Source organism: Equus caballus, chromosome 29, assembly GCF_041296265.1.
Source record: "Equus caballus isolate H_3958 breed thoroughbred chromosome 29, TB-T2T, whole genome shotgun sequence".
Taxonomy (NCBI): Eukaryota; Metazoa; Chordata; class Mammalia; order Perissodactyla; family Equidae; genus Equus; species Equus caballus.
This window is the reverse complement of record NC_091712.1, coordinates 40,286,558-40,402,561: the sequence shown is the minus strand read 5'-3', so window position 1 is coordinate 40,402,561 and position 116,004 is coordinate 40,286,558. Positions and strand designations below refer to the sequence as shown.

The 116,004-nt window shown below is 38.1% G+C and overlaps 2 protein-coding genes across 8 annotated transcripts; both read right to left on the bottom strand.

Annotated features, from left to right (window-relative positions):
• Positions 1-19,058: 19,058 nt before the first annotated feature.
• Positions 19,059-34,609, bottom strand: PGFS (prostaglandin F synthase). 3 transcript variants are annotated; one of them, NM_001081895.2, is given in 10 exon segments: positions 19,059-19,319; positions 21,018-21,100; positions 23,866-24,031; positions 24,943-25,052; positions 27,809-27,931; positions 28,381-28,458; positions 29,736-29,852; positions 30,995-31,162; positions 32,945-33,074; positions 34,172-34,309. In NM_001081895.2, coding segments are annotated over 9 exon segments (972 nt in total). In that variant the 5' UTR covers positions 33,029-33,074; positions 34,172-34,309; the 3' UTR covers positions 19,059-19,276.
• A 1,777-nt stretch (positions 34,610-36,386) lies between these two features.
• On the bottom strand, positions 36,387-89,796 carry LOC100070591 (aldo-keto reductase family 1 member C23). Of its 5 annotated transcripts, XR_011433940.1 has the most exons (12): positions 89,602-89,772; positions 88,087-88,266; positions 85,935-86,102; positions 84,709-84,825; positions 83,344-83,421; positions 82,771-82,893; positions 67,496-67,605; positions 66,439-66,604; positions 64,682-64,764; positions 61,654-61,749; positions 56,753-56,929; positions 39,514-40,332 (listed from the first exon to the last, which is right to left on the bottom strand). XR_011433940.1 is itself a non-coding variant. In XM_001501018.5 (10 exons), exons 1-10 carry the CDS (start codon positions 89,651-89,653, stop codon positions 61,707-61,709), a joined length of 1,038 nt encoding a protein of 345 aa, XP_001501068.2. In that variant the 5' UTR covers positions 89,654-89,796; the 3' UTR covers positions 61,481-61,706. The 5 variants fall into 5 exon arrangements, 3 of the variants coding, with proteins under 3 accessions (XP_001501068.2, XP_070111161.1, XP_014592596.1); XR_011433941.1 differs by lacking the exon at positions 56,753-56,929 and having other exon boundaries at positions 36,387-39,629; positions 89,602-89,744; XM_001501018.5 differs by lacking the exons at positions 39,514-40,332; positions 56,753-56,929 and having other exon boundaries at positions 61,481-61,749; positions 88,087-88,184; positions 89,602-89,796.
• Between the last annotated feature and the right edge of the window lie 26,208 nt (positions 89,797-116,004).

Sequence of the window (116,004 nt, the reverse complement as noted above, 5' to 3'; positions counted from 1 at the left end):
TATTGAGGTTCCCACAGGAGGTTGTGAGAATGTAATTGAGTACCTTCAGACATGAGGGCAAACCAGATGAAGGTATTGAGTAAAACATGGTAGCCAAATTTATAACAACAATGTAGTCACCTGGAGTCCTTTGTGTGTCCTTTTGACTTCAATAATATTTGGCAGGACACCCACATTTAATTTACAATAGTCAGCTGGGAGTCACCACTCAATCTTGTCTGTCTATAAAACTGGCTGTAGGGGGCTATTAAATGGAGAATTATTGTTCAAATTTTAACATTTTCAGCAAAGCAGTCTTTAATAATAGAACATTGTTCCTCCATAACTTGTCTCAGATTGCATTGCAGTATATTAACAATTTTTCTGGTGGATGCATTTCCACATATTGTTGTGTATCCCAGCAACAATGACAAAGGTTTGATTTTATTCCAGTTAAGAACGTGACAAGAGAAAGTTTCCATGGATTCTGAAAAACTGCAAAAGTGACCAGTGAGGGAAAAACAGAGGCTGTGGATTGCCATTATCTTCTGGTCAGAACAAGAGATCCAGCAAAGGAAGATTGAGGGGGCATGTAGTTGCCCTCAAATATATTTATTAATGGGAAAGTTCCTGAAAAAGACAAATTTCAAAGCTGAAGTGACTGAATCACTGAGTTTTCTGGTTAAATCTGAGTTGACCTGATTTAGCTTTCCAGTATGGAGCGAAACTAGAGGTTCACAAAGGAGGGTCAGGAAGAAGGAGCCAAAAGTGTTAGCCATGGGCAAAAGGCATGGAATTGAAGCTTGAGAACAATTATGTAAAGAGTGAGGGCTAAATATTTGTAAATATAGTTTAGCCATTAAACTCAAACACCAAAAAGCTTTAAAGGCAAAATAAGTTTTACTGGGAAACAAACATTGACTGATCTCTTCTACATGGAAGCCATCAGAATATACTCTTGTCATCATTGGCTTTGGCAGATCAAGAGAAATCAAGTAGATTATAAAAGCAATCACGAATTTAAATAAAAATTCATAGCTTTTGTGTCGTCTCCTGTTTTTTGCATCTATTGAGGTTTTCCTCTTTCTATTCAAATAATTTATTTTTCATAAACTAATGGTTTCCAGTTAGTTCTTTCTCCCATCTGTTTTTTTTTTTTTTTGGTTACTTACTCAGTTTCCTTCTCCTTTCATAGATGTTTGTTCCTTGTCAATTCCTTTGAGAGTGGTAAATCAAATTATTTTCATGGCATGCTGAAATGACTCCATTATTTTTATTTTCTCTTGTGTGAGTTTTTTCCTATTTGTTGTGTCTATTGGTTCTTTTTCATGGTGGTAGATTTCCTTGTTTTCCTCATTATGTTTGATGTGAGAAACATTCTTGTTGATGCCTGTTATGGGGTTGTGTGGTAACTCTCATGGTTCTAGGTCTTAGGTTAGGATAGAGGATGATTACACTCTTATTTCTGAATATCGAGCTTCCTGACATTGATTCAAAGTATTCCCATATGGTATTTGCTCTTTGGTCTTTTAGTTGGAGCATCTTAGTTGAATCTCTGTAGGGGATTCCATGATTTCTCAACCACTTTGTGGTTGGGACAGCAATTTCCATGGGCTTTTACCAGCAAGGACTATTTTTCACAGCTTCATTTGCACAGAGTTACATGCAGGTCTTAGTGATGAGCTGGGGATTTTGCCCAGTTGGCTCAGGTCTACAATTACAAGGATGTTTTTGCAGACTACCCTGGGCAGAGGTGCCGTTCACAGACCATGCCATCCTAGGGTTCACCTTTGAACCTTCCTATAGCCCCAGGGAATCTCTGCTCTTTACCTTTGTGCTACTGCAAACCAGTAAGGAATGAAATCATTACTATGCTGGGCAGGTTATGAGAGACATTGGTATCTCTAAATGCTGTGCAGGCAGAAAATATCTAGCCTAGCAGAGCTGCCACGAACCTGCAGACATAAGCAGGTCAATTCACAGATGTGGATGGTCTCTTGAGGTCTGCTTCCAGTTTCATAGTGAAGGAAATATCCCCTTGGAAACCAGTTTCCCCAAAACGACTCCACATGATCTCATGTGATTAAGCCTTGCAACATGATAAACTAGTTCACTAATCACTAGCAGGTGATGACCAGAAAATGACATCATATCCTGCTCCAGTTCACCTTCACAGACCTCAGAATTATCAGAAATACGAACATCTTGACTACATGATTGTCAGATCCTTTAACAGTGTGTCATGAGACAGTCACTAAAACTGACTCTTAGTAGGTGCTCACAAACTATTTTTAATTAGTGAGAATAAACTTCTAGAAGTGATAAAAAGTGGACCATACATTTTTAATTTTTATTAGTGACTACTTTTTGGAGTAGTTTTGGATTTACAGAAGAATTTCTCATAAAGTACAGAGCGTTCCCATACAGTTTCTCCCTGGCACTTGTCTCTTTGTTTCCCTACTACTAGCAACTTGCGTTACTGTGGACGTTTGCGATAACTGATGAGCCAATATAGACACACTGTAATTAACTAAGGTCTGTTGTTTACATTAGGGTTCCTCTATGTTGTACAGCCCTATGAATATTGAAAAATATGTAAGATGTGTATCTAAGATTACTCTCTATGTCCAGAAGGGTTTCATCACCCTAAAACTCCACTGTGCTCCTCTTATCTATCCTTCCCTTTCTCTCTTCCTACAAATTCCTGGCTAACTTGATCTTTTTACTGTCGTTATAGTTTTGCTTTTTTCAGAATGTCATAAAGTTGAAATCATACAGTATGTAGCCTTTTAAGACTGGCTTTCTTCACTCAGTAACATGCACTGAAAGTTCCTCCGTGTTGTTTCATTGCTTGATAGTTCATTTCTTCCTATCAGTGAATAAGATTCTACTCTATGGATACAATTATGTTCCTATATCTAAGGAATCTCTATCCATAATTTTACAATTATTAAAAGCTGTTATGAACATCTGTGTAAAGGTTTTTATGTGAACAGAAGTTTTTAAATCCTTTGGGTAAGTACAAAGGAGTGCAATTTCAGGTCCACATAGTAAAAATATGTTTCATTTTGTAAAACTGACAAACTGTCTTCCAAATTGGCTGTACCATCTTGCGCTCCCACCATCAATGAGAGTTCCTATTGCTCCACATGCTAGCCAACATTTGGTGTTGTCACTGTTTTTTATTTTGGCAATTCTAGTACATGAGTAGTGGTGACTCATTTTTTTTAAAATTTGCCATTCCACATGATATTGAGCAGCTTTTCATATGCTTGTTTGTCATCTATATATCTTCCTTGGTGACATTTTTCTTTAGATTGTTTGCTCATTTTTAAATTGGGCTGTTTGTTTTTCTTACTATGGAGTTTTAAGAGTTCTTTTATATTTTGGATAATGATCCTTTATTAGATAGAGTTTTGCAACAATTTTCTCATGGTCTGTGGCTTGTCTCTTTATTCTCTTTACAGTGTCTTTCACAGAGCAGAATTGTCTTTATTTTGAAAGTCTAACAATTTTTTTCTTACATGGATTGTGCATTTGGTGTTGTGTCTAAAAATGTCATCACCATGCCCATGGTCATGTAAATTTTCACCTATATTATCCTTTAGATTTATAGTTTTGAATTTTACATTTAAGTTTATGATTCATCTTGAGGTAACTTTTGTGAAAGGTGTAAACTCTGAGTTTAAATTCATTTTTGGCATTTGGATGTCTACTTGTTCCAGCTCCACTTGTTGAAGTGACTTTTGTTTCTCCATTGGATTGCCTTTGCTCTTCTGTCAAAGATCAGTTAACTTTATGTTTTTGGGTCTATTTCTGGGCTTCTTATTTTGTTTCCTTGATTGATTTGTCTGTATTTTTACCAATACCACACTGTCTTGATTGCTGTGGCTCTCTAGTAAGCCTTGGAATTGAATGTGATCAGTTTACTCACTTTGCTACTTTCCTGCTCCCAGTAAGTCATAATTCTCTGCATCCACCTGTCTCTCCAACTTTGGGGTATGCATTTTTCCCTGTGACATCAATTGTCTGATGGATCTAAGGAGAGTTGTTGATTTTTAGTTTGTTTATCTATTTTCTTGTTATAAGGATAGAAGTGTTGACTTCCAAGTTCTTTACCTGCAACAACAAATTCAAAAGAGAAAGAATCTTCCTCAACATATGGAAGCCCATATGTGAAAAACCCACAAGTAACATCATACTTGATGGTGAAAGACTGAAAGCATTTCCCCTTAAGACCAATAATATGAAAAACTTGCCTGCTTTTGTCACTCATAGTCAGCATTGTATTGGAGTTCCGGTTATAGTAATAAGACAAGAAAAAGAAACAATACACATTCAAGACGGTAAGGCAGAAGTAAACTTATCTCTGTTCCAAGATAACAGGATCTGCTATGTAGAAACCCCTAAAGATCCAACAACAAACGGCTGGAACTAATAAAAAATTTCAGCAATGCTGCAGGATTCAAATCAACACAGAAAAATCAATTACATTTCTATACACTATCCACGAATAATCTGAGGAGGAAATTTTTTTTAAAAATTCCATTCATAATAGCATGAAAAAGAATAAAATACTTAGGAATAACTTATCTAAAGAGGCAACAGGTTTGTACAGTTAAATTACAAAAAGTTGCTTAAGAAATTAAAGAAGACACATATACGGAAACACAGTCACATTCATAAAATAAAGACAATGTTAGCATGGCAATACGAACTAAAGTGATTTACACATTCAGTTGATTCCTTATATATCCCAGCATCCAGGTATGGCTCCTCTCTACACACAGTGGATCTCTTTCTGACCCTACTGAGAGACACCAGTTTAGAAATTCCAAGTATCGTTCACCATCATGGAGGAGGTTGTCCAGAATCGGGTGGCCCCAGTGACTACCTCAAATTGGGGATGGTCAGGATTTGCCCATGATCTCAATTATAGAGATCACAAATTGATGACACTGAGATCAAGAATCTACTAGTTGGTATTCCACAGCCTGATCTTCCCTTGTGCCACTTTGATTGTGGATGTTATTGAATTCCACCTGATGAATTTTCTTCCCTAGTCAGCCTTCTGATTATGCAACTTCCCTGACTTCTCTCCCACTGAATTCACTCATTCAAATGGCAGGTATCCTGTTAGAATGTTGTTCAACTTTAATATCCAGACGCACTCAGTGGAATTACAGTATAGCTTGTAGCAGTTTGGGGTTAGATGTTTTTCCTTTTTAAGGAATTCAACACCCCCTGGTGTGAAGGCTATTGTCTGAACAGAACCCTGTTCTACGTTTTTCTCAGGTCACACTGCATTGTGAGTAAGCACTTCTGAATAGATATAGGAAGGAAGCAATGGTTGGGATGAAGTCTTAATGTGACAAAAACTATACTGATTACGTGCTGAAATACATATATTGAATGTATCTGGATTAATATTAAAATTACTTCTTTTTTTTTCTACTGCTTCACAGACCTAAGTAAAGGTCAATTTCCCATGCTTTCAAAGGGGTGATTGTTGTTCTTTTAATTAATTTATGAAAAGAAAGAAAGATCAAAGTTTTTATTCTCTTTATCTTCTGTGGAAATATAGTGTGCCTAGAGTTGATTTGCTCCTACTTAGAAATATTAATAAATGGGTTTCCAACATTAAATATAGACAGGATATTTGAGGACTGCCTTATAAATAACAGATATCAGTTAACTATGTGCAAGAGTTAGTTTTTTACTAACTCTTACTATTTGTTACTATTTTTATAATTTATTATAACTATTTTTTATTACTATTTGTTGTAATTTATAATGGGATAGAATAGTTATAATTTATGATTACAGCTTTAATGAAGATGAAAGAATAAGTTCATTTTCCTGAACTACAACCTCTTAAAGAGAACAGATGTGGCTTTGGGGGTCTAGTTGGATGATACTGCACCCTTTTCATTGTCAGTGCTGAGATTATAGATACACAGGGTACAGTAACTAAGCAAGGCACTAGCATTCATGCCCTGCACCTTGGTGCCCTGTTCTTAATTGGTAAGATTAGGACCTCATCCCAACCAGTGCTTCCTTCCTATGTTTATTCAGAACCTAATACTCGGAATGCAATGTGACTGGAGTAAAGGTTAGAACAGGAGATGGTCAAACAGTAGCCCATTGCATCTGTTAAATTCTTTAGAAAGAGAGAAGCACTTACTGTTCTTTTAAGGCTGACATCTTGACCTTACTCCTTTACACACTTAGTACATCACCTCATGGTACTCATAGTGTTTATAAAGTTTATAATTGTTTCCCAATATATAGACATCACCCTTGTTCATGCAGACAACTCCAGCTTCTCCATGTTTTGATGTCCTCAACTCTTGAGTGTTTCTACTTACTCCTACACTATGTGAGGTAAGTACTCTCGTGTTTACTACTTAGAATTACTTTATCTCCGAAATCTCAACCTTAACACATTCTACTCTCTTGATCAATTCTCTTACTCTGTGGTTTCTACCACAGCTCAATCCATCAAATTATTGATTCATCAAGAATTGTAATCACTGAGGTTTTTTTTATCCTATCAGTTCCCACAGAAATTTACATATTCAAATCAGGTTAAGTAAAAAATTAAGTTGAAGTTAAATCAGACTCCACTCATTCTCTCTACATTTCTTCTTTAAACAGATAGGCTGTTGGATGAGGCCTCCTGGCTCTTTTTGAACTTAGCCTGTCCTTGTACCCATCCTACAGGGTTGGAGCCAAGACAGAGTTAACACAAATGGAGGAGAAAATGGACCAATGCCTGTCCAGTGTGGACTGCTCAAAGTGGTTTTCCTTGTAATAAAAAGTTATGCTTTTTGTATTCCAGGCCATATTGAAAGACTATTATCAGTCACCGAAGAATAAGTAAAACCACAGACCTCAGGTAGGTCTCTCTTCAGGGCATCTTGGAAGGGCCCAATGGACAGCATTCAACCCTACCATCTGAGCAGAACTTTCTGTCCCATCCTGATCAGGGATGTGCTAGAGGCAGGTGGAATGCTGCCACTAGCCTGTGAGCTCCATTCTGTACGGTGTTGTCACCACCATCATCTCAAGTGGCTCTCAGTTTGCCAAGGGGGCAGTTAGACAGGGCACTTCGACCTCCCCCATGGTGGCAGGTGAGAGGATGAGCAGACAGGAAGTCATCCTCCTTGAGTTTGGCCCTGTCTTTAAGAAGCCGTTGCTATTTAACCAAGTTCCATGGACTAATTTCTCCCAGCAACTCAAAGGTGTCTGAAGATGTGCTTCTTCAGTTATGTTAAGAGATGCAATCACAGCTGCTCTGAAGCAATGCAAACCCCACAAGAGTGACACCTGTGCAAATGGGCCAAGAAGTACCCAAGGTTTACCTTTGTTTCACGTTAGTGTTGTGATCTCTGCCCCAGGGGGAGCTTAGGCCTTATTACCACAGCATATGTAGATGTGGAAGCAGGTTTTCAAACTGCACCCGTGAGAGTGAATGCCCACCTCTACACATGATGATGAAACTTCCCTTTAATATTCATTCCCCTTCTGAAATAAAGGCACGTGTTTTCCCTTGCTCTGGAGCTATGACTTTGGAAGTGATTTGTTATTTTATTGTGATTTTGTTCTTTTATCTATAGTAGCCAATTTTTCAGATTTCTAAATGAAAATGTATTATTTTTGAAGAAACAGATTAAAATTTATTTTTAAATTCCATGGATTTGCTGATTTTATTGCACAATTGGCCACTATATGGGTGGATAACTTTTCCCTTCTTTGCTTCTAGGTTCTTTGGCTGGTCTAATAAGTAATTTGACATAAGATACATTAACAACCAAAAAACAAATTTAATTTCATACATACGGGAGCCTATAACGATGTGAGACTCAAAGAAGTAACCGAAGGAGGCAGCTTTTATACTTTTTGGACTGGAAACAATGAAATTGTGAAAAATTGACAAGACAAGGGGATTTGGACTTGGGTTAGCAAATTAGTGAGGAAGTAACAAGGCTTGCTCACTCAGCCTTCTTAGCTCTGAATTCCTTATCTCTGAAGATAAGCATGCCTTCTCCTTCCTCCTATAGGGGGGGTAATTTCACATGGGAGATTTATTTCCTGCTGTCAGAGGGTCAAATGAGGGTCTGAGTGTCCTTCTTGCCCTTGCTATTTCTTACGTAACTTTAATTCCTAATAATCAATATGCCAAAACAGCATATTTTGAGATGGCATATTCTGTTCCCTTCATCGTAATGAACTTCCCAGCATGCACCTCAGCTTATTCAGGGTCCTGGAATGCGTCCTTCTCAACCTGCTTGACCTCTGTTCAGACCTTTCCCTGTTCCTATACTTTAATTTCCGATGTTGGCCCTACTGCCTAGACTTGCTTCTATCTTTGTCTTGCTGAGTTTAGAAATTCTTCTGAGACCTTTGAGCTTGCAAACCCAGCTCAGCTACTGGCAAATCCCTTTGTTCCCCAGGCCACACCACGGATTATGATTACGAAATACATGTTAGTATCTTGTGGTCTTTGATGCAGACCACCTCCTTGGCTCAGCCAGCTTCTCTGCAGTTCCCTCTCAGTATTTATTGTCACATTCTTCAAACCTGAGTTTCTAGTTGCCTATTGATTCCTCAATGCTATTTTAGTTTCCTTTAAACAACTTCTTTAATAAAGTAACTGTCAACACAGTAGAAAATATTATGGTTGATGATACCCCACACTGTGAGAAATATTAATATATTAAATTGGGAAAATTATGTGGATGCATATCTTTAAAGTATTGTTTCCAGCTCTGTTTCTCCTAAAGGAGGCAAAGAGTATGCAGTAGCACATTTGCTCAGCACCATTTCATGTGCAACGCTAATGATCACAGTTTGGTCCCAAACTCTATTTACCTCTAAAAGAAAGCTGACTTCTTGGCGAGTAGCTATTTTTATCTTACACCAGGAAAAATCAGGACATAGCTGAACATTGTGTTGTTGTAAGAATTCCAGGTTGGTTACAACGGCTGCCACAACAACTCTGAAAAAGATGAAGGTGTCGAATGAGGGGATCCTACTGGACCAGTTGTGACAATTCGAAAATGAAAATAATGGTAGCATAGTTATTTGAAAAATTTGAGTCTATAAAAAGCCATGAGTTTCTAAACATACTGAAAAACAGAAAACTAAGATGAAGTTTAGGAAAAGGCAGTTGAAATGTAAAAGAAGGATGAACAAAATTAAAATATGATTAATTTCTCACTAATTTTAATAAGTTAGGGGAGGTAAATGTATATGAGGGATTTTTCTCCTATATTAATGTCAGGTTCTAAAATAGAGCCATGCACTTCTCTGGTTTTGTAAGCAGGAAATTAAGAGCAAGCCAAGCAGTTCTGAAAGTGTGCCAAGTACAAGAGCGACTATTGATCCCATCTGCAGCCACAGCAAAGGAACATTAACCACCCGTTGGTCAATCACATTCCCCAAGTTCAAGCAGAGTTCAACAGTGTGGAAGAAAGCTAATTAAATATGATGGGTTATGTAACACTGATAAATGGAAACTCTCAAAGTTGTGTCAACTCAGGGGATAGCAGGTTGTGAAAATACTAAAACCTAAGAGAAAGGCAAAAGGCATGGGCATTTTAAAAAGTGTGTAGAAAGCAAAGTTTTACTATAAAAACAGAAGTCAGTTTGCTAATCAGTTGGGTAGATTGGAATGATTCTCAGACAGTCAACCATCCTGGGGTCCTACCAAAAATAAATCATTCATCCAAACTCTGCAATTTGGGCTAACATTTTTCTTCCAAAAATTTTTCTTTATGAATACTGAAAGTTGAAATTCACGTAATTTCCATATGTCATGAAATATTATTCATCTTTCAAATTTTCCCACCGCAAAAAAAAAAAATGGGTAGGTCCAGTCCTAGTGGCGTAGTGGTTAAGCTCAGCATGCTTCACTTTGTCTACTTGGGGTTTGGCTCCCAGTCGCAGACCTACACCACTCTGTTAGTGGCCATACAGGGCTGCTATCCAACATACTAAAAAATAGAGGAAGATTGGCATGGATGTTAGCTCAGGCCGAGTCTTCCTCAGCGAAAAAAGAAAAGGAAAAAGTATAAATCAGTTTTAGCTCACAAGCTATACAAAAACAGGCAGTGAGCTGTGCCTGCAGGCCGCTGTTTGTGGAAGTCTGCTCTCTATTATTCGTAGTTGTTACTATAATACCTATGATTATCTTCAAAATGTTATTACATTTTAAATTGTGGTAAAATATACATAACATAATATTTATCATTTTGACCATCCATAAGTGTACAATCCAGTGGCATTAAATATATTCACAATGTTGCAGAACCATCACCACTATCCATACCCAAAACATTTTTTGTCATCACTAACAAAAGCTCTGTTAAAAAATTTCCTTTTGGATTGTTCAGTGTTGGTGCACAGAGACACAACTGATCTGTGTGTGTTCATCTTGCACCCTGCGACTCTGCTGAATGGTCTATTCGCCCTAGTATTGTGGATTCTTTGGGATTTGTTACATATAGGGTCATCATCACCTGGGATGAGAGACAGTTTTAACTCTTCCTTTCCAATTTGGATGCCTTTTATTTCTTTTTCTTGTCTAACGGCTATGGCTAGAATGTCTAGTACAGTTTGAATAGCAGTGGTGAAAAAAGAGCACTCTGTCTTGTGTTTTTAGGGGGAATGCTTTCAGTCTTTTAACATTGAGTATGATATTGTATCTGGGTTTTTGATATATGACTTTGTTGAGAGTTTAGCTAAATTACCCCACAATATTGCTGCCTCATCATCCATTTTGTGTGGCTAAGTGGGCTTCAAGGGCCCTAAACTGACACGAGCCCTTACTGCAAGTTCATGTCCCCGATAACAGTGTGTTTGAATACGCCCAAAAGCAAGGATGGCTCCTTTAAACCGTTGAAAGCCACTTTAGCCAGTGGGGTATGAGCCAATGGCAGTAGCCTCTGCTTGACCCAGCAATCAGAAGAAACAACCCATAATCAAAACACGGAACACTGATATGTGGAAGAGAAGTTCTTTATTGCCCACCCTGGCTCCAGCAAGCCGCACCAAAATCTCTGATTTCCATACTCATAATAACTGTGCTTTACCAGACAAGCTTTTCCCTGGATGTGGCAAGCTTTCAGAGACTCCACAGTTCAAAAATCATTACTTCAGACAGATTCTACCCACACACTTGTATCTAGGAGGAGAGATGGATTCCTGGCACTTCCTAGTCTGCTATTTCCCTGAGATCACACTGTACAATATTTGGGCTTATCTTTGAAAGTATAATTTTACTTTCAGATCTGATAAGAGTATTGAAATCCCAGGAAAACATTAAAATAGGTAGCCATATACCTATATAGTTAAAACTGAACTAGAAATATTGAAGAAATAATGTCTTTGGAAACAAGTTTAAGTGTCGGTATAGTAATATACTTTACAATCATTGCTTTCTCATGTTTCCTTACAGTTTGTTTCATTGGTGATGTTAAATTTGTAATTTCAGCACAAACTTTTTCAGAGACATGAATTATTAAAAAATTAGCCAATTTTTAGCTATTCAACAAAAATTAATTTCCATGTTTTGATTGGTGGAGTAAGATTAATCTGATAGATATGAAACTTAGGATAACCAATTGCAAATACCATTCCTTTCCAGACATAACAATGCATTAGACACACTAAAACCACTGTCAAAGCCTTTATTAAGTGATTCTTTCACAAGATAGGACCTAGTGCTCTGTATCTTGTGACTTTGTCAAAACTTCCTTGAATGTCACCCCACCTTCCCTTTCAGCATTTTGGTTCCCTATCTTTCAGCTACTCCTTCTCCCATCCTTCCTGTTTTCCTATTGTGAAGGAATGTGTTCAGGGGCCAGCGCTGTGGCCAAGTGGTTAAGTTCGTGTGCTCCACTTTTGTGGCCTGGGGTTTGCTGGTTCCAATCCTGAGTGTGGACATACACATCGCTCATCCAGCCATACTCTGGTGACATTCCACATAGAAGAACTAGAAGGACCTACAACTAGGATATACAGCTATGTAGTGGGGCTTTGGGGAGAAAAGTAAAATGAAATGTGTTCACAGAACAAGATAATTCCTATATGTACAGGTTCTGAGAGAGAAGTTACCTGATTTAAGAGGCCGAGGTCTTGTGGTGTCTGTGTCATTTGAGAGATTAAACCCTGAGACATTGCCATTTGGCCTCTATAAGTTTGCCTGCTCTGTCAGTCCTCTTGGGAATGGGCAATGCTTCCACACCAAGGAGTATACCTGGGATAGAAAGGGCTCACAAGTGATATTAACAGCAGGATGCAGGCAGAGTAGAAGTGTCCTTAATGAGAACAGGACATCCCACAGTGATAGGGAAGCAAGTGATTGATAGCTGATCTATGGGGAAGGAGATCACAAAATAGATGTGCTATGAAGCGGGAGAAGCAGAGGTATCAGTTCCACTGCATACTCGATAGACCTATCACTGGAATGATCTGTAAGAGAGGGTGACATAAAGTGAAGTAGGTAATATGTTAGTCAAGAGTTGAGGGGGAGAACAGTAGATGGGGTAGCACAGACACAGACTGTGCATAATTGGTCTTGTCCTCTGGAGGAACCTTGCACTTCACCCCTAGGGAGGATTGCTGTAAGCAATTAGTGGAAGCCTGCATGGGGTGAGAGGAATGCATGGTGGAGGGCAGATGGGCATTGACTGTGGTGTTGATATTCACATATGTAATCGCTGATCTAGACATCAGCTGGGTAGGTGAATGTGTGGTGGTTTGGTAAAGACAGTGATCAGGGCAAGTCCAACAGATGAATTTGTTTAAAGGCCTAGTTGTGATCTGAGCAAGATGGACATGTATGTTGGTAGCGTTGATGTGACTTTAGGGAAGAACACATTGGTAAGGATAAGGTAGGAGCTCGAGCAGTACAATGTGGCATGGAAGATTAGGGATGCGTAGGAGAGAGACAGGGTGTCACTGGTGTCCATGTGATGACATAGGCATTCTCTGGTAATAGAGTGGTTATTAGTGGGGCCTACATCTGGCGTGGGTATCCTCTAGTGTAATTGAGAGGGTGGATGTCAGTGGAAGCCTCGTGTTGTGATAGATACTATCTTCTGTACTAGAGAGAGTGCGTATTATTGGAGGTCTCATGTCTGGACAATGAATCTCTAGTGTAAGTGACATAGTGGGTGTTAGACAAGGCCTGGTTCTTGGATGGGTATTCTAGAGTGTAAAAGGGAGTGTGGGTTATGGGGAAGGCCTCGTGTAGGGATAATTATTCTCTAGTATAAAAGAGAGGGTATTGGTGGAGGCTGCATGCGACAATGGATAATTTATCATCTAAGACATGATTTGGGTGTTAGTAGAGGACACATGAAAGGAAAGATATTCTCTGATGTAAGAGACACAAAAAGTGCCTGCGGAGGCCTTGTGTTTGGACTGCTATTCTCTAGTGCTAGAGAGAAAGGGGGTATTTGTGGAAGCCTCCTGGTGGTATGGTTTGTCGCCAAAGAAAGTCTCCCATAATTCTTGGGAGTATAAAGAGGGAGAGTACTTCTGTAGGGAGCCGTGGAGGCTAGAAAGAGTGGTAATGTTGGTGGGCAACTTTGTTTTAAGAGTACTATGTAATCACTGCACTTTAACCCAAAGAAGGTAGGCATGAGTTTTGTCAGAGTCCCAGTCACGAGGGGCAGGACTCACAGTGGTGCAGGTGTCCTTGAGCAAGCATTGTCCCAGGGCCAACAAGCAGCGATGTCGGAAAGTCAGTCATGTCAGCAGAGTCCAGGGTTTAAAGTAGCACTCTGTGTAAAGTTGGTCACTCAGAGGTGTTTGGTTGTAGTCTCACGGAGACCCTGTGTGGGTTCCCCAGGGAATGGAAGGGTCTGAGAGGCCATCAGATCCAGTGTCAAGTCCTTTGGCTGGGGCGACATTGTGTGTTTGGGCCTGGGATAGCCTTCCCAAGTGGCTATCTTCTCAGGTGGTGTGGGGTTCCTAAGTTTAGGCTCTCTAAGATTAAAATTGGCCTCGACAATCTGGGGGACCTGCTGGCATTGTTGGGCTCAGGAACTGGACTTGCAAATATCAGTGAGATATCAAAGGTTGGCAAAGGCCTGACCTTCTTGTGCAATGTTTTCTGAGCCTGACCACACAGCTCATTTACTGGAAGCACATTGGAAAGCCAGTGTAACTGGGACAGCAGAACGGTTGGCAAATAACCCAGCTTTCCCCAGGTAAGTTACGACAGGTGCCTTGGGCAATCTGGGTATGGGTCAATAAGAGTGCAGGTGGACTCACCTCAGGTAAAATGTGGTCTGCTCTAATAACAGCCTTGTGAATCATTCTACCTGAGGGGTCTCCAGGTTGTTCATCTGGCGTGTGAACTTTGTGCTCACTTGGGCCTTGGACAAACCATACGCAGTGGCAAGCAAGTCTGAGAAGTTTAGGAGAGACTCAATATATTTCCAATTTGAAAATGTCCAATTGTTCTAGGGGCATGTTTGATTGTCCGGCAGCTTGTAACAATTGACTGGCCGAAGTATTTGGGCCTGTGTCATGAACTAGCCAAGTATCTAGACAGACACAACCAGCCAGCATGAGGGCTCAAGTTGCCTTTGATAGATTTGTTTCTTGTTCATTTTGTCACTGTTCTCTCAGAGAGCTGTACCCTTACCAGGGGAGAGTGGTATGGTTGTGGATGTATGGGTCTTTTCTCTCTGTGCTTATAGAAGTGTGGCCCCCTGACTATCTGTGTGTGGTTCTGGGCCTCCACCAAAATCACAGGAATTTCTTCCCTCGTCATTTTCAAGTATGGCTGGTGTTCACTAAGTGGAGTTTGTCATCTTCTCTTTTAGTGGTCCTCAGTGGTCCTGAAGTCAGCCCTGGGGCAATTATTTCTATTTCCTGCAAGGGAGCAGAGAGGACATTAGCATTTGTTAACTAGCCTTTACATCCTGCAAACTCTGGCAAAACTTTTGGAGCATGGAGAAGAGATAGGCTTTTCTTGAGGGCTTTTTCATAGCAGGGCCATCAGGGCTCCCTCAGCGCATTCTATTGTCACTGTGTCATAAGATGTGCCCTGCCCTCAGCACTCATGGGAGGACAGGTGGTTAGGAAATCAAACAAGAAGGGGGAAGTGGCTGAGGAAGTAAATATAAAAGTAGACTCTTAGTGCACACTGAATCCTTTTACCTCCTCTTGAAAATTCATAAGAGGAGATGTGACAGCTTATGAAAGTTGTTATGGGGTTTTTTAAGGCCCACCAATCTCGAACGTAATAGGATCAAATCCGAAGGTAGGGCAGAGACCCATTTAAGGGGACCATTGCCAGATTGTAACTTACATAGCAATTCATTAAAGAGGCCATTATGTCTTTTAGTTAAATGGGCTGCTGAGGGCAATAGGAGAGTGAAAATTCCATTGTATGCTTTGTTCAAATACCCATGGTTGCACAGGCTGGGAAGTCAGGTGGGAGCCTTGACCAGAGTCTGTGATTAAATGTACCAACTTAGACTAATGCCTGTATTGCGGAGTCCACACTGGCCCTGTTCATTAGTTGAGCATTACCCTTCTGTGTGTCTACTATGTAAGGGCATATCTACCATGTAAGAGCATATCGCCACGTGATATGCTCACGTGGCACCAGAGAAGGGTGGTGGAGCAATATGATAGATTTGCCATCTGGAGGGAAGTAATTGGCCACAGGGAAGATCTCCCTACTGAGCAAGTTTCCAGGGCTTACTTTGGTTACAAGGGACACAGTTATGGATGGCTGTTTTGTCCAGAGACACTCCCAAGGCAGAGCCTGGATACCAGTATGGCCGTGAGTCGTATTCTTACTGAACAAAAGTGGGTTCACCTCCTTGTGAGTTAAAATCAGACTCTCCAGCAGAAGTAGTTGTCACACATAGTAAGGTATATTTGCAACACATAGGTAGCCATGCAGAATCATTTTCAAAGTCATGGAAATCCTAGAACACCAGAACGTAGGGCCCTTTTATTTCAATTGAGGCATTAATAGTCAAGAGGGAGAGGTGTATATTCCCTTGCCCAGACTCAATTGGAAAACATGCTTCCATGTACAAAGTAGTTTATGGAAATAAGGCCTAGGGTCCTTCTAGAGAGGCAATCTTAGCATTAATAATGAGGCAAAGGTCACAGGCATCACTCTTGTAGTGAGGCTTGGTCTGGTTGAGGGTGGGTGGTGATTGCATTTCTTAAACAGTTAAATGCTTCCCAATCCACCCTTGAGTTCCTGGGGCAATTAGTCAGTGACACTATGAGCCCAGATGGCCAGAATTGATGTACTGAGGTGGTGCATTTTTGACTCTGAGACTTGAGGCTAGCCAGTGCAGCTGCTTGAGATTTTTATAGGTTGTCTCCTGTGGCATCAATGGAGCCTCTGTTGTGCAGGCCTAGGTGACAGCTGAGACCTGGGTCACTCAAAAGAGCAGAGAAAACCTAGCAATGCCTGCCAAATGTGTGCTGTTCAAAACAGTTTCCTTTGTAATAAAAAATTAAACCTTTTCTATATTTCAGGCCATGTTGCAAGACCATTAGCAGCTGCCTATAAATAAGTGAAAACACAGGTAGGGGCATCTCTTCAGGGGCATCTTGGGAGGGCGAAATGGACAGCTGTTGATTCAACTCCATTCTGGTCACGGATGAGCTAGACAGGGGTAGGACGGCATTGCTCACCTGTGAGCTCCATTCTGTGTGGTAGCATCACTGCTAGCTTTTCAATATTATTAAAATTTGGCCCTCATTTGTGAACAGTTCTGAATTAGACAATATAGATTCTTCAGCATTTGCATCTTCTCCTTATCATTTTCCTGCCTGAAGCATGTCAAGGGTGTTTACTTGGCTACCTTTGTCATATACACTAATCTTTCCAGAGGAGTGAGTCTCTACGAAGAATTTGAATATGTTGACTAAAAAAAAGTCCAAGGAGAAATTATGAAGAATAAAAGAGGTATAATTGCAGCCTATCGAAAGGATTCACTCCCAATAATTATAGATTCGTTCTTTAACAACAGAACGAACAACAGAAAGTTATACTACAGTCATTCAAATGTGAACTAAAATCTGAGAACATAGATGGTCTTCTCTAATTAGAAGGAAGAATCATTTTAGGAAAGACTGTGGGTTGCACAGCTTGTTGGTTAGGTCCCAGCTGAAGAACATGGCTGTAGAAGGTGCGTTGGTTATGACAGATGGATGTGGTCATGAGAGCAAGCAATATTTGCAGCTATAGGTGTTAGAAAGTGTACCAGGTTCTGAACAACTCTTACTCTCAAGGTTCTTTGATTGTCCCTGTTTGGTCCATGATTGTCCCATATTTTAACAAAGTGATCTGATAAAAATTTAGTTCTCTATGATTACATGACCAAGTTTGTACCATTAAAAAATATAGAAAATAGAGGCTGGCCCTGTGGAGCAAGGGTTAAGTTCTCACATTCTGCTTTGGCAGCCAGGGGTTCACCAGCCTGGATCCCAGGTGCAGACCTCCATACCACTTGGCAAGCCAGGCTGTGGCAGGCATCCCACACAAAATAGAGAAAGACGGACATAGATGTTTCTCAGGACCAGTCTTCCTCAGTAAAAAGAGAAGGATTGACCGCAGATGTTAGCTCAAGGATAACCTTCCTTAAAAAAAAAATATAGAAAATAAAGGTATATATTTTTATAAAAGATGTTCCTAAAAGTTAATAAATGTTGTAAGCATTGTGCTATTTTGCATCCATACATTTTCAAATGGCATTGGAAAACTTCAAGGAATTGGAATTACTAAATGTATTTGCTTCTTTATATAGGCTTTACAGAAAATATGTAATGCTTAGGAGTATTTTGTGTTGTGTGCCTTACTTTGTGTATGACTCATTTACAAGGATCAAATATTGATACCAACCCTGATATCAGTTTCCCTACATTAAACCCAGCATATATGGGGTTAAAACCCAAATACTTATTCCCTGCTTACTCCCTGGCTTCCTGGCTCCAGAATCCACTATCCTCCATGGAGACAAACACTGCCAAGGACAAGCGCCTGGATTCTTTATCTCCTCCCTGCCAAGGAGATACACGCTGGTGGGAAAGCTGCTGACCAGCAAGGTCACTGGCTTCCTCCTCTCTGCAAGTGGTCTCAAGGCCAAAGATAGGCTGGTGGGAAAGCTCTGACCAGCAAGGTCATATGCTCCCCCTCCCCAACCTAAAACCCCAAATAAAAACCCTCCCTTTTAGCTTTTCAGGGAGTTTGGGATTTCAGGGTTAGCTGCCCTTTCTCCTTGCTCAGTGCTGTGAAATAATAAAATTCCTATTTTCTTCCATTGCACCCGGTGTCAGAGATTGGCTTGCTGCACAACAGGTGAGCAAATTTGCTTCAGGTTCACTATCAATATATCAAATTAATATTTTTTGGAACCTGATAAAATTTGATAAACATGGAGTTTATGTTCAGGGTAATTTGATCTGTCAGTTATGTCTTTGAATTCCTGTCTAACTACACCTCAGCAAGCTCATCACTGTTCCTTAGGCACATGTGGCAGTCTAGTCCTGACTCTCAGCTCTGGCCCTTTGGTAAAATACTGTGGAAAGTTTCTTTTTATCTTCAGGAGAGAAGTAGCAAAGATGCATTTTCCAAAGTTTTCCAAATAGTTATGTGTTAAACTTTCTCCTCCCAAATCTTCTGTATATCTGAGTCCTAACCATCCTTCCAGGCTGGTTCCCCTCCCACCTCCTGGACAACCCTGCCGCAGGGAAACCTCATTCTTGGATTTCCTGGAGTTCTGATGCCCTGTGATGCTGGAAGAGAGCCTATGCATTGTTGGTCATCCTTTTATATGTGCCTCATCTTCCAGACCACATGCAGTGTGTCCTCTTGTTCCCCAAAGGACTAAAGGAACACTGATTGACAAATACCTGCCAATTATTACTTCTCTAGAGGCTAAAAACTCTACCCACCTCACTCCACAAATGTCTATAAAATTTCTGCTATTGTATTTCATCTCCCTCCTACCCCATATCTAGGCAAATCGGTTTTTGGTTCTAATGAGTCAGAAAATATAAAAAACAGAGACTGGAGTGCGTAAGAGTCTTTAGGTAAAAAAAGTCTTTAATTTTTTGCAGAAGATGACAAAAATGCAGTACCTTTCCTTCCTAACCTATAGACTTAAGTCTAGCTGAGTATGAGTTGCTAAGCAGCATGGATGGAACCCATGCAGATGTGTCTGATCACCAACATCTGAGACCTTTCTTGTGTCATTATCTGCAATCAGGGTTTTTGGTAGAATTCAGGACAAAGGCTTCCATGTTAATATTCATCAGCAAATGGATACTCCGGGTGGTCAACAGCACTAAAATGAGAAAGAACAATGCATACATGGGGTCAATGACTCTGTTTATAGGGTGGTAGAGAAGTGATTTCTACGGAACTGTCATTAGGGTTAAGTCAAACATTTTATTTCCTGACTGGTTGTGAAGCTTGCCTTTCTTTCTTTCACAAACATAACTTGATAACAATAAAAAAATAGTGAGAAAAATTAAATCATTGAAATCATATTCTCTTCCCAGAACTGAATATACAGAACACAAAGTCAAATATTCACATATATTTCTCTCCCTACCTACATCTGTCAAAAAAGCAATGAGATAGACCACCCTTTCTCATCTCGAATCCTCAGGGGAAGAAGAGACTGATTCTGCCTTGTTTTGAACAGGAGATGTTCAGCTACATGCTCAGCACAAATCAATACTTTGGGTGATACAGGTTACTGAATGAAATTTCACCTATATTTTTAAAATTTATTAATTATTTATGAACTGTCCACCCCATACAGCATATCTAGTTAGATTTAGAAATGGAAAGAATGTCATGTAAAAATTGGGTCCCATCCCCAAGGATCTTATTGTACAATAAGGAGATCTCGTTTCAGTAAATACTCAAAGTAGAAAGTGATAGAGAAATGATTGCTTATTAATAAAATATATAATTACCTGTAAAAATTACGGAATGATTATCCGTCTCTTTCTCTCTGCATTATTTCCCTACCTTATTCTTCACTTGTCTCTATATTAGCAAGGAGAATACTATATCTATAAACATTTGAGTATTCACAACTTGCTATCATGCTATCTTGTTCCACACTTTATCACATTTGTCACTATTATGAATTAAAATTCTCCCATGCAGCAGGAATGTGTATCCCTCCTTTTCCCTCAATTACAAAGAAGCTTTATTCTCAAAATTCCAGAACCTTAAAGCATGAAGGAATAGTAAAGATCTTTTAGAGGCTATAATCTCTCCAACAATGGTGCTTTTGACTCCACATTCTTCTTTTGGTTTATATTTCTCTTCTTGAAAACTTTGTCCTCTGTCTTAACATCACCATATTTCAGAAAATCTAAACCAAGAACTCCTATGGACCCAAGAATGACAGCCTTTTTGGAAGGAAATGCAGTACTTGGGTCCTGGACAAACATGCAATGCAAAGGAAGAGAGAGATTTGGAAACTTATGAAGGCCATACACTTGGCAGGATCTCATGAAGATTCCATGGTGGGCGGGGGGGGGGGGGGGGGGGGGGAGGGCACGGGCATTTCTGCTGTTGATCACAAGTTTGATGGAGAAGACTTTAATCTGATAAAGAACTGAGAAGCTGGGAGAAGAAGATGATAAACACTCTTTGGAAACATTGAATTAAGCTGCACTAGTGATATCTACAGTGTATGCCCATCGGATTCTTGTAGAAATGGGTGGCCTATGTGGAAGATGTGGATTCAGCAATGATATTAAGATTCTTGGAAAGTTCCATGGAGTGATGAGAGCAGGACGTATGTGTGTAAGTCCAAGCTGGCCCTGGCCCACTCACCCTGTGGTTGTGTCAGTAAACAAAGCTCTGGAGTGAGTCTGGGATGAGATTCTAGAAAACTCCTGTCTCATCCTTGACTTAAACTGGTCTCTTTCTTCCTGGTATGGAGGTAACTTTTAACCATCATTGTACACTCATTATCAGAAAATAAATTGAGGCAAGCACATTTACCAAAGTCACTTACATTTGTAAAGGAAGAAATCGATGATTTCGGTTTAAGCCATCTAGGTCTTTCATGTCCTCTGAAGTCAACTGGAATTCAAAAACCTATCACAAAAGTAGAAGAATTTTTAAAACTTTTAGATTGCATAGTTGCCAATCTGGAAAACCCAAGCAAATAAGACTGAATGGTGCAGAGGCAATTATCAAAATGTCTTAGAAGTTTCCAAAAGTTTTTAAAGACATCAAGCAAAATACTCAAGTGGTAAAAAATATCAGGAAAATTAAATATAAGTTCTTCGCTAGATATAATATATTGAACCTGCACAAAGCTACAGACAAAAAGGAGATCTTTAAAGGACCTGAGGGAACAAAGCTGACATTACCCAAAGATATAAGGTCATGTACTTGGAAGATCCAAAAGAATTCAGAGGTAAACTGTAAAAATACACAACATAATATAGTAATTTGGGAATACAGGTGGAGTTCTATATCTAATCAATGAACAGTTAGAATGTGGAAAAAATTTTTCAGGATAATTTAAACCAATAATTGTCCAAATATTAATGATGTCATGTTCAAAAGACAGTAACTGGCTTGAAGAGGATGTTACTGTCTAAATGTGGACACTTTAAGCATCATAAAGTATGTCAGTAATGGCTAAAATGTTGAACCAAATAAATCCATAAACCCAAAGTAACATTCCAAGATAGAGATAGATAAAGAAGATATATAAATAGATATAGATAGATAGCTGGCACAATGTCAACAATTTCACAAGTGATGAATCTAAGTTACACATTAATTGCATTATTCTTTCAACTTTTCTTCTCATTTGAAAATCCTCAAAATAAAAAGTTAATAAAAGGTTATCAAAAGGATATTAAAATTACTAGTAATCTATGAAAATATCTAATAGAAGGATTATGTAAATGCCTTTGTGGATAAAGGCACAAAAATTTATTAAAAATGTATAAAGAATACCGAAATGATTAAAAATTCATATCGTAATCATAGATGGGAAATCTCAATATTATAAAGAAGTCTGTTTTCTCTGAATTCTTCTACAGTTTCAATGCAATATGAACCCAAGATTTACACTTTTACTTTTTGTGGAAGTTGATAAGTAATAGCACATTTTAATTTTACATAAAAGAACAACTAGTCAAGAATAGCCAGGACATGATTACAAAAGAAAAAGGAATGAAAAAAAAATTTACCATTCTGGAAAGCAAGAATTATTTTCCACTATAATTAGTACCAAAAAGTAAGTAGTTTAATAGAAGAGAGAGTCCAGAAATGGACTGAGGGACATTTGATATATGACAGATAGGATAGTGAAAATCTGTGGGAGAATATGGCCATTTGGATTTCCATTTAATCATATACATAATTGGGTCTATTTTCACATCATATTAAAAATCAATTCAGGTGTTTTAGAGACCCAAATTTGAATGGAAAGACAAAAACACTTTTGCAAGATTCTCTACCCCTTGAGTCCTGCCTAGCTTGTAACTTGCACTGGTAAGAAAATTTGCTAGAAGCAGCAGTGAGCTCATTCTGAGCCTAGACATGAAAAGGCTTTGCAAGTATCAACCCACTGCCTTGGGATCATGCCACTGTGATGAGATTAAGAACAGGCTAGTTGGCTATGGTCTAGTCAACTATTTGAAAAATTATATGGAACAGGGTTTATGCACCTCTGACAACAGTCAAATCAACCACCTAAAGCAGAGCTGCTTGTTTCTTCTGCATTTAACCGAAGATACATGAGACAGCACAGCCAAGAATAGCACTGCTTAGCTGATCCCAGATTAAATGTCAAACCACGGAATCATGAGCTAAATAAATGGCTTCTGTAGTAAACCTCTACACTGGAGATAGCTTGTTATACAGCTACAGCTAATGGTTTACTAATGGTCTCTCTAAAGTAAATAAAAAAACAGATAACTTAATAAAAATGTACAAAGAATTCAACACTTCATAAAATTGGAAACAAGGGTATTAAATACATGAAAAGGAAACTACGTTAGTATTCAAGGAAGTGCAAACTAAAACCACAGTAATTTGGAGACAGATCGTTGCTAAACTTTGGATGTTTGCATGCCCCCCCAAATTCATATATTGGAAACATTACCTTCACTGTGATGGTATTAGACAGTGGGGCCCTTGAGTGGTGATCAGGTCATTATAGTAGAACCCTGAGATTCATGCCCTCATAAAAGAGACTTGAGAGAGCTCCCTTGCCTCTCCTATCATGCTAGGATACAATGTGAATTCTGCAACCCAGAAAAGAGGCCTCATATGACCATGTTGGCACCTAGATCTCAGACTTCCAGCCTCTAGAACTGTGAGAAATAAATTTCTGCTGTTCATCAGCCACCTAGACTGATATTTCTCTATAGCAACCCAAATGGACTAAGAAAACCATGTAATACAATCTCTTCATTTTATTTTATTTTATTTATTTACTTTTTGAGGAAGATTAGCCCTGAGCTAACATCTGCTGCCAATCCTCCTCTTTTGTGCTGAGGAAGACTGGTCCTGAGTTAACATCTGTGCCCATCTTTCTCTCAATTCCCTAATTTTAAAATGAAGGAAATGAAATTTACTTGCACAGGGCTACAGAGCACATTTCAGAATTCATACTGGAACTAAAATCTGTTTTCTGTCCAATCTGGATTCCATCCAGCCATGCTGCCTCTCATGTTGCCACAGCAGGAGAAAACTGGTCGGAATACACATAAGGCACACATGAGTGGGAAATAACAGGTAACTCAACTGGGATCGAATATGTCTTGAGAGCCTTACAAAGAAGAACACATATGAAGGATATAATTTAGGAGGCCTATGCCCACAGCATCACTCATCACCTGCATGTTCTCTTTGATCCGCTTCTCATTGTAACTCTTGGCCAGGACCACCACCCCACGCTGTAGCAGGTAGCGAAGGGCAATCAGTGCTGGAGTTCGCTTGTACTTTTTTGCCATGGCACAAAGGACTGGATCCTCCAAGAGGACTGGGGAGTTTGGGGCAAGCCTGGAAGAAAATGCAGAGATGCTGAAGACCTGAGGCTGAGTATTCAGTTTGTTAGGAGGCTTCCCACGCAGACGAAGTAGGCCCTCTCTAGACCAGTGCTTCTCAAAAGGTGGTCCCTAGACCAGTAGTATCAGTATCATCTGGGATCCTGTTAGGAAGGCAAATTCCATGGCTTCACCAAAGACCACCTGGTTCAGAAACTCAGGTGTGGCACCTAGCAATCTGTGTTTACAAAGCCCTCCAGGACTTTCTGATCCATGCTTGAGTTGAGACTAATACTTCCAAACTCATGGGTCTTTTTCTCTTCTCCTTCTCAGTGACTGTTTTTCTTCTCTGAGTATAGCCCCAAAGAAAGGAAAAGAGTACGAAAGGAAAAAAAGAAGGAAAATACTGGGATATTTTTTAACTTTCTAAGATGTTGATAAAAATTGAGTAGACCCAAAATGAGAACTACTGATTTTATCATTACTTATAGTGTGCAATATTTCTATAGAAGTTTACAAAAATGTTTCAGATTGTAATTTTTGTTGTTATGATAAACCTGGGAATTAAGACATTTTATCCTGATTTCAGACATAAGGTAAGTGAGGCTTAGAGAGTATATTACTAGAAAGGTGTTAATTAGTTAAAACATATCTAAATCATGACTTAAGCTTATGTCTTTTGTCTCAATTTTTGGATTATTATACATTGTAATGCAGACATTTATTATTGATTAATCTACAATAAGACACATATACTGTAAAACCATTGGTTGGGTGATGGGATGATAAAGGAGAAGCATTTCTTTTGTTCCTCCCCTCTCTCCCACAAACTTGTTGAGAGTTAATTCCAGAAAACTGAGTATGGTATGATCAAAAATATTGCATCAAAAATGTCATTTTAGGTAAACTCCTCATTGCCTTCTTTACCATCTTTTTAGACGTTGAGTCCCCAAAGCACCGTAGGCAACTAGGACAATATCTTTTGACTTGCAGAAATCCAGCAGTTTGCTCTGGTTGAGATAAGGATGACATTCCACCTGTAGAATGCCAAGAGAGAAAAGTGTCAGATTATATGAAATGGTAGTATTACTATGAAAGAGAAAGCTTCAAAAGAAAAAAAGAGCTGAATAAACAGCTGTGTAATATTCAATTTAAACTGGAAATATGAACATCAAGTAATGATTTATTTAAAAAATTATACCTCTGTTCTATAAAAGGGTGGAAAAAAAAGAAAATTAAGTTTTTGAGGACAGGGTACTGAATGGAGCATATCTTGGTTATTCAATACCATCATACTCTGTAAGGAGACATGGTCAATTTCAGATCTGGGACAAAAAAAGTACTATTTGAGCCTTGGACACCAAATTGTGCCAGAAAAGAAGAAACTACTCAGAGATTCATGATGGGATGTCTAATGGACAAAGGAACCAGTTTGCTGGGGATCCCACTGGCGACAGTTGTATAGATTTGAGAATCAAAGAGATTAAGGAGTAAAAGAAATTATAACTCATGGAGTAAATAAAACTCCACGAGTCATAGTGATGAGAGTGAGAACAAAAATCTTTGTTCTCACTGTAGGTGATTGTTACATAACTGCTTTTTGGGAACATTGATAATTAAAAGGAAGAAATTAAGCTTTTACCCTGCCTTATAGGAATAATTGTATTTTATCCTGACGTGAGGAGGGAAGTTTCTTTTTACAATAAATTGCCAGGTGGGAAAATTAAGTAGAATGTTTAAAATTGGAAATAATTATTTGCAAATGCCAATTAAATAACTAAATCAGGGTAAAATCATTGATGGATACTCAACCTTTATGTGAAAATTTGGGGGCCATGTGACTTCCTGACTAAAATCATCACCCAACAGACTGCTGGGTAATTTCAAAGGGGAAAATATACATCTACCAAGAAAAGACCTGGCTACCACTAGTTTAACCAAGAGAACAAAACTAACACCTCTCTCAGTGGTGAGATAACAACTTGTCATGATGGGCTTCTCCTAGAGTGCGATTTGAGGGACACAGCATGCAGATGACATTTTCTTGCCAAAAAAAATTTAATCTTAATGTAATAAGGCATTCACATCTAACTTCTAATTTACAGAAACTGGGAAGAGAGAAACAAGTTATGCAATATCACAAGATAACAATGAGTTAAATACAGAATATTTGATGAAAAGCTATCTAGACATCAATGTAAATAAAAAGGATTGAGTGACCATTTGAAGGTAAGAGAGCTTAGGAAACATGGGTCAAAGTAATACGTGGCCCACAGTTGGCTCCTGATTAAAAAGAAGATCTATAAAAGACATTGGGAAAACCAGAGGGACGCTTGAATATAGATTGGATATTAGATCATATGCTTTCCGAGGTCTCTAGGGGTGAACTGTCATGTCTACAGCTTACTTTGAAGGTCTCAAAAATATTGCACATACTTAGGCAGATATATCCACATATATATATATATATATTTGGTAAAGTGGCAAAACGTGAAAAATTGCTGATATAGAAAGGAAAACATGGATATCCTCTACCATACTCTTAACTTTTCTGAATATCTGAAAATTTTCATAATAAAAATTGAGAGTAAAACTAATGCTAGAATCACACGAAAATTTTTGACATTTGTAAATCAAAATCATGGGGCTGTATCACTATATAAGTGATCACTTACAACTTTTTAAACTACAATTTCTAGTCGAAGACTTTTCCTCCTTAACTCCAAGTTGCACGTTGAGTACTTAATGGTAAATAAGACACTCATAGATGTAAAAGTACTACATGATACCAGTTACATGAGGAATCTAAAATAGTCAAACTTTTAGAGTCAGGATCAGAATGGTGGTTGCCATGACCTGGGAGGAGGGAGAAATCGGGAGTTGCTAACTGTGGGCATGAAGTCTCTATGCAAGACGACTAAGTTCTCGAGATCTGCTGTACAACATTGTCCCAACAGTTAACTAACTTTTATTGCATTGTATACATAAAGATTTGTTAAGTAGGTGGATCTCATGTTAAGAGTTCTTTCCACAATAAAATAGGAACAGATTTAAACAAGTAAGAGCACAGAGTCAGACACAGAACACTGTGTCTAAACAGTTAATTTGAGGGTAGAAATTGTTGAGGAGAACCAAACTAAGAATGAGTAAATCAATGAGTTGGCTCTATGTTCCTTCTAAATGTTCCTGAGTGTTGATTTTGTCCACCATTAGCATCCAGTAAACCAGTAACTTCATCCCTCTAGCCTGGATGACTTTCATACTCTCCAGTTAATTTTTTTTGTATCCATGCTTCCTATTAAAAGACTCCAAGAGGACGCATTCAGGCCTTGAAATCCCACAAAAACCCCTAACACCTACCTCATCTTATTTTCACTCTTTCCTTACTTACTGTCCATTCCATGTTTGCATGGCCTTCCTTCCTGTAAACAGTTCTCTCCAAATCACTTTCACCAATCCCATCTCTGGACATCCCTTACAGCCCAGGGAAATGTCACCTTCCATGTGAGGTCTGGTAGATATTCCAGCCATCTGTCACCTCCTTTACCTTCTGTAAATTTGTATGCGCAATTTATCATTAAGGTCTGGTCACTTTTTTCACTAAGACTTTAGAAAACAGAGATACAGTTATGGGTTCTATTCACACCCTAGTAGATAGAAACTCTACTACTCTCTAGAATCTTCTGTTCAGTAGGGATAAGATGAATAATAGCAGGGGAAGCCAAATAGACATCTGGCAATAGTGCAAGAAGGAGATGAAGAACAGAAAGGTGAGGAGGCCAAGTGTACTCACCTGGTTGCAGACAGGCTTGTACTTGAGCCCTGGCTTGTTCAGGATCATCTCCAGCTGCCTACGGTTAAAGTTGGACACCCCAATGGACTTGGCCAATCCTGCATCCTTACACTTCTCCATGGCCTGGGGAAGAAGAGATGGTGACGGGTCATTTGTTCAAAGAGCTATAGATCAAGAATAAATGCAAGGAGAATTTGTTAAAAGGAACAACTGTCAAGAAATGACAATGAAGCAAATAGGCATGATTACCAAGAAAAGGCAAGATAGTAAACTAAATAAGGAGGAAGGTAGTGACAGCAAGAATAAGAATTATTGTCTTCTTGGAAAAATGTGAGAGACTATTACATGTTGAAGAGATGCTTATCCTCATTGACCCAAATTATTCTGCCCTACTCCTCACTATAATCATTTCAGTAATGATTTCCCGCACACTACCACAGCATACCAGCTCTTTTAAAGTTTATGAATGGCTGAATGTGAAGACGCAGAGCCAATTCTCATAAGTGGAAGAAATGAACCAGATTCCCCCTCTCCTGGCCTCCTCCTCCGTTTTCCCTCCTCCAAGCACTCACCTCCCATGTGGCACAGAGATCCACTGTGTCAAATATTAATTTTCCATGTTCATCTTCTGGAAAAAGTTCTTCCCCTGGCTGAATAGAAGCAGTCATTTTAGTGATATCACACAATAATTTTTTCACATTTAGCACACGGCCAGGTACATCTAGGGCCAGGACACTAAACCTCCTTCAGTTAGGTGGTGCAACATTCTAGATACTAATATTTGCAAAATGACTTGCATATGGAGTTGTAAGGAATGTCTTTAGGAGACAGGCTTCCTCTATTCTCTTACACTGTCACGTGTTTGAACAAATACTATGTTCATAGGCCCTAATGAGAACTCACAAGGACTTATGTTACCTTTGTCAGTCCCCTATATTTTAATCTTGCAAAAGGCCTCCCTTGCACTTGGATAACAGTAAGTTACACACGACATTTCCGGAATAACTCCCACTCTTCATCCAGGCTATAATGAGTTTTCCTTATCCTTCTGAACATCTGATAGTCTAAGGGAAGACACATGAACCAAATAGAGTCATTCAAGTTTCTCTTCAGGAATAATATGGATGCCAGAGGATCCACAGATGCTCTCAAGTGTTAATGACCATCATGCTTGAATTGCCCCAAGTCTATATTTGTCACCAGTGGAAAATGTTGAGATAAATAAAGCTAACCAATAGTAAGGCAAAGTTACGAGATAGAGAAGAGGAGATATTTCTGAAGGCTATTCCAAGTCCTTAAATTTATCCATGGCTTTGACATCCAATTTACATAGTCTAATAAATTCTTTTGCATAGGATAGCTTGAGTATCTTTCTATAATTTAACATCAAGAATTCTACATAATGTAGTCCTTGATGGCTAAGTGAAGTCTATTTACCAAAATTCCACTGGGGAAATAGCCAATGGTGTAGGTAAGGTATTGCAAGTCCCTATGAAGGCTGCTAGTTTTAGACTCACCCAGAGGGAGTACCATCAAATTTGCTTTCAACTTTAAATGGTGAGAGAGGAGATCAACTCATTATGCCCAAGTGTAACATAGTTTCATCGCTCATCACAGCTGCATGAAACTGTGTTTGTGACATCGCCACTCTAATCAGGACTGCATTTGAACATGCCTATTTTTATTTCCTCAAGTTTTTGAGACAAACAATTTGAGATTATTGAACTGTTTTCTCTTTGAGGCATGGAAAAGAATTTAGGGATTCAAAAAAGGTCAGTAAAATGCTAACCAGGAATTATTATTTTGAGGATTCTTCTCTAGTGTAATAATTCCTGCATTCTTCCAAGAGATATCTTAACCATCCATGCAAACTGATCAACATTCTGACAGAAGAAGTGGAATAGGTGTCACTGCACGAATTGCCCACCTTCAGCGCTATTGGAAAATGAATGATATAGAGGTCAACATAGTCCAGTTGAAGATTTGTCAGAGATTTTTCCAATGCTGGCCGGACCAACTCGGGTCGAAGGAAAGTCAGCCAAAGCTGCAGAGGTTAAAGAATGGAAGTTGTGTTGGGTTAATATTTTAGTCAGTTTTGTTTTTATTGTTTCACCTAAAAGTTAGACATTTTTCTACTTTGGAAACTGATGATAACAGAGGACAAATACTTTTTTCTTTCTTGGTTCCCTTTCATTTTTTTTTTAATTAATGCATGCTGTTTTATTTTTTTAACTTTTTTTTTTAAAGATTGCCACCTGAGCTAACAACTGTTGCCAATCTTCTTTTCTTTTTCTTTCCCAAAGCCCCCCCGCTACATAGTTGTGTGTTCTTGTTGTGAGTGCCTCTGATTGTGCTATCTAGGACGCTGACTCAGCATGGCCATTCCATGTCTGCTCCCAAGATCCAAACCGGTGAAACCCTGGGCCGCCGAAGTGGAGCACACAAACTTAACCACTTGACCCCGGGGCCAGCCCCCTTGGGTTCACTTTTGACCTTACTTACCCATAGAAACTCTATTATTTGTTTGCATTTATCATCAGCACACCCACTGACAACAAAATGAAATGACTCAGATAAGAAGTGTTATCAAATAATAACCGTGCCCATTTTCTGAATTCTGTTTGATGGAGTTTACAAAGCCATTGACAAACACTGCCTCATTCTATCAAACATTCAATCCAATGGGAAATTCTTAGTATCCATTTTGTTTAGATAACTGTAGGGGAAAAGGGCTATGAACATATTAATAGGGGCTGGATACAGTTCAAATTACTTTAGCTATATCTTGTTTAATACAGTGAGCTCCTCTTATAATGCTTTCTCTTACAGATGAAGGTGAGAACTGATAATACGGAATGTTAAGAAATTTTATTAAGTCATCAGATGATGAGGAAAGCCATAGGCTGATCACTGTTCTGTCTCATTCAGTAGTCCATGTTAAATCACAATGATATGATCTAGGGCTCTGAAAAGTACAGTGACTTTAAAATCATAAAATTTGAACAGAACAATCATGAGAAAGCCATCATCTTTTTTCGACATTAGAGCTAACACATGAATATATGCGAAAAAAGTTGTATGAATAGGCACAATTCGCCAAACAACTACTGGTCCAGTAACATATTTGTCACCTCAACACAATCACCTTCACACATGAGCATTCAACAAAAACCACAAACACAGCACCTTTGAAGTGTAGAATATGTCTTCTCTCTTCACAGTGCCATCTTCAATTTTGCTTCGGATGGCCTGTCCAACCTCCTTTTCATTATTGTATGAATAAGCAGAATCAATATGGCGGAACCCAGCATCTATAGCTAGTTTGGTGACCTCCACAGTTCTGCTCTTAGGAACCTAGAGGAACAACCAAAGGTAGTAGTTGTATATCCACATGATTGAGAGAAAGCTAAGGCATAAAGTTTGGACTTCCTAAGAGTAAACATTTCCTAGTGTCTTAGGTTACTTCTGCACGTGTGGTGATGAACACATTGCAGTTTGCCTTGGTCTTTCCCGGTAAGTAATAAAAGTTGGGCATCTTAGGAACTTCTAAAATCCAAGGTAATCACTGGTTGGTCACTAGCCCGATGGTTTCCATGAACTCCCACAGTTTCAGTGATTTATGGAAAGGACTCACAGGACTCAGCACAGAGTTGCAGTCATGGATATGATTTAAATTATGCTTGGTTGTTAAGCTCAGTCAACAAAAGGAAAAGGCATATGAAACAAAGTCTCAAGAAACAATGTGATAGATTCGAAGAGTCCTCTATCAGTATAGTCAGACAGAACATGGTAAATAAAAATTGTATGAAAATAAAAAGGTATACATCGTGATGTTCTCATACGCATACACATTGTGAAATGATTACCACAATTAAGCTAATTAACATATCCATCACACCTCCTAGTTAACTTTTTTGTGTCTGGTGAGAACACTTAAGATCTCATCTCTTAGAAAATCTCAAGAATATAGTATATTATTATTAACTATAGTCACCATGCTGTATATTAGTTCCCCAGAATTTATTCGTCTTATAACTGAAAGTTTGTACCCTTTGACCAACATATCCCCATTTTTAGGCTGAAAAATATTCCATTTCTCTTTAAGTATTTCAGAAGCTTTCTTTTTTCAATGACATTGCAAGAAACTAGATAGTTGGTCTAACTGTCCTCTGCGTGTCATGCTCCTTCCTTAGGTGCACAGGCATTCAGAAGTTTACTGAAGCTGGAGCTTCTGGGATAGCCTTGACCCTTCTCTCCCCTTCATTCCACTTTGTACTACAAAGTAAAGAAGTCCTGCAATCTGTCTCCAAAATGTTCCTTTGAATATTATCTTCCATTTTATAGATGAGAAACTGAGACTTAAAGTTTAAGATCTAGTCGCTTGTCATACAACTAAATAGTCTAAAGACAAAATTGGAAGGTAAGCTTCTGGCTTTCAGTCTCGAGTTTTGTCTACTTTGTGCCCCTTATGTACAAGGCCCAACTCTAACTATTGCTTCAATCAAAATTACGTTAACTAGAACAAAGAATTGAAACCTTGCCTTGGAAGACTGTAGCATATTCCCTCAAATGATATTATATTTTCCATTTGTGATAAATTCCCAAAAGTAGCAGAAGTGTGAGGGAAACTCTAGGTGGATTATTTGTTGCTCAGCACTTGGCAGGCTACCCCACAGCAGAACAGCAACTCTGCCACATAATTTGTCATTCACCTCTTCTTCAGGAATTTTTATCACAATATGTCTCTGGATAATGTATTCCTGGTGGGAGGGAAGATTTCTTGAGTTGCAGAAATACACAGAGAAACCACTCACTTGCAATCACCTTCAAAGCAAAGCAGCCAACAGTCAGTGTTCTTGACTGCTGAGTTTCACCTCTTTTGACAATCTGGGAGATAGATAGAAACTGGAGGAAAACCCAGAATAATCTGTAGGTGACCACACGTTCAGGCCCTGATGCAGAGCGAACACTGACTATGTTATCTCTTTTCATAAGGAATGGTTCTAGCCTGGTTACAAAACCAAGTGAGCCTCCAGGAGTCACACAAGAACTCAATGACTTGACAACCAAGGTTGGCTTCCACTTATGCCAAGTCTATTTTGTTTGGAACCCTCAACCCCAAACAACTATTTTTACCTCTTCTGGTGCATAGGTGCCAAATCCCAGTACGGGAATCACGTGGCCATCATTTAGTTTCTCACACCAACCCTTGGGATCCATTGCCTGTTGCTCCTCTGTCTAAGCAGACTCTCTTCTATTCTTCTGCCTTCGCAGATCATATGTATAACAGGAAGGTAACACGCAAGTCCACAGTCCAATTGTTAGTCAATGTATGGTAGGAGGAGCAAGGTTAAAGCAGTTGTCCATGGAGTGAAATAGAAGTGAAAACAGTTAACTTGTTTCTCTGGTTTTTATTAAAGTGTAAACTTAATGAATTATTATATAGTGATAAAGAAATCATTAATTTTTTACTCAGTACAAGTATATATTTTTATCAAGATCCATATACATTAGTAAATTATTACAAGTGATTTGCTGAACAATTATTGACCATGTGTTAGACTAGAAATCCCCAGATACCACTCCGTTTTTTGTTTTGGCCATGATGAAGCCACTTGTTGATCATACATCATTTGAAACAATTAAGTATTTTACACCATACACACACACAAACACACGTACACACACACACAATTTAGAGGAATGATTAATGAGCATTTTTCAAAAAGATGACCTTCGAGAAAGGATCAAAAATTTAAATTGAAAGAAACTGCCTTTTTGTTTTCTCATCAAAATATTTCTTTCTTTTATTTGCTTTATAAGAAGAATATCCAGTCCTAAGAAGGATGCAATCCTGAAAAGTGTGCCAAAAACATTATGGAATTATGATTACCAGAGTTTTTGGATACGATTTGCAGCAAGAAAACAGAATCTTAGGGTGTTTATTACGTCGTTTATCCTGTTACATAACACTTAGGAAACTATCATGATTCACTGCCAAAAAAAACCTGATGAATATTTTATAAAATTTATTATCTAATCACATTCACGAAAGAAAAAAATTTAAACAACTTAAATTACAATAAACTTTGGAAGAGTTAGGGAAATTATGATGCATTGGTACAATGGAACTTTATGAAGCCATTGAAAATTGAACAAATAGAGTGATTTCAGCCAAATGATGGACTAGGAAGCTCTGAGTTCTCCCGTGGAAACAGAAGGAAACAACCATAAACCGGCCAAAATAACCTTATAAGAGCTCATGAAAACAGTCAAACAAAGGTCTACAGCAACAAACTGAACACTCAGTTAGGAGAAAGACAGATTCAAAGTGGTAGAAAATTTCATCATATTTTTACTCACCTTTGCCCTCCTCTTGCCTGGCACACTGTAGGTTTGATCTGTAAGAGGGACCTGCCTTTCCCAGTTACCTCTCTCAAATTGGGTGATCATAAAAGATCTTACTTGCAATGTTCTAAGCTATGTGGAGGCTGTCTGAAAGACTGCTGTATGTATTGCCTAGCTCTAAGCTTGAACTGAAAAGCAGCTGGATGGGCTCATTACAACTGCAGGGAGACTATAAGAACATAGGTGCCACGGGCAAGAGATTAAGATTGAAGATGCAGAATAGACCATATAAAGCTCTGAGGAGAAGCTTGGGATATTAGTACGTTCAAAAACCAGCCATGTATTCAGAGGAATTAAAAAATCCACATACCGGCCAGGCACGATGCATGCTCATGAAAGTGGTGAATACACCTTCAGCTTTCATGTTTGGTTTATCCCAAGTCTAGAAGCATGCCAAGCTAATAAGTGAAAGATTGTCAGGACAGAGAAAAAATCTGAGAGGAGTAGGAGTAGTGGCAGTTTTTTCAAATGCACAATTAAACACACACAAAAAACAAAACCATTATCAACCACAAAGGAAAATAAATTTGCTGAAACTGTTCCTGAAAAAACATAGGCCTTGGGCTTTAATAGACAAAAGTGTTTGAAGACAACTGTCTTATACATGCCAAAATTGCTAAAGCAAACATTTGAAAATAAACCAACGGAAATCAGGTAAAGCATATATTAATAAAATGATAATATCAAAAAATATATGGAAATTATGGAGCCTAAGGAACAGAAAGAAAAAAATAGGGAAATGTGAACAGACCCTAAAGGAGTTGTAGGACACCATCTAGAGGACTAATATATGCATTATCAGAGCCCCAAAAGAAGAGAGAGAGAATGGCACGGAGATTATTTGAAGAAATAATGAACAAACACTCCCTAAACTGGATGTAAGACATGAGTAATCAACAAATCCAAGAAATTCAAAGAATTATCAGTAGAATAAACTCAAAGATATCCACCCCCACAAATGTTATATTCAAACCATTGAAAAACAAAGACAAGAGACTATCTTGAAGCAGCAAAGGAAGTAGGACTCAGTAAGTACAAGGGATCCTGGATAACATTATCAACAGATTTCTCATCAGAAACCATAAGGACATAAGTTAGTGAGATGATGTATTAAAAGTGCTATAACAGAAATAACCTACCTGTCAACCAACAATTCTATATCAGGTATAAACGTCTTTAAAAAATGAGAGGTTAATGAAGACGATCTCAGATAAACAAAAGCTGATAGAATTTATTACCCTTGGAACTGACAAGAAATGTAAAGGGAGTCATTCATGTTCAAATGAAAGGAAACTACACAATATCTCAAAGCTGTATGGAGATATAAATACCTCAGTCAAAGGTAAACATGTGGGCAAACATAAAACCATCTACTTTCGGACTTTTGGTTTGTACCTCTACTTTTTCATTTCCACAAGATTTAGAAGACGAATGCATAAAACTAATTATGCATCTATGTTAAAATGTACACAATGTATGAAGATGAAATTAGAGACATCAATAACATAAATTGAGAGAGGTAAATGGAGCTTTAGGAGTAGAGATTTTGTATGGCATTGCAGTTAATTTGGCCTCAATTCAAAATAGATTGGTATAGCTTTACAAAGTTATCTGTAATCCCCATGGTAACAACAAAGGAAATACCAATAAAATATACACAACTGAAAATAAGAAGGACATCAAAACATGTCATCCAAACAAAAATGCTCTAAATGCCAAGGAAGGTAGTAATGGAGGAAATAAGAGACTTAAGTCATATATAAAAAAATAAAAATCTAAGTCTTCCCTATCAATAATCCTTTAATGTAATAAACTCCCCCAATCAAAAGGAAGAGATGGCAGAATGGATTTCAAAAAACAGAATCAAGTATATGGTTTCTATAATTGACTCACTTTGGATCTACGGACACAACTAGTTTTAAAGGGAAAGATGGTGAAACATAGTCTACATTTATGGTAACCAAAGAGAGCTGGCATGGCTATACCAGTAACAGATAAAAAAAAAAATTAAGACAAATGGTGACAAGAAACAAAAAGGATATTATGTATGGATAAAAGGGCCTGTCCACCAAGAATATAGAACAATTATAAATGTAAATGTACCAAACATCTAACCTCCAAAATACATGAAACCCACATTGACCGAATTGAAGGGAGAAACAGATGCCAACACAAAACTAGTTGGAACCTTTATTATCACACTTTCAATAATGGATAAAACATCTAGACAGAAAATCAATAAGGAAATGAAAAGTAAAGTACTAAGAATAATTGTGAACCAGAAAAAAGGAGGAATCCTAGTGAAATGGAAAATTCCTAGACACACGTAACCTACAAAGACTGAATCATGAAGGAATATTAAACATGAGTAGACTATAACTTTTAAGGAGGTTGAATCAGTAACCAAAATGTCTCAACAAATAAATGCCCAGGACCAGATTGCTTCAGTAGTGAATTCCACCAAGCATTTAGGGAAGAATGAACAACCGTTCTTAACTTCTGCAGAAAACTGAAGAGCAAAGACTACTTCCTAATTCATTCTATGAGGCCAGCATGACCTTGATACAAAGACAGACAAAGACACTATAAGAAACCAACTAAAGACAAATATTCCATATTGTTTGAGAATTAAAAATTCACAAATATATGAAAATAAAATCATGTTCATAAATGAAAGACAATATTAGGATGGGAACACAAATCAAAGTGATGTATACATTCAAAAGATTCTTTATATGTATCCAAACAGCGAGGTATAGCTCCTTTCTTCTCACAGATGATCTTCTGCACTACATGTAATGACCCTATAAAGAGCCATGAGGTTAGAAGTCCCAAGGATCTTCCACAATCAGTTAGGAGGTGTCCAGAATAGGGTGGCCCCAGTGACTACCTCAAATTTGGGATCATGAGAATGATCGCAACTATATAGACCACCAATTGAGGACATGGAGATCAAGAATATACTGGTGGATATTCCACAGCCTGACCTCCCTGTACCCTCTCGTTGTGGATGTTATTTGAATTTCACCTGCGGAATTTTCTCCATCATTCACCCCTCATTATTCACATCCCCTGCCATCGGTCCCATTTAAGCCATTCATTCAAGTGGCAGGTTTCCTATAGAATGCTGTTAAATTTGAATCTCCAGACAAACTCAAGGGTAATTATAGTGTTGCTAGTAGCAATTTTAGGTTTCCTGTTTCTCCGTTTTAAATAACTCAACATCCCCCTATGCAATGGCGTTTTTTCTAACAATTCCCTTTTCAAAACTTTGCTCCAGTCACACTGCATTCTGAGCATTAGCTTCTGAATACACGTAGGAAGGAAGCACTGGTTGGGATGAGGAACACTATACTTATTATCATTTTGATAAACATATTAAATATGTCTGGATTAATATTAAAATTGTTGCTATCATTCTCTATGCTTTCACAGACATAAATCTTGGTGCATTTTCCATGTGTTTGGAAGAGTTGGTGGCTGTTCTTTTAATTTCTGAAAAGAAGGAAAGATCAAAGTTTCTGTTCTCTTTATTTTTTGAGAAATTATAGTGTGGGTAGAACAGATTTGTTCCTCCTTAGCAATATTGATAAGTGTTTCCAATATTAAATATAGACAAGAGCATATTTTAGGACTGCCTTAAAAATAATGAATATTAGTTGACTGTATGCAAGAATTAGAGTAGAATAGTATTAGATATAATTTCTAATTGAATAGAAGAGGTGGAATTTCTGATTAGAGCTTTGTTGAAGATGACGAAATAAGGTCAGTTCCTTGAACTACAACCTGTGAAAGAGAAAAGATATGGCTTTGCAGGGACTAGTGGGAAGCTGGTTTGCCATTCTTGCCAGTTCCAAGGTCGGAGACACACAACTTCAACCAATTAAGCAAAGCCCCCCTACCCAACCCCTAAACACCAGAGATAAGGTGCTTTGTTGTGTTCTGAATTGGTAAGACTTGGACCTCATCCCAACAAGTGCCTCCTTCCTATGGTTATTCAGAATGTAATACTCAGAATGTAATATATCTGGGGCAAAGCTTAGAACAGGAAATCTTCATACAAGAGCCCATTGCATTGGGCATATTAAATTACCTGTAAAGAGAGAAGCATGTGACTGTTCTTCTATGGCTGACATCAATGTGACTCTACTAACCCACTTCTCCATACACTCCCTTCATTATCTGTATAATGTTTATAAATTTATAAAGTTTATAATTCCTTCCAGGCTACGTTGACATCATCCCTGTTCATGTACGCAACTCAAACTTCTCAGTGTTTTGGTGTCCTCAGCCTGAGAGTTTCTACTTGTACCTACACTGCACAAGGTAACTACTACCACATTTACTTCTTAGAACTGCTTCATCTCTGAAATCTTAATTTTAACACATTCCACTCTGATCACTTCTCTTACTCTGCAGCTTCTACTACACCTCAATCCAACAAGTCATTGATTCATGGACAGTCTTAATCACTAAGTCTTTTTTTTCTCCTTTTCATCCTTTCAGTTCCCATAGAAGTTTACGTATCAGATTAGGTTAAGTAAGAAACTGAACTGAAGTCAAATCAGACTCCACTCATTCTTCCTACATTTCTCCTTTAAACAGATTTACTTCTGCATGAGGCCTCCTTTTTCTTTCTCATCTTGGTCTATCCTTGTAGCAGTCATACAGGGTGACAATCAAGACACGGGTAATCCAAATGAGAGGAGAAAATCCACCATAGCCTGCCAAATGTGGACTGCTCAAAGAGGTTTCCCTTGTGTTAAAAAATTATCCTTTTTACATTTCCCAGGCCATGTTGCAAGAGCATTAGCAGTTGCCCATGAATAACTAAAAACATGAACTTCAAGTATGTCTGTCTTCAGGGCATTTTAGGAGGCCCAAGTGGAGAGGTTTCAACCCTGCCAACTGAGCAGCGCCCTCTGTCCAATCCTGGTCAGGGATGTGCTTGAGGCCAGTGGAATGCCACCAGTAGCCTGTAAGCTCCATTCCATGTAATGTTTCACTGAACATAGAGTTTCCTTTACCTGATTCACAGGAGGTCCAATTACTGGAATGCCAGGATTGTGGTATTGAAACAGGTGTACTATTGAAAGGACACCCGATGAGGTCATGGAAGTTAAAACTCAAAACCACTTCCTTGAAGGGAAAAAAGCAGGGGTTTTATCTGGGGTTTGAGTTTTGAGAGGGGGAGTGTGTGCTGAAGTTTTGAGAAGGGGTGGAGGAGCATATGTCCTTGCTGGTCGATGCCTTCTCACCAGCCTGTATTTGACCTTGAAAATGGAATTACTCTTCTCTTGACTATCTGGAACTTTCCTGGTTTGTTTTCATCTTCAGTGTGTGTTTTGCCTTGTGAGGCTGAATCTTGATGTCTGCAGCTTGAATTCATGAGAAAAAACAGCTGGATCGTATACTAAGGAGAGACAGAAATACCTGGTTAGTTCTAAACAACAGTTGATTATACTGAGTATTCTCAGCCGCTGTTAACAAAGCTCATCTCAAAGGTTTCACTCTAGGGAAGATTTTAGTTCCTTCCTTCTCAGTTTAAATCCCCACTGTCTTATACTCATTCGTCAATTTCAGGGAATCTGGATGAAGACCATGCTAACTACTTCCTGCTCTAAAAGGGTGAAGATCAGGGTAAGAGTAATGAAATTCTTTCACATTTATTTTTAAATACTTTTGGGTTCCGTTTGGGAGAGTGAGATATGCTTTGCATGACTAAAATTTTACTCCTCTGATGATGGCTTTGGAACAACACTTATGCCCACATATTATGATTATACAGGTGACAACAAAGATTAACAAAATGCACAGCCAAAATTTGAGTATCTTCTCCATAATAGACCTTAATCTTTGGGGAATCGAGGACAAGAGGCCTGTGAACCAATCAAGGTTATTACCTAGAACCTCAGCTGAAATAGGACGTAGCCAAGTAGCCTGCTGTCTAATAGTCCAACAAGTAAGGTAAGAACCAAGGAGCCACTTGTTACTTATCTTTAGGAGACTTATGAACAGCAACTTGTGGTCTAATAGAGGTTCATTTGTCCATTCAGAATTCCCTCCAGGTCTTTTGGACATCTTTAGAATGTAGGAAGTGTCTACCAAAATTAGGCCTATAGTGTGTAAGCAAGAAACCAGGTATTTAATAAGCAGCATTTACAGAAACAGGCATGAAGAGTGTCCAAACATGGGCTGTCAAGATGTTCTGTCTTCAGTTTACAGCAAGCTGTCCAGCTTCACTTTGCAAGCCTTCAGGGAAAAAGGTGGTCCCAGTTCTCAATGATTCCAAATGAAAAGGATGGAACAAATTGAAAACATTAAGTTGGAGCAGGTATTTGAGGATGCCTGAAGAAGTCAGTGTCCAGTCCAGTTTACATATAGAAAACAAAAAACTCAGACACAATTAACAGAACCTGCATCCAACATCCACAACTGTGTAGTATACTTTCTAATGAAACATATTTTTTCTCTCTAAAATCACCCTCATTTTTTCCAGAAATAGCAAAATTAAGAGGAATGGGTTTGCAAAATGTCTAATTTCAATAAACTTGGGCCAATTATTTACATAAGCACAACAAGAATAAGAATTGATCATATAGGCTCTTTTAAATTTGCTTTGATGGAACTTTTTATAAGGAATCTCAGACTGAACTTTAAAGGCCTCTCATGGTCAGGAAAGCCAAGCCAAGGACTTGTCATCAGACTCTGCTGGAAACTACTATCAATTTGGGTCAATTCTTCTCTTTTCAAGGTCCCCAAAATACTCTGAGGTTTTTGAATCTGCCCTGAAAGTGACCTTCTTTATTCACCTGGTAAGGCTTCTGGGAATCCTATAAGCAAGGCACCAGACCACTATTTCCAAGTGCCTTTACTTGTTCCATAACATAAATTGTTGTACCACAAAGCTGTATGGTAATATCTGAGTCTATGCATGTTTCTCTCACATGACATTCAAATCAAGGCCTTGGTAATATAAGCAGAGTTTTTAATTGCATCCAGAATGTGTGTATACAAGATAGCAAAATACATGTTTTAAATAAAGAAGGTATAAAAAATAGAGTTAATTTTGTTTGTTTTGTTAAGAAATATAAATTTGTCCTAAAGCACTAGGAAATAAAAAAGGAAAGAAAGCATGAGACAAATTCTTAATGTAAAAATTAAATGACAAAAGTTTTGTAGAAGTAAAACCCTGAGGAGTTTTATGCATGATCTAGTTGGATAATATTGAAGCGAATTTAGCTAAATAAATGTTTCAATATCAAATGTTATCTGATGTAAAATTAGAATTTGCCTTTCTCTCAATTAAATAGATTATTTTCTTGAACCTTTGGTCTGCTCTTGATAAAGATGTTATAAAAGTTTTTTTCCCCTCTTTTTGAGAAAGTCTATCTAAAAGACAGAAAATCTGTGTTTAGTAAAATAGTTTCCTGTGTTCAAAAAGACTGAGGTCTCTCCAGTAAGATTTTTATTTGGCTGTTTCTGTTCCTACTTTGATTCAATGGATAATTAAGCCTTGTTTCCTATTTGACCAAGTGTTTTAAAAGCGTTTGATATTTTTGACACACTTACCCCCAAATTAAAGTATTTCTTTTGACTTAAAAAGGAACTTTGAGAATTTCCAGTCTGCACTAGAACTTGTAAGAAATTTGTTCTTTCATTCTATAAAGAGAAAATATGAAATTAATTAGGGTTATTGGTGTGGAGTGGGGACTTGAGGGACTGTATAAGCCAAATCCAGAAAAGGCAGGAGATGGGAGGAGGGATGGAAGGAGGGAGGGTGGAGATAGGATAAGATGTTCTGTTGATATGGAGGAATTTGGGGAAAAACAGAGATGTCTAAGGAGATATTTATGAAGTTTGAAGCATGGTGTTTGTTGAAATTCATAACTCATGGAATTTGAAATAAAATCCACCTCAATCAGTATGTTGTCAGGAGGGCTCTGTCTGAAGAACAAAATGTGTCCTCAATGTGCCTTAAAGACAATTGAAGGAAAAACTGAGGCTCTTTTAGAAATCACTCCTTCCACTGCATCATTTTTTAATTTTAAAATCAACCAGTACTATTGTGAAACCCTTAGAAAACTGTGGGGATCCTGCTCTCAGAGGATGAATCAGCAATTTCCACAGATTGTGAAACTCCTGGCTAGAAACTCCTGGCCTAGTCCACAGAGTTATAAAGAGAAAATTATTAACTTATTTGGCTGATATGGTTAATATATAACCAAGTTAAAAACCTGTATCTAAAATTGCTTTAAGCTCCCCCACGAATGTGTTACACCCATAACAAGAAGTCAAGAAGAAGGGCCAGGTCTGGGTCAGTGGGGGAGGTAGATATCTTCTCTGATATTGTCTTGGTTCTTCCTTATTCTGTGCGTTGGCATCATCCTTGGGTTGAGTGAAGACGGTGTAGCAATTTCAGTCATCACATCTCAACAGGACATATCCATTCAAAGGAGAGGGGCCACTTGTTTTAAGAAGTGAGGTAAGCTCTCTTACAACCCCACCCCAGCACAGTTCGTGTCATTTGCTATTGGTCAGGATTGGGTCACAGTCCTCTTCCCAAGGTGACTACATGTGCACATGTCAAGGGCAATGGATTTAACATGAGTTACCTAAACAAACCATTTTGAGTACAGTGGGTGTTGGGAAGGCAAAAACATTGACTACTGCAATAACAGGCAGATCCTGATGTTCTTTAGATTAGACATTTCAGACCTTGACCAGACTTAGAACTGCTTGGTTAGCCATTAAAACATAAAGATACTTCTGATTTGCTACAGTCAAACACATAAGAATCTCCAGTGGGTGTGGGGACTTAGCTTCAGATAAAAGGGTCCATATTAATAAAAGCAGAGTCATTGTCTTTCTTGTAGAAACATTTATTCTGTATGACTGGTACAAGGACACACTAAGAGGTAGAAAAGCCGAGGCCTCACCTAGCAGCAAATCTGTTTAAAGCAGAGATGTGGAAAGAATGAGTGGAGTCTGATTTAATTTCAGTTTAATTTATTATTTAAACTAGTTTGAATGTGTAAACTTCTATGGGAGCTGAAAGGATGAAAATGGAGAAAAGCAGACTCCATAACTACAATTCATGATGGATCAAGAACCTGATGGATTGCGGTGTATTAGAACCTGCAGAGTAAGAGAATTGACTGGAGTGGGATGTGTTAAAGTTAAGGTTTCAGACATGAAGCAATTCTAAGAAGTAAACATGGGAGTAGTTACCTCATGTAACACAAACATGCACTATATTCAAACTGTTGAAAAACAAAGACAGCAGACTATCTTGAAGCAGCAAAGGAAACATGAGCCATCAGGTACAAGTGATCCTGGATAAAACTATCAACACCTTTCTCATCAGAAACCACGGAGGACATAAGCCAGTGGGATGATATGTCTAAAGTGCTGAAAGAAAAAATAACTGTATATTAAGAAATCTATATCCGGTAAAAATGTCCTTCAAAAATGAGGGAGTAATTAGATAGTCTTAGACAAACAAAGGCTGAAAGAATTGATTACCATTAGAACTGCCATACAGGAAATGTAAAAGGAGTCTTTCAGATTCAAATGAAAGGACACTAGACAGTTCAAAGCCATCTGAAGACATAGAAAGACCTCCAGTAAAGGTAAATATATGGGCAGATATAAAATCATGTACTTTTGTAATTTTGGTTTATAATTCTATTTCTTCATTTGTATAATATTTAAAAGATGAATACATGAAAATAATTTCTCTATATTAATATGTACACAATGTATAAAGATGAAATTGGTGACATCAGTAACATTAACAGGGAGAAGGGAACAGAGCTTTATAGGAATAAAGTTTTTTTATGGCACTGCAGTTAAATTGATATCAATTCAAAATAGATTATTAGGGACCAGCCCTGTGGCTGAGTGATTAAGTTCACATGCTCTGCTTTAGTGGCCCAGGGTTTCACCAGTTTGTATCCTGGGCCCGGACATGGCACTGCTAATTAGGCCATTCTGAGGTGTTGTCCCACATGCCACATCTAGAAAGACCCATAACTAAAATATACAACTATGCACTGGGGGGAATTGGGGAGAAAAAGCAGAAAAAAGCGAAGTAGATTGGCAACAGTTGGTAGCTCAGGTGCCAATCTTTAAAAAAAATAGATTATTATAACTTTACAATATTATCTGTAATCCCCATCTTCACCATAAAAAATTACAATAACATATGCACAATTGAGAATGTAAAGGACATCAATATATGTGTCTACCAAAAAATATCTAAACACAAATGAAGGAAGTATAGAGTAAATAAAGGTGCTAAGTTGTATACAAAAATACATATATATTTCCTGATTACTAATTCCTTTAAATGTGAATAAACTCCACCAAACAAAAGATACAGATTGGTAGAACGGATTAAAAAAACAGGATCAAGTCTATGCTGTCTATGAGAGTCTTGCTGTGCATCTAAGGATACAAATAGTTTGAAAGCATAAGATGCTAAAAGATATTCTATATATATAGTAACCAAAAGAGAGCTTGTGTGCTGACCCAGTAACAGATAAGAAAAATGAAGACAAAAACTGTGACAAGCAATAAAAAAGGGTATTATATTTAGATAAAAGAGTCAATCCACCAAGAATATAGAATAACTGTAAACATGTAAGTACCAAACATCAGAATTCCACAATATTGAAATTCACCTTGACAGAATTAAATGGGAGAAATAGACAACACCACAAAACTAGTTTGGAACTTGAATACCCTGCTTTCAATCATGGATTAGAAAAAGACAGAAGATCAATAAGGAAATAGAAAGGAGACTACTGGGACAATTGTATGCCAACAAATTGAGAAATTCTGAAGAAATTCTAAATTCCAAGAAACACATAAATAAAAGAATGAATCCTGAAGGAATATGAAAACTGAGTAGACCTATAACTATTAAGGACGTTGAATCAGTAATTAAAAAATAAAATAAAGACAATCCCAGGATCAGATTACTTCACTAGCGAATTCTACTAAGACTTTAAGGCAGAATTAACAACAATCATCCTTGACTCTTGCAAAAAACTGAAGAGGAGAGAACACTTCCTAACTCATTCCATGAGTTTCACATTACCTTGGTACTAAGCCAGACAAAGATGCTATGAGAAATCAACTGAAGACAGGTCTTCCATATAGTTTGAGAACAGAAATTCTCAAAAAAAAAGAAAACTAGAAAACTGAATTCAAGAGCATGCTAAGATTTTACACCATGACCCAGTAGGATTCACTCCTGAAATGCAAGGATTGTTCAACATGAAAAAATTAGTATATGTAATACACCATCTTAACAGGATGAAGGAAAAACCACATGATTATCTCAGTTTATGCGGAAACAGCAGTTGACAAAACTCAACACCCTTTTGTGATCAAAAACACAAAAACATCTAGACAGAGAAAATTCTTCCTCAACATAACAATGCCCATATATATAAAACCTACAACTAACAGTAAGTTGAAGTTGAAAGACTGAAAACATTTCCCCTTAATATTAATAATGGGAAACACTTGCCTGCTTTTGACACTCAAAATCAACATTGTATTAGAAGTTGTAGTTATAGAAATAAGACAACAACAAGAAATAATGTCACCTAAAATGGGAAGGAAGAAATAAAATTATCTCTGTTCTAAAATGATATCATCTTATATATAGAAAACCCTAAAGATCAAACAACAAAATTTGGAACTAACAAAGAATTTCAACAAAGGTGCAAATTACAAAATCAACACAATCAATGACATTTCTTTTATTTATTTATTTATTTATTTATTTAGGATATTCATGGGTGGGGAAAGAGCCAGGACTTTTTTTTTTAAAGATTGGCACCTGAGCTAACAACTGTTGCCAATCCTTTTTTTTTATTGCTTTTTCTTCCCAAATTCCTCCAGTATATAGTTGTATATTTCAGTTGTGGGTCTTTCTAGTTGTGGCATTTCAGATGCCACCTCAACATGGCCTGACGAGCGGTGCAATGTTCACTCCCAGGATATGAACCAGCGAAACCCCAGGACACCAAAGAGGAGCATATGAACTTAACGACTTGGCCACTGGACCAGCCCTTCAATGACATTTCTATACACTAACAATGAACAATATTAGAGGGAAATTAAAAAAGAAAATTCCATTTACTACAGCATGAAAAGGAATAAGATACTTAGGGATAACTCAACCAAGGAGGCAAAAGGCTCGTGTAATCAAAATTTCAAACTTAAATTATGGATGAAAATTTATGAAAATACAATCACGTGCATAAATGAAAGATTTAATATCAGGCTGACAATACTAAACAAAGAGATTTACACATGCAGTGGATTCGTTATATATATATCCCAACATCCAGGTGTAGCCCCTCTCTTCTCACGGTGGATCTCCTGCACCCACATGTAGTGACCCTACTGAGAGCCACAAGGATAGAAGTTCCAAGGATCATTCACAATCCCTGAGGAGGTTGTCCAGAATGGGGTGACCCCAGTGACTACCTCAAATTGGGATTTGCCTAATGATCTGAATTTTAGCGACCACAAATTGATGACACTGAGATCAAGGATATACTGGTTGGTATTCCACAGCCTGGCCTTCCCTGCTCCCTATCTGATTTGACATGTTATTTGAATTTCACCTGTTGAATTTTCTTCTGAAGTCAGCCCTCTAATTATTCAGCTCCCCTGCCATCCGTGAACCTCAAGTGAAATAAGATGGAGCCAAGTAGCTTGCTAATAGTCCAACAACTAAGGTAAGAACCTGGGAGTGATTCATTCTTTATCTTTAGGAGACCATCTTCTGAATGTAACTTCCAATCTATCAGGGTTTTATTTGTCCATTCAGAATTTACTCCAGGTCTTCTGTTGATCACCTTTAAAACGTAAGAAGGGTCTCCCAAAGTTAGGCCTACTTTGAGTAAGCATGAAACTATGAATTTAAACAGGAGAATTTACAGCAACAGGCATGAAGCTTGTCCAAATGTGGGCTATCATGGTGCTGTCTATTCAGTTTACACCTAGCTGTCCAGCTTCAGTTTGTAGGGCTTCAGTGAAAAGAATTGTCCCAGTTCTCAAGGATTCCAAGTGCAAAGAATGGAAAAAATTGAAAACATACATTTGGACCGGTTATTTGAGGAAACTATAGGAATTCAGAATTTGTTCTAGTTTAGATAGAAAACATAACCTGACAGACAATTAACGCAATCAGAATCCAACATTAACAAATGTGAATTGTACTTTCTATTGAGACAAAATTTTTCTCTCTAAAATTACTCTCATTTTTGCCAAAAATAGCCAAATTAAGACTCATTGGTTTATCAAATAAGTCTAGTTTCAATAAAGTTGTCTCAATTATTTACATATTTATTTATTTTTTTTTTTAAAGATTTTATTTTTTCCTTTTTCTCCCCAAAGCCCCCCGGTACATAGTTGTGTATTCTTCGTTGTGGGTTCTTCTAGTTGTGGCATGCGGGACTCTGCCTCAGCGTGGTTTGATGAGCAGTGCCATGTCCGCGCCCAGGATTCGAACCAACGAAACACTGGGCCGCCTGCAGCAGAGTGCGCAAACTTAACCACTCGGCCACGGGGCCAGCCCCTATTATTTACATATTTATAGCAAGATTAGCAATTGATCCTACATGTTCTTTTAAATCTGCATTGCTAGAACTTTTTAAAGGAATCTCGGATTCAACTTTAAAGGCTTCTGGAGGCCAGGGAAGACAAGCCAAGGACTTGTCATCAGACTCTGTCTGCAATACCTACAGATTTGGGAGAATTCCTCTCTTTTCGAGGTCTTCACCTTATCCTGAGGCTCTTGCTCCTGCCAGTGAAATGATCTTCTTTATTCACCCGATTTGGTTGCTGTGAACTCTGTAAGCAAGGTATGAGGCCAATATTTTCAGGTGGTTTCATTTGTTCCATAAAGTCAATCCTTGTTCCTTAAAGCCGTATGGTCATATCCTAACCTAAGTATGGTTCTCTCATATGACATCCCAGTCAAAGCCTTGGCAATACAAGTAGTGTTTCCAATGGTGTCCTGCTATAAGTTGAAAAGTTTATTATTGAACTCACACAAATAACTATATTGCCATGGTAATAAGAACACTCATCTAGAATTTCCAAATTATAGAGGGATGCAGTAGGGAGAAGAACAAAAATGCTTCAATTCTGCTTACAAATTGCCATAAGTTGTAGTAGCTTAAGATAAAACAGAAAAAGTTTCCTTAAACCTGGAAAAACACAATATTAAAAATTCAGAAATATTTTAAATGAAATGTAATAAAAATTAAAATCAACCTCATCGATTTAATTAATCCTATGTAATCAATGTGTCATATTTTGTTAGTAGTTTTATAAAGCCATCAGTTTCTCCATTACAGTTCTATAATTTCTTACCTTACTCAGTTTTGTAATCTGAAAGTTTATCAGAAACCTGTATTTTAAAGACAAGTATTACAGTGATTTCCACGAGTCTCTCTGAAGATGAAATGTGTTTGCAAAACCACCAAGTGAATAACTGTTTGTAAATAACAAACACTTAAAAATGGCAATTGGCAAAGATACATGCCTATTTCTGTGATATGCAGCACAATGAGAAAATAATTAGAATTGTGAGTAAAAACTTGGACTGATTAGAAATTTTGGGATGTTATAGAATTTAAAAAACATTTATTAGGGGCTGTCTGGGTGGCAAAGTGATTAAGTTACGTTCCTCTTTGGTGGCCCAGTGTTCGCCAGTTTGGATCCTGGGTGCAGACATGGCAGCACTTGTCAAGCCATGCTGTGGCAGGCGTCCCACATATAAAGGAGAGGAAGATGGGCACAGATGTTAGCTCAGGGCCAGTCTTCTTCAGAAAAAAGAGGAGGATTGGCAGCAGATGTTAGCTCAGTGCTAATCTTCCTAAAAAAAATTACTAATAACATTTACTCACACAATATAACATAAGGTTTATCATCATCTGTTGGACAATGCTTCCCATGTAATTTAATATACCAAATAAACCTAATTAATTTAATATTTTTCTCTTCATAGAATGACAGAACAAATTATTTGAGAAGTCCCAGGGCCAATTCATAATTCTCAAAGTTCCTTTTAAGTCAAAAGAAAGACTAATTCTGCGGGAAGTTTGTCAAAAATATCAAAAAGTTTCAAAACACTTGATCAAATAGGAGACAATCCTTAGTTATCCATTCAATCAAAGTGACAATGAAAATAGTAAAAAAAAACTTAGTAGAGTGACCTCAGTCTTTTTGACCATAGGAAGTTATTTTAACTAAAGATAGATTTCTGTCTTTTCCATAGACTTACTCAAAAATAAAAACGTTTTATAACCTCCTTATCAAGAGCACACCAATAATTAAAGAAAATGAATCTTTCAAGACAGAGAAAGACAAATTCTAATTTTACACCAGCTTACTTTTGAAATTGAAACTTACTTAATTAAATTCATTTAAATCTTAGCTAACTTGATCATGCTTATAACTCCTCAGGGTTTTACTTCCACAAGCCTTCTGTCAATTTTTATATTCAGAATTTATCACATGCTTTCTTTCCTAGAAATTTAGGAAAAATTTATGTTTCTTAACAAAACAATGAAAGTATCTCTTTGTTTTATATCTACTTTACTGAAAATATACATTTTCCTTTCCATGTATACCGACTTTCTTGAAATACATGCTTTCTCAAAGAAAATTTCTCAGCATATACAAAACCTTTATCAAGAAACCCAAGCATTTTTCAGTTACTCTGAAAAAAGAAGCCAAAATAGAGAAATCTATTCTCAGTAATCAATATTTAATATCTTATTTGGAGAATGATCCAGATATTCAATGAAATGTCATCATTTAATTTAGCTTAGCAAAACTCTAAAGTTTTAATTTACCAAAAGAATTTTGGAAGCTATTTTTAAGCAAATATACCATAAAACATAAATGTTATACTTAAAAAAATTAGCCCATTTTTATCTATCTAAATTATTTGTTTCCAACAATTACATTTTGATTACTGACAAAAACTTCATGTGACATTGAAGCAATTAGCCATCATCTTAAGTTGTTTTAAGTACGCAGCCAGTAACACACAATTATTTCTAAAAAGTTCTCCCAGAAGCTTTTATCATTTCCCCATCTATTTAGTTTAACTGTTCCCAACCATTATATTTAGATTTACTACAAAAATTTCATAAGACATCAAAGAAAATCAGCTATTATTCAAAAGCATTATTATTATTTCTATTATTAGTATTATTTTTGCTGTGGGAGATTTTCCCTGAGCTAACATCTGTGTCAATCTTCCAGTTTTTGGTATTTGGGTTGCCACCCCATCATGGCCACTGACAAGGGGTGTAGGTCCACACCTGGGAACCAAACCTGGGCCATTGAAATGGAGGGCACTGAACTTAGCCACTAGGCGATTGGGCTGACCCCTGCTATGTTATTCTTTTTACTGACAAGTTTTGTAAAAGAGATAACATGTCTGCATCATATCCAAAGTTTCTAACTATGAAAACATATTATTATAACCAAACCAAAAATCTTAAACAAGCTTCCATTTACCAAAGATCATTTTATATCATGTCAACTTGAAAAACATTTGGGTTGGGTTTTATTACATCTAAAATTAATTTATATAAGCACTTGCTTTGAGCCAATTAAGTAGAGTTCCTTTATAAATTATACCACCTGAGGCAGGCAAATACATGTAGAGACAGATGGACACAAATAGAGATCTTTGAAATTTTAACCAGATCTCAGACACAAAACTCAAGAATAGTTGGCTCCAAACTGTTTTTCTAGGAGATAGACTTATTCAGACGGCCAAAGATTTTTATTCAAGATTCTGTTGTTTTTGCTATAAGGATCCCTTTAAGAGCTGTTTTTGAAATAATTTTGCCTTTTAAAAGCTTTTGCATATTAATCAAATACTGCAATCCATTGTGTCTGAGAGGTTTCGAATCCTCTCTTTTGAGGGTGATCCATAAGGTGGACTCATCTGAAACAAAGCTTCCCCAGAATGGACGTTATTATTGCAAATTATTTCCAAAGTTTACTTATTTTCAGTTGCTTACATTTAGGTCACGAATTTTGGGAGTGTTAACGTAGGGGAGCTCAGGGAGAGAGGACAGAGGAGCAGCAGATTTGGCTGTGTTTTGTTAGCTTTAAGGCAGCTGGTGCAGCTGACATCCTCCAATCTGGAGTGTTTTCTATTTAAGTATTTTCTTTTAAAGAGGTTGTAAGGTATTCCTGATTTCATTTGGAAGCCTCAAGAGAATAAAATAGGCTTCCCATTGGTTGTTTAATTTCTAGCCTGCTTATTCCAATTGCATATACAAACACACTGAAATTGCCCCATTTTGGTCATTTTAATGTGAGATCTCCTTTAGCATGTTTAACTAACATTGTCTGAAGAGTGGATTTATATGCTGTTACAGTATCAGACAAAGGAAATGTTCTACAGTGAGAAAAAATGTTTATCCCTACAACATAATCTATAACACAATCAGGCAAAGGCATGGCCATCATTTCACACAAAGTTCATTTAAATATACTAAATTTTTCTTCCAAAATTTTATCTTGATTTTATCAACTCTTATCCCTCTAATCATAGTTTCCATTATGGTTCCATTAACGAGTCTTAGTTTCACAATACTGTCTGGGGGAACATTCTCAGCCAGACATAACATGCATTCACCAAAAGTGTTCAGGCAAAGTTGACATGACCCCTTCATATAATATTAGGTCAAATACGTTGATCTTTATAATCTTAGCAAGCTGAGGAACCTAGCTGTTGCCCCAAGAAACTGATGGTCATCTTTCTTATTGTGATTTCTGCTTTCTGGTATTTTAAAAATAGTTTTTTCAAAGTGGGGTGAATAGAATAGACTTCTTTGAGGTCCTTTATCTTTGGGAGACCAGTGAGGTTTCTGATGAGTCTTCCCAACCTTGGGCAGTCATTTATTAAAACCTTTGTTTTACCTCATTAATACCTGTTTTATGTATCGCAGTTTTCTTTTTAACAACAAGCTAAAGATTTCTTTCCTAGTGGGATGTGTCCTGTGACTCTTCCCTTTCTGATTCCTCTTTGCTTTTCCTCCTTTCAGTGTTTATTATATTCATGCCACTGTCTTATTTCTTAAAAACCCCTTTAAAATTTTTCACATTGTTTAGAAGAGTCCCTTTTTTTTTTTCTCAGCTTCTTTTTATTTTTTGGTAACTTAATATTTTCATTAGGATCTGTAAGAGCACGAGAGTAAACTGGGACCCTAAAATTGATCATATGGTCTTTTCCTTTTTCACAAGTTTTTAACTGAAAACCTTCCAATTTTGTAATAGGATAACCCAGAAAGCTACCACTGGGAATGGCATCTGAGTTTCCTATCATGTCATCACCCCACACATATTATACATGTTCACATTTCCACACAAGTATCAGGACAAATGGAGCTACAAATTAGTACTTTCAAGAAATCAGGTCCCCCCAACAAACTCCAGTAACCTGGGACAAAACCCCTGAAACAGAGGCAAACAAATGAAAAGAAAAGGAAGACTCAGTCATTCTTAAGGACGTGACTCAATCAAAACAAATGGGGCACAGAGTTTTCTCTCTGAGCAAGGTACCTAGTCCTTTCAACAAAATTGGAGCCCCCCTCTGACAAAACTCCAACAACTTGGAACAAAACTCCTGAAGCAGAGGGAAACAAATGAAAGGAAAAATAACACCCAGTCAGTTTTAACAAAGACACTCAACAACAGGATGCCCATTCCAGATCACAAGCAAAAACAAAGAAACAAATAAAGAAAATCTAATGCTTGTTTCCTTGCCAGAAGAAAATTAGTCTTAGATCCCGTGATGTCAGGACAGATGGAAAGTATCCAGCATAATCTGGAAGGTGAATCCCCTAGGCAGCTGTGAGACTTCTTCCCAGGAAATCAGAGTTAACCAGGGCCAGGGAGCCACAGGCAAACAGCCTCCAGACTGGATCACCAAATTGTTACTGAAGAAAAACACAGGTCTGTGTAACCATCACACAGGAGGGACAATACCTGCAATGCTAGGCTTATGGTAAGGAAAGAGGTTTATTATCAAAAGGTAGGCAAATGAGAAGGGAGTTAAAACTCAAAACTGCCTCTTTGAAGGGAAAAAAGGTAAAGGTGTTTATTTGGGGCTTTACATAGAGGTGGGGGAGCAGGACGCCTTGCTGGTTAACGCCTTCCCTCCAGCTTACATTTGGCCTTGAAGACTGAATTTCTTTTCCTGTGACTTTCTGCACTTTTCTGGTTAATTTTCATTTTCAGCCTGCATTTACTCTTGTGAGACTGAATCTTGTCATCTGGACAGTGATTTCCTAAGAAAGACAGCTCACTCATATGCTAAGGAGGAACAGAAAGACCTGGTTATTTCTAAACAATTTATTATACTGGGCATGCACAGCTGCAGTTAGTAAAGCTAATCTAAAATTTTTGACTCTGGGGGAGATTTTAACTTCTATGTTCTTCGTTTCAGTGGTGTCTGCGCCATTGTCCCAAGGAGCTCCTTATTTTGCCAAGGTGGGAGGCAGAGGATCCATCTCCCTCTCCTTTACGGTCTCAGATGAAGGATGAGCATGGGGGAAGTCATCTTCCTGGAGTTTGGCCCTGTTCTGAAGGAGTTGTTGCTATGTAACCATGGAGACTCTGTGTCTGGGCACAGCTGCCCACATGAAAGGTCTGTTATGCATAGCAAAGAGGAATCTGAATCTTGAGGTGACTAGCTGGGGCCCAGGACTTCAGTCTTCAAGACAGCCCAGGAGGCTCAAGTATTTATTTTTCTAAGCTGTCTCCTGCAAAGTGCAAGGTGACTGCCGTTTGATTCCAAAACCCATGGGTGGCCCTAGGGCCATGCCTGGTCTCTATAATCCCACAGGCATAGTGTGTGGCAGCCAGGGCCTCAGTGGAAATTTGGAACCTGGGACCAGCGACCAGGCTTACCAGACAGCTTGTGTGTTAATCCTAAGGCCCTCTATTGCTGTTTGCCCACTGGAAGAAAGCCGGCTCTCTAGTACTTTAAGAAATTGACGTGGTAGAGATCTCAAGATGGCAGCATAGGCACTCTGAACTCATCTCCTCCCATGAACACAACCAGGTTATGACTATTTTTGGAAAAATTACCCTGGATAGAAAACTGAAAACTGAATGAAGAGAACGCCCACAACAAGGGATATTCCTGACTAGGGTGGAAGAGGCATAAATTCCTTCTGCAAAGAAAAAAAGCCATCTTCAGGAGCAGCAGAGTTTCTCAGCCAGTCAGGTGGGAGCCACCCTGAGGTAGGCAGCCCCCCCCCCCGGAGGAGTGAGGTCTGGAGTGGGGGCCAATACTGCTATAAGCATCCTTCAGACTCACCACAACTGAGACGAATGTCTTACTAGCTGGCTTCAATAGCTAATAACTGCTGCAGGCTTACCCCCTTAAAAGCTATCGGAGGAAAGCTATAAAGACCTTGGTCTTAAAGGGGTCATGCATAAAGTCATCTTTCTCAGCAAACTAAAATCACCAGAGAGAAGGCTGACAGTCCTTTGGTGAAAAGATACTCACCTGGTGGGCTCTGGGTGCACCTCGGTGAGAGGAGAGACCTCTTTGGAGACTGAGACATTGGTGTTGACCCTTGTTGTGACCTAGTCCAGGTAGGCTGATACAGGCCCTGGTAGACACCATTGAAATTCTTCCCCTGGTCTGTTAGCCCAGGGTTCTGCCATACCCACTAGAGCACAGACTTAATCCAGTTCAGCCAGGGCAGGCAGCCTGCTCTAGGGACTAGCCTCGGCCAACAGCAACCCCTCAGGCTACTTGTTGGCCTGTTATGAACCCAGATGACCAGCTTTAGGGCAGAGTAGATGTGTTGGGGTGGCCTATTTGTGACCCTAAGACTCGGGGCTACCCAGTGCAGCTCTTTGAGTTTTTGATAGGTTGTGTGCTATGACAGTAAATGAAGCCTCTTGTGTACAGGCATGGGAGAGAGCCAAGACATGGGTAACCCTAATGGGAGGAGAAAATACACAAATGCCTGCCAAATGTGGGCTGCTGAAAGTGATTGTCCTTGTAATAAAAAATCAAATTATGCTTTTTCCATTCCAGGCCATGTCACAAGACCATTAGCAGCTTCCCATGAATAAATGAAAACAGGAAACTCAGGCTTCTCTTTGAGGTATCTTAGGAGGGCCAAATGGAGACCTTTCAATCCTGCAGAGCCCTCTGTCCCATGCTGGTCAGCAATGTGCTAGAGGCAGGTGGAATGATGCCACTTGCCTGTGAGCTCCATTCTATGTTATGGTGTCACTGCCACTGTCCAAAAGGGCTCCTCATTTTGACAAGGGGGCTAGCAGACGGGGTGCCTCCATGTTCCCCATGGTCACAGGTGAGCAGCTGAGCGTGAGTGTAGGCATCCTCCATGAGATTGGGACTGTCCTGAAAGAGCTGTTGTCATTTAAACAAGGAGGCTCCTAGTCTGGATGCAGTGGCCTATGTGAAGTGTCTCTTACTAATGGACGAGAGGAATCTGAGTCCTCAGACCATTGAATGGGGCTCAGGACCTCAGTCTTCAGGAGCCCAGTAGGCTCAAGTATCTGTTTTTCTAAGCTGTCTCCTACAAGGCACCTTGTGGCAGCTCTTTAGTCACAAAACCCATGGGCGCCCCTTAAGGTCCAGCTTGGTCTATACACTCCAGGTAATACATGGCAACCAGGGCATCACTGGAAAGTCACAACCTGGGACCAGAGCCAGGCCTGCATACAGCTCATATGTTATTACAAAGGCGTCCTCTTATTGTCCCAGGAACGATGCAGTCTCCCCAGTAATTTGAGAAATAAGTGTGGTAAAATCGACAAGAAGGATGTGTGTTGTCTCTGAAGGGAAACAAGCCAAGGAAGTGTCATCTGAACAAAACAGGTGACTGTTTTCATGTTCAAGGTGGCCTAAGCAACAAAATTTGCTTGGTGGTCTCAGGAATTGTTCACCCTTCAGAGGACCACATTACATTAACCAAGACCCTTGAATCTTGTGAGCGGCAATGGCACAGCCTCTGTTTTGCAAATGACTTGTGAGAGATTTAAGATCTTGGGTCACCTGTTCTAAAGCAGGGCCCATAAAAATGACCAAATGTGGTCACATAATGTGACCAGATAATGTGGATCACATAATGACCAAATGTGGTGATTTAACTGTTTCAGCCCTAGGGCCAGAGGTTGTGTGACATGACAGGCTACTGAAGTACCCACAGCAGGATGTGAAAATGTCCATTGAATGCCTTCATAAATGAGGGCAAACTAGATACAGATATGGAGAAAACATGGTAGTCAAATCGATGCCAGCAAGGTGGTCACCTGGAGTCCTTTGGATGTCTTGATGACTTCAACAGTAATTGGCAAGACAGCCACATTTAAGTTACAAAGTCAGCTGTGAGTCACCAAACCATTGTATCTGCCTTTAAAAATGGCCACAGGAGGTTATTAAATGGAGAATTAATGTTTGAATTATAAGATTTCCAGCAAAGTCACCTTTAATAAAGGAGTATTTTTCCTCTTCACCTTCTCTCAGATGTCACTGGAGAATATTAATGAATTTTCCTTGTGGACATAATTCCAAAGTCCCCCATTTTGTGTGTTCCAGTGGCAATGCCAGAGATTCGATCTTATTACAGGTGAGTACACAACATCTGAAAGTGTCCATGAGTTCTGAGGGGAACACAAAAGTGACCCATGAGAGGAAAACAAAGCTTGTGGACTGCCATTATCTTCTGGTTAGAACAAGACAGCCAGCAAAGGAAGGAGTGAGGGAGCATGCAGTTGCCTTCCCACGTATTTTTATTGATTTGAAAGTTCTCGAAAGAAGACAAATTCTAAGCCTGAAGTGACTGAATCACTGAATTTCCTCGTTAAATCTGAATTGGCCTGATTCAGCTTCCCACTATGGAGCAGAAGTGGAGGCTCATGAAAGAAAGCCAAGAAGAAGGAGTCAAAAGTGGTAGCCATGAGTAAAAGGCATGGAATTAAAGTTTGTAAGCAGTTATATGAAGAGTGCAGCCTAAATACTTGTAAATGTGGCTTAACAACTGAATGCAAATATCAAAAATGTTTATAGTCAAAATAATTTTAACTGGGTAAAAAACACTGAGCAATCTGTTGTACGTGGAAGTCATCAAAAGATAACATTGTCAATGGCTTTGCTAGATAAAGAGAAATCAAGTAGGTTCTAAAAACAATGACTAACTTAAATAAAAATTCATAGCTGCTGTGTGTAGTCTCCTGTCTGTTGTGTCTATTGAGGCTTTCCTCTTTTTATTCAAATAATTCATTTTTTATAACTAATATTTTAATTACTTATTTCTCCCATCTGCCTTTTCTTATTTACTTAGTTTCCTTGGCTTTTCATAAATACTTGTCCCTGCTTAATTCCTTTGAGAGTGCTAAGCAAATTATTTTATGGTCATGCTTAAATTACTCATTTGTTTTTTCTTCTTGTGTGATTTTTTTCCTATTTTTTGGTTCTCTTGGTTCTTTTTCATGGTTGTAGATTTCCTTCTCTGATTCATTACACTTGATTTGAGAAGCAGTCTTGTTCCTGCTTGTCCTGGAGTTGTGTGGTAACTCTCGTGGTCCCAGGTCTTGGGTTAGGATTCAGGGTGATTGCACTCTTCCTTCTGAAAATCAAGTTTCCTGACATTGATTTGAAACCGACCAATATTTGTATAACTCTTTGGCCTTTTACTTGGAGCATCTTGGCTGAATCTCTGTAAGAGATTCCATGATTTCTCAATTCCTTTGTGTTTGGGCCTGCAATTGCCATGACTTCTTCTGGCAAGGACTATTTTTGACAGCTTCAATTCCACAGAATGCAGTGCAGAAATTAATGACCAGCTGGGGATTTTTCCTAGGTGGCTCAGTTCTACAACTGCAAGGCTGTTCTTGAAGTCTACCCTGGACATAGGGGCCATTCACAGACCATGCCATCTCAGGCTTCATCTCTGAACCTTCCCATAGGACGAGGGAATAGCTGCTCTTTACCTTGGTGCCACTGCACCTTATTATTCTGGGCAGGCTATGAAAGAATTTTGGCATCTATAAATGCTGTGCAGGCAGAAAATGTCTAGCCTAGGAGAGCTTCCACAAGTCTGCAGAGATAACCAGGTCAACTCACAGAGGTGGATGGTTCCTTGAGGTCTGATTCCACTTTCCTTATGAAGAAAGTGCTCCTTTGGAAACAAGTTTCTACGAAATGACTCCATACGATCTCATGTGATTAAGGCTGCTAACCTAGTTCACTAAGACGTCGCTGATTACCAGAGAATGACCTCACCTCCTGTTCCAGTTCATCTTCACAGACCTCAGAATTATCAGAAACACCATCATCTTGACTACGTGAATATCAGATCCTTTCACAGTTGTGTCTTAAGACAGTCTCAAAATCTGACTCTTAGCAGGTGCTCAAAAACTTTTTCGATTAACAGGAATACACTGTTACAATAAAAATTGGACTACACATTTTTTATTTTTATTAATAGACTTTACTTTTTAGAATACACTTGTATTTACAGAAAAAATGTTTTTAAAGTCCAGAGAGCTGCCGTTCAGTCTCTGTTCTCCTCCCCACTCATGCCCCCATTTCCCCTATTATTAGTATCTTGTGTTACTGTGGGACATTTATGATAACTAATGAGATAAGACTTACACAGTATTATTAGCTAAGGTCTATGGTTTACATTAGGGTTTCTCTGTTTTGTACAGCTCTGTGAATACTGAAAAATGCAAACTGACATGTATCTACCCTTAGTGTCTACATACTGAATGGGTTTATCATCTTAAAAACCTCTATGCTCCTCTTAACTATCCTTTCCTTTCCCTCTTCCTCTAAACTCTTGGCAACCTTGATCATTGTATTGTCTTTATAGTTTTGCTAGTTGCAAAATGGCATACAGTTGAAATCTTATGGTATGTAACCTTTTAAGATTTGCTTATTTCTCTTAGTAATACACATTTAAGTTTCCTCCATGTCTTTTCATGTCTTGTTAGTTCCTTTATGCTTATCACTGAATAAAATTCTACTGTATTGATACAATTATGTGTCTATATCCAATGAACTGCTATACAAAATTTGACAATTATTAAAAATTGCTATGAACATCTGTGTAAAATTTTTTGTGTGGACACAAGATTGTAAGTCTTTTGGTTAAATGTCAAGGAGCACAGTTGCTGGAGTATATGGTAGAAGTATGTTTGACATTGAAAGAAACTGCCAAACTATCTTCCAAAATGGCTGTCCCATTTTGCTTTCCCACCAGCAAGGAAAGACTGGTGCTGTAGATTCACATCCTTTCCGGTATTTGGTGTTGTCACTGTTTTGGATTTTGGCAATTCTCACAGATGTGTAGCAGTATCTCATTTTTAAAAATTTTCAATTCACTAACGACATATGATGTTGAGAAATTTTTCATATGTTTACTTGTCATCTATGTATTGTCTTTGGTGAACTGTCAGTTCAGATCTTTTGCTCGTTGATAAATTGAGTTTTTGTTTTATTACTACAGAATTTTAAGTGTTCTTTGTATATTTTGGGTACTGATACTTTATCAGTTAGAGTTTTGGAAGTATTTTCTCATAGACAGTGTATGGTCTTTTAATTCTCTTTATGGTGTCTTTCACAGAGCAGAATTGTTAAGTTATTTTAATGAAGTCTGGCAATTTATTTCCCACATGGATTGGACTTTTCGTGTTGTATCTAAAAAGTCAAGACCATTCCCAAGGTACTCTAGATTACCCCCTACATTATCTTGTAGAGTGTTATAGTTTTGTGTTCTACATTTAGATCTATCATTCATTTTGACTTAAGTTTTGTGAAAGGTGTAAGGTCTGAGTCTCGATTCAGTTTTTGTATGTGGATGTCTAGTTGTTCCAACACCATTTGTTGAAAAGACTAATCTTTCTCCTTTGAGTTGTCATTCTTTTCTATCAAAGATCAGTTAACTATATTTTAGTGGGTCTATATGTGGGCTCCCTATTCAGTCCATTGATCAATGTGTCTGTACTTTCACCTATACAACACTGTCTTGATTGCTGTACGTTTCCAGTAAGCCTTGAAGTTGAGTAATGTCAGTCCACTAACTTTCTTGTTCTCCAGCTTCCATTAAGCCACGATTCTCTGTATCCAACTGTCTGTATAATTTTGGGGTCTGCAATTTTCTTTGTGACTTCGATTTTCTGGTAGATCTAAGGAGAGTTGTTGATTCTTAGTTTGTCGTTTTTTGCCTTATGAGGAAGGAAGTGTTGATTTCCAAGGTCTTTATCTATGTGACTAAAACCCAGAAGTCTAGCTTTTTCAATATTATTAAAGTTTGGCCCTATTTTTTGAACAGTTCTGAATTAGTTAGGCAATATATTTTCTTTGGCCTTAGCATCTTCTCCTTACATTTTTCCTGCCTGAATCAGGCCTAGGGAGTTTACTTGGCTACCTTTGCCATCTACATTGATCCTCCCAGGGGAGCAACTCTTTAAGACGCATTTTAATAAATTAACTGAAAAAAATGTCAAGGATCCCTTATAAAAAATTTAAATCTTAGAAGATTCAATCCTGATAATTATGCACTATGTCTTAATAATATAAGGGTATGCTGTAGTCATACAAATGTGAACTACAATCTGAGAACACCCCAGCAAGCTCATTACTGTTTCCTGGGCACACATGGCAGCCTAGTCCTGACTTTCAGGTCTGGCCATTCCACAGAATACTGTGGAAAATTCCTTTTCATGTACAGGAGAAAAGTAGCAGAGAGGCATTTTCCAAATTTTCCCAAAAAGGTATGTGCTCGAATCTCTTCTCCTAAAAATTATGTACGTCTGAGTCCTAATGACCTTCCAGGCTGGTTCCCCTCCAACATCCTGGGCCAACTCTGCCCCAGGAATACTTAATTCTGGGATTTTCTGGAGCATTTATCCCCCGCGCTGCTGAAAGACAGCCTGCGTATTGCTGATCATCCTTGCAACATATGCCTAACCATACAGACCACATGGAATACGTCCTCTCATTCCTCAAAGGCTAGAGGAACACTGACTGATAAATACCTGCTAACTACTACTTCCCTAGAGACTGAAAACTCATCCCTCTTGTTCCAGAAATATCTATAAAATTGTCTTTATTGTATCCCCTCCCACTTCTTACACCAGAAGATCCAGGCAAACCAGTTTTTGGCTCTAAGAGTCAGAAGGAAATAAAATATTCAACAGAGACAGGAGTAGGTAAAACAATTTAGGGGTAAAAATCTTTAATTTTTACAGAAAGTGACAAAAATGGAGTGCCTTTCCTTACTGACCTAAGCACTTAAGTCTAGCTGAGTATGAGCTGCTAAGCAGCATGGATGGAACCCATGCAGATGTGTGTGATCACCAACATCCGAGACAGTTCCCACCTCAATATCCACATGCAGAGCTTCTGGTAGAAGTCAGGACAAAGGCCTCCATATTAATATTCATCAGAAAATGGATACTCAGGGTGGTCAGCAAAACTAAAATGAGAAAAACAAGGCATATATGGGGTCAATGACTCTGTTCCAATGGTGGTAGAGAAGTGATTTCTATGAAGCTGTCATTGAGGTAAAGTCAAACATTTTATTTCCTGACCAGGTGTAGAGTCTGCCTTTCTTTCTTTCACAAACATGACTTTATAATAATATTTAAATAATAATAATTAAATGTTTCAAATAATATTCCTTGCCCTGTACTTAGTACACAGAATACGCAAAGTCAAATAATCAAATATTTTCCTCTCCTTAGCTACATATGTCAATAAAGCAACAAGATAGTCTCTCCTTTCTCATTTCAAATCTTCAGTGGAAGAAAAAGACATGTCCAGCCACTTGCTCAGCACTAATACTTTATGGTGATACAGTTTACTGAATGCAATTTCACTTCGATTTTTTTTTCAGAGATTTTTTTTTATTAAGATTATGATAGTTAACAACCTTGTGAAATTACAGTTGTACATTATTATTAGTCATGTTGTAGGTACACCACTTCACCCTTAGTGCCCTCCCCCAACCCTCCCTTTCCCCTGGTAAGCACCGATCAGGTCTCTTTGTCTATACGTTAACTACCACCTATGAGTGGAGTCATACAGAGTTCGTCTTTCTCTGTCTGGCTTATTTCACTCAACATAATACCCTCAAGGTCTATCCATGTTGTTGTGAATGGGACGACTTTGTCCTTTTTTATGGCTGAGTAGTATTCCATTGTATATATATACCATATCTTCTTTATCCAATCATCAGTTGCTGGGCACTTAGGTTGGTTCCATGTCTTGGCTATTGTGAATAATGCTGCAATGAACATAGGGGTGCATGGGACTTTTGGAATTACTGATTTCAGGTTCTTAGGATATATATCCAGTAGTGGGATGGCTGGGTCATAAGGTATTTCTATTTTTAACTTTTTTAGAAATCTCCATACTGTTTTCCATAGTGGCTGCACCAGTTTGCATTCCCACCAATAGTGTATGAGGGTTCCTTTTTCTCCACAGCCTCTCCAACATTTGTCACTCTTGGTTTTGGATATTTTTGCCATTCTAAAAGGTGTAAAGTGATATCTTAGTGTAGTTTTGATTTGCATTTCCCTGATGATTAGTGATGATGAGCATCTTTTCATGTGTCTATTGGCCATCTGTATATCTTCTTTGGAGAAATGTCCATGTCCCCTGCCCATTTTTTGATTGAGTTGTTTGATTTTTTTGTTGTTGAGCTGTGTGAGTTCTTTATATATTATGGAGATTAACCCTTTGTTGGATAAATAACTTCTAAATATTTTTTTCCCAATTAGTGGGCTCTTTTTGGTTTCAATCCTGTTTTCCCTTGCCTTGAAGAAGCTCTTTAGTCTGATGAAGTCCCATTTGTTTATTCTTTCTATTGTTTCCCTCATCTGAGGGGTTATGGTGTCCAAAAAGATTCTTTTGAAACTGATGTCAAAGAGTGTACTGCCTATATTCTCTTCTAGAAGACTCATTGTTTCAGGCCTAATCTTTAGGTCTTTGATCCATTTTGAGTTTATTTTTGTGAATGGTGAAAAAGAATGGTCAATTTTCATTCTTTTACATGTGGCTGTCCAGTTTTCCCAGCACCATTTGTTGAAGAGACTTTCTTTTCTCCATTGTAGGCCCTCAGCTCCTTTGTCGAAGATTAACTGTCCATTCACTTCTATTTTTTAAATTTATTAATTATTTACTAATTTCCCACCACATACAACACATCCACTTAGATCCAGAAATGGAAAGAATGTCATGTAAACATTGGGTTCCATCTCCAAGGAGCTTACTGTGAGGTAGGATGATCTCTATTCAGTAATAACACAAAATGTAAATTGATAGAAAATAATGGCTTCTTATTAAAACATCTAATTTATTTGAAGAATGGCTGATTCATTACTACTCTCTTTTTCTCTCATCATTACTTACATACCTTGTTCGTCGTTTGTCTCTATATTAATAAGTATATTGGTAAGGACAAAAATTATCTACCAGCTTTTGAGTATTCACAATTTTCCACTATGCTAATTGCTTTCCATACATTATCACATTTATTGCTATTACGAGTTAAAATTCTCACAGGGAGAGGGAATGTGCATTCCTCCCTTTCCCTCATTTATAATGAAAATTTTTTTCTTAAAATTACAAAACAGTAGGCCATGAAGGAATATTAAAGATTTTTTGTTGGCTATAAATTATCTCCACAAATTGTGATTTGCCTCCACATTCTTCCTTTGGTTTATATTTCTCTTCTTGAAAACTTTGTCCTCTGTGTCGAGATCTCCATATTTCAGAAAATCTTAACCAAGAATTCCTGTGGACTCCACAATGACAGCCTTTGTGGAGGGAAATGCAGTATTTGGGTCCTGAACAAACATACAATGAAAAGGAAGGGAGAGATATGGAGACTTATGAGGGACATAAACTTGGCAGAATCTCATGAAGATTCTTATGGGAGCAATGAGCATTTCTGCTATGAACACAAGCTTGATGGAGAATCCTTTAATCTGATAAAGAATTGAGAAGTTGGAGGAAAAAGAAGATAAATATAGTTTTGGAAACATTCAATTAGGCTACACTGGTGATATTCACAGTTTATGTCCACTGGATTGTTGTGGAAATGAGAATCCTATGTGGAATATACAGATTCAGCAATGACATCAAGCGTCTTGGAAAGTTACATGGAGTGATGAGGGCAGGACACATGTGTATAATTCCAAGCCGACCCTGCTCCACTCATCCTGCCATTGTGTCAGTGAACAAAGCTCTGGAGTGAGCCTGGCATGAGATTCCAGGAAGTTCCTGTCTCGTCCCTGACTCAAATTAGCCTCTGAATCCCTAGTATTGACATCAATTTTAACAATGATCATACTCTCATTATCAAAATATAAACTGAAGCAAACGTATTTACCAAAGTTACTTACATTTTAATAGAAGCATATCGAAGATTTTGGTTTAGGCCATCTAGGACTTTCATGTCCTCTGAAGTCAACTGGAATTCAAAAACCTACCACAGAAGTAGAAAGATTTTTTTTGATTTCCAGATTGCATATTGCCAATTTGGAAAATCCAGGCACATCAGACTGAATCATGCAGAGGCAATATTCAAAATATCTTAGGAATTTCCAAGAGTTTTCAAAGACATCAAGAAAAATCTCAAGTATTAATAAGTATCAAGAAAAATTAAATAAAAATCCATAAGTAGATATGGTAGATTGAAACTGCACAAGACTACAGACAAAAAAGAGATCTTTAAAAAAGTGAGGGAACAAAGCCCACATTATTCAAAGAGATAGGGTCATGTACTTAGCAGATCCAGAAGACTCTAGAAATAGATTTAAAAAATACAAAACATAATGTAGTAATTCTCACTAATACAAGTGGATGTCTATATCCCATCAATGAACAGTTAGAAAGTCAATAAATTTTATTCAAGGTAATTTAAAACAATAATTGTCCAAATACTAACAATGTCATGTTCAAAGGACACAGTACCCAGCCTGATGAGAACGTTACTGTCTAAATGTGGGACATTTTAAGCATCAAAATGAATGTGAGTAATGGCTAATATGTTGAACCAAATAAATCCATCAATCCATAATAATATTCCAAGAGAGTGATTAGATGGAGAAGTTGGAGGGTAGATAAATCAATAGACAGGTTGATAGGTAGCAGGCAAAATTTCAAAAATATAAAAATTGATCCGAGTTACACACTTATTGCAATAGTCTTTCAACTTTTCCAAACATTTGAATATCTGTAAAGTAAAAAGTTAGTAAAAGCTATCAAAAGCATATCTAATTTACTAGTCATCTATGAATAAATCCAACAGCAGTATTAAGTAAATACCTTGTGGAGGAAGTTTTGAAATTTATTAAAAATATATAAATAACATCAAAGCATTTAAAAACATATCATAATCATTGATTGGAAGTCTTAATATTGTAAAGAAGTCAGTTTTCTCCAAATTAAGCTATAGTTTTGATGCAATATGAAACAAAGACTTACACTATTATTTTTTGTGAAAGTTGACAAATGATACTATATTTTACATAAAAGAACAACTAGTGAAGAATACACAAGATGTTCTTAAAGAAGAAAAAGAAATGAAGAAAAAACTTACCATTCTGGAAAGCAAAGCATTTCCACTATAAATAGACAGTATAGAAAAGTAAGTAGTTGAATAGAAGAGAGAGGCCAGAAATGAACTGAGGGACATTTGACACATGACGGAGACGACAGTGAAAAGCTGTGGGAAATGATGGACATTTGGATTTCCCTTTAAACATATACATATTTAGGTTCATTTTGTCATTGTATTAAACAATCAATTACAGGTATATTAGAGACCCAAATTTGAATGAAAAGACACAGGCACTTTTGGAAGTTTCTCTACCCTTTGAACCTGGCCTGGCCTGTATCTTGCACTGGACAAGAAAATTTTCCAGAAGCAGGGGTGAGTCAATTCTTATCCTAGAATGAAAAGGCTTTGCAAGTATACAATCACTGCCTTGGCCTCATGCAAAGAGGAGAAAACCAGTGAGAATACACATAAGTAATAAACGCATGGGAAATAATAGGTAATTCATCAGGGCCCAAAGATGTCTTACGATCCTTACAAAGAAGAACTCATGTGATGGATACTCTTTAGGAGCCCCATGCCCAGAGCTTCAACAATCACCTGCATGTTCTCTTTCATCTGCTTCTCATTGATACACTTGGCCAGAACCACAACCCCACGCTGTAGCTGGTAGCGAAGGGCAATCAGTGCTGGAGATCGTTCGTACTTTTTTGCCATGGCACAAAGGACGGGATCTTCCAAGAGAACCGGGCTGCTCTGGTCCACCCTGGAAGAAAATGCAGAAATGCTGAAGACCTTAAACTGAATTTTTCAGTTTGTTCTGAGCCTTCTGAAAAAGACCCAGGTGGTCCACTCTAGACCAGTTCTTCTCAACAGATGGTCCCTGGACAAGCAGCAACAGTATCATCTGGTAACTTGTTGGGAAGGTAAATTCCCTGACTTTACTGAAGACCACCTGATTCAGAAACTCTTTATTTAGGAAGCCCTCTAGGTCATTTTGATGCATGTTTGAGTCCAGACCATTGCTTTCAAATCATAGATTTTTTCCCTTTTACTTCTCAGGGGCTGTTTATCTTCTCTGATTATAGCCCTCACAGTAAGAATAAGAGTATGAAAGGAGAAAGAGAAAGGAAATGAATGAGATAGTCTTTATTTTAAATTTTGTATGATATTGATAAAAGTTGAGTAGTCACAAAAGGTGAACTATTCATTTTATCATTACTTATAGTATGCAATATTTCCATAGAAGTTTACAAAAGTGTTTCCGATCACAATTTGTTCTATCATAATAAATCTAGGAGTTACATATTACCATCCTGATTTTAGACATAAGTAAACTCAGAGAGTCTATTACTAGAAATGCATTAATTAGTTCAAAAACATCTACATCATGACTTAAGCTTATGACTTTTGTCTCAATTTTTTGGATTATATATAGATTTTCATGCAGACATTTGTTATTGATTAATCTACAACCAACACATATAATGCAATAGCATTGACTAGGTCATGGGGTGACAAAGGGGAAGGATTTCTTCTGTCCCTCCCCTCTCTCCCCAAGCCAGTTGAGAGTTAATTCCAGAAAACTGAGTATAGTATGATTTAAAATATTTCATCAAAAGTGTGTTTTAGGCATACTCCCTTTTGCCTTCATTACCATTGTTTTGGACGTTGGCTTCCCAAAGCACAATAGGCAACTAGGACAATATCTTTGGATTTGCAGAAATCCAACAGTTTCCTCTGGTTGAGATAAGGATGACATTCCACCTGTAGAATGCCAAGATAGAAAAATGTCACACTGCATGATACGGGAATATTAATATGAAACAGAAAGTTTAAAAGGAAAAAAGGCTGAACAAAAAACTGTTTAATATTCAATTTATACTAGAAACATCAACATCAAGTAATTATTTTTTAAAAAGTAAATATCATATATATGTTCCCTAAAATATTTTAGGGATTTCCTAAAAGGGTAAAAAAAGAAAAAGAAATATATTTCTGAGAACAGGCAAATCTATGGATCAGATCTTGTTTATACAATACCATTGTATGTTACAAGGATCCATAGCTAAATCCAGATGTGGAACAGGAATATAACTTGTTTGAACCTTGAACATCAAATTGTGCCAGAAAACAAGAAATCAATCAAAGACTCATGAAGGAATGTCTAAAGGAAAACAAAAAGGTCCAACAATTTGATGGGGATCCCACTGGTGAAATTTGAGTAGATTTGAGCAGCAAAGGGAATAATGACTAAGAGCAATTATAACACATAGAGTAAATAAAAATCCATGAGTCCATAGTGATGAGAGAGAGAGAACAAAAATCCTTGTTGCCACTGATGGTGAGGATTGCATAACTTCTCTCTCAGAACATTGATATTCAATGGGAAGGAATTAACCTTTTCTCTTGCCTTATAGGAATAATTATATTTTATCCTTACTTCATGAGTGAATTTTATGTTTACATTAAAATTTCATGTAAAAAGACTTATAAAAGTGTGTATAAAATTTAATATGATTATAGAGTGATGTCAGCATCATGGCAGAGTGAACTTGCACATGACTCTCTCCCCTCCAACATGCGACAAAAAGGGGCATACATACTCCAACATAAGATATCTAAACAACACAAAAACATCAGAGAGACAGGCAGCCACACAACAGAGTACATAGAAGCTGGAGCCCCCCTTGGAGGAGCTGGAATGGGTAAGAGAGAACTTTGCTCCCTCCCCTAAATACTGTGATAATATCCATGGGAGGATCCCTGAGGGAAAGAGTGGGGGAGGGGTCACTCATCACAGGATCACCAAGGACTCCCTAGGGTCCTTTTAGCCTAGAAAGAAACCCTTTAATGGAGTGAAAGTTATCGTGGGGTGTGATCTCCTCAATCCTAGACCCCAGGAGACCAGATAGTGAGAGCTGATTGAGAAATCCTGGAGTGCATGCAGGAGAAAGTGTCCCTCCCCCCAACCCTGTACCACACCGCTCCACTGTCTGTGATCTTGGCTGAAGTCACAGGGCTCAGAATATGCAGCTCTCAACACTCACCCAGTGCTGATTGGTGGTAATGGCAGCTGAATAATACCAGAGTGAGAAAGACCTGACCTTCCAACATCAGACACTACATCAAAATCTCCAGACCCAGAAAGAAAACAAGCACTCAGAACTCAATCCAGAGGACACAGAAATACGTAAGCTAAATGACAATGAATTCAAAATAGTTATCATTCACAAAACTCAACAAAGTAAAGGAGAATGTAGAGAAATTATTCAATGAATTCAGGAGCTACTTCACAAAAGAGATTGAAACTATAAAGAAGAATCAATCAGAATTTTTAGAGATGAAAGACACAATGAAAGAGATAAAACAAAATATGGATTCCCTGAATGCTCAAGTGGACATCATGGAGGAGTGTTTCATCATAACTGAAGATAGACATGTTGAAATGCTCCAGACAGAGGAGGAGAGAGAACGAAGACTAAAAATAAATGAAGAAACTATCTGAGAAATATCAGACTCAATGAGGAATGGGACATAAGAATTATAGGTATTCAAGAAGGTGAAGAGAAGGAGAATGGAGCTGAAAGTGTGTTCAAAGAAATAATAGCGGAGAACTTCCCAAATCTGGGGAAGGAGAGGGAAATATGTGTAGAAGAGGCTTCCAAATCTCCTAGACATGTCAATGTAAAAAGAACTATTGAAAGGCATATAGTAATAAAACTGGCAAAAATGAATGACAAGGAAAGAATACTCAGGGCAGCAAGGCAGAAGAAAATAGCTTACAAAGGAACCCCATCAGGCTTTCAGCAGATTTCTCTGCAGAAACCTTGCAAGTTAGGAGAGAATGGACTAGCATATTAAAAACTTTAAAAGACAAGAATCTTCACCCAAGAATACTCTATCCAGCAAAAATATCCTTCAGATATGCAGGAAAAATTAAATCTTTCCCAGACAAACAAAAGCTAAGGCGCTTCATAGCCATGAGACCCCTCTCCTACAAGAAATCCTCAAGAATGCCCTCATACCTCAAAAAGAATAAAAGGGAGAAAAGGGTCACAAAACACAGAGTAAGAAGATAAACAGGTAGACAGAATCACAATAGGAGAGCAAATATTCAAGTGTAACATTAGGCTAAAGGGAAGGAAGACAGCAAAAACAAAGACAGTCTTGTCACTTTAATCAAAAACTGACAACACGAGTTTAATAAGATATGAGAAAAACAACCTAGGAGTGGAGGAAGAAAGGGACTGAATCGGTTTGGACTAAAGAAACAAGAGGCCATCAGAAAATGGACTATCTTATACGTGAGATTCTGAATACAAACATCAGGGTAACCACTAAACAAAAAAGCAGAACAGAAACACAAAAAATAAAGAAAGAAAAAAAAAAAGAAACACATCTTACATAATTCAATGGGTAGACCAAAACACACAGGACAAGAAACAAAGGAAATGCAGGAAAACTGGAAAATGAGTGATATAATGACAACATTAAGCTCTCATACATCAATAATCACCCTAAATGTAAATGGATTGAATCTTCAATAAAAAGACACAGAGTGGCAAGATGGATTAAAGAACAAGAACCAACAATTTGCTGCCTCCAGGAAACACATCTCAGCTCCAATGACAAACACAAGCTCAGAGTGAAGGGGTGGAAAATGATACTCCAAGCTAAGGGCAAACAAAAGAGATCAAGTCTTGCAATACTTATATCAGACAAAGTAGACTTCAAGATAAGACAGGTAAAGAGAGACAAAGAGGGGCAGTATATGAGGATCAAAGGGAGACTCCATCAAGAAGAAATAATGCTTACAAATATCTATGTACTCAACACAGGAACACCAAAGATCATAAAGCAACTATTAACAAACTGAAAAGAAGATATTAATAATAACATAATAACAATAATAGAAGGGGACCACAACACCCCACTCACATCAATGGATAGATCATACAGACAGGAAATCAACAAGGAAACAGTGGAATTAAATGCAAAGCTAAACCAGTTGGACTTAATAGACATATATAGAACCCTCCATTCAAAAACAGCAGGATATACATTCTTCTCAAGTGCATACAGAACATTCTCAAGGATAGACCTTGTATTAGTAGACAAGGAAAGCCTCAATAAATTTAAGACAATTGAAATAATAAGTATCTTTTCTGATAATAATGCTATAATGATAGAAATTAATTTCAAGAAAAAAGCTGAGAAAGGGAGAAAGATGTGGAGACTAAACAACATGTTGTGGAACAAGCAATGAATGATTGAAGAAACTAAAGGATAAATCAAAAAATATCTGGAGACAAATGAAAATGATAACATGCCATACCAACTCATATGGGATGCAGCAAAAGCTGTATTAAGAAGCAAATTCATTGCAATACAGGCACACCTTCACAAACAAGAAAAATTTCAAATAAGCCATCTCAAATTACACCTAACTGAATTAGAAAAAGAAGAAGAAACAAAGCCCAAAGTCAGCAGAAGGAGAGAAATAATAAAAATCAGAGCAGAAATAAATGCTATTGAAACAAAAAAGGCAGTAGAAAGGATCAATGAAACAAAGAGCTGGTTCTTTGAGAAGATCAGTAAAATTGACAAACCCTTAGCCAGACTTACAAAGACAAAGGAGAGAATCAGATAAACAAAATCAGAAATGAAGGAGGAGAAATAATAACTGACTCCACAGAAATACAATGGATAATAAGAGAATATTATGAAAAAATATATGCCAACAAAATGGATAATGTAGAGGAAATGGATAAATTCTTAGACTCTTACAACCTCCCAAAGTTGAGTCAAGAAGAAACAATCTGAATAAACCAATCACAAGGAAAGAGATCGAAATTGTAATCAAAAGCATCCCAAAGAAGAAAACCCCAGGACCAGACAGCTTCTCTGGGGAATTTTACCAAACTTTCAGAGAGCATTTAATACCTACCCTTCTCAAGCTATTCCAAAAAATTTGGGAAGATGGCATACTTGCTAACACATTCTATGAGGCCAGCATCACTCTGATACCACAGCCTGAGAAAGAAAGCATAAAAAGGGAAAACTACAGGCCAATACAGCTGATGGACATAGATGCAAAAATACTCATCAAAATTTTGGCAACCCAAATTCAGCAATACATCAAAAGGATCATACATCATGAGATTCATACCAGGGATGGTTCAACATCTGCAAATCAGTTAATGTGATACACCACATCAACAAATTGAGGAATAAAAACCACACAATAATCTCAATAGATGCAGAGAAAGCATTGGACAAAATTGAACAGCCGTTTATGATAAAAACTCTTAAAAAGTTGGGGGACTAATGCCCAAGATGGTGCCGTGAGTAGTCCTCTTTGTCTCTCCCCCTTCGAGTCTACAATTATTTGGACGCTTATCGCTTAACAAAGGATATCCAGACAGCATCTCAGGACGTCTGAGATACCCACACGACTATACATCGGAAGGCGGATGGACTTTCCTCCGGGAGGATGTGGAAATAGGTGAAAACTCTCCAACCCCGACCAAGCAGCCTAGTACCCACAAGCGGCTTTCTTCCAATGGACGCCCCCAGAGGATCTACACACATCTAGGGCAGGAGCGAGCACACAACAGAGGAGCGACGGTGGAAACAGGTGACCAGAGCCCTACCTAACCCCCCCGCAATTACTCCTAAACGCAGAGGGAAACTTTGGAGTTGCACACCTGGGCCCGCGGGGGAGAGTCTCTCCCCGCCATTGGCGGGGAGATCCCACCTGATGTTCGCGGCACCTGGAGGGTCCCAGAGAGAGTCGCTGAGGGTACGGAGGTCTCCCGGCTGCCACTGCCGGCACAGTGGGGCTAGGGATTGCCGGAGATCTCCGAGCGGACTGGGACTGGGTGAAGCTCCAAAGGCCAACTCCACGCCCCGGAGGGGAAGTTACAGAATTCTGCCCAGGCAGCAGACAAAACTCTCTGTCTGCCATTAGCGGAGGGGCCACGTCCAGCACTCAACTCCAGGAAAGTCCCGGAGAGAATCCTAGAGGACGGGACGACCTCCAGCTGCCATTGCCCGCCCCGTGGGGCTAGGGATTGCCGGAGATCTTGGAGAGGACTGGGGCTGGGGGAAGCTCCAGAGGCCCGCTCTGCGCCCCAGAGGGGAAGTTACAGAATTCTGCCCGGGCAGCAGACAGAGCTCTCTGTCTGCCATTGGCGGAGGGGCCACACCCAGCACTCGGCTCCGGGAAAGTCCCGGAGAGAATCCCAGAGGGCGGGGTGACCCCCGGCTGCCATTGCCCGCCCTGTGGGACTAGGGATTGCCGGGGATCTCGGAGAGGACTGGGGCTGGGGGGAGTTCCAGAGACCCAGCTCCGTAGCGTAGGGGGAAACCCTACAGGCTCACAGCAGCCTTAGGGAAAGCCTCTGCACAGCACCAGTAGAAAGCACCCAGCTGGCAGCCACAAGGCTGGAAGACCGCAGGGCAAAAGCAGCATAGCTAGGTGAACTAACCACAGACTGTAGAAGATGCCAATAGCTCTCCTGCGACCCATAGAGGACAAGTGAGATTTTGTGGGTGCCGACAGCAACAGAGTGACAAATATAAGTGATCCCACCCCTGGCCACTGGAAAAGCCCATAACACCGTTGCAGACCCCAAGGAGGGAGCACATCTAGGTGGGCTGCAACAGTAGGCACCAGCAGCCTGAAGCTCCCCTGTGACGGCCCCCACGCTAGAGGAGGGAATCCACTGTGACTACGAGGAGGGGCCCAGGCCCAGTTAGCAACTGCGGACAGGGTTCCTGGTTGGTGCAGTATAAACAGCTGCTCCCCCACCGCAGCAGCTGAAACAAGTGAAAGGAGCAACTAAACTCTATCTCCATGCGGAGGCACAAATCAACAACATCAAGCAATATGAAAAAATACATTAAATCTCCAGAACAGAAAGAAAGTAACAAATACACAGAAAACAATCCCAAAGAAAATGAGATATATAATCTAAATGATGATGACTTCAAAACAGCCATCATTAAAATACTCAATGAGTTAAGAGAGAATTCTGACCGACAACTCAACGAGTTCAGGAGCTATGTCACAAAAGAGTTTGATACGATAAAGAAGAACCAAACAGAAATATTGGAAATGAAGAACACAATAGAGGAGATTAAGAAAAATCTAGATGCTCTGAACAGTAGGGCCGATAATATGGAGGAAAGAATTAGCAATTTGGAAGATGGCAATATAGAATTGCTGCAGGCAGAGGAGGAGAGAGAAGCCAGACTAAAAAGAAATGAAGAAACTCTCTGAGAATTATCAGACACAATTAGGAGATGCAACGTAAGGATTATAGGTATACCAGAGGGAGAAGAGAAGGAGAAAGGGGCAGAAAGCCTATTCAAAGAAATAATGGCTGAGGACTTCCCAAACCTGGTGAGGGAGATGGATCTTCAGGTGACAGAAGCCAATAGATCTCCAAACTTTATCAATGCAAGAAGACCAACCCCACGGCATATAGTAGTGAAGCTAGCAAAAGTCATCGACAAGGAGAAAATACTAAGGACAGCCAGGCAAAAGAAACTAACCTACAAAGGAACCCCCATCAGGCTATCAGCAGATTTCTCAGCAGAAACTTTACAGGCTAGAAGAGAGTGGAATGATATATTCAAAAATCTGAAGGACAAAAATCTACAGCCGAGAATTCTCTACCCAGCGAAAATATCCTTCAAATACAATGGAGAAATAAAAACTTTCCCAGATAAACAAAAATTAAGGGAGTTCATTGCCACAAAACCTCCTCTACAGGAAATCCTCAGGAAAACCCTCATTCCTGAAAAATCGAAAAAAGGAAAGGGGCTACAAAACCAAGAGCAGAGGAGATAAGTAGAAGGACAACAACAGAGAGTAGCAGCTCTACATCAGAACAGATTAAACCATGGGACCAGAAACAAAGGAAAATGAAGAAAACCGGAAAACAAGACACAAAATGGTAGTGGTAGGCCCCCACATCTCAATAATCACTCTAAATGTAAATGGATTGAACTCCCCAATCAAAAGACACAGAGTGGCAGGATGGATCAAAGAACAAGATCCAACAATATGCTGCCTCCAGGAAACACACCTCAGCCCCAAAGACAAACACAGACTCAGAGTGAAGGGATGGAGAACAATACTCCAAGCTAATAATGAACAAAAGAAAGCAGGTGTCGCTATACTAATATCAGACAAGGTAGATTTCAAAGCAAAACAGATAAAGAAAGACAAAGAGGGACAGTATATAATGATAAAAGGGACTCTCCACCAAGAAGACATAACACTTATAAATATATACGCACCCAACACAGGAGCACCAAAATTTGTAAAGCAACTCTTAATAGAACTAAAAGAAGACATCAACAACAATACAATAATAGTAGGGGACCTCAACACACCATTAACACCAATGGACAGAACATCCAGACAGAAAATCAACAAGGAAATAATAGAATTAAATGAAAAATTAGACCAGATGGACTTAATAGATATATATAGAACACTTCATCCAAAAACAGCAGGTTACACATTCTTCTCAAGTGCACATGGAACATTCTCAAGGATTGACCATATTTTGGGAACCAAAGCAAACATCAATAAATACAAGAGAGTTGAAATAATATCAAGCATCTTTTCTGATCATAATGCTATTAAACTAGAAATCAACTACAAGAAAAAAGCAGAGAAAGGTGCAAAAATGTGGAGACAAAACAACACGCTTCTCAACAAACAATGGATCATTGAAGAAATTAAAGAAGAAATCAAATTTTATCTGGAGACTAATGAAAATGAGAACACGACATACCAAATCATTTGGGATGCAGCAAAAGCAGTCCTAAGAGGGAAATTCATTGCAATACAGGCTCACCTCACTAAACAAGAAAAAGCTCACGTAAGCAACCTCAAATGACACCTAACAGAACTAGAAAAAGAAGAACAAACAAAGCCCAGAGTCAGTAGAAGGAAGGAAATAATAAAAATAAGAGCAGAAATAAACGATATTGAAACAAAAAAGACAATAGAAAGGATCAATGAAACAGAGTTGGTTCTTCGAAAGAATTAACAAAATTGACAAACCCCTAGCCAGACTCACCAAGAAAAGAAGAGAGAAATCGCAAATTAATAAAATTAGGAATGACAGAGGAGAAATCACAACAGATACCAATGAAATACAAAAGATCATAAGAGAATACTATGAAAAACTATATGCCAACAAATTGAACAACCTGGAAGAAATGGACAAATTCCTAGACTCCTACAATCTCCCCAAACTGAATCAGGAAGAAATGGAGAATCTGAATAGGCCAATCACAAGTAAGGAAATAGAAACGGTAATCAAAAACCTCCCCAAAAATAAGAGTCCAGGACCAGACGGCTTCTCTGGAGAATTCTACCAAACATTCAAAGAAGACTTAATACCTATTCTCCTCAAACTGTTCCAGAAAATTGAGAAAGATGGAGAACTCCCTAACACATTCTGTGAAGCCAACATCACTCTGATCCCCAACCTGACAAGGACAACACAAAGAAGGAGAACTACAGGCCGATATCACTGATGAACATAGATGCAAAAATCCTCAACAAAATTTTGGCAAACCGAATACAGCAATACATCAAAAAGATTATACACCATGATCAAGTGGGATTTATACCAGGGACACAGGGATGGTTCAACATCCGCAAGTCAATCAACGTGATACACTACATCAACAAAATGAAAAACAAAAACCACATGATCATCTCAATAGATGCAGAGAAAGCATTCAACAAGATCCAACACCCATTTATGATAAAAACCCTCAGTAAAATGGGTATAGAAGGAAAGTACCTCAACATAATAAAGGCCATATATGACAGACCCACAGCCAACATCATACTCAATGGACAAAAGCTGAAAGCCATCCCTCTGAGGACAGGAACAAGACAAGGGTGCCCACTTTCACCACTCCTATTCAACATAGTACTGGAGGTGCTGGCCAGAGCAATTCGGCAGGAAAAAGAAATAAAAGGAATCCAAATAGGTAACGAAGAAGTAAAACTCTTGTTGTTTGCAGATGACATGATCTTATATTTAGAAAACCCCAAAGAATCCATAGAAAAACTATTAGAAATAATCAACAACTACAGCAAAGTAGCAGGGTATAAAATTAACGTGCATAAATCAGTTGCATTTCTATACACTAACAATGAACTAACAGAAAAAGAAATCAAGAACTCAATCCCATTCACAATTGCAATGAAAAGAATAAAATACCTTGGGATAAACTTAACCAAGGAAGTGAAGGATCTATACAATGAAAACTACAAGACTTTCTTGAAAGAAATTGACGATGACATAAAGAGATGGAAAGACATACCATGCACATGGATTGGAAGAATAAACATAGTTAAAATGTCCATACTACCTAAAGCAATATACAGATTCAATGCCATCCCAATCAGAATCCCAAGAACATTCTTCACAGAAGTTGAACAAACAATCCTAAAATTCATATGGGGCAACAAAAGACCGCGAATTGCTAAAGCAATCCTGAGCAAGAAAAACAAAGCCGGCGGAATCACAATCCCCGATTTCAAAACATACTACAAAGCTACAGTGATCAAAATAGCATGGTACTGGTACAAAAACAGGTCCACAGATCAATGGAACAGAATTGAAAGCCCAGAGATAAAACCACACATCTATGGACAGCTAATCTTCGACAAAGGAGCAGAGGGCCTACAAGGGAGAAAAGAAAGTCTCTTCAACAAATGGTGCTGGGAAAACTGGACAGCCACATGCAAAAGATTGAAAATTGACCATTCTTTTTCACCATTCACAAAAATAAACTCAAAATGGATCAAAGACCTAAAGATTAGGCCTGAGACAATAAGTCTTTTGGAAGAGAATATAGGCAGTACACTCTTTGACATCAGTTTCAAAAGAATCTTTTCGGACACTATAACTCCTCAGTTGAGGGAAACAATAGAAAGAATAAACAAATGGGACTTCATCAGACTAAAGAGCTTCTTCAAGGCAAGGGAAAACAGGATTGAAACAAAAAAACAGCTCACTAATTGGGAAAAAATATTTACAAGCCACTTATCTGACAAAGGGTTAATCTCCATAATATACAAAGAACTCACACAGCTCAACAACAAAACAACAAACAACCCGATCAAAAAATGGGCAGAGGACATGAACAGACATTTCTCAAAAGAAGATATGAATATGGCCAATAGACACATGAAAAGATGTTCATCATCGCTAATCATCAGGGAAATGCAAATCAAAACTACACTAAGATATCACCTTACACCCGTTAGATTGGCAAAAACATCCAAAACCAAGAGTGACAAATGTTGGAGAGGTTGTGGAGAAAAAGGAACCCTCATACTCTGTTGGTGGGAATGCAAACTGGTACAGCCACTATGGAAAACAGTATGGAGATTTCTCAAAAAGTTAAAAATAGAAATATCCTATGACCCAGCCATCCCATTACTGGGTATCTATCCTAAGAACCTGATATCAGAAATCTCAAGAGTCCGTTGCACCCCTATGTTCATCGCAGCATTATTTACAATAGCCAAGATGTGGAACCAGCCTACATGCCCAGAAACTGATGATTGGATAAAGAAGATGTGGTATATATACACAATGGAATACTACTCAGCCATAAAAAAAGACAAAATTGGCCCATTCACAACAACGTGGATGGACCTCGAGGGTATTATGTTAAGCGAAATAAGCCAGTCAGAGAAAGACGAACTCTATATGACTCCACTCATAGGTGGAAGTTAGTATATTGATAAGGAGATCTGATCGGTGGTTACCAGGGAAAAGGGGGGGTGGGGGGAGGGCACAGAGGGGGAAGTGGTGTACCCACAACATGACTAACAAAAATGTACAACTGAAATCTCACAAGGTTGTAATCTATCATAACATTAATAAAAAAAAAAAAAAAAACTCTTAAAAAGTTGGGATAGAAGGAAATTACCTCAACATAATAATGGCCATATATGACAAACCCAGAGCCATTATCATACTCAATGGGCAAAAACTGAAAGCCATTCCCCTGAGAACAGAAACAAGACAAGGATGCCCACTATCATCAGTCTTATTTAACATAGTACTGGAAGTTTTGGCCAGAGCAATTAGGCAAGAGAAAGCAAAAAAAGGATTCCAAATAGGGAGTGAAGGAGTGAAACTCTCACTGTTTGCAGACGACATGATCTTACATATTAGAAATCTCCAAAAAACCAATCAGTAAATTAATAGTAATAATTAACAACTACAGTAAAGTTGCAAGGTACAGAATCAACTTACAAAAATCACTTGCTTTTCTATACTCCAATAACAAACTTACAGAAAGAGAACTCAAGAATACAATTCCATTTGCAATCAAAACTAAAAGAATCAAGTACCTAGGAATAAATTTAACCAAGGAAGTGAAGGACTTATACAATGATAACTTAAGAGATGGAAAGGGATTCCTTGCTCATGGATTGGAAGAATAAACATAGTTAAAATATCCATACTACCCAAAGCAATCTACAGATTTAATGCGATCCAAATCAGTATCCCCATGATATTCTGCACAGAAGTAGAACAAAGAATCCTAAAATTCGTATGGGGCAATCAAAGACCCCAGATTGTTAAGGCAATCTTGAGAAAAATGAACAAAGCTGGAGGTATCACAACCCCTGATTTCAAAATGTACTACAAAGCCATAGTGACAAAATGGTGTGATACTGGTCCCCAAACAGGCACACAAATCAATGGAACAGAACTGAGAGCTCAGAAATAAAACAGCATATCTACAGACAGCTAATCTCTGACAAAGGTGCCAAGAACATACAATGGAGAAAAGACAGTCTCTTCAATAAATGGTGTTGGGAAAACTGGACAGCCACATGCAAAAGAATGAAGGTAGACCACTACCTCATGCCATACAAAAAAATACACTCAAAATGGATCAAAGACTTGAAGATACGTCCTGAAACCGTAAAACTCCTGGTAGATAATGTAAGTAGTACACTGTTTGACATTGAACAAAAAAGGATCTTTTCAAATACCATGTCTTCTCAGACAAGGGAAACAAAAGAAAAAATAAACAAGTGGGAGTTCATCAGACCAAAGAGCTTCTGGAAGTCAAACGAACTAGAATCAAAACAAAAAGACAACCCACTGACTGGGAGAAAATATTTGCAAGTCATATATCTGACATGGGCTTAATCTCCATAATATATAAGGAACTCACACAACTGAGCAATTAAAAGACAAACAACCCGATCAAAAAATGGGTAGAGGATATGAACAGACATTTCTCCAAAGAAGATATACAGATGGCCAACAAACACATGAAAAGATCTTCAACATCACTAATCATCAGGGAAATGCGAATCAAAACTACACTAAGATACCACCTTACACCTGTTAAAATGAGTATAATAACTAAGACTAAAAATAACAAATGTTGAAGAGGGTGTGGGGAAAAGGTAACCCTCATACACTACTGGTGGGAATGCAAACTGGTGCCACCACTATGGAAAACAGTATGGAGAGTCCTCAAAAAGCTAAAAATAGAACTACCATACGACCCAGCTATCTCACCACTATGTAGCTACCTAAACAATTTGAAATCAACAGTCCAAAGTAACATATGCACCCGTATGTTCATTGCAGCACTATTCACAATAGCTAAGATATGGAAACAATCCAAGTGCCCATCGACTGATTGGATAAAGAAGATGTGGTATATATATACAAAGGAATACTACTCAGCCAGAAAAAAAGACGAATTCATCCAATTTGCAATAACATGGAAGGACCTGGAGAGAATTATGCTAAGTGAAATAAGCCAGTCTAAGAAAGACAAACACCAGATGATTTCACTCATATGTGGAATATAAACAAATACATGGGCAAAGAAAACAGTTCAGTGGTTACCAGGGGAAGGGATGGAGGGTGGGCACAGGAGGTGAGGGGGAGAATTTATGTGGTGATAGTCAAAAAATAATGTGCAACTGAAATCTCACATTTATATAAACTATTATGAACTCAATAAAAAAATGAAAATTAATTAACTAAAAAGGAGAAAAAATTTAAAACGATTATTTATAAATCTCAATGAAATAACTATTTGATGGTAAAATCATTGCTGGCTACTCAACAATTCTGTGAAAACTTTGGGGCAATATGACTTCCCCTGATGACAATCACCACCCACCAGAATACTAGGTAAATTCAAAGGGGAAAATACACATTTACAAAGAAAAGACCTGGCTACCACTAGCTTAACCAAGAGAATAAAACTAAGATCTCTCCTAGTGGGACAACTTGTCATGATGGGTTTCCCAATGGAGTGTGAGGTGAGGAACACAGCATGCAAAGGATTTTTTTTTTTTTTTACCATAAATATTTAACCTTAATGTTATAAGGCATTCAGATATAACTTCTGATTTACAGAAACTGGGGATAAAGAAACAAGTTAATTAACATCTCCAGATAACAATCAGATAAATCCAGAACATTTCACAGAAACCTGTCTGGATGTCACGGTATAAAAAGGGTTGAGTGACTATTTTAGATTGAGAGTGACACATGACTGAAAGTAATATGTGGACCACAATTGGCTCCTCATTAGAAAAGAAGATCAATAAATGACATTGAAAGACACATTTGGATTGGCTACTAGATGATAATCTTTCTGAGGTCTGTAGGGGTGAATTATCATGTCTATAGCTTACTTTGAAGAAGGCTGCAAAATGTTACATATATGTATGCAGATATATACACATATATATACATATATTTGCCAATGTGGCAAAATGTGAACAATTTTGGATATAGGAGGGAAAAGCTGTATGTTGTGTATCATACTCTTCACTTCTCTGAATATCTGAAAATTTTTATAATATTAATTGGGAGTAAAACTAATATTAGAATTACATGAGTATTTTAACATTTATAATTGAAAATCAATAATGTTATAACACTATGTCAATTTCTTGAATTTTATAGGCCAGATTTTGCAATCAAAGACTCTTACTCCTTGACTCCAAGTTATACCCTGGGGACATACGGCAAATGAAATGAGACATGCACAACAGGACAACTACTACATAATACCAGGTATATGAGGAATCTAAAATTATCTGTCTAAAATGAACAATCTGCTAAGCATTCTTTTCATAATTAAAAATAATAGAACAAAAAAAAAGTAGAAGCACAGAACCAGACACAGAATAATGTATCTAAACAATTCATTTAAGGGTATAAGTCAATGATGAGAACCAGACAAAGACTGAGTAAATCACAAGGTCTGCTCTATGTTCCCGCTAAATGTTCCTGAATGTTGATTTTGTCCAACACTAGTATCACTATAAACCATCCCTCTAGCCTAGACGACTTTCATAATCTACAGCTAATTTTTCTTATATCCATGCATCCCACTAGAAGACCCCTGAAAACAGAGATACCAAGATGAAGAATCCAGGTATTCAAATGGCACAAAAATCCCTGGCATCGCCTTCATCTTATATTCTCTCTTTCCTTATTTACTGCCCATTCCATGTTTTCATGATCATCATGATGTACCTAATACCCTCCAAATCACTCACCCATCCAATTTCTGGCTTTACTTGACAGCTGAGGGAAACGTCACCTGCCCTCTAAGGTCTGGTAACTATTTTAGCCCTCCATTACCTCCTATACCTTCCCTAAATTCTCATGTGCAATTTAGAACTAAAGTCTCACCAGTTTGTTCACAAAGACTTTACAAAACAGAGGTACAATTATGAGTTCTATTCATGCCAATCTAGACAGAGGCTCTGCTCTTTACCATATTCTCTTCCAAAAAGGAAGGGAGAATAGACATCTGACAATAGTGTAAGAAGAAGGAGGTGAAGTGCAGAAAGAAGATGAGACCAAGGGTGCTCACCTGATTGCAGACAGGCTTATACTTGAGCCCTGGCTTGTTCAGGATCATCTCCAGCTGCCTGCGATTAAAGTTGGACACGCCAATGGACTTGGTCAATCCTGCATCCTTACACTTCTCCATGGCCTGTGGAGGAAGCGATGATGAAGAATCATTTGTTAAAATAGCTATAAACCAAGAAAATATGGAAGAAAAAAAATCTGTTACAAGGAACAACTATCGAGACACCACAATGAACCCAATTGGCATGATTATCAAGAAGAGAAAATCTAGTAAATTAAATAGGGAAAGAATGCAGTGACAGCAAGAGTAAGAATTACAGTCTTCTACTTAGAAAAATGTGAAAGAGTATTACACATTGAAGAAAAGAGATGCCTATCCTCATTGTCCCAAATTCTCCTCCTCTGTTCCTCTCTATAAACATTTCAGTAATTATTTCCTACACATTACTACAGCATACCCATTATTTTAATTAATTTCTAAATCTGAAAGTGCATAGCCCATTCTCACAAGTGGAAGAAATTACCTAGATTCCCTTCTGTCTTTCTCCTCTGTGCTCTCTCCTCAAGCACTCACCTCCCATGTGGCACAGAGATCCACTGTGTCAAATATCAGTTTTCCATGTTCATCTTCTGGAAAAAGTTCCTCCCCTGGCTGGAATAGAAGTAGCTATGTTAGTGATGTCATAAGATAATTTCCCCACACTTAGCTAGGCTGTCAGGTCCATCTAGAGCCAGAAACTAAACCTACATGAGGTGGGTGTGTAACATTCTAGATATTAATATTTCTGATGTTATTTGTTTATGGAGCTGTAAGGAATGTCTTTAGGAAGCAGGCTTCCTCCAATCTCTTACATTTATTATATGTTTTAATAAATACTACTTCCCAAGGTCCTCTTGTGGACTCATTGTGACTTATGTTACTGCTCCCTGTACTTTCTTCTTACATAAAGCTTCCATAGCACTGGGATGACAGTAAGATACATGGCCTTATTTCCAGAATAACTATTGCAATCTTGGCCCAGACTAGACAATCAGAGTTCCTTAACCCTCCCAGTTTTCAATGGTCCAAGGGCAGGCACATGAACCAAACATTGATTGAAAATTCTCTTAAGGATTATTATGGATGCTGAAAGATTCAGAGACACTCTCAAGTATAAATGAACACTTGCCTTGCAATGTCCCATGGCCATATTTGCCATCAGTGGAAAATGTTGTAACAAAAATAAAGCAAACCAATAGCAATGCAAAGTTAAGAGATAGGGGAGAGGAGATATTTCTGAAGACTATTCCAAATTCTTAAATCTATCCATGTCATGGACTTCCCATTGACATAGACCAATAAACTTCTGCATAGGAGAGCTTGAGTAGCTCTCTATAACTTACAATGAAGAATTATACATAACACACTAATTAATGGTTAAGTGCAGTCTACAAAATTCCATTGCGAAGATAGCCAATGGTGTAGTCAAGGTGTCACAAATGCCATGAAGGTGGCTAGTTTTAGAGCCACCCAGAGGTGTCACCATCATATCTGCTTCCCACTTGAAATGGCAAAAGAGGAGATCAACTCATTATGCCCAAGGATACAGCAGTTTCACTGCTCAACACAGCTGCATGAAACTGTGTTTGTGACATCCCCAAGAAGCTCAGGAGTCATGAATAGGACTGCATATTGAAGATGCCTATTTTTATTTCCTCAAGTTTTTGAGGCAGAGGACTTGAGCTTGTTCAACCCTTTTCTCTGGGAGGCATGGTAAGGAAATTGAGGATTCAAAAAAAGGACATAAACAGCTAATGAGGAATGACTGTTCTGGAAATTCTTCTCTAGTGTAATAATGCCTACATCCTTATAAGTAAAATCTTAATTCAATCATCCATGCAAGTAAATACACATTGTGACCCAAGTAGTAAAATAGGTGTGATCACCCAAATTGCCAACCTTCAGAGCCACTGGATAATGAATAATATACTGATCAACATAGTCCAGTTGAAGATTTTTCAGAGAGTTTTCCAAGGCTGGTTGGACCAACTCTGGTCGAAGGAAAGTGGACCAAAGCTGCAGAAGTTAAAAGAATGGAAGTTGTGTTTGATTAATACTTCAGTCAGTTTTGTTTTTCTTGTTTCACATAATAATTAGACATTTTTCTACTGGTTGGAAGCTGATGACCACAGAGGAAAAATACTTTTTTTCCTTCTTGGGTTCCTTTTTGATCTGAATTACCCACAGAAATTCCATTATTTGTTTGGGTTTATCATCAGTACATCTACTAACAATGGAGTGAAATGAACCAAGAGACAAAATGTGCTACCAAATAATAACCATGCCCATTATCTGAATTCCGCTTGATGGAGTTTACAAAGTAGTTCACAAACATAGCCTAATTCTACCAAATGTCGAGTCATGTGGGGAATAAGTGGTATCTCTTTTGTTTCGATAACTGTAGGGAAAAAGTGCTTTGAAAACATTAATAGGGGCTGGACACAATTCGAGACACTTTAGCTATATCTTGTTTAATACACAAAGTGCCTCTTGTATTTACCTGTCTTACTGGTGGAGTTTAGAATTGAGGTTCAGAATACTAAGAAATTTTAGTAAGTCACCCAGATAATAAGAAGGGCTATAATTTCATCACAGTTCTGCCTTATTCAATGCAAAATCACACTGATATGGCCTGAGCCTCAGAAAAGTAAATTGACTTTACCTTAAAATCAAAAGATGTGGACAAAGCAAGGAGGAGAAAGTCATCATCTTTTTCTTTCTTTTTTTTTTTTTTTGAGGAAGATTAGCCCTGAGATAGCATCTGCTGCCAATCTTCCTCTTTTTGCTGAGGAAGACTGGCCTTGAGCTAACATCTGTGCCCATCTTCCTCTACTTTATATGTGGTACACCTGCCACAGCATGGCTTGCCAAGTGGTGCTGGGTCTGCACCTGGGATCCGAACCCTCGAACCCCAGGCCGCTGAAGCGGAGCATGCGCACTTAACTGCTGCACCACTAGGCCAGCCCTTGCCATCATCTATTTTGACAGTAAATTTAATACATGAATATGTGTAAGAGGTTGTGCCAACAAGCCCAATTCACCAAACAACTACTGATTCTGTCACATAATTATCTTCTCCACACAATCATGTTCACACCTGTGCACACACACCACATACACAGCACCTTTGTACTGCAGAATAAATCTTCTCTCTTCACAGTGCCATCTTCAATTTTGCTTCGGATACCCAGTCCAATCTCCTTTTCATTACTGTATGAATGCGCACAATCGATATGTCTGAACCCAGCATCTATACCTAATTTAATGTCCTCCGTAGGTTTGCTTTTAGGAACCTAGGTGAGCAAACAAAGGTAGTAGTTGGATATTCATTCAATTGAGAGAGAGATAAGGAACAAACTTTGTCCTTTACCTCACGTCTTAGGTCACTTCTGCATGTGTGGTGAGGAACACAATGCAATCTGCCTGGGTCGTTCCTTGTAAGTAATAAAAGCTGGACTTCCCAGGAAACCCCTTCAATCCTGGGCATTTACTGCTTCATCACTAGCAATCAAGGTTCCTAAGACCATCCCCTGGTTCAGCGATTTGCAGAAAGAAGACTAAGGACTCAGCATATAGTTGTAGTCATGGATATGATTTATATTTCAAGAGGTTATAAGCAAAATCAACACAGGGAAAAGATACATGGAATGAAGTCTCAAGAAACAAGATGATAGCTTCTAAGGATACTAGTGTAGTCACACAGAACATGCTAAATAAAAATTGTATATAAGTATAATTGTATTAAGAAGTACATATTTAAGTTGCACAATTTGATGTTTTCATATATGTATACATTGTTAAATGATTACCACGATTAAGCTAAATTACATACCCATCACATCATACAGATAACTTCTTTACATGTGGAGTGAGAACACTTAACATCTCCTCTCTTAGCAAATCTCAAGAATATAATACATTATCGTTAAGTATAGCCACCACGTTATACATTAGTTCTCCAGAACTGATTCATCTTATAACTGACATTTGTATCCTATGACCAACCTCTCCCCATTTCTCCTACTGCCCCTTCCCCAGCCCCTGGTCACCACTCCTCTGCTCTCTGCTTCTATGTGTTTCCCATTTTTAGATTCCATATATATACAAGTGACATCATGCAGTATTTTTCTTTCTGTGTAGGTCTTATTTCAGTTAGCATAATGTCCTTCAGCTTCATCCATGAGCTTGCAAATGGCAGAATTTCCTTCTATTTTAAGGCTGAATAGTACTCCATTTCTTTTTAAGTATTTCAGAAGTTTTCTTTATTCAATGATGTTGCTAGGAACTAGGTATATGGTCTAACTTCCCTCTGCTGTTCATGCTCTTTCCTGACATGTAAAGGCCTTGAGAAGTTTATGGAAGCTGAAGCTTTAGTGGTACCCCTGACCCTTGCCTCCCCTTCATCTCACTTTTCACTACAAAGTAAACAAGCCCTGTCATCTGTTTCCAAAACATCTCTTTGAATATTTCCTTCTGTTTTATAGATGAGAAAGTGAGACTCAAAGTTTAAGCACTCGTCCCTTGTCATACAGCTTGTCTAAAGACAGAATTGGATGGAAACATTCTGGTTTACAGTCTAGTGACTTGTCCACTTGTTTACTCTTATTTCTAAGGTCCAACTCAACCTATTTGCTTCAACCAAATGTACAGTAACAAGGGACCAAATCTTGAAACTTTTCCTGGAAGACTGAAGATTATTCTTTCAAATGATACCATATTTTCTATTCTGGATAAATTCCCAAGCAAAAGGAGGAGTATGAAGGAAACTACAGGCACAGTATGTTTTGCCTGGCACTCAGCAGCCTACCCCAGAGCAGAACAGCAACTCTCTCCCATCATTTGTCATTCACCTCATCTCCAGGAACTCTAACTACAAATCTTTCTCTGGATCATGTCTTCTTGTTGGGGGGAAAGATTTTTTGAATTCCAGAAATATGCAGAGAAACCACTCCCATGTAATCATACTCAAAGCAATGCACATGATAATCAGTATTCTTGACTTCTGAGTTTCATCTCTCTTGCCAAGCTGGGAAATAGATAGGACCTGGAGGAGAATCCACAATAATCTGTAGGTGACCACATGATTAGACTCCAATGCATATTGAACCCTGGCTACATAGTCTCTTTGTATAAACGATGGTTCCAGCCTGGTTAGAAGAACCAAATAAGCCTGGTAAAGCCACACAGGATTTCCATGACTTGACAACCCCAGTCAGCTTCCACTCATGATAGGTCTTTTTTCTTTTGAATCCTTAAATACATGACCACTATTCTTACCTTTTCACCTTCAAAGGTGCCAAATCCTAGGACAGGAATGAAGTGACCATCGTTTAGCTCCACACGCCAACCTTTGGGATCCATTGCCTGTTGTTCCTCTATCAAAACAGACTGTTTTATTCTTCTGCCCTCACAAGTTATATGAATAACAGGAAGGTAACACCCAAGTCCATAGTCCAGCTATTAGCAAAAGGATTGTGGGAGAAGCATGGACAAAAGATTAAGCCATGGAATGAGAAGAAAATTGGAGCCAGTTAATGTGTTTGTTTGTTGTCAAAGAGGAAACTTAATGAACTATTATATAGAAGTAAAGAAATCTTTAATTTCTTACACAGTAAATTTTTCATTCAGGATCCACGTACACTGTAATTATTACAAGAGACTTGCTGAACAATAATATTGACTGTATTTTAGACTAGAAACCTCCAGATGTCAATCTCTTTCTATTTGCCATGATTAAGCCCATCTTTTTTTTTAAAGACTAGCACCTGAACTAATATCTGTTACCAATCTTCCTTTTTCTCCTGCTCCTCCCCCTCTTCCTCCTCCTTCTTCTTCTTTTTCTTCTTCTCCCCAAAGCCCTCAGCATATAGTTGTATATTCTAGTTGTAGCTCCTTCTGGTTGTGCTATGTGGGACACTGCCTCAGCATGGCTTGATGTGCAGTGCCAAATCCATGCCCAGGATCCAAACCAGTGAAACCCTGTCCCCCCAAAGTGGATCACATGAATTTAACCATTCAGCCACAGGGCTAGCCCCAATAAGCCCCTTCTTGATCAGAAATTATTTGAGACAATTAACTATCTTACTCCATTTACACACACACACACACACACACACACCCAATTTAGAGGAATGATTAATCAGCATTTTTCAAAATTCTGACCCTTAATAAAGAATTAAAACTTCAAATTGAAAGAATATTTGCCTTTTTACCTTTGCCATCAGCAGAATTCTTTTTGTTTCTTTCTTCCTTGCTTTATAAAAAGAATATACTGTCCTAACAAGGGTGTAATTTTGAAAGATCTTTTGGCAAGGGGATTCTTAATTATTAACAATTTTTGGATATTAGTTGCAGTATGAAAACAGGATTTCAGAGTGTTTATAAATTTCACCCAGTTATATCACTTTTAGAAAACTATCATGATGTAAGTACCAGAAGAACTGAGAAATATTTTACATAATTTATTACCTTGCTCAACAGGATTCATGAAAGAAAAATCTATAAACAACTTACATTACAATCAACTTGGGAACAGTTAGGGAAATCATGATGCATTGATACTATGAAATATTATTAAGTCATTGAAAATTGAACACACAAGGTGATGTCAGCAAAATGGTGGACTAGAAACTCTGAGTTCTCCCATGGGAACATAAGGAAACAACCACAAACTAGCTGAAATAACCTTATAGGAGCTGTGGAAAATTGTCAAAGATCTACAGGAATAAAATGAGCACTCAGGAAAAAGCCATTATTAAAAGTGATAGGAAATTTCACCATGTTTTGACTCACCCTTGCCCCTCCTCCTTCCTGGCACAGCGCTGAATTGGTCTGTAAGAGCCATTACCCCGCTGCCCAGTTACCTCCCTCAAACCAGAGTGATCAGAGATCTGATTTGCAATGTTCTAAGCTATTTGGGGGCTGCCTGAAAGACTGCTTTCTGTTTTGCCGGACTCTAAGATTGAGCTGAAAGGTAGCTGGAATGGCTCATTTGGCTGCAGGGGGACTGTAGATTCACAGATCTATAGTTTCTTGCCAGAGGCAAGAGATTAAGAGTGAAGACATAGAATAGACCACATAAAGCACTGAGGATGATCTGGAGTATGTATTTTTGGGATATTCAGACGTTCATAAATCACCCATGTATTCAGGGTAGTTAAAAAATCCACACACAGGCCAGGCAAGATACATGATCCCAAAAGAACAGAATAGACTTTCACATTTCATGTTGGGCTGATCTCAAGACTAGGAGTATGCCAAGCTAAGAAGTGAAACACTGTCAGTTCACAGAACAAATCTGCAATTACTGGGAGAGGTGAGTGTTTTTTCTAATGCCCCATTAAACATACACATAAACGTACCAAAAAACCCAAAACCATTATTGATTAAAAAGAAAAAAAACTGGCAGAAAATGTTCCTGAACAAGCATACGCATTGGACTTAGTAGAGAAAGAGTTTTAATACAACTGTCTTATGTATGCTCAAATTGCTAAAGCAAAAATTGATGTAAAACTAAAGGAATTCAGATAAATCATATACAAATAAAATGATAATATGAAATAGATATAGAAATTGTGGAGCCCAAGGAAGAGAAAAAACAAAATGAAGAAACATGAACTGACCCTAAACTGACTTATAGATAACCATCATGAGGACTAATATACACATTATCAGAGTGCCAGAGCGAGAAGAGAGAGAGGATGGGACAGAGAGATTATCTGGAGAAGAAATAATGAACAAAAACTCCCGAAACTGGATGTAAAACACTTATCATCAACAAATCCAAGAAATTCAAAGAATTACAGGTAGGATAACTCAAAGATATCCACACCTACATACATGATATTCAAACTGTTGAAAACAAAGTCCAGGGACTTTCTTGAAGGAGCAAAAGAAACGTGACTCATCAGGTACAAGAGATCCTGGATAAGATTATCAACAGATTTCTCATCAGAGACCTTGGGTGATATAAGGTATTGAGATTACATATTTCAAGTTCTAAAAGAAAGAAAAAACCCTGAAAACCAAGAATTCCATATTAGGCAAAAATATCTGTTATAAATAAGGGAGTAATTAAGACAATGTCAAATGAACAAAGGCTGAAAGACCTCATTACTACTAGAACCGCCCTACAAGAAATGTAAAGGGAGTCATTAAGATTCAATAAAAGGACATTAAAAGAAAATCAAATTCATATAAAGATAAAAAGGCCTCCAGTATAGGTAAATATATGTGCAAACATAAAGTCATGTACTTTCATAATCTCGGATTGTAACTATTTTTTCATTTCTATAAAATTTAAAAGATGAATGCATAAAACTAGTTATGCATCTACACTGATATGTACACAATGCATAAAGATGAAATTGGTGATATCAGTAGCATAATTAGGAGAAGAGAAAGAGCTGTATGGGAACAGAGTTTTCCATGGCACTGCAGTTCAACGAGTATCAATTAAAAATAGATTATTATAACTTTACAATATTATCCATAATCCCCATGGTAACCAGAAAGAAAGTAACAATAGAATATATTCAATTGAACGTGAGAAGGGATGAAAATATGTCACTACCAAAAACCCTCTAAACCCAAAGGAAGGTATTACTGGAGGAAATAAGCAACTTAAGTCACATGGAAAAAAATAAAATCGAAGTGTTTCCCTATTAGTAAATAATTTACATGTAAATAAACTCCACCCATCAAAAGGTACAGATTGGCAGAGCGTGTTTAAAATAGCAGAATCAAGTATATGTTCTCTATAAGATACTCACTTCAGGTTTAAGGACACAAACAGTTTGAAAGGGAAAAATGGTAAAGCATATTCCATGCATATAGTAACAAAAAAGAGAGCTGGTGTGGCTATATCAGTTACAGACAAAAAAAATTAAGATAAAAATTGTGATATGAGACAAAAAAATGGATATTATATATTGATAAAAGTGTCAATCCACCAAGAATATAGAAGAATTATAAACACATATGTACCAAACATCAGAGCTCCAAAATATGTAAAAACCACATTGACAGAATTGAAGGGAGAAATAGACACCCTATAAAATTAGTTGGAAACTTCAATACCCCACTTTCAATCGTGGAAAATACAACTAGACAGAAGATCAATAAGAAAATAGAAAAAAAGAGTACTATGACCAACTGTATGCTAATAAATTGAGAAATTCTGATGAAATGGAAAATTCCTAGAAACACATAATTTACAAACACTGAGTCATGAAGGAATGGAAAACCTGAGTAGACCTATAGCTATTAAGGAGACTGAATCAGTAATCACAAACCTCCCAACAAAGAAAAGCCCAGGGACGGATTGCTTTGCTAATGAATTCCACCAAGCATTTAAGGTAGAATTAACAACAATCATTCTTAACTCTTGCAAAAAATTGAAGAGCATGGAATACTTTCTAGTTCATTATATGAGGCCAGCATTACCTTGATACAAAGCCAAACAAAGATACTATGAGAAAATGAACTAAAGACAAATATTCCCTATGATTTGAGAACTAAAAATTCTCAAAAAAAAAAAAATTAGAAACTGAACTCAGCAGCATACTAAAAATTTTACACCATGACCAAGTGGGATTCATTCCTGGAATGTAACGATTGTTTAACATATAAAAATTGTTAAATGCAATATACCTCATTAATAGGATTTAAGAAAATGACATGATCATCTCAGTTGATGTGGAAAAAGCATTTCACAAAACAATACCGTTTCATGAGAAAAAAAATCAACAAACTAGAAAGAGAATCTTCCTCAATGAAGCACACATGAAAAAGCCACAAGTAACATCACACAGGGAAAAAAATATTTCCCCTTAAGATGAGTAATATGAAAAATTTAGCCTCTTTTGCCACTCATAGTCTGCATAGTGTTGCAAGTTCCTATTATAGTAATAAGACAAGAAAAAGAAATTATATGCATCCAAAATGGAAATTAAAATGTAAAATTATCTCTGTTCCAAGATGCATGATCTTATATGTAGAAAACCCTAAAGATCAAATGAGAAACTGTTGGAACTAATAGATAATCTCAGCAAAGGTGCACAATACAAAAGCAATGCAGAAAAATCAATTACATTTCTATACACCAACAAAGAGCAATCTGAAAATGCAATTTATAAAAACAATTCCCTTTATAACAGCATGAAAATGAATAAAATACTTTGGAATAACAACTAATGGGGCAAAAGATATGTACAATAAAAATACTAAAAGTTGTTTAAAGAAATTAAAGAAGACCAGATATACAGAAAGAAAATCACTTTCATAAATGAAAGACTTGATATTAAGATGGCAATACTAACCAAAGCGATTTACACATCTAAGGGATTCTTTACATACCCCAACAGCCTGGTGTAGGCCCTCTCTTCTCACAGTAGATCTCCTGTAAGCACATATGATGACCCTACTGAAAGCCACCAGGTTAGAAATTCCAAGGATTATTCACAATCAGTGAGCAGGTTGTCTAGATTTTGGTGAACCCAGTACTTAGCTCAAATTGGGGATGTTCAGGACTTGCCCCATGGTCTCAATAATAGAGATCACAAATTGTTGACACTGAGATCAAGAATGTAGTAGTTGGAAAAATGTCAACTCATATCCACTGCCCATTTTTTGATCAGGCTGTTTGTTTTTTTGTTGTTCAGTTGTGTGAGTTTATGTATTACGGAGATTAACCCCCTGTTGGATATATGATTTGCAAATATTTTCTCCAAATTGGTGAGTTGCCTTTTTGTTTTGATCCTAGTTTTCTTTGTGTTGCAGAAGCTCTTTAGTCTGATGAAGTCCCACTTGTTTATTTTTTCTTTTGTTTCCCTTGTCTGAGAAGACATGGCATTTCGAAGTCAAAGAGTATATTACCTGTATTATCTTCCAGGAGCTTTATGGTTTCAGGACTTATCTTCAAGTCTTTGATATATTTTGAGTTTGTTTTTGTGTATGGTGTGAGGTAATGGTCTATTTTCATTCTTTTGCAAGTGGTTGTTCACATTTTCCAAAACAATTTGTTGAAGAGATAATCTTTTTTTTTTTTTTTTCCAGAGGAAGATTAGCCCTGAGCTAACTACTGCTAGTCCTCCTCTTTTTGCTGAGGAAGCCTGGTCCTGAGCTAACATCCGTGCCCATCTTCCTCTACTTTATATGTGGGACACCTGTCACAGCATGGAGTGCCAAGCAGTGCCATGTCTGCACCTGGGATGCAAACCAGCGAACCCCGGGCAGCCGAGAAGCGGACCGTGCGAACTTTACCGCTGCACCACTGGGCCAGCCCCATGAAGAGATAATCTTTGCTGCATTGTATGTTCTTGGCACCTTTGTTGAAGATTAGCTGTTCATGAATGTGCAGTTTTATTGCTGGGCTCTCAGTTCTGTTCCATTGATCTGTGTGCCTTTTTTGTATCAGTACCATGCTGTTTTGATTACTATGGCTTTGTAGTACATTTTGAAGTCAGGGATTGTGATACCTCCAGCTTTGTTCTTTTTTCTCAGGCTTACTTTAGCTATTTGGGGTCTTTGGTTGCCCCTTATGAATTTTAAGATTCTCTGTTCTATTTCTGTGAGGGATGTCATTAGGATTCTGGTTGGGATTGCATTGAATCTGTAGACTGCTTTGGGTAGTATAGACATTTTAACTATATTTATTCTTCTGATCCATGTGCATGGAATCTCTTTCTATTTCTTTATGTCATCATCTATTTATTTCAATAATGTCTTATAGTTTTCATTGTATAAGTTCTTTAGCTCCTTGGTTAAATTTATTCCCAGATATTTTATTCTTTTTGTTGCGATTGTAATTGGGATTGCATTCACAGTGATATAAAGTATTATGAACTCAATAAAAAAAAAGGAAAAAAGAGGATTTCAACCAGATGCAATGTATGCATATTTTAAAACCCTGATTCAAATCATCTCTGAAATAATAAAATAAAATATAACAAAAAACATTATAACATTTATGAAACAATTAAAAATTTGAACACTCAAAATAAAAAAGGGAGGCCATCCCCGTGGCTGAGTGGTTAAGTTTGCAAGCTCCGTTTCGGCAGTCCAGTGTTTCACCAGTTCAAATCCTGGGCATCAACATGGCACCACTAATCAGGCCATGCTGAGGCGGCATCCCACATGCCACAACTAGAAGGACTCACAACTGAAAATACACAACTATGTACCGGGGGGCTTTGGGGAGAAAAAGGAAAAAAATAAAATCTTAAATAAAAAGAAGAAGAATACGGTAGTTGCCATTCCACAGCCTCACCTTCCCTTGAGCCCCTCTGATTTTGGATGTTATTTGAATTTCACCTTCTGAATTTTCTTCCTTAGTCAGCCTTCTGATTTTTCAACTCAGCTGCCATCTGTCCCACTGAAGCTACTCATTCAAATGGCATGAATTCTCTCAGAATGTTGTTAAATTTTAATATCCAGACACATTCAAGGGGAATTATTATACATTCAAGCAGCAGTTTGGGGTTACTTGTTTCTCCTTTTTAAGGAGTTCAATATCCTCCAATGCAATCAACTAATGTTTAACCATAATCCTCTTCTAACCTTTGTTCCAGTCACATTGCATTCTGAGTATGAGTTTCTGAATAAAAGTAGGAAGGAAGCACTGGTTGGCATGAGGTCCTAGTGTGGTGAACACTGTACTCATTATAGTGTTGAAATATATATATTGGATGTGTCTGGATTAATATTAAAATTATTTCTGCTTTTCTCTACTCCTTCACAGATCTGAGTCATAGTCAGTTTTCCATGATTTGGGAAGCAATGGTCATTGTTCTTTTAGTTAATTTCTGAAAAGAAACAAAGATCAAAGTTTCTAATCTCTTTATTTTATGTGGAATTATAGTGTGGGTAGAGCAGAATTCCTCCTAGCTTGCAATATTGACAAGTGAGTTTCCAATATTAAACATAGACAAGAAGATATTTCAGGACCGCCTTATAAATAATGAATGTCAGTTAACTACGTGCAAGACTTAGAGCAGAAAAATATTAGTGATAATTTCTAATAGAATAGAATAGGTAGAATTTCTGATTACAGCTTTAATGAAGATGAAGAAATAAGTTCCGTTTCCTGAACTACAGCTTCTTAAAGACAACAGATGTGGCTTTGGGGGGACTACTGGTGAGCTTCTCTGTCATTCTCATTGTCAGCGCCAAGGTCAGAGACAGACAGCTTACACCAACTAAGCAATCACACCCACCCCCCTCCTACATCTCAGTGCTATGAAATCTTATTCTGAATTGGTAGAGTTTTGGACTCATCCCAATCAGTGCTTCTTCTGTGGTTATTCAGAAACTAATACTCAGAATGCAGCGTGACCTAGACAGTGGTTAGAACCTGGAATGGTCAGAAAATAGTCCATTGCATCAGGGATGTTAAATTGCTCAAAAAGGAAAAACATGGAATGCCTTATAAAACATGCCTGGTAGGCATTATTGGATTTTTCCAAAGAAAAACCATACATTACTCAGTCTTTAAAAAAGACTTCTCAAATACCAGTTTACAAAATAGCCACAGTCAGCCCACCTCTGAATCTTTTATAAAAGGGCCCAGGCTAGACATTCCGCTATTAATTCAATGACCAGTTAGAATCCCCTAGCTTCCCAAGGTGCCCTGGAGAAACTGGCTACTCCATAAGGGCTCGTGCTTGACCATTCTGGGTTAATGGAGTTGTTGGGGATTCAAACTTTCCCCAGTTTATACAATCAGGGTGAACAAGAAAACTGTATGTCAAGAGAACTAAGGATTTATCAGTCATAAGCCCCTTGAGAGCAGGTTGGAACTATAAATAAAGAATGGTCATGTTCCCAGTCAATAATTGCTTTATTTTCTCCTCACTCATTCCCTACCAGAGAATTCTCAGTGCACAGAGAACAGCAAATATTTTCTCAGAAGAGAAAATATTGACATGGCTTAAAAAATAAATAAAATCATTTCCTAGCAGCCCTTGTCCCTCGGAAATGACCTATTTTGTTTAATGAATTTTCTCGGGGGAGGCTGGGGTCATGTGGTGTTCTGTGGAAACAAAAGGAGTGCCGTTTCTCTTGACAGAGGATTATAGCTGTGGAACGTGGGGCTGAGGGGCTCTGCGGGCCAAATGTAAGACTGCATTGGTTTGGAAAAGGCAGGCAATGATAGAGGCTGTGTGAGAGGAGGGATGGAAGGGCGGGAGGGTGGAGATGATAGCATGTGAGGCACTGTCATTGCCCTGGGAGGAACGTTGGGGAAAAACAGTGATGTTTAAAAGGATACTTATGGAGTTTGAATTATGATGTTTGATGATATTCACACCCTATGAATTTGAAGTAAAATACACTTCACTCACTATTGTGTTATGAATTAGGTTCTGTCTGAAGAACAAAGTGTCTCTTGAATGTGGCCTCAAGATGAGTGAAGGAGAACCTGAGGCTCTTTTGGGGATCACTACCTCTACAGCGTCATTTTTATTATAACATCTCCCAATACTATCATGAAACCTTTAGAATCCACACGGCTCCTGCTCTCAGGGGATGACTCAGCAATTTCCACAGATTGTGAAACTCCTGCCTAGATGCATAGTGCAGGGAGGTGTAGAGTTAGTGATTAACTTGTATGGCTTTTTCAGATAGAATACAACCACGTCAAGAAAGCCTACCTCTAATTGGCTTAAGCCCCACAGAAATGTGTTACCCCCATAACAAGAATTCCAGAGGAAGGGCTAGCCATGGTTCTATCACGGGAGGTCCAGATCTTCTCTGATGTTCTCTTGGCTTTTCCTTCTTCTGTGTATTGGCATCCTCCTAGGGCTGGATGAAGACAGGGCAGCAATTTCACAACACATATCAATAGGGCATATCCACTTAAAGGAGAGGGGCCGCTTGCTTTAAGAAGTGAGGGAAACTGTCTTAGAAGCCCCCTGCACAGTTCCTCTCATGTGTCACTGGCTAGGAACAGGACACAGTCCTCTTCCCAAGGTGATTACATGTCCAGGGCAATGGAGTTAACAAGAGTGACCTAAACAAACCATTTGTAGTACAATGGGTGCTTGGAAAGCAAATACCTTGACCACTGAAATCATAGTGAGAATCTGATGGACTTTAGATTAGATGTTTCAAATCTTGGTCACACTTAGAACCACTTGATGAGCTTTTAAAACATAGGGGATCAGATTCAAACAAAAACTTCCACATTAATAAAAGCAGAGCCTTCTCTTCTTTCTAGAAACATTTGCCCTGTATGATTGGTACAATGACAGACTAAGACCTGAAATAGCCAGGAGACCTCACCCAGCAACAAATCTGTTTAAAGAAGAAATTCAGAGAATGAGTGGAGTCTGATTTAATTTCAATTTAATTTATTACCTAACCTAATTTGAATATGTAAACTTCAATGGGAACTGAAAGGATGAAAAGGGGAAAAAGAGACTCAGTGATTGCAATTCAGGATGAATCAAGAAACTTATGGATTGAGGTGTAGTAGAAACCACAGAGAAAGAGAGCTGATTGGAGTGGAATGTGTTAAACTAGATTTCACAGATGAAGAGATTCTAAGGAGTAAACAAAATGGAGTAATTACTTTTGGTAGTATAGGTTGAAGTAGAAACACTCCAGAGTTGAGGGATGTTGAAACACTGAGAAGCTTGAGCTGTCTGTGTGAACAAGGATCATGTCAAGATATCCTGGAAAGGAATTACAAGCAATGACCTTGAAGAGTATGAACTGAGAAGTGGGTAAGATAATAGGGTCAGAAGACATCAGCCTTAAAAGGACAGTTATCTATTTCTCTCTATCTAAGGAATTTAATATCCTCACTGCAATGGGACATTATCTAACCATTGTCTATTCTAACCTTTGCTCTGGTCACACTGCATTCTGAGTACTAGATTCCAATCTAATCGTGACTTTTCAGTCTTCATTTTACTTGTCCTCGTAGTAGCATCTGACTCTTTTCTTTCAAATGGTTCCTACATTTGCTTTACAAAATGACAATCTCCCACTTTCCCTTTTATCTTTCCAGCCCTCCTTCTCAGCCTCCTTTGCTCGATCCTCTACTTTTTTTAACAGTTTATTATTGAAGGGGCCCATTATGACTCTTCTCTGTCCACACTCGCCCATCTAATCTGTCTGATCATCCACCTCTGTGCCTTTAAAATGACAAGTGTATTCTGACAAATCCCAAATATGTATCTTTGGCCTGGACCTCTCCTCTCCCTCTAGACATGTCTACCCCTCTGTCTACACAGCATCTTCATCGTGATACCTAACAGGCATCTCAAACGCACATGTCTAAAATTAAACTCATCATCTTTCCACAGAAATTTGCTCCTCCCCATCGTCTCCATCTCAGCACATGGCAACTTCTTCCTTCCAATTCCTCATCTCAGAATATCTGGTGTCAACTTTGACTCCATTTTTTTTCCTTTGCCCATATATCCAATATGTTATAAAGCCTTCTTGAATCTCCTTTTAAAACAGATCCATATTCTAACAACTTCTGACCACCTTGTCTGCTCAGACCATGGTCGATCCAACATCATCGCTCACTTTTGTAGGGAAATCTAACAGAGGAGTCTTTTACCTTTTATCTTCTCAATGTAACATCCAGAGTGATTCCATTTAAAACATGCCAGGTCATGTAGTTACTCTTCAATCATTCTCCATTTCTCCCTGGACAAAAGTTGAAGCCATGTCAAAAGCCTGCATGACATAGTCCCTCATTGTGGATATGACCTTATCTTCTACTACGACCTCCCTCGCTCTCGAAATGTCACCTGCATGTGCCTACTTTCTGTCACTTAGATATTATAGGAGCACACTTTCTTCTTGGCCTTAGAATTTTCTGTTCCATGTCCAGGAATACTCTCCCACACATCCACAAAACTCACTCTCTTGTCTCATATCACCTTCTCTGTGAAGTGTTTTCAACCATCCTATTTAAAATAGCACCTAACACTCCTATTGCCAATGACTACTTCTTTTCCTGCCTGCTTAATTTTTCTCCATATCCATGTCAATCATCATGAAGGATCTAAGATTTTAATCTGACTTACAAACTAGCCAATTACTTTGCCACAGTTTCATGAGTGCTGGTAGAAGTCAGGAAAATTGTGGGTCACAGAAAAAGGGCTGTTTATGACTCGCAACAATAGCTGTAGCCAAAGTGACAGCATTTGTTCCAGCTTTATTGAAATATAGTTAGCATGAAACATTGTGTAATTTTAAGAGTTACAATGTGATGGTTTCATACAAGGATATGTTGTGAAAGTATTTCCCACAATAAGGTTTGCTATGCTTGGTCCTTGACCCCACGTTTCTACAGTGTGAAGTGAAGGGGCCCACAGGATGCCCAAAATTACATGTTGACTTAGAGGAGGAAAACCTGGGTGCAGGGAACTTGGATGGACTACAGCAGGCACTGAGCATCCCTGCCCTTTCTCTGGAGGGACATATTTTCTTTATATTGCCAGAAAGTGGGCATGTCTTCCATATCTATGGAGGGAGCATTCTAAGGCTGTTTGCTGGACATACTTCTTGAAAAAGTAGTGTGCAATGCAGGATAGACAGTGCCTCTGCTTATCAGGCATACAGAAATGTGAGACTGCAGAATTATCTCCCAATGGGCATTTACCCATTTCTAATAGCTCAGTACTCCTTATTTCCTTTTTGGTCTTCCTCCTCCACTAGCCTGTAAACTCAAAACACTTCTTATTTTAATTTAATTCTTGTCTAATTTCTTTATTGATAAAACAGTGTCAGGCATAAAAATCATGCACAATAAAGTTTTTGCTGAATTAGTGAATGCATGGCCAAATATACAGGAGCTAATCAAAATGCAAAAACAGAAGCAGATGATTAAGAAATTAAATAAATTAATAAGATCCACTGATTTACAACAAGCAAAATGTAACATGGGAATTTTTAATAATATTTGATAGCTTGGGAAAATATTCGTATGCTAAGAAAAAAAAGTATAAAATCTGCGCCTTCCATTTCTTCAGAGGGAGCTACTATCTCTACATTCCAAGGATGTTTGCTGGACAAACTTCTAGAAAAAATAGTGTGGACTGCATGGTAGTCAGTGCCTCTGCTTCTCATGGTACAGAAATGTGAGCCTGGATCATATGTTATCTCTATTTTTAACTTCTTGAGGAATCGCCATACTGTTTTCCATAGTGGCTGCACCAGTGGGCCTTCCCAACGGCAGTGTATGAGGGTTCCTTTTTCTCCACAACCTCTCCCACTTTTGTCATTTTTTTGTCTTGTTAATTATAACCATTCCGACTAGTGTAAGGTGATATCTCATTGTCGTTTTGATTTGCATTTCCCTGATAATTAGTGATTTTGAACATTTTTTCATGTGTCTGTTGGTCATGTGTATCCCTTCTTTGGAAAAGAGTTCATTTCGTCTACCTATTTTTTGATCAAGTGGTTTGTTTTTCGTTGTTCAGTTGTAAGAGTTCTTTACATATTTTGGAAATTAAACACTTGTCAGATACATGATTTGCAAATATTTTCATTAGACTATTGGTTTTGAGCACAATATAGTCTATACAGAAACTAAGTAATAACGTACACCTGAAATTACACAGTTTTACACACCATTATGACCTGAAGAAAATAATAACGTTTTTGAAAGGAAAAAACAAAGAAATGAGAGACTATGTGGAATTATCTCCCGACGGGAGCTTACCTTTCACAACAGCTGAGTACTCCTCATCTCCTGCATCTTCTTCTTCCTCCACTGGACTTTAAACTCAAGACACTTTATTTAATTCTTGTCTCCTTTATTTATTGTAAAACAATCTCTGGCACACGAAGGATGTTCAGTAAAGTTTGCTGCCGAATGAATCAATTTCAAAATATAGAAGAATTTTTCAACACGACAATACATAGGCAGATGATTAAGAGGTTAAATAAATTAGCACATTCACTGCTTTATGACAAGCAGAATATAATATTGGAATTTTTAATGATATTTGATAGCTTGTGAGAATACTTATTTTAAGCAAAAAGTAAGTATACAAACTGTATGTTGAAGATTATTTCAATTTTTAAATAAACATACACCCTACATTTCCCAGGAAAGGTATTATGGAAAATGCACCAAAAGTTTAACATTCTTTTTTTTTTATTATTTTATTGAGGTCATACTGGTTTACAACATTGTGTAATTTCAGGTGTACATTTTTATATATCATTTTCTGTGTAGACTACATCATGCTCACTATGAAATTAACTACTTTTTAATTTTTTCTTTCTGTTCCTTAGGCTCCATAATTTCTATATATTTTTGATATTATTGTTTTATTCTTATATGATTTACTTTATTTCCTTTAGTTCTTTGTCAATGTTTTCTTTTAGCAATTTCATCATACATATGACAGTTGTTTTAAAACTGTCTACTAAGTCCAAAGCCTGTGCTTGTTTAGGAACAGTTTCTGTGAGTTTATTTTCCTCTTTTTAATGGATTGTGATTACTCATCTTTTTTGTATGTTGTGTGTGTCTGTGTGTTTATTTTTGTTTAAATTATTTTATTGAGATCATAAAGGTTTATAGCCGTGGTATGAGTCTAAGGATGTATCCATTTCTTCTAGGTTATCCAGTTTTTGGCCATACAATTTTTCACAGTATTCTCTTATAATCCTTTATATTTCCGTGGTATCCATTCTGATTTCTCCTTTTCCACTTCAAATTTTATGTATTTGAGGCTTCTCTTCTTTTCTTAGTGAATCTGGGTTAGGAGTTGTCAGTTTTGTTTATCTTCTCCAAGAACGAGCTCTTGGTTTCACTGATCCTTTCTATTGTTTTTTTCAGTCTCTATTTCATTTATTTCTGCTCTAATTTTTATCATTTCCCTCCTAATGCTGACTCTGGGCCTTATTTGTTCTTCTATTTCTAGTTCTGTTAAGTGTAGTTTAAGATTACTTATTTGAGAATTTTCTTGTTTGTTGAGACAAGGCTATATTACTGTAAATTTCCCACCTAGAATTGCTTTTGCTGCATCCCGTGAGTTGGTATATTGTGTTTTTGCTGTCATTTGTATTCAGGTATTTTTAAAATTCTCCTTTGATTTCTTCGTTGATCCAATGGTTGTTCAGTAGCATGTTGTTTAGTCTCCACGTATTTGCGACTTTGCCATCTTTTTTCTTGTAGTTGATTTCTAGTTTCACAGCAGAGAGGTCAGAAAAGATGCTTGATATTATTTCAACCTTCTTAAATTATGGAAGCTTGCCTTTTTTCCAAACATATGGTCTATCTTTGAGAATGTTCCATGTGCACTTGAGAAAAAATTACATTCTGCCATTTTTGGATGGAACATTCTCTCTATATATCTATTAAGTCCACATGATCGAGTGTTTCATTGAAATCCATTATTTCTTCATTGAATTTCTGTCTGGATGATCCATGCATTAAAGTAAGTGGAATGTTGAGGTCCCCTACTATTATTGTGTTGCTGTTAATATCTCCTTTAAGGTCTATTAAAGGGACTTTGTATACTTTGGTGCTTCTGTGTGAGGTGCAAAACCTGCTTTCTTTTCTTGTCATTTGCTTGCAGTGCTGTCTTCCATCCTTTCCTTATGAGCCTATGTTTGTCTTTAGAGCTGAGATGTGTTTCCTGGAGGCAACATATTGTTGGGTCTTCTTTTTTAATACATCCAGCCACTCTGTGTCTTTTGATTGGAGAATTCAACCCATTTACTTTTAGAGTGAGTATTGATATATGAGAGCTTAATACTGCCATTCTGTCTGTTGTTTTACAGGTTTTCTACATTTCTATTGTTTCTTTTCCCTGGCATATCTGACTGCCATTTCAGTTAGATTTTTTTTGTGATAGTTTTCCCAGTTTTGTCTTTATTTACTATTTATGGATTTGCTCTGAATTTTTGTTTAGTGGTTATCATGAAGTTTGAATTAAAGATCTCTTGTATGAGGTAGTCCCTTTTTTGATAGACTCTTACCTCCATTAGCCTAAGTAGATTCCATCCCTTCCCTCTTCCTCTATTGAATTATCGTTGTGACAAGTTTTTCTGTTTTGTGTTGTGAGTTTGTGACTAAGTTGAAGTATTTACAGTTACTTTTGATGCTTTCCTTCCTTTTATCTTCTATGTTGTAAGTAACTCTTTGTTAATCTGTTCTGATAGAGACCTGCAATGCTCTGATTTTGTCTGCCTCTTTATCTTCTTGCTCAAAGCTTTGTAAACCTTTGCTTTCATGTTTTAGGAGTAGGGCTTCCTTCACCATTTCTTGTAAGCAAGTCTGGTGGTGATGAACTCCCTCAGTGTTTATTTATATGGGAAAGCTTTAATTTCTATGTCCTGTCTGAGGGATAGCTTGCTGGATAGAGTATTCTTGGGTGAAAGTTTTTGCCTTTCAGTATTTGGAATATATCATTCCTTTGTCTCCTAGCCTTTAAGGTTTCCGCCAAGAAATCCACTGAAAGTCTGATAGGGGTTCCTTTGTAGATTATTTTCTTTTGCCTTCCCACATTTAATATCTTTTCCTTGTCATTAACTTTTGCCAATTTTAATATTTTATGATTTGGAAATGGTCTTTTTCCATTGACATAATTAGGAGTTCTATTGGCTTCATGTACTTGTAAGTCCAATTTCTTCCCCTGTCTTGGGAAGTTCTCAGCCATTATTTCTTTGAACACACTCTCTGCTCTTTTTTCTCTGGAATACCTATAGTCAGTATGTTGCTTTTCCTAACTGAGTCTGATATTTATCAAAGAATGTCTTCATTGTCTTAAAATCTTAGTTCTCTTTCTTCCTCCATCTGAAGCATTTAGAGACTTCTATTTTATCGGTCACTTATTCTCTTCTCCTTAAGGGCAGCTCTATTTTTTATGTTTTCTAAATTATTTTTTATTTCCTTATTTGTGTTCTTCACAACCAGAATTTATGAATACTTTTTTAAGGGTTTCAATTTATTCAGTGAAGTATTCCTTCTGCTCATTAGTTTTATTCATGAGCGCATTGAACTGTCTTTCTGAGTTTTCTTGTAACTCATTGAGTTTTGTTGTGATAATTATTTTAAATTCTCTGTCATTTAAATTGTAAATTTCTGTGACTTGAGGATTGGTGTCTGGAGACTTGTCATTTTCCTTCTTCTCTCAAGTGTTACTGTAGATCTTTGTGGTGTATGATGAATTGATCCTTTGCTGGAACATTTGTGATAATATCAGGTCACAGATTCCACCTTCTGCAGCTGGAGGGAGCATGGTTTTTTTCTTTTTTCTTGCCCTGCCCTTTCTGCTGAAAGTTGAGCCCATAGAGCTTCTCTGTGTTTGTGTGTGCTGACCACAGCTTTCCAGTGAATCACTCTCATGCAGGCAGCAGGTCAGCTGAGATGTTTTGCTAGGCAGGAGAGCTACTTTCTTTCATGTGAGTGCCAGCACTGCTCTCATGGGTCATTCAGCTTAGGTACTGTGCTGGAGGGATAGGGCTCAATCTTGTGGGCTGAGCTGCCACCACTCAGTGGGGGACATTCTAATCAGGGAACTGCCACACATGATGGGCACTCCTGTGGGCAAGGCTACCACTCTGAAAGCATTCACACACTGGCCAGGCTGCCCTCCCTCTTCATACAGTCACATCAGCCACTGTGTGAGGAAGTGTGACCAGCATCACTGCCACCAGTGAGGGAGAGGTGTGTGCTCACCTAGTTCCACTGCTTTCCAGGGGTCCTGTCCACCCACCTTCTGATGTGTTTCTGCATGGAACTGCCAAGCGTCCTGTTGTGCTGTGTAGGAAGTCCCTTTATGGCTAATGAATGTCCATTTAGTTGTATTTAGAGACAAGAGCCACAGGGAAAAATTCACTCTGATGCTGATATCACTCCTCTCCAGAATTTTTAAATGAGCTAATTACAAGTTATTTTTATTCTCTTTCTTTTCCTTTTTATTTTTCAAGTTTTCTGTATTTTGTATGTATTATTTTAATAACCAGGAAAAGCAAACATCCTCATTTTGAAGTTCTTATGACTTCACAAAATGAAAAAAAAAATGAAGAGGCAAAAAAGAAAGGCCAACAGCCTGAATTAGACTCTCTGCTTTGAATCACTACCATGAAGAACAGAATTCCTCTCCACACTGTTAGAAGCAGGAAATTCTGAAAAGTTCATGGTGGATAGCTTGTGGTCAATATTCTTCAGAATATGAATAATAAAGATGATCAGCTATGCTGAAAGAGAAGGAGGGGAGGCATATTAACGTATTACTTGTGCCTTCACATTGTCAAAGGGACAGTTTCTCTGAGCATGTTTTCAGGACGGCTGAAAATTAATTTTGAAATCTCATCCCTCTTTCTATTCCTACACACATAAGTGCAGGCTCCCTGTCTGTGTGCAAATTCCACCTGCATGCCCAATTCCCCAACATTACCATGTAATATAAAAGCCAAAGTGACATGTAGTTTGATTTAGATTACAATTTATGTTTATTTAGAAGTAAGAACTATGGTTAAATTGTTGTAAACATTTCACCCCAGGTGTAACTTTTGTTCCTAGCCAATGAGAATGATCACAGTAAGGATTTTGCGGCTCTTTTTAATGCATCCATTCAACAAGCCTGTACAGAGCTCCCTCAACAGTCCAGGGCCCTCCATTAAGGAACTTGTAATGTATTGAGGAGACAACATGTATATCTACATAACCATACAAACAAAACGTGATCACTGTTATTCGACTTTATAACTTTTGAGAATACTTGGTATTCAATAAATAGCATTTACTCTTGTTTTCCTTTATCTTCATCTTCTTCTTTTCCTTTTTAAATTCCTCTTTTTTCATTTCAGTTCCATTCAAGTGCATTCTGAGCAGTTCTGTAAGCTAGGAGCTCTGAGGTTGGCACAGGGCCATAGAGATGAGGGAGACTAGGCATTCACAGCCTAAGGAAGGAGATCATAGATTTACACTTAAAAACCTTAGAGAATAAAAAACTTCTTTCTCAAAATGATTATACAGTTTTACAAACAAGAAGGAGAATTTTGAGATCTTTCTGTTGGAACTAAACATTTATTCTATACCTCAAATTTTATTTGCCTTATCTCTAAACTCCCTTTTAAACTTCTCAGTTCAATGAGTCTTCTCTTTCTTCATCCTGAGTTGCTCCTGAAGGAACTGAACAACTGGCATAGTATGTTAGTGTAGAAGTCAAAGTGAAAAGAGGTGGAGGCTTCCAGGGGATAGTCTCCTGATGGACAAAGGACACCTTGGAGGAAGACTTGGGAAATTCAGAGGATCTCATCTTGGTGTGTGGCACTGGGCACACATCAGTCAGTAACTTTTGTGTCAATTAAGTTAGTGATCCTTTATAATTCTGTTTGGTGAGATCACAAGGCTGAGGATATGGAAGTTGTGATGGGAAAAATGGACAATCTAGAGATAAATTTGGAAGAAATGGATGGCATCTTGGGACAGGAAAACATTAAGAAGAATTGCCACTGGATACTTAGGAAAGTAAGTGGAAGCAGGGCCAGTGTATGACTTTCACAGAAGCTATGCACATTTGACTTCCTGGGCCCTCACCTCCAGTAAATATTACAATTTACTCTTGTGGTAGGATAAAAATGAATATAACTCAGGATGGATCAATTCTTACACAGTCATTATGAATAAAATCATGTTTCTCCTGATTTTAAAAAGAATTTAGATGAAACATTTTACAGGCTTCTGAAAGTATAATGAGTCCTAGTCATTGTACCTTATGTGTCGAATGGGTAAGTCTGCCCTGTGTGGAAGCTCATCAAACACAGAGACTAAGGGTAAAGAAGTAGAGAATTCTCTATGATGCAAACACTGGCATGTTCTTATTTTATTGAGCTAGCAGTTTATAACATTAGGTAAGTTTCAGACATTCATCATTATATTTCCATTTCTGTGTAAACTACATCATGTTCACCACCCAAAGACTAATTACCACCTGTCACCATCTACATGTGCCGTTTTACCCCTTTTGGCTTGTACCCTTCCCTTTCCCCTCTGGGAACCCACAATCTCTATATCTATGTGTTTCTTTTCTGTTGTGGTTATCATTTTTATCTTTAGTTATGAATGAAATTGTACGGTAGTTACCTTTCTTAATCTGACTTATTTTGCTTAGCATAATACCCTCAGGGCCCATCTATGTCACAGATGGCAAGATTTCATCTCTTTATGGCTGAATGGTACTCCACTGTGTATTTATACCACATCTTCTTTATCCATTCATCCATTGATCATTATAGTGTTCTGCTCACATTTTTAAGCTTGAACATTTCCCTGATAAAATTTAAAACTTAACATAACAAAAGGTATTCTTCATCAATAGGGTTGCTGACAGAGATTCACTCTGATTTTCTTACTGCCAGTTTGGGTCCTTATGGGACCCAGGACACTGTAGGCAACTACAACAATGTCGTTGGACTTGCAGAACTCCAGCAGTTTGCTCTGGTTGAGGTAAGGGTGACATTCCACCTGTAAGTTACTGAGACGAAAATGAAATTTATATTCTATATTTTTCAGGTTGGTACTTTTTCCCATGCAAGTTCTGAAACACCGTCAAATGGTGTTGGTTTTCAGAAATGATAAAATAATTTTATTTTTATTTTTTAATTAGTGTTTAAAATGACTAAAGACTCACACACCCAGGTTGTGGCCTCTAAATGCCATTTCCTACTGAAAGAAATCAAGATTCCATAGAACAATGACTGATTCCATTTCTGGTCAAAAAAGCTTCAAACTGAGCCTAGAAGATCTTGCACTCTAGAAATTGAAGAAGACAGGAAAGATGATGAGTCATGCCAAAGGACCCAGAGTTCAATGGAAGAGACAATACATAGTGGCAATTTGATAATCAATAAGAATAGTTACTACACTGCATAGGAAAACATCATATTTGTTATAATTCATGAATTTTGCAATGACATGTATATATGATCAGGTCCTAGCTGTAACCTCTAATTTACAGGGGAACAAAGACAGAGTATCATGTCAAACTGTATCACAGGGATCAATGAGTAACATCAATTGTTTGGGAAAAATTAAAGGAAAAATAGCTTAGCTTCTTTCACAAATCAGTTGAAAGAGAGAGAGAAAGAAGGAGGAGGGGGAGGGAAAAAGGGAGTGACATACTCTAACCTATTTTGAAATATTTTCTACAAATAGGTTTCCAGAACACAAATAAATAAGACACAGATTAAAAATATTTGAATAGTTTCTTTTGTAATTTTCAAACTGTATTGCAAAATAGCTATACATTGTTACAATATCACATTGTTTGAAAATTAGCAGGATTGGGTGTTATTTAATTTTTTTTCTTTTATTTATGATTTCTCCATTGCCTCACTTATCACTCCTTTGCTTTTCTCTCTGACTTCTTCTCTCACTTCTCTGTAACTGCTCGTGAAAGGTTTCCGCGAAGTCCATGTCATTAAACCCAAGAAGTCTTCCCTATTTGGATGGATTGTTCCTCTGCAGGACCCACCCTGCAGCTCACAGAATCATTTCATCCCTCTTCTTCAGCTTTCATGACACCACTCTGTCCTCATTTTCTCTCTCTCTGTCTGGCATCTCCTCTTCAATCTCCTACTCAGTGCCTCTTTCCCTGATCCTTAAATGCTGACTTTCTTATCCTCTTCCTATTCATTCTATTAACTTTCCCAGGAGAACAAATCCACTTCTGTGAGTTTAATTACCATCCATGGAGGAAAAACTTCAAAATCTGTACCTTTCACAAAGACAGATTTCCTGAGCTCCAGACAAAAATTAGCAAAAGAGGCAGCCCAAATTTTAGTATCCCCTTCATACAGGATCTCAGTCCTTGGAGAACCCAGGAGAAGAGGCCTGTAAGTGAATCAGTTAGTGCCTAGAACCACAGGTGAAATCTGATAGAATCAAGTAGCCGCCATCTTCTAATCCAACAAGTAAGGAAAGAACCTTGGATCCATTCCTTTTTTGTCTTTAGGAGACCGTCTTCTGAATTCAAGTTGCAGGGGAAGATCCAGGCGAAGCTAACATCTGTCGCAATCTTCTCCCGTTTTTCCTCTTTTTTACCCTCACATCCCCCATACATAATTCTGCATGGCTGTCAGATGTACGTTCCTCTGATTCTTCTATGTGAGCTGCTGCCACAGCATTGCTCCTGACAGACGAGTGGTCTGGTTCCGAGCTTGGGTGCTGAACTCAGGCCACCATTGTGGAGCATGCCAAACTGCAACCCCTAGGTCATCAGGGCTTTCTGCTGAATTTCTTTTCCCTTAACTGCCTGCACTTTTTGGGTTGGTTTTCATCTTCAGCCTGCGTTTGGCCTTGAGAGCCTGAATCCTGATGTGCAGACATTGACTTCCTGGGAAAAACAGCTCACTCATATACTAAAGAGGAACAGGAAGACCTCATTACTTTTAAATGACAGTTGATGATGCTGAGAATGAACAGCTGCGATTAGCAAAGTTTTTCTCAAAGTTTTGGCTCAAGGGAAGCTTTTTCCTCCTTTGTTCTCAGTTTCAAGGGTGTCACGCCCATTGTCCCAAGGGGCTCCTCATTTCACCAAGGGAGCAGAAAGAGGGGGAACATCCACCTCTCACATGGTCAGGGTGGGTGGCCGAGCATGCGAAAGTCCTCCTCCTGGACTGTGGCCCTGTCTGAAGGAGTTATTTCCGTTTAACCCAGGAGGCTCTGTGTCTGGACCCAGCTGTCCATGCGGAATGTCTCTTATACGTGGCAGGGAGGAATCTGAGTCCTCAGGCCACTAACTAGGGCCTAGGACCTCAGTCTGCAACATAGTCAGGTAGGCTTAAATATATGTTTTTCTGAAGTGTCTCCCATGTGCACCTCGTGACAGCCATTTGGCCTGAAAATCCCTGGGTGGCCCTTATTGCCATCCTTTGTCCATAAACTCCAGGAGGCCTAGTGCTTGGTAGACAGGACCTCACTGAACATTCAGAACCTGGGATGAGGGAGGAGTCCAGCTGGGCAGCATGTGTGTCAATCACAAAGCCTGCTGTTTCAGTCCCCCCACAGGAAGGAAGTGGACACTCTAGTAATTTGTGAAATTTTTGTGGCAGAATCAACAAGAAGGATATGTGTTTTATCCAAAAATGAAGCAGCCCAGGAGATGCTGTACATGTTATATAGTCAAGATGTTCTAAGCAACAAAAGTTGCTTGGTGGTCTCAGGAATTGTTCAAATGTCAGATTGATGAGGATCAAGTCCCCTGCCCTACATACCAATCTATATCATATCCTTGGAAGGGTAGGACGTCCTGGCCTGACTGACCTGATTCCTATCCAAAGGTATAGGACCACCCAATAACAAGACCCCACCTGCACTGATACCATTTTAACTATGTTTTTCATGATATTTCCTTTGTCTTGTAAAGAAATAACTCACATAACTATGCTTTATAAATTTAGCCCTTCCCTCAAACCATTGCAATACTTCACTGCCCATGGATCCTGTCCCCATTCTGCAGCTCCTTACTGCCCATGGGTCCTGTCCCCATGCTACTCCATGCTATTCTCTGAATAAAAGAGCACTACTGCCGGACCTTGAGAATCCAAGAAATCTTTCTTTTGACTCCTCGGCTCGCTGAGCCTTCATCATTTTTTCTGGTGGCCCGGAAGGGAGTCATGGTTCATCCACTTGTGAGCTTAAGTTCTAGTAAGTGTCCTTTTCTTCCTTGTGCCTTCCTCTTTTTCAAGGATGGATCTAAATTCACTTCTCCATCAGAAACCTTCCTAGACAGCTGTGTGAATCCATGTTTGCTGCCCATGGTTACTCTATGGGGCAAATCACGGCATTCAGCCCAAAGAGAATCAGTACCTTAAGCCAGAGGGTGATGAAGAATGAATTAATCCACTCCTTCTTAATCCTATCTCTGATATATAAATTTTACATGTGCAGAAATTGACCACTTATGTCATTGGGATGGTCGCCAATCTCCAAGACTCCATGGCAGGTTTCTTTTCCTAAGGTTGGATTGAGATCTCTCCGTATGGATCCTGACTACATTCTGAACCATAGGAAAGTCCCAATCAGGATTCTGGTTCAAGGAAAGTACCAAACTCTAACCTTTGGTTGAGTATGGGAACCCCTTCTTGGGAGAATTGCTCCAGGATGCAATTGGGTAGAATGTCCCCCAGACCAGTGGAAAATTCTTCACAGTTTTTCTCTATTCTTTTATCTCTGGGACCGTTCATCAGTCACCTATTACTACCAGGCATAATAGGGAAGATATACAAGGAATGTAATGCAGGGGGATGCCCCCATCACTCCTTGCTAGAGGAACCCCACAGGTGGAATGATGGGTAGGAAGCTGTCCTAGGCTCAGGAGAGATTTTCAAGGTAATGAAGCCTTTTCTTTCATCTCTCTTAGAGTTACAGTGGCCATTTTGGTCTCCTTTTGAGCTTTGCAACTGGGAAACAAAGATATCTTTAAAGAGTCAATGGCTCCACCCCTGGGAGCCCCCACTTTGGGTCCTGGGCCTGATCACCCAGGCAACCCTAAGTGGGGTGCCCTCTCTTGGTGGTTGACATTGAATATTTTAGGCACCTACACACCTACTGAGTCAGTTATGAGGATAGGAGACCTGTGATTTATTCTGTGAACTGTCCTGCTGGAGTTGTGTGCTCCGGTACAAGAACTGTGGTGTAACCCTTATTTTGATAACCCTCAGGAAGAGACCCTGAGGGTGAGAACTGATCTTTTCTTTTCCTTTCTTGTCTGCTTTGTTCATCACCGCCTTTGTTGTCACCAAGTCGAGGTTAAGTTCAGGCTGAACCTGAGCAGAACCTGGACCTTCTGTAAAATTGAAAGCTTGAAAACCTTTTGCCAAGGACTTCACTCTCAACCATGGCACTGGGAGCCCCTGCCCCCAGCCAGCTCTAGGCCTTTGCTTCCTGCTTCCCTTGCTCACTCAGGGACTAAGTGCCCAGGCTGAGTGGGACTTGACTAGATCTTATAACTATATTGATGCCTGTAGTCAGGCACTAAACCCTTTCTCTGGCTTGCTATCAGTTGGACACCAGCTTTATCAGCATGGGGAACACCCCAAGCATCCCCAAAGACTCACTGCTTAGGTGCATTTTAACTAATTGGAATTGCTTTCAATTGGATGGGTTATGACCTGGAAACTCCATCTGGGAGAAAACTTAAGGAGTTTCTCTGTGCCTTTATGATGCAGTTGGACAGGTGAATCAACCTATGATGTCATCTGAGTTAGAACCCGGTTTCTGAGAAATCAAGAGCAACTGTCCTTGGAAAATCTTTGTAAGCCTGGAAAAGCAGCTCTAGAGATGGTTCAGGTTCCACCCCTTTCCCTCATCTCAAAGAGCTTGCAAGTCCTCTGGGGACTATCTAGTCCATTGCTAATTCCTAAGACTGAGGGGAAAAAAGAGAGAAAAATGAAAAAAAAAAATGGCCATAAGCATGCCCTTGGCAAAAAATCTAGCAACTTGAGTATCTTCTCCACAGATATTAGTAAAAGGTTCAAAACAAAATTTGTGTTCATAACTGGTGAGCTTTGTATTACTGTACCTGATTCATGGCAGTAATTTTAAAACAATAGCTATGGAGAGTCGGTGTATGTGTGTCTATATGTATGCTCTATGTGTGTAGTATTTTACCTCTGGATGGTATGGCCAAAGTCAAGAGCTCTGTTTAATTGGCTTAAATTAAGTGCTTACATAAATTCTAAATGAAGTAGAAATTAACCCAATGTCTTTCAAGTTACCATGATCTGAATTAACCTTTGGTAAATGAAACCTTGTTTAAGTTTGTTGGTTTGATTGAAATAGGCATGTTGTCAGAGCTGTCGGTATTTGGATATGATTCAGGCATGCAGCCTGGGTTTACTAGTCAAATAAGCTCACATTGTTTGTTAGAAATTCATCAGCAAAATAATAGCTTTAAATGATGGCTAATTTTGTCTAATAGGTCTCATGAAGTTTTCGTGGGTAATCTGAACATAATGGTTGGAAACAAATGCTTTAGATAGATGAAAATGGGTAAGAGTTTTTTCATAGAATAATTGTTTCATGGTCTGTATACTTGGGAAAAAACAGCTTCCAAGTTCTTTTTGGTAACAATCTTGAGTTTTGCCAAGTTAAGTTAAATGATAAAAAAATCTGTTGAGTATCTGGGTCATTTTTGGATAGGATAGAACACTGAAACATTATTTCTAAATGTATCTAAATTACCTACTTTGGGCTTATTATTGCAGAGAAGCTAAAGATGTTTGGGCCCATTACTGTAAAATGGTGTGTTTCTAGAAATTATGAAAGGTGTTTAGAATGCTGATATAAAAGACAATTCGTAATTGCTTACCTTTTTAGTGTTTACTAGGGTCTGTTAAGAGTTAAGAATTCTAATCAGTATATGTAATGAAAGCTACTGGAAATTAATAAGGAAACAGCTCTATATACAAGGAAGTTAAAATGTATGTTTTCAGTAAAGAGGGTATAAAGAATGGAAGTGTTTTTGTTTGTTGGGTTAAGAAAGATAAATTTATCCTAAAGTACTAGAAGGGAAGAAAGAAAGCATGGGACAAATTCTGAATGTAAAAAGAAAGTTGTAGGAGTTTGTGAAGGAAAAATTTTGAAAGGAGTTTTATGCCTGGTCAAGTTGGCTAAGATTAAAGTAAATCCAATTAAGTACATGAGTTTTAATGAAAAAGAATAAGCTGGTGCAGAAATTAAAATTTGATTTTTCTCTCAAAGGATAATTTTCTTGAACTTTTGGCCTGCTCTAACTCTACCCAAAAGACAGAAAATCTACGTCTTGCTAAAATAATTTCCTATGTTCAGAAAGAAAGAGGTCTCTCTTAAGATTTTTTGACTGTTTCCACTGCTCTTGACTGTTTCTGTTGTCATTTTGAATATATACTTGAGTATTGTTTCGCAGTGAGAGTTGTCGCCTTTTTAAAGAAGTGTTTTAAAATCTTTTGCTGTTTTGACAAGCTTCTCCCTCAAAATAGTATTTGAATCCAGAATGAAGGCTTTCTTTTAACCTGGCAGAAGGAAGAAAAATTTCTCAGAGGATTTTCAGAGGGCTCCTGAGACTTCTCAAAGAAATTTGTTCTCTGTTCCTATGAGGTGGAAAATACAAAACTAATTAGGCTTATTTGGTCTATTAAATTACATGGGAAGTATTGTCAAATAAATGATGATAAACTTTCTTAGGTGGTGTTACGTGGGTGAATGCTGTTGATATAAATGTTTAAAAATTATATAACATTCCTAAAATTCTGATCTGTCCTGGTTATCAGCCATCATTTTTGCTATTATCTTGAAGGTTGTATGTCACAGAAGTAGCCAAGTTTCTTTGTCAATTGCCCTTTGGAGTCTTGTCATTTGCAGATAGCTGCTGTTTCACTCTGATGCTTTTTGATTTTGCAAATATGTTTCATCTTCAGAGAAACTCATGAAAAATTTCTAACAGGATTCTAAACTACAGGTTTCTGATAAACTTTCAGATTGTAAAACTGAACTGGGTAAGAAATTACAGAATTCTAACAGAGAAACAGATAAGCTCATAAATCTGCCAACAGAAGATTAAGCTCAAGAATCAATTATACAGAACTGTGTCAACTGATGTGGATGATTATAATTTTTTATGACTTTTGTTTGAAATATTGCTGATTTTTGGTGTATTGTTTTGTTTTCTCATATCAAGGAAGTCTTTTTCTCTTTTCTCTTATGCTATCTATGACTTACAGCAATTTAGTGAAATTATACCTTTATGAACAGAACCGAAACATTTATCTTTTTCTCCCTACCTAATCCCTCCAGAATTTGGAAACTCTTTCTAAGTGAGTATGGTTATTTTGTGGCAATATAGTTATTTGCATAAGTTCAATAAGAATTTGTTTTCCTTCTAACAGGACACATTGGTTATATTACCAAGGCTTTGACTGGATTATCATATTTGAGAGAAACATGCAGGCTCAGATATGATAAAACAGCTTTTCAGGAACAAAGATAGGACTTGAATAAAGCCACTTGGAAATATTGGCCTGGTACCTTGTTTACAGAGATTCCAGCAATCTTACCTGGTAAGTAAGGAAGTCGCTTATCTGGCAGGTGCGAGGAACCTCAAAATATTTTGGGGGAATCTTGAGAAGAGAGGAGTCCACCCAAATCTGTAGGTACTGCAGGCAAAATCTGATGGCAAGTCTTTGGCTTGGTTCTTCTGGCATTGAGAGGTCTTTAAAGTTCAATCTGAGATT

Coding starts and splice junctions, on each gene's coding strand:
- PGFS (XM_070254646.1), bottom strand. CDS start 33,028: ATGGATCCCAAGGGTTGGTGTGAGAAACTAAATGATGGCCACGTGATT. Junction 31,163..32,944: donor GCACCTATGCACCAGAAGAG/GTAAAAATAGTT, acceptor TTGTTCCTCTAG/GTTCCTAAGAGCAGAACTGT. Junction 25,053..27,808: donor ACAAGCCTGTCTGCAACCAG/GTGAGTACACTT, acceptor GGCATTCTACAG/GTGGAATGTCATCCTTATCT.
- LOC100070591 (XM_070255060.1), bottom strand. Junction 82,894..83,343: donor ATCTCTGTGCCACATGGGAG/GTGAGTGCTTGA, acceptor CTTCCTCCACAG/GCCATGGAGAAGTGTAAGGA. Junction 66,605..67,495: donor AGCCAACGTCCAAAACAATG/GTAATGAAGGCA, acceptor ATTTTCTTCCAG/GGTGGACCAGAGCAGCCCGG.